Here is a 144,179-nt window from a genome sequence, read left to right on the forward strand (position 1 = left end):
CCTGTTGGAGACATCGTGGAAGATGCCACTCGGGACATGCAGCCCCAGGAAGGCCTGAGGGGAAGGAGTGAGAAGGGAAGAGCAGCAGAGAGCAGCCATCACACACCAACCACCACCTCCCCCTGGGATGACTGAGCATGACACACAGTGGAACAGGGGACTAGGAGGGCAGCAGGGCAGATGTTTGGACAAAGTAGAGCCTGGGGAAGGTAAGGTTCTTCTTAAAGTGTTTAATTATGTTCTCTTTTTTTTTTTTTTTCCCACCTAATACCTGGATCAGCGATCAGAAGTTAGTGCTAACTGGCTGTAAATTAAGTAAAAATCCCCCAAGTTGCAAGCGTTCTGCCTGTAACAGAACAAAAAGAAAACCCCCAAACCAGTCATCTCCCTTTGTTGCAATTCCTGGAAATTCAAAACTGCACACACACCCACAAACACCCCCACACACACACTCCACACCCCCCACCCCCCCACGCCCACATTATTTTTATTAATACAAGTAAATGAGCTGGTTTTGCTGAGACTCACAAGCCAGGTACCTACCTGCAACTATTCTCTCTCCCTTCAACTTGTGCAGCCATGCCCTTTCATTATCCCATTGTCATGCAGGCTCTCTCTTTTCTTCTCATTTGCTTTCAGATCTCACTTCAACATTTTTTCTCCTCTGGCTATTCATATGCATCCCTCTGCTGGTTTTGGTTGTGTTTTTTTTTAATTCCAGACTTCACAGCTGTATTATTTGTGTGAAATACTGCATCAACAGCAGGACAAAATACATTCCCCTAACAGGCAGTGCTTTTCCTAGGAGAAGAGGGAGTGCTGCGGAAAGGGTAGGCAGTTTTACTCCTACTCATAGTTATAATGCAATGATCACTCCACTGACTTAAAAGAATCCTATCCATGAAGGCAGGGTCATTTTCAGAATCACTAAGATTTATTAGAAGTAATCACCTACGTTCAGATTCAACCATTTCTAGCAATGAGCAGCATTATTTAAGGGAAGTATTTGTCAAGTTTAAACCCTCATGAAAAAATATCAGGCCCTGAAATTCTGGTTTTCGACTTTCTGGATGCAATAAGCTTCAATCTGCACCCACTCCCACTGGTGCAAATCAATTGGAAGCAGTAGGTTCATTTCTGTAGTACAGTAAGTATCACAGAGCAGAATCAAGTCAGAAGTACATACTGGAGAATAATGTAATAAAGCGTCCAACTGTGGTGGGGTTTTCAATCTTATGTTTTCATGGCTATTGAAGACAACAGAAACTGTGCAAATGCTTTCCTTTAGCAAATACACTGGGCACAGGCTGGACTTCATGAAGTTGCTTTTACACAAGCAAGAAATGATTAATGAATATTTTTTAACATTTCTATAGAATGTAGTCAAGTTTGTTCAAAATGAGAAACACTGTGCTGACTTTCTATGTGGGATTTTGTAGCTCCACCTGCCATGCAGATATTCCTGGTCCTCCTCTGTATCTTTCCCATTCCTCCCTCTTTTGGAAAAAAATTATTACTAGAAATTGTCTTCACTTATTGTGGGAAAATTACTTTGCGGGGGGATTAGAGAAAACTGGGGCCTAATAGAAGCATAGTATTATAGAAAGCTTTTTAGGGTAAAATACAGCTATCGCTTTCAGGACAGTTGGCATGCACAGAATCTGCTTTACCACAGCCCCCTAAGCAACACGTGCTGCTATCTCAGCACACACTGATAGGAGTAACGGAGGGTGGAGCCGAGTGGAGACCCCACAGCCAGACTCTTGTGCTCCCTGCGGGAATGAGAACTTGATGGTACCACACAGCTGATAAGATGTATAGCAGTTGTCAAATGACAAATACATGAGATGTCCATGGCTGAGCCAACCATTGTGGTGAAATTACTTTTCTCAGATGAAATAATCTCATTGTAATACTAACACACACCTCCATCCCAAAGTTACCTGCCTCCAAGGAACTACTACACCTCACTGAGCACATGATACCAGTTGGTAACAAAAATATGTGTGACAAGTCACTCAAGCTCCACCTAAATGTAAAGAAAATGGACTAGTCCTGGACTGGAATAATCCGAGGGGGGGAACTGTTGTCTAAAATCCCAAATTACCACACACTAATTCAGTGTTTCTCTAAAGTTCTTATGAATGAAGGGACTTCTAATCGAGGGTGTCAACCTGGGGAAGGGTGGGAAACAGAAGAATGGATGGTGAAAAGAACACTGTTATCTCTAAGTTGTGCAGAAAGAAGCCTCCAAGTGAGGAAATTCTGGCTGCAAGAGAAGGCAAGTTGATAAAGTGTTGCAATCCACAGAAACTTGGTTGATAGTACGACAAAGGCACTTGTGGCAGTGGGAGTTCGTGACCTCCAATTCAAATAGCCTCCACCAAAAGAGCACAAAACCCCACTTGGGGAACATGTGTAGTTAGTGATAAACTTCAGTAGCGCTATCTGAGGATGCATACTAATTTGCACTGGAGGCAAGAAACCTGTAACTAATCTTGTGTATGATAATGAATATGCCATGTACTATGAAGCATAAAAAGTGAACAAAGGAGGGGAGAAGTTAGGGAAGACTCCATCGTAACTTCTGGGATCAGTCAACGGGCTGAACTGTCCTCTCCCACATAGGAACGCCTACTGGGTAAGAACTTTGTTCTATGACTAACTCATGCTAGCTGTTACTTGATGTGTTGTTTTAAGCTTGTTTTGCAGATAGAGTATTATCACTGGCAATCCTCGAACCTGACTCTGTCACAAACTTGCGTTTTGTATAATAAAAATCTTCAGCTGAAGTTCATTCTGTGTAAGCCTCCGGAGGTTCGAGTAGTTGTTATAAGGGATTTGACTCAGTGACGCTGTCCGTGGGGGTCCCTGAACAGGTCAGTCAATCACCCTCCGATACAGTGGGCTGTCAAAGTGCAGGTAGCAGACAGGCTGGTTGGGCACAAGGGTCTCATCTTTCTTGGGAAACTGGCAAGCTGCTCAACATAAAGGGCTCAAGGAAACCCAATTTCTTAACATGACACTTATGTTAGCAAAAGACCTTAATACAACAAATATTTAAGCAGATTTTGGCCTTCTTCAATCTTAGCTACACAGGGCTAAATTAAGGTTCGTAGATTCCTATGTGTCTTTCTGTTTTCCATTGGACTTTGTTGTGGAGAAATTATTAAACACTGAACTGTTATAAAGACTTAATAATTTGCATCTATTTGCATCAGGGGCATGTAATTTTCTCTGCTTTTATATCAAGCATTTACTAGATCATTGCACCACATGACACAAAACTAACATGAGAAAAAAATTTAAAAAAATTATTTAATTCCAACCAGTGTAAAAACCTCCAGTGAACTATATAATTAACAACATTTTTAGTTCCCCTAAAATCTTAAGCCAGTCCTATCCATTGCCAAAGGATGCTTCACCTAAACACGACCAAAACATAACTGCTGTAAATGCCACTAGTGGCTAGAGAATATTATTATTCATAGAACCTGGAACGGCACACAACTATGCAATGATTTCTTCTTTAAATCATTTAAAGACATCTCCTAACCAATTGAAGATTGACTAGTCGTCACTTGAAAAGTAATTGCTGGACACAACTCTGAAAGCAATTGGTCTTATTAGTCACTGACAATCTCTCTTTGAGTAGAATAACACCTTTAATACCGAACACACTCAAAAGCAGTAGAAAAAAAAAAATTACTAGATTCTAGCTTTTCTGTTTTCTCGAAGAAAGATTACCCATATAGGCAAGCCAGTTACCAAATGATAGAGACTGATACTCCTGATTAACACAGTATAAATATTACCCATTAGACCTACTCCTCTAATTAGCAGTAATAACAATTCAGCTAAGAAAGGTCAGTTTGGAACTATGACTGAGGGATTAAATCACCTTCCTGAATGCCTGATTTCCAGGTATCACCTTGAGCCACATCAATACTGAAATAACATTCATAAAGTAGGAGTTCCTTTCAGGAGGGAGCAATGTTTTTGGTCCTGTCAATACATTTTATGTATTGACACCTTAATAGCAAGAACATTTACCAGCTTCACTAGATTTTTGTATACTGTTGGAAACTTTCAAGGTTTTTTGGTTTATTTTTCTAGTTAGATGATTTGACTATGGATCCCCCTGCATTACACTTTTTGGAAAGACTCTCTGCTCAAGCTAAACAACAATTTTAATTTATGGCCTACACTTGGACTTCTATTTGTTCAAAAGTCTGTTTTTTCACAGCACACCTGCCCAGTGTGCTGCTTGTACAAGACTAACTTCTTTTCAGTTTGGATTTCCGTACTTTAAATTTAACAATAGAGGAAAATTAAAGCCAGCATAACTACCACTACCAGAGAACCTTCATGTTCATTTCAATATAGAACATGGAATTAAGGATACTATCACGTTACCTTTAACCCTTTTCTAAAACCCACAGGAGCCACTGACAACTTTTCTGATTTTCCAACCAGAGTATTAAGGGTAGGCTATATCCTTACCTTACAGATGTTGTATTTAGACAGTATCTTCATATTTACTAAGGCATTACTAGATTTAAGATGTATCACACTGACCTCCTCCTATTCAGAAAGTTCCTCAGGTAGAAGAAATCAGGGTAAATTGACATGTTTTGTTCTGATTTATTGATGCCAGATGTTTCTCATTACCTTCTTATCTCCTAGTGCTTACACATAGATAATTTGTCTATTTCTAGGAAGGGAAAGTGGGCTAAATGTAATTCCTTTGGTTGTATTTGTCTTCCCTCCCATCCTTTCAAAGATGGACACCGTGATTTCCATTTTGCAGGACTCTAGAATTTCCCGCATCCTTGATGCTGTATATTCTCTTCTGCAAATAAATAAAGGGTTCAGGACTCCTGGGCTGTGGCTCACAGAGAAGTTCCATGACAACTGTACTTCCACAAATAAAACCTAAAAGGAAAAGACAGTTCAGATATTTCATGAGACAGAAATGCAGAGCTATCTGGGCAACCTCCAAACTAGATTTGCAGACAGCAAGGTTATAGCAGAGAGGAATGACAAGAAGTTTCCTGTAGCTGAGGCAATGGTGAGTATTCACGTCGTATTTCATTTGTGAAGTTTCTAGCTATTAAACATATGCCAAAACGAAGGGCATAGCTCTCAGCTTATCAAGACCAGCCTGTCGAGGTCCAGATGTGAGATACTGGCCTTTAACATATTAAGAGGGTAAAAAAAACATGGCAAAGAATGAAAAATAACATTGCATAACATGGAAAGGACTTAAAAACACATGGGTGAGTTGTTTTTACATAGTTTTCTATACATCAGGCTTTCTTATGACAGAAATAAAATGTCAGATACCACAGCAGCTGTGTGGTACAAGAGCTAAAATAGAGAAAATTGCCTGACTTGCCTTTCTCTGATTAGAAAAATTTTAATAAGCTTCTGACAGGCTGGAGAACACATAATCACAACACACATTTGCAGAGGTGGATGGAGTCTTGATTCAATTGCCCTACTGCTAAATAAAAAACTTAACAAGACTCTGAGAGATGCCTGTGCTTTGCACTGAATTAATGAGTGCTTGTCTGTGAGAGGAAAATGAAATGTGACAGTAAACTTTTTCTGACAAAATCCCCCAAGCATTGACTATATAACCACCTTGAACAGTGAATATGTAAGTTTTGTTTTCAGTAATTATGTGCTAGAGACCAAGCATTTACAAGCCAAGTGAACTTAGTTATTTACTGAGAAAATGAAGGAACTGAGACATGGTCAACCCTGCTTAAGGTTAAGATGAGGCCTGGAAATAGAATATGCTTTGAGGATTATGCACTAAGGACATACAACATAAAGATATAAAACCTACATACATTAAGGGTATGAATCAAGCTAACAATCAAGGGTCAGTCAGGAGGGAGGCTTACAGCCAGACATAGCCTTTAATTCACAATCTGCTAAGGATCAAATGCAGTTGCTCCTTCAACTAAAGCATTGATCTCAACAGCTAGTCACAAGGGGACCATATTCATAGCTGTCATGGTCTAGCTGAATGGGCTTGCTTAGCCAGCAATGGATAATAAGTCTGAGAAAAGGGAGGGCCTGGATACAATCTCAGTTAAAAGCACTTGATTTTGTCCAAGTTTGGGCCATAGAATGGTATTGCATCCAATATAGTAGATAGCTGTTGAAAAAATAAGGGGGAAAGAATCATTCCAGGGAATAAAAAGAACCACAAAAGGCATCTGAGGAGAGAGTCTTGATAAAAAGCCTATTATGGAGGGACCAGCAGACATTACCCACTGACTTGACAAGAGACCAGAAAGAAGCCTCACAGCTATAGAGGTCCCTTTGTCCCCCACAAGTAGGTTATCTCCTTTTGGAAGACAGGCTTATGACTTTGAGTATGTTTTCTTCCATTCTGTACAAGAGTCCACACTGAGGAGGAAAACACATGTTAGCAAAAAGCTCTGGAAAGGAAGGTTCAACCTGGACTCGGCATGTGGTGAAGGAATTGTGCCAATGGATTAGCCCCAGCCAGCATCTCAACCCCGTGCAGCTGTTCGCTCACTCCCCCGCAATGGCACGGGGAGAAAATCAGAAGGGTAAAAGTGGGAAAACTCATGGGTTGAGATAAAGACAGTTTAATATGGAAAACGAAAGCCACACATACACACAAAGCAAAATAAGGCATTGGCAGGCAAGTGTTCAGCCATCTCCAGGAAAGAGGGCTCCATCATGTGTAACAGTTACTTGGGAAGACACATTCCATAACTCTGAACATCCTCCCTTTCTCCTTCTTCCCTGAGCTTTTATTGCTGAGCATGGTGCCATATGGTGCGGGATATCCACACGCTCTCCCGGTCAAAATCAGTACACAATGGTACTCCAGTAGTCTCACAGATCTCTGTAAAAGCTGCTGCCTTACACTCTTGACAAACCATGCAAATATGGAGTAAATGCTAGAGCACTTACACTCCTTCCACTCTTACACCCCACCACTCAAAGTTAGGGTGTAGCAGGTAAGTGAGGGGCTTAATGGCAAGCTTTGAAAGAACAAATGTTGGGATCAGATGGGAGTCCCTGATTGCAGTATACATCTGAAAACAAAACACATGGATGGCAGCAGTTAGACAGGTGGGATAGCACGTGCAGAAGACTACCACCACATAGTCCCTCAGCTGTGATCCTGGCCATCAGCTTTGTAGCCATAGCTCATCATCTTTATGATGGAGTGGTGCTTCTGCAATAATGTTCTGTGAAGAAATCCAGTTGTGATGGCCCAGTCACTGTGATGTACCTCTAGGTCCTGGACAAGGAAAAGACTGGCATCACAAAGTCTTGATGTAAAAATACCCTTGGAAGTAGTGGAGATGACTTTGACCAAACACTCCACAGGCATATGCAGCACCTGAAAGAATCCCATCCTCTCAGCATCAGCTAACAAGCTGAGAAGAACATACTGGATTGATCTCAACCTTACAGTAGTCATGTTCAGCAACTCACTTTGGTTTTCTGTGATACCATTACAAGAACTAGAAGTTTCTCCCTCTGCAGTGAGTATGGTTTTACTTTTTTAGATGGGAGGTGTGTGTGATATTAATCATTTAACTATTTTTAGGCAGAGGAAGATTCATCTACATTTCCACCTAGGAAAAACTGCCAATGTGATGGTGCAGAACAAGCCCTATACTCTTCATCTGCAAAGTTCAGATCTAGATTCATTAACAACTGTGTACTCTTGGTCTGAACAGGTTTTGGTCAATATTGCTGTCAACCAGATATAACTGTATTCTAAGAAGTGTACTGGGGCCTTTCACCTTCTCCCCCTTCAAGACCCTGGACAGTCTGAACTTCCCAAAACAAAAATAAATGTTTCGCACCTAGGAAAGAGCTAGTCTGATGCTGCCACTTAAGCCTGATGCATCTGATATTGGTAGAGCGCCTTATAATGAAGAGGTATGAAGTTCATTATTGTCAAGGGTTATTTCAAACCCAGGAGAGAACTGACATTCTATGTAACCTGAATGTTTTACATCCTTTATGTACATTAACCCTTTAGTGCAAGAGTGGATACATTTTTGTTTTCTGTTACCTCACAATACCAAATACTAATACAAAGACTTCTGAGAAAGCTGACTGCAAAGGTATGCAAGCTAAGTGTCAGGTGCAACGGCTGCCTTAGGTCTCTCTGCTACCAAGGATTATTGGATTAAAATCCTACTGATACAGCTAATTAGAATCTTATCAAGCTTAGTTCACTGTACAAGAGAAATGTGAGGTTCTCTATGTGAAAGTTGGAGGCTAAAAAGAGACACACAGGGAGAAGGAGCTTTTCCAAGAGAGCAGAGGAGCTGATACAGCAGATATTTAAAGAGAACTTGTAAGACAAGAGCATACTGAAAACTGCAAAATTGACAAACCAGATCAGGGCTAAGAATACGTGAATACTGGGATCCAAAAGAATAACAATATGCTGGTACTTGAAAAATGCCTGAGTTGAATTAAAAATCCTGTAACATCATGGCCTAAATAACTAAATATAATGCAGAAGAGCAGGACTGACATATTGCATAGAGACAAGCTTGGATCTAAAGGCAGGAGAAACATATGTAATGGCACTCTGGAGTGCCAATGCCTCTGACAGAATGAGTAGTTCTAGCATCTTACAAAATAAGTGTCACCTAATGGTGGAAAAATAAGTTTGAAAATTTTTTTATGTTAGTCCCATGAATGACTGGAGTAAATTATGGATTACTGTGGACAAAAGTCATTTCATAAGGATAGCATTAGTAACATTAGTGAGCAAACTGAAGACAATGAGAATTACTGTAATGTAAATTAGAAATACTCCAGATACCTGCAACACAGCTTTTAGGACCAAAGTTGAAAATCAGAAGGTCAAACCATTATTATGGTTTTATTTCATATATTACATATATTTTACGTCAGTAGTTCTAAGCTTCAGAACATTTATTCTAAGATAGCCATGCATTATCAAACTCCGTGATAAAAAGGCTACTACTAAACAGTCTTTATCATGAACAATGTACTCACAACAAAATAATAATACATTTTAATTAGAATTTTAATTTTATTAACGTCACAATGCAGATAATTTCTCCAAAACAGAACAAAGCAACCGTGACAAGTGTTCAGTGGCTGCAGAGCTGCCTGCTCCATAAGCAGCAGAGGGCAACGGAGCACCTCTGAAACTGGTTTTCTTTCCATAAAAGAGGCTAAAACCATTTAAAATGCACATTCAGCTAAAAAGTCTTCTGCTGCTCTGCCCAAGCCCAGCTGATTTTAATTATAACCAAGCTTTGTTAATTATAACTAAACCCAGTTTTGACTTTTATTTTTAAAAACTTTTTCTTGAAGCTGAGAACAAAAGCCTCAGATCTCTTTGAGAGATGAGGGAAGCTGAAATTTCCAGGAAGAGCAAGGAAAGGTGAGCTTCCTGAAAACATAAAACTGCTGTATTTTTCATATTAACGTTCTTAACACAATATTTCTAGTTTATTTCTGGGTGTTGGTTGGGTTTTTTTTCTAGTTTTCAGAGCTGTTTGCACCTACAGATATAGCATGTAGTATGTGTTACCACTAGATAATAAGATAACACCTAGCAGAATTACAATGAATAATCCCCTAGTGACTGTGCAAGTATATTATCTGAGAATAATGCAGATTTTCTTATCTTCTTTTCTGAACAGAGCTTGCTTGTATTCCCATTGTATTCTACCAGCTCTAACCATAGCCCACAAAGATATGCTCAACCACAAACCAAAACATTCTGCCTATTTGTCATTCCCTTTCAGCTCTAAAGTACTTTATCCTGTTTTCTGAACAGGCAGTAGACAACACGTGGACTTGGGAAGGAACTGTGATAAGCTCCCACACCCCAGGTGGACATCATTCTTGCCTGTGGCTGAGCCTCACATCTAGCATGCAGCATATAGCTCTTCTGCTTACCATTTCACCCTTCCTTTAGCAAAAGCTGAGTCAGGAATGAGCAGCCATAGGTAACTGGGGTGAAAGACATTATTGCAAATTTTATCCTGTAAGGAATAAAGGGATTAGATGAACTCTTTGTGAGTCCTGAGTGCAGTAATAAGCCTTAATAGCTCTAAATAGCCCCACCTTCAGCTTCTACTCACACCCATGGGACCAGGAACTCTATTTAAGCTCAGCCCTGGGCCTTCAGTCCTTACTGGAGCTATGCAAGAAGAGTACTGCTTATCTAGTTCAGTTGTTATCACAGACAGGAACACAAAACCTGCACAAAACCAGGAAAGCACTCTTAGGAATGAGTAACAGGAGTTTACTGATGACCTCCAGGAGAAGCAAAAAGCACTGTATGGAGTCACCTGGCATACTCATGAAGTGAAGCAATTCCAAGCTGCGGCTGCCTGGTGTCGTATACTTTGTGCATCTGAAACTGCACCTCGTTCGTGGGTGTTTAGCATGATTTGAAGAACTCTGTGTTTTTTATGGAGCTCTCAAAGTGTGGAATATGGTGCCCTTAAAAACAGCTTTAAAAGAATTGCTCTGTCATGGGGCAAGACATGAATGAGTCATGAATTGCACATGTGAGCAGGACTGCTTCCCAAAGGTAGGCTCTGTCCCTTTGCTAGACCACGACCAGCTTTGTGAATTAAAGCTCTACAATAAGAAACTCCATGGGTGTAACTCTTGTCGGAGTAAATGGTCTCATTCCAGGGCCCTCCTTTGGGGAGAAGTATTGTTTAATTATAGAAAGCTTTGTACAAAGAAACTTAATCTTGAAGAGAATATCTCAAGTTGGAAGGGACTGATAAGGAACATGAAGTCCAATGATGAAAACAGTACCGTTCTCTGTATTGTACAACATTTTATACCTCATTGCTAAGAAGAAAAAGCAATCTTCTGCAGTCAGGAGTATATGCATATCTTTCTACAGAAGTATTAAAAAGAAAAAAGTACTGAGGAAAGAATACTCAGCCTTTCAATTAACTTAGATTTTCCAGGGAACAGAATGAAAAGAGAAAAGACTGTGAGTGGAACATTAGCCCAAGATAATGGACTGCAGGCGACACTGCTACATAATTGAGGTACAGCAGATAATTCTATGAAAAATAGATTGAGCTAGAAGGCTTATTTCTAGAGTTGGAAACATGAATCCTTTGATGTTTCTGCGTCATTATTCAGCAGGTTAGCGCTGAAGGCGCCAGACATTTTCTGACAGTAATTTCCCTTGAAATAACTGGAAAGAAGACGCTCAGTGTTTCACAAGTTATGTCAAAAGGCAGGTGATGAAAACCTGAGGTACGCATTGATTTTAAGTATGGCAACATGTGTGAGCTGCTCACGGTCGTTTCGTTTTACCAAGGCTATGTTTAGAACTGCTAGGAGAGGACACATTCAGAGATGGAAAAAAAATTAAAATCCAATCCTGTTAGTATGTTGATGGGCAACCGTGTGTCTTGCTGATTTATAGGTATTGTTCAGAGCCTATTTAATTTCCACTGTTACTACTTTTTGCCACAGTGCAAATGCTGCAGTGCTATTTATGGCTGTACTTTTCCTAGCGCCCTGCACAGCTCACGGCTGCTACTGGAAGGCACAGTGCCGTGCGGCATCGCACCGTGAGCTGCCGCAGCTCCCTCACAGCTAGGCCCCCCTCCCTCCGAGCGCCACCCAAAACGTTTTGGCTTTGCCCGTCACATTATATTGTCCCTCCCGTTCCCTGAGGAACGACCTCAGGGCCCTCGTTCCCCCTCAGCCGCTCACGGACCCAACCCAGAGCCGTGAGGCTTCCGGCCGCCTCCACCTTCCCCCGTTACCCCCCGTGAGCCCGGCACACGGCCCCGGGGACATCCCCCTCCCGCGGCCCCGGGCCCAGCTAACGGCCGCCCTCCGCGCGGGGCGCGCACGCGCTCGCGGCCGCCGCCTGGCGGGGCGGGGCGGGGCGGGGCGGATGAGCGGATCAAGCGGCGACCGGGCGCCGCGCGGGGAGATCGGGGTGCGCGCGCGCGCGAAGGAGCGGTCGGTGCCGCGCGCAGCAGGCGGAGCCCGCGGCGGGGAGGGGAGGGGAGGGGTCGCGGCCACCGCCCCCCCCCCGCCCGCCCCGGCCCCGTCCGTCCCGTCCCGCCCCGCCCCTCCGTGCCGCGCCTCCCGCCGGACCTGGCTACGGGGAGAGGTGAGAGCGCGGTGGGAGCTGCCCCCCTGCCGGTGGGGGGGCGGGGGTCCTCCGCCCCGTCGGGCCCTGAGCCGGCCCCTGCGCCCCAGCCGCAGCGGCGGGTCCGGGGCGCGGGGCAGCGCCGCAGCCGCCGCGGCTGGGGACGGGGAGGGGGGGGCGGTCGTGGTGCCACTCGAGTCCCCCGCCGTGGCAGGAGGAGGTGGCGTGGCGTCACGGAGCGTCGCCGTGTGCCGCCTCCCCGCGGGCAGCTGGGCGGGGGGAGCCTGGGAGCCCCGGGGTCCCCGCTACCGGCGTGGCCCTGAGCCCTGGCGGGGGGCGGTGGCTGCGGCACGCCGGGGCGGCTCCGCGCTGGCGCGCCCGGGGAGCTGCGGTGCCGCCCTGCGCGCCGGGGCCGGGGCGGTCGGGGTTTAGCGGTGCCGCGCAGCTGGGCTCGGTGTGAGAGCCTAAGGCGGCCCCGCGAAGCCGTGCCTCCCGGCGGAGGGCTTCCCAGTCCCCTCCTGGTCGACGTGCTTTGGTCGGTCGCCTGCCTTAAACCTTGGGCCCGCGACTTGAAAACCGTCGGGTTGAGTACCGAATGCGGCGACAATTTAGCTCCTTTGATTGCCGGTAACCTCCTTCCCCTCTCCGTGGGGAGGCATCTTCTGATTCAGCGATGCCCCGGGGGAGCGAATCCTAAATCCCTGTTATTGTCACTAGCCCCTTGTTGCTGCCAGCCGCTCCTCCGTGTCTTCATTAGCGGGCCTTATAAATGGCTCGCTTCCCAAAGAGCGCGTTCCCGTGTTGTCTGAAGGCGTTTGGCTTAGCCTACTCGGCGGCATTTCAGATGAGCTTCTTGAAATAATAGCCTTCCTAAGTTGTACGTTACAGAAATGCTGTGCAGAATGCCACTCCTGACAGGAGGAAGGCCATCGGTTCCTGCGTGCCACAAAGGCGTTTCTAACATGCGATATGGCTGGTTGCGATCTACTGTCCAAACAAAACAGAGTTCTTGGGACTGAGGATAGGAAACCTTTCAAAACTGCTCATTTTCAGCTGGAAGTTTTCTTAGCTGCAATCACTTCAACTAATCACAGGAAATACAGATCTACTTGATCCATTAAGTGGCAACACAGTTGAGGCCCTGCTGATGCTTGTTTAGTATCAACCTGACTGTTGAAGTTTTGAGAAGACAGCAGCTGATTCCGGGTTGTTAGTCCACAGCAGATGCCGTGGGCAGTAGAAATGTGTGTGGGGTGTTGCTTCCCGCTTGTCTTTGTCAGGTCTGTCGTCCAGCTACTGAGAGTTTAGAGTTGGTACCATCCTGGTCTTAAATTAAGAGGAGAAAAAGGAGAAGAATTTGATTTCACTTGCTGGCTATCAAGTAGCTGTGGAAGGGGCTGGTGGAATTCTCAGTGTGCTGTTTCATTCCAGAGTTCCCTGCAAGATTCTGAGGATGTTTGTTGTTTTAGACATGTACTAGTTTTTCATCAGAACTCCTCAGCTTTGAAGTTACTTGTTTTGCAAATAAATGACTTTCTACAACTCAGCTGTAGAACCTTCCTTTCTAGATGCTGATTTAATGCGGTCTGCTTCGAAATTGAAACTAGTTGAGATATGTGATTGTAGTTATTTGTGGGCTCTTCGGCTTCTTTTTTCTATTGTTGTGGAGTTCTGGAGGTGTAAGTAAACTGAATTTGTCAAGACTGATATAACTTAGACCAGGTGATGAATAGATCTTTTCCTACTTTAAGCATGGGTCAGGGAGAGAGCTCTTTTTAACCATGCTGCTCTGCCAAATTAGTTAAAACCTGACTTCTCAGTAAAGGGCTATCCAGCTCATATTCCTGCCAGAAGTGTGAATTTCTGGGGTGCTCCAAACTGTTTTATAAGTGCTTGTTAAAGTTTCTTAACTTTTACATCAGGAGGAATTTTCTGACAGGAGGAATCTGCAAGAAAAAACACGTTGGACTTGTACAAGTTTTACAGGGAACTGAGTTGGGACAAAGTCAGACTGATGTGCTCCCATTTTTTCATTAGTGCTTGCTGTATTATCTCAGTGTTTTACTCCAAAGGGAAAAAAAATGCTGAAATTAATAGAAAGCAATTTTTGGGGAAAAGAAGTTCATTGAAGATTGTTCTTTTTTTTTAGATTGCTTTTTTAAAATTCTGTTGAAGTGATCAAGAAGGGTCTCAGGTGATGCACTGCATCTTTTTTCGACTTTTTTTTTTTTGACTGCTCTTATGCTTTCAAAGAAATGTTTGTGCAAAGACCTAGTATAAGAAACTGTGCATGTGTTGTATTCTGTGAAGTTGTGTGCCAGCCCCCTCTCCATCCAATAAATCTTTGCATAGAGCACTCATCCAAGTTTTAATAAACTGTGTCAAGTCAGTTATTAGGCTTTTATCTCTTCACTGACTACTGTTTTACTACCTGTCCCCTTGCTGCATTTCCCACAACTTCTTTTCGTGAAGCATGCAGGGGAGTTTTCTAAGGGTTTTTTCTCCCATCTCCCTCCCCATGCTGTGCAAATTCTGTCACTTTAGGCTCTCTGTCAAACAATTTATCTGTTAGTCTCTTAGGCTTCTGTTTCAGAACAGGAAATTAAGTTTTTGCAGAAATTACATGGCATCATATAGTTAAAACTTCCCAATGGTGTACGCAGTGGGTTTTTGGTTGTTTCTTTCTTTCTTTTTAATAAACCTACATCAAGCTCTGAGCTACTCAAGAACAGAACTGGGTTGCAGAAGAACAACTTTTAGTGTTCAATGAACTAGAGAATTGTGAAGTAAGACAAGAAAGGCCTTCAGTGAAGAAATATTGACAGCTGTTTTCTGGGAAACAGGATAATCTTACTACCCTAAAAGTGTGGGGTTTTCTTCAGTGCATGTAATGTGATAGAAGCAGTACAAATTCACAAGTTGGTGATCCTATTCCCCAAACTGTAATGTGGAAATCTAGGTCAGGTGAATTGTGGTTCGTAGTACAGTATGCTGTTAATGAAGATCTTGCTTCTGTGGCAGATGTACTGTTGGGGAGGAGGGGAGCAGTAGCTGAAAGCTTTTTGTGGTGGGTGTAGAGTCCCTGTTTTTACAGGAAATGAAACAGCATAGTTCCTCACCTAGGCTGTGTCAATGCATTGGTGAGGAAGTAAAAAATACTGCTTCTAAATGTCAGACAATTCTTTACCAGTGACCTGTCTTTTTTTTTTTTTTTTTTTAAACCCCTCCCATTTTGATGGGGTCATCAAGATGTTGAATCAAGAAAGCTTTTCCTATTTTGTTAGCCTTTACAATTAACTTTTGTTATAAGGAGTAGCTGATGCTTCTGATACAGTTCAGAAATCCATCTCCTGAGATACAGGAGGCGATGGGCGCAGTCTTGGTGTTTTTGTTTCTTTGTTTTTTTGTTTTTTAGACGAAACAGAAACCCCTCTACAACAACAACAAAAATTTTTTTTCTCAAACACTGTGATTCATTTTAGAGGACTGTTTCTGCATTTTGCTTGAGTAATTTCTTTTGCTGTTGTCTTGTGTTCTGGGTAAAATTGATAACCTGTGTTTAATTTCAGCCTGTCAATAGTTTCCTTCCTTGGCTCTGCTGCCTACAGCTCTTCCACAGAGAGTTTACAGCTGGAGCGATGTAAAGGGCTTTGTAAGTCTCTGGCTTCTGTTGAAAACGTCTGAGCATATATTGAGATTAGTGTGACTTGCACAAGTTTTCTAGGTGTTGGAAGGTCTAATTGTAACCAGGAAGCAGGGGCCGGAAAAAGTCGCTTTGAAAAAATTAGCACTTATGATACTGGGAATTAGTAGAGAAGATATATTGTTGCTGCTTTGTGGACTTTGACCCTGGACTTGAAGACTCTGTGTGGCTTTGGGGATGTTTTTATCAATTAACTCCTGATCAAGGAAATGGTTTCTCTGCCTAAGAAACTCCCATCAGTTTAGACACAGTAGAAGCAGCTCTTGTGTAGCTTTGTCTCAAAGGCAGCACTTGGCCAGCTTGTGGGAACAGCAAGTAGCATGCTTTTCTGGTAATTTGTCTCAATTAATTATTTTTTGTGATTACATACCATGGTAGAGAGACTTGTAGGAACTTGATGTTTTGAGACTGACATTGACTTTTAAAAGGGAGGAGTTACATGAGTGTTGACTGAGCAAGTGATGTTTAGGAAACAGTGCTCATAATAGGGCACTGATTAGCAGCAGATAAGTTACTCAGAAGTGTGTTATTCAGAGTAACTGGTTTGGGATTGTACACAGTTGAAATCTGGTGCAGTATTTCACTATGTTTGTTATAAAACAATGTTTTATTCCATCTGTATTCTACAACAAGAAAATCTGTTGCAGATGTAACGTATATAGTAGCATAAGAAGCCTCTTGAGAGCAGCTAAAACTGTTTGACAGATGTTAAGAGGCATTTGGGAAGTGCGATTTTCATTTTGAGGAAGTAGCCTGGACTTCTTGCGTTAGGAGGGGAATAAATAAACCTAATTTTCTTCACACTCTTAATTATGGATGTGAGGTTTTATCTCAGCTTGTTCCCTCAGCACAGGATGCAGCACTGATCCTTTATCCACTAAAAATATTACATCTGTCTTTTTGGAAGTTCCTAAGGTTCTAGTGACTTTGACGCATTACAGGAGTGTGTTTATCTGATCTTTCTCTTTTTTTCATTCAACTGTTCATTCATTCATTTGAAAGTGTTCTCACTGCATCTAAGCTTGGGCTAGTTCGTACGCTATCTGTATGTTCATGTTTTCCAGTGCAATAATTCTGTTACTTTCTGTTTGTGTTGTAGTACTGCAGAAGCTGTTAATATGACTGTTCAACTGAGATAAGGCAAAACAGCTTGTTTCTTGCAGAATTATGTTTTGCTTGCCTGTAAACAGAAGCCACAGTATTCTAAACATTTATTTAAAAGACCAGCAGGTTGCTTTTTAAAAGGCTTGGATTTGGAAGTGCAGCTATATCATTTAAACATGTCAAAAATATTTTTATTGAATTTAGTGTTCTTGCACAACTTGGGGAGGCATGCATGTTGTAGGTGACTTTATTGATTGACAGTTTTAGCTATTTAAGAAATTACGCATCAGAAGAAAATAGGTTGGTTTTAATATTCTTGTGATTAAAGCTGATAGTAAGCAGATGGTGTATTAAACTGAGTTGGGTACTTGCCTGTGGCTTGGCTGTTACTTATCTAAGGAATGTTTTATTTATCTGAGGAATAGCTTTTAATAAATTGAAGGATACTTTTTACCTCTCCTTTCCCCTCCAAACTAGCGAATAACACCTGTAAATGATTTACTTGACTCTTCAAATAGCAGAAGCATCATTTCAAACCTGTCTTTGTCTCGTGTACAGTACAGAGGGCCTCACCTCAGTGGGTTGGCATGTTTTTCTTCAAAAGGCTGTTCTTCAGATGTTGTATCTCTTACAGATGATTTGGAGAGTTAAGGCAAACAGCTTATTACTTATAACCAGGTGATGCTATCTGGAGCGTTACATTGTTGATACGATATTTGTATGGCAAATTATAGGTTGAGTTGGTGTCTAGTTCATGAATTACAAAAAGATTCCTGGCTGTATTCTAAAGGAGAAATGTGACATTTTAAGATTCTTGGAACGCTTAACTGCCAGATACACAGCAAGTTCCTTTGCTTGAAATTTTATGGGGATTTTTTTTCCCTAATTACTGTTAAGACATGTAGTAAAAAGAATACTTTTACATTACAGAAGTGAGTACTATTTTTAGGTAATGCATGGGCAATGTTTGCTTAAATATTGCATTGAGTGATCTCATTTTTAGTTAATATATTCAGATTTTATAGTCTTGCAGTCTTAGCAAGTTTAGAAAAAGTACAATGCTGTAAATCTATGATTAGATACTCCTCAAGCAGCACTGAATTAAGAAACGTTTACTTGAAAGCTTAGCTTCCCTTGTCTAGTTGTAGCACGGTGAAAGAGATCACTTGATATAAGGATATGTGATGGTGGATATAAGTGCTTTTCAGTACTAAATAGCATATTTTTTTTCTTTATTCTTGCATGTTTAATTCTGATGTCAGTATTTGCTTAGGGGACACTGTTTTTTCTTTGAAGCAGGCCATAGCATGAGAGGCCCTCTGTGGTCTCTTTCTGCAGGTAACATGAATACATGGATGCCTGGAGTTAGGGAAAAATATTGCTTCTAGTCACACAAAGCTTTTGAAATAAATCCTGATGAGTTTGTCACGCCCTGCACAAGCTGTTCTTTCCAGACTGATCTCAGAGGTGGCAGCCTGAGAGATCTGCTGTGGTGTTCTCCTCGGTGTGCGGGGATGTGTGGTGGGAAGGAGGGAGGTAGGGGTCTTATTCCATGTGTGATAGGATGATGGTGCTGCCAAGAGAAGGAGGCAGTTTGTTTGCAGTGGAGGTTTTAGTGCAACTCATGAACCTTTATGCTGCATAAAGCAAATACTGTTCTTAAACACAGAAGGGATAGCTAGGATATTGTTAGGTATTAAATCAGTGAGTCTGCATAAACTGCAGTTCGTTGTTCTGCAACTGTGGGAGTCAAATCCTGCAGTGCCATACTGTACCAGGAGAGCGGGTTTACCATTGTTCGTTACTGGAGAATTGGTCTAAGAGAAGGACTACAGCCTGAAAACAAATATTTAACATCTAGAAGATCACTAGTCCCCTTCCTTTGTGTGTGACTTTACCTTTGTCTGATAAGAGCTCCATTGTAAGACTTTTGATGTAAGCAGTTTCTTGTGCATAACTGAGAGCTCTTTTGATATTTTAGTATTTTTTTCCAGTGGAAAACGATCACAAGAACAAGTTTTATTTGTGCCTCTGAACTGAAGTGAGCCAGTTTAGACATCCATTCAGAGTAGTGCCATCAACTGCATAATGCTTGGGAAATCATTGAATTGTTTAGGTTGGAAAAGACCTTTAAGATCATCAAGTCCAACCGTTAATGTAGCGTTGCCAAGTCCACCGCAAAGCCATGTCCTTAAGTGCCACATCTTTGAAATCCCTTCAGGGGTGGTTACTCGAGCACTTCCCTGGGCAGCCTGTTCAAGTGCTTTGCAATGAATGTATTGCAACTTAATGCATATAGTGCAGTCTGTGTGACTTGGGCCTGACCCCTGAGTGTGAACCATTTCACTCTTTCTTCTTCCTCATCCCCAACCTCATATGTGTAGCATGAAAATGAGACCACTTATTTGCTTGATGGATTAATTTATTTGTTCTTTCTTAAGCAGTTTACCATTGGTTCATCTCCCAACTTGTAGGCAGGCACAGATAATCTTTGTGCTCCTTGTACGGGAAGATGGCAGCAGTGCCAGCTCCTTGCCTGTACTGCCACCTGCTCCCTGGCTGCTGAACTTGGAGCTGCATTTGTCGGTGTGCTTGACCGAATGCTGGCTCCATGGCGTTACAACTGGGAGCTAAACTAAATGTCATTTCTAGGAGTGGTGCTGGGTGGAAGTGAGGTGGATGCCTGGGGAGGCTTTGTTTTAGCTTTTGGTCACTTCTAGGTGAAGAGAGGCTGTGAAGTCAACCAAGCACTTTAGAAAGTGGATCTCTTTTCACCCTGAGTAGGCGGATCTATAATTTCATTTTTTTGGAAGAAGTCACATGCGCTAGTATGACTAATGCCAGTGTTACCCTGTTTTTCCACAAGTCTTGGAAGCTGCTGCAGCGAGGGACTATCAGAAAGTCAAGATTACTGGCTGGTTTTTTTTAAGGTTTTTTTTTTTTCGAAGAAGACTCCGTAACCTTAAAAAAAGATATGTACTTGAAATACTTGAAACACACTGATTTTGTTAATGCATCGTCCATGTATAAATGTGGAATACAGTATCCAAAGACATCAAGTTGGTAACTAAGGGAAGAGTTAACTTTTTCTAACATACTAGTCCTAGGAATATAGAAGTGGTCCTGAGTTGAAATACTAACGTGATGAAAATGGCAAGAGTTGAGAAAAAGTGGCACAGCTATAGCTCCTTTTACAAAACAGTCTTTGAGTAATTACTAATATGTTTAATCCAAGTCTAGAGGAAACAAATTTGTGTAGAAGCTGAAGCCAAGTTGAAAGTAAAAGAAAGCTCAAAAATTATTTGTTGAAGACCTCAAATAATGGCTAGTGTGATTGGGAGGAAAACTGCAGAGGAGAAGTTGTTTGGGCTTGGGTCAGAAACAAGCATCAGCTTGGTTTGAATTTGAATAGCTTGGTCTCTTTCCAGCTGACATTGGCACATGGAGATACCGTGTACCAGCTAAAATTTGTTAACGGTCCTTACAGTGTAAAACTGAGGTAAATGCAGTGAAGATTTGGCTTTGGCTACTCTCTGTGCGTTTGTTACATGCACTATACAGCCAACACACATTTATTCTGAGCATAGTGTACTGGATTCTGTCTCATATTGGATAACATGTTAAATTTTGCTAGTACGAGCTGTACAGTTGAGTAACAGTTATGCTGCAACAGAAGTAAATGCAGAAATGCTCTCTTCCCTTAACGCTCATCCTTCTTAATGCTTTCTTCCCCCTTTGGGAGGGGAAGAGATAGGTCTCTGCATCAGAAGCTGTCATTTAGGTCTTGTATTGGGGAGCCAAGATCCAAGGTCTACAAGAAGAAATTTCAGGATCAATAATAGTATTTAGACTTGAATGATTTCCAACTCTCCAGACTCCTGACCATTACTAGTTCCCTAAATAAGATACATGCTCTTCTGCTATTTCCATTTCTTACGGGGAGAGCTTACAGTGCTCTCTGCTTTTTTGTGGTATTACACCCCCCCACCCCCTCACCGTACTCTTTTCAAGTTCAGGCGGTATCATGAAAGTGGTGGTGGTGTGGAGGAGGGGGCAGAAGGACGATTGAGAAAGGCTGTTGAATTCTTACCTGAAGCAGCAGCTAGGGTTAACTTAGTGTGACTGAACTTTGGCCATACTTGTAGCTGATGTCTAACATACTTCAGGTGGATGTAAGGTGCACATCACTAAGGGAGGAGTATCTTTTGTGAGTAAAGAAGACTTGCGTTGCTTTTCGAACCTAGTGGCATCTACCCTGCCAATGTTGAGGCAGCCTTTTTGCTTCTCCTCCATCCATTCTTCTGTGTAAGTAAGATGGTGAGAGCCTTCTATTTGTTAGCTTTACTGAGGAAAAGATATCTGGGATTACTATTTTTTTCTTGCGAGGTATGACCTATCTGCTTTCTACGGTAATTCCAGCTACACTACCTGTTCCAGTTTCCTTGATTACTGACCATCTTTCCCCTACCTTGGTCTCTTATGTAGATAGCAGTTAAATTGCTGCAGGGAATTTTCTGTCTCATTTCTTGTAACTCCATCTGACTAGTCATGGCTTTAGCTGTTTTTTCAGAAGATTGTAGTTTTAGAAGAGGACATGATCATAATATTGTATTTCTTCCAGATTGCTCAGACACTGTGGAGGACTACTAGCTGGGGGAGGGGACTGATTTTTTTTGTGTTTTTTTTTTTTTTTAAGCAATATGCTTGCCTGTGTTATATAGACAGTGGTATGTGCTGTTTGTATGTGATACAGACAGTACCTATGTAGTATCTGCTTTACTGCAAGGGCTTGCTTACTCTGTAGAACATAATTTGCATGTATGCATGTATACATTTGTGCATATAAAAGAAGTGTACTAGTCATACATTAGAAGCAGATAACCTCCTGTAAACTACTAACTAGCAAACCTCAGCACGGGGCTCTTGGCTAGGTCTGCAGGCTAACACAACTGTAGGGGGTAGTGGGATGTGAAGTCTTTCATATTGTTTACAGTCTCCTTGAGAAAAAGCAGCTTTTGTATGGATAAGCAAAACAACTTTGATTAATCTGTATGATGCAAGTTGTAGACTTTGAAGGTACCTCTGCTTTGATTACTGTCTTTAAAAAAATATATTTCTAAATTGACTCTGCACAATACATGAGAAGAAGTTGCAATTCTAAGCCAGTAATTATGATTCAAAATTTTTACTAAAGATTTTGCTAGGCTGTCCATTATGACCAGTTGGAGGCTGAAAGATTCATGTAACAGTACATATTTCCTGTACTGAAATTACAATTTTGTGAAGTTTCTTTTGTGATTAAATGAAAATCTCATCAGTAATTAAATTGTAATCTTTGTGATTGTAGAGAGAAGTCAATGAGCTAACATTTGAATCTTCTCTTGTATGCAGGATTAAGGACCCCACACTAACCTAACGGTGAAGATTTGCTGCTTGCTGTTTTTAAAAACAGTATTTTGATTCTAGCCTGCAAGTAGCAATGTAGTTAACTGTCACTAACCTGTGCTGCCTTGGAAAGGACTGGATAAACCTTAATGCAATACCTTAAAATACCAGTGAGAGAGAAAGCATGAGCTCAAGAATTGTGATATTTACAAGCAAAAAGAAACTTCTGTCCAAATGCCAATTCTGTCTATTTGAATAATGCACAAAATTACTGAATGTGAGAAGAGGTTTTAAGATGGGTTTTTGAAGTCATTAACAAGAATGAATGTTCTCCGTTGATGAAAAAAGTTCTTCTTTCATTAAAAAAGAAAGCCTGTTGAGGCAAAGAAGCACAGAGTAGAAAGCTCATACATGCTAATCAAGGTAGAAAGCAGAACGGAGAGCAACAAGCTGCCCTATAAAATGAGGGAAAAACTGGTGAAAAATAAACCTGAGTGTGTGTGTAGATGGCTTTGTACCATGTCAGCTACTTGAATTAAATATTAACTATACACAATTACTGTCAGTCTTTTAAAGAACACTGCTCAATACCCCTCTCTGTGTTAACAAGAATATTTTCTTTTAAGTTCAATAATCAGTGCCTTTCAGTGTCATCAGCTCTGGTTCTCAGCTTGGAACAGGAAAACATGCTTGCGTTTAATGTAAACTAAAAGAAGGGGTTTAAGGAAATGAGGCCTGTGGTGTAAGAGGGTTTGTTTTTTGGTGGTTTTGCTTTTTTTTGTTGTTTCAGTTTAAACAGACCTCTGTTCTGGTCTCTATCAGATCACAGGTTACAAATCGTGCTACTTTGGTTTTCAGAGGCGTGTCCTTGTTGAATTAAAACAAGCTTTAGTACTTTTCCCCTGGTTTTGGTATATAAACAATATTTGTCTTAAGTGAACTTTAAAAAGTTGTCCTTATATATCTTATTGTTGACTTCTAATTTCTTCCTAAACAGAGCTTGATTTATATCAAAAAAGATTAAAAATCTGGTAGGTGGTTGTTATTTCCAAGGATAATAAATCAATTAATGTACATTGTAGCATTTATTAAGTATAAATATTTTTTGTTAATAAAAAGTGACCAGAACAGAATTTTTATGCATAATTTTGGACTATGTGTTTTATTCATTATCGAATTTTAGATATTTGATCTCTTTATGAAATGAAGGAATCTGGTTGATTTTGCTTATCTTAAGCCACTGTCCTCTGTGACTGACATGTTTTTTGTAAATACAATCCACTTACGAACAGGACTTGTCTTATTTCAGTGTGTGTATATATATATATACATTACAAGATAACCTCCATTATATTGTCATTTAAGCAGCATAGACAGAATCAGGGCTTGAATAGAATAAGGTAAAAGTCAACACTGGACTATATTGTTTCAGTTGCTCTGTTCTGTGAATGGTTCAAAGTATCACCTGTAGTATTTCATTTGAAAAGAGAAGAAATTATTTATCTTTACAACCTATATAGATTAAATGTTTGCCAATAGGAAGCTGAGAAAAATAGTTTGCAGATGTTGTTCTCTTTACCTTCCTGCATTGTAGTTCTTTTTTGTTGCACTACTCTGTTCCTTAATTATTCTGTGTAATAAATTGTGGAGTCCTCCTTCTTATTACAGGTACAAGAGTTCATTATGCCTCTGAAATTGTTACCAGCATGAGAATTCTCATGCTGTGAACAGTTAAGAATCATATCTTTCTATAATAATTAGTTATTTTTCAGCAGAACTCACAACAACCTATGCATCAGGTTACTGAAGATCCAGCAGAAAAATTACACTACTGCATTAGTCTGCTTTTGGAAAAGAGGACCAGTAACTCTTCAGTGACACTGTGGTCAAGCAGTATTGCTGAGTAGCAACAGGAGGCTCAAGTCTCTCACATCTCTGGCTCTTTTTGGTTTTGTTTTTAATTTTAAACTTCAGGAGGCTAAGGCATGTTGCATTTTAAGTAATTAGTGCAAAGTTTGATTGAGTATTGTGTGTGAGAACTATAGACAATAAATTGTTATTTTTTAAAAAAGCGGAATACAGAATGTTGTCTGGCAGTTCACCTTTTGTGAATTTAGTATGTGCAAAGGCATTTGTGCTGGCGGACGTGGTAGAGGAAAGGGAAACCAGAGTGACAAGAGACCTGATGTTACTCTCACTGTATAGTGTCCAGAAGCAGTAGCTGAAACATGTCTGAGGTACTGCACATAAGTTTGAACTATTAGCCATTGTAGGCATTTTTGTAGACATTTTTGTGGGTTTAAAAAAATGTGTTTTCAGTGTTAACAATCAATTTCCTTCAATCACTTTGGTGGCTTTTTTTTTTTTTTTACTTAGTCTCTTGTAGATGATTAAATGTAAACTGCTTGCTGAGTGGATATTTCTTAAAAATGCAGACTTAAGAAGCTTGGGTTGTCTTTCTTGCAAGATAAGTAGCATCTGTAGTGATTCATACAGCTTTAAGGTGTTGGGGGAAGTAGAAGCAAGCTCTTGACTCGTGGAATGATTTTCCGAATATAGTTTAGTGCCTTGGTATTGAATTTGAGCCTCTGTGAATTCTTAGATGGAGGGAAGGAAGAGAGGTGTTAGGTTGGTTGGTTTTGGGTTTTGTTTTTTTTCCCCAGGATTTTTTTGTTTGTATGTTTTTGGTTGTTTTTCCTGCTGAGGGAGCAGCTGGTGTTTTCATGACTTGTAACTTGCTGCAGCAGATCTCCTGCAGCCTGCGCTGTGTGTTCTGCAGCAGGGCAGTCCAGACAGTGGCAGTTCTAGAGTAGCAAAAATTAATTGCTGAACAAGTTTCATGTTGGTAAAAACTTGGAAAAAGACCAGAGTGAAGGAAGGCATGTGTGTGTTATTGGGGTTTGACCTTGCAATCTGAAATTGCACTGAATCCTCACCTGCTTCTCCAGTGTCAAGGGTCCCAAGAGCTGTCTTGGAGGAGGAGAGAAGAGATGATGAGGCTTTTCTGCTACCAGTTATGGGTGTAGTAGATAGAGTTTCCCAGCTTCACTCAGTATCTGCTGTCTTCTTCTGACACAATATTGCTGTTGCCATCTATAGTGGGTAACAGCCTGCTTGAGCTCTGGTGGGCTTATTCTCTATCCTGTTACAGGATCATGTTTGCTTGAGATTTATTCTATGTATTAAAAAAAAAAAAGAACAGGTTTTTTTTTTTTAAATTTCCATGTTTGTCCTGTTGTAGCCATCTTTTAGACAGTTGCTCTGTGTCATTATCAGTTTTAGTTATAATTGACACTTTAAAAAGCCTTTTCTCCATCTCCATTATCAGGTTTCTGCTTGGTTAACCATGTTTAGCATCACACACAGCTACCTTGTTTTACCATCTTCTTCCACGTCCGTAATAGTTTTCTCTTTAACCCCATGCACACCTTTTTTTATTCTTAAGCATATAGTAGCATATTTGTTTTTCTTCTTGGCTGCTGTCCTAGCTGTCTTAGCAACTCAGAAACCTAGGTGCGTTCTTCTCTCGTTCTTCTAGTTTTCTTTACTTTGTCTGAAGAAAAATACAGATATTCACTGGTTTAAGCTTGTCAACATACATACATATTTGCTGTTGCGACATTTTAAATGTCTCTGCCTGAATCCTGTGCATGGCAATCTTTGCTGCTTAACTTGCAAAGATCGTGCTATTGTAACAGCGTGGGAGAAGAGAAGCTGCAGTGCAGGTGCTTTATGTCAGCGTCTCCTCCCTCCCCAGACAATTACAAGCATAAGCTGTACAAGCAAAAATAGTAACACTCCACTCCTCCCAGTACTGTGTCCAGGGAGGCTGTTCTCAGCATAAATTTGTTTACTAGGACCAGCCCTGGTAGGAGTCCTGCTGCTGATGCTCTGTTAGAATGCGGTGATATCAGTCTGCTCTCCATTGCAGCCTCGGACTTAGTGTTCTTAGACTGAATGGAGATGCTGTGTTACTGTGTCTTGGCTTCTGCTCTTCCTTCATCACCGTTTCTGATGTCTCATGCCTCTTGTATTTCCCAGCAAGCATTTTGTTGAGTAGCAAAGACAGTAATTTTGATCTTAAGAGAAGCAGGCTGTCCTTCCTCATAGGAAATGGAAATGCTAGTCTTTTATGAATTCTGATTTGTGAGCATTATGAAGAAAAGCTTGCATGCTCAGTGTCCTGGGAGAACCTGCTTGAGCTAGTGTTTATGTACTAGCTTGAGATGCATAGTGAAGCTGACAGCTAGGAGAAAGTCTTTAGCTGAGGGAGCATTGAAATTACTGTTGAGGTGGTTCCTAAAACTACTGACTTGCTAGTGATTGAGCTGCTTTTATACCCATTATGAAACAAACATGAACCCACCATGATGGCAGCATGGGTTTTTCATAGTTGTGCTCTTATTTTCAATCTGCTTCTGACATGTGTAGCAGAATCTATTAATAACAGAGTTGTAGCCATGGGATATAGCATGCTTGACTTTTCTCAAGGAATTCCAGGTAAAATTTTAGAAAGAAAGGGAGTTGGAAGTCAGGGCAGTATATACCTGAATGCATGTCACGTATGTGTTCCAGGAGTGAGCGTTGGTTCATTTTTGTGAAGCTCATGCCATGTGTGTCATGAAGTGGACAAAGTCACCTTTCAGGCAAAAGTAACTGTTTCTGGCAGGTTCCACATGGAAAGCATGTTGCTGACAGACTAGAACCACCTTAAAGGAGTTGGAGAGATTAGTGGGAAACTCGGATGTTTGCTGTGCTGGCCAGTATTTTCTGGGAAGTGTGCCCTGATTCCAGGTAAATTGGAAGCCCAGAGGATCCAGATGTACCCTCCTACATTAGAACAGCACTTTCTAGTCAGAAGTTGAGATTGTTACAGGAAAACATATTTTGATTTTGGTCATCTGAACTTAAAAGTCTGAGTGTGCTCAAATCCCACATGTAGGAACAGTTGATTGCGGGTCTCTATTTTAAGGATGTTATCACCTGCAGTATATTAAAATTTTTGTGTAATTGGCATTATGGTGCATGTCTTACAGTATATTCTAAACCTTACAGTATATTCTGTATGTTGCACTACTTAGCACCGGGTTGTGAGGTGAGTTGTGTAAAATAGTGCCATCTGCAGCACAACTATGAGCAATAGCTGTCAAGGGTAATGACACAATCAAGGTAACTTCTAGGAGTTAAAATGCTTGACACTATGTCTTAACTTGACATGAAGATGATTCTGACTTTTAGTCACCTCATAAAGGGGCCGTTTTCAAAACTGATAGCTAATTCAAGCTTGTCTAAATACCTGAACAGATGTGTATATTTGAAAAAGAATTTTAAAAATGCAGGGGAAAAAACCCCCTTGATGTCACTGTGAAGTCCAGTAGTGAATGAAGTTATACTAAGACATAACATGTAGCTCACTGGAAACAAAATTCTGGTGTTAAAACTGAGTAGTAGCTCTAAAATGGTGGTAATCAGCTTAGATTCACTGGAGAAACAGAAATCACTTCACCTGTTTCTCCTGTTGAAAAAGAAAATTTGTATTTCTACCTAGTGTTTTAACTGGAAAAAAACCCCATGAATTTGTATGCGCTGACACTTAAACACTAATAATGATGATTAACATGAAGGAATAGATGCAACAAGAAATCATAAAGAACCAGATTTTTCTTCCGTTGCCATGATGTGACAGCCTCCTATACAGAATTGCATGGAAAAATTGTAATGTTATTACAGGAGCAGAGTTTCATACTTTGCTTAAAATCTTTTAGTATAATGTGAATTTCAAGCTCAAACTGGAAAGTGTGGAAACCAAGAATTATAGTAATCTATTTTTAAGCAAACCTACAGAATGTTTTTGGTCTGCATCTGTGACGATTTTCATGCAAAATAGCTCTTGTTCAGAGTCTAGATACTCTGAAAGGCTCTAGGATTCCTATCAGTTGTTATAGGTAAGCATGAAAAGGCAAAATCTAACTTCATAGCCCACCTAGCTCACCTTCATCCTTGGTTTCTGTGCCTAAACCTTCAGTGTTGGTAGGATAAAAGACTTCCCTTCATCAACCTTAAATATTCCAAGGTCTTCATGGAGAATGGAAGAATTTTTCATTCTTGTTGAAGTGTGTTTTATTTATGAATTATGATTTTTTATTAAAACAACTAACAGATAATTGATAGTGTCTGAGACAACTGGGCTTTTTTTTTTTTTAATTGAATGCAGTATGCCATTCTCCAGTCCCAAAGTGGGTAGACTGCTTAGCATTTTAATTGGCTTTCAGGCTGAATTCAGCTTTAATGTTCAAGGCCAAAGAGAGGGTTAATGAAGGTTAATTATACTTATCAACACTTGGAGACAGTCGATTCTTATTGTATGTGAAGTGTTGGCACAGTGCTTTTCTCCTTGGGGGGAAATTGGCTTATTATTTCCTGATGTAACTGGAATACTTGTGTGCTTATCTTAGTTAGGTGGTTTTGATAGATAAGCTTCTCAGTTATTTTACAGTTTGGTGCTTTAAATGGCATTGAAATATCCAAGCGGCTATTACCTTAAAACCTGGATTTTATGAAGTTAATAGCATTTCTGGAGCCAGGTCTTAATTTCATATTCCATGTGTGTTAATGAATGTCACAGACTTGCTAAAAGCTATCATAGGAACGTAAAATGTGCCATTGCATTAGGAACTACCAGCTTACTGTATTTTTTTTCTCAAGTTGTGATCGTTAGGAGGAGAGGACAGATCATCCTGCTCTGAATTCTGTTGAGGGCTGCAAAACAAAGGAATGAAATCCTTTCTTATGAGAAAGATTATGCATGCATATGTGTTTTTGAGGTTAAGGGGCTTTGCACGCTTGTTTTCATTGAAATCAGTATTACATGTGCTTTTGCTTGACAATTTTGGAAAAAAAAACCCCAACCAACACAACAAACACAGCAAACCTTTATTCTTCTACACATTCATTATGAGACTTCTTGGAGAGATCAGCTTTTAAAAGTTAAAGCCCCTAGTTTTAAGTACAGTATATCTGTAGAAGTTCACTGGTTTGTATCTGTAACCACTAGTTTTGGATACTGTCCGGGTACTCGGTTAATGCATTAAAAATGCAGGATGTGAGATTTCTCCAGTCACCCCTTTTAGCATAGCACATAGTTGGAAACATGTAGTGCCAGTTATAGCACTCCTGCAGGAAATCTGAACAGGTACACTCAGTTTTCCTCCTGACGTCTCAGTGGAGTGTGTGAAAATGAGCATCAAAGATGGGATGTGCCCCAGGATGCAGACTCTTGGCTATGAGTAAGTTGGGACAGATGTTTCTGTTGAGTTACAGCTCTGAGACCCGTGCTGTTGCTGCCTAGGTTTATTTACGTCATAAAGCATGGAAATTAGTGTTTCATTCTTTCCCTAAAAGCTAGAAATGCATGCGTAAGCTGCCTTCAAGGGAATAAAATGTGTAATGTGATACTTTCAGGTGTAGTTAACTGCTGTGGCAGAGATACAGTGTATTGAATTGCTCTATGCTAGTATTATCTTGGTAGTTAAGCTCACGTTATCTTGGTATTGTGTTTGATTTTAAATATGAAAGTAAACTATAAAATGCTATTAAACTGATAACTCTTGTCAGTTTTGGTGACAATATTGGAATGAGATAATGCTGTGAATGGAAAGATATAGTTTTTCCTCTTTCAAAAAACTAAATACAATCTCTCTTGGAAGTATTCTTTCCATTAATTATGGTAAAACCACAAGCATTGCAACCTTCCTTCCAGATGTTTATGTCTGTCTTCTGTTTGTCAGTGAGCACCCAAACTGCACAACATCTCTTGCATCACACCAGTTCTGATTTCCTTTGAGTAGTCAGGGGATGGATGGAGGGTGGTAGGGAAGCAGACTTCAAAACTTAGTATCACACAGTCCTGCGGGATTAAGCAGCTAAGAAGATAGCATTCACCTTAAATCACATGCTCAAGCGATCTGATGGCCCTGTTAACCCATTCTAAGGGAAAGAGAATTCCCAGTACTTGGGAAAGGCAGGAGAAGGTGCCTTGTTCTTTCAGTATTTCTTTGGCCTCAAATGGAATAATTGTCTGTCCAGGATGCTAGGGGTTTTTTTTCTTCTCTGAAGCATTTCTAGGAACTTCCAAAGAAGTGTCAGGACTTTGTTTTCCTGGCTGTGCTGTATGAAGTGACCTTGCAACCACTCCCTGGTTGTCAAAAGAATAGAACCCTATTATCCCATGACACGTATACCATGACATGTACTTTCTGTTCTGCTTAATGAATTTAATATCTTCTATATTGATCCCCACAGTATTAAATGTACCCTGATAATATGTGGTTCTTGCTACAAAGAATATTGGTGTCTCTTTACAGTACCAGGAGCAAAAAGCATTCTGCTCTTCAGAAATGGGATGGCTTTGGGAACAAGTATGTTCAGCTCCTGTGCTTGAGGGCTGGCTTTGAGCTGTGAAAGGCTTGGCTTCTATTTTCAGCTCTTGCAAAATTTTTTTATATAAGTTGCCTGTTTATTGCTGCAAATAGTGTGAGCAGTTGCCTAACTTGGATTAGGCAGTGATCATGAGCTGATTTGAAGGCTGCAGACTGTAGGTAGGTTGTCAATTGATGATGTTTGTATCTCTTCCATAGCTGCTTGTTGTGGCAGGCCAGGTGCTTCTCACCATCCAAAGAAATGTTGTGAGGCAGGAATGTGTAACTTGTTGAATAGAAATGGGTAGGGAAACAAGAGGTCTAGTGCTAGGTCATCTGCCAAGTCTGTAATGTGACAGTATTTTACAGTTCATGTGGATCAGGTTATGTTATTTAAATGCTATTGGTTCATCCTGTTAAACTAAAAGCTATGTGAGACTCGTGCAGCAGTTCCAAATCAAAGTTAATCAGCAGTTACTCAGTAGCTTCAGAATATAAGCTTGGACGTTTGGTGCTAAAAGCACTGCTCCTTGTTAAGCCTGAGCAAAAGCTGTTTGAAATGGTTTGTGACTTAAAAAAAAACCCCACAAAACAAAGAAAAAAACAAAGAAAACTCCACTTCCCCCCCAAATACCACCCAAAAACTCTCAAACCAAAAAACATACACCCCCCCAAAACAAAACCAAAACCAAAAAAACCAACAATGAAATATCCTAATTGCAAACATGTAGAATAGCACTGACACCTAAAAAACCAGAAGTTAGGTTTATCAGCTCATTTTAATTAGGCAAGCAGTAAAGTGAAAAAACCCAAACACCTGAACTTGGCATAAACAATGGAAATCTGAATTAGAATTTCTAAATCTTTTTAATAAACCATGATGTGTAAGCCAGATACTATCGCTGCCTGTTTGAACCTGCTGCTACTTTAAGTTAGAATTTCTAGGGTTTTTCCTATTGCACTAGGCTTCTCTGACCTTTTGTTCTTAAATTCTCACACAGATATCCTGTATCATGAAATTGTGGCAACTACCTTATAGCACTAGCCAAAAGAAATCCAAATGAAGGCCATCTCTTGTGTCATCAACTCTATTTTAATATCAAGAAGAGACACTATTGCCAAGACAAGAAAACTAAATTGTACATGAGAATAAACATTAGGTTCCTGTTTGAAATATCCATGTTTAATCCTGCAGAAAGTCCATTTCATAAAAAACCTCTAAAACACAGTATACCTATACTGCAGCTAAGCACAGCTTGACTGAGACTTGTTTGTCAGGCTTAAGTCTTCTTTCATGCTTTTAATCCTAGAACTTGCATTGATTTTTCTATTTTATGTATCTCAGGTTAGAGCAGAAATTAGAACTGTAGTTACTCTCTTAGCTGAGCCCCTGTGAAGTGTGTTCATGGTTCTCGTTAGCAGGAACCAGAGAGGTTATCTCAGTTCTTACTTTGGTGAAACTAAGCCATCGTCATATAGAAAAGTGATTCTGTACTGGTAGATACAGGGGTGGGAGCTCTGGATGAGGAAAGGTGTTCTGGTTTATTCATTTCACATTAATACTATTCCTCAGCAATGCTCGCTAACAAAAAAACTATTGCCACTGTTATACCTGTGGGAAGCCTGTTATTTCTAAATGAGTGCAGTTAAATGGCATCACACTTGGAATTTGAATCATTGTGTTTTTCTTGGGTAGATCTTACTGAGTCACCTAAATGATATTTTGAGGTTGTGGTTTGTTGGGTTTTTGGTTTTTTTGTAGTGCATAGAACCAAGTGCCTCCCCCACCCTTATGAAACTTAGTGTCCTTTCAACAGGTATGAAAATTTATAAGAGCTCTTAAGGTGTATTTCACCTCTTTAAAATGAGTTAGCCATCCTTTTTAGTTCTGAGAAGCAGCAAAATGCACAGTGCAAAGGAAAGATTAAAAACCTAGTAGAACTGCCACTTGGAAAATGGGTCCTTTGCACTGACTCAGTTTTGGAGGTATATTATTCATTTTATGAATTTTGGGGTTTTTTTTGCTGTACACGTGCATTAAGATGATTCTCTTTCCCTTCAACTCTTTATTTAACAGTAACTGCTTACATTGCTTTGAATTTGAGAACCCTAGTCACATTTGGATCAAATTGAACTTGATAGCATACAAATACAGAACAAAAGGATAGCTTGTACTTCAGGGAGCTTACAGTCAAACACTGACAGTTACTGGTTGAGCTTTGAGATACACTAAGAAAAGTAAAGATTGGTATCTGCTTTGGTTAGTTATTGTAATTTCTGGGAAGGCTGTGGTGGAACCTCATGTGATACCAAAGATCTGATACTGTAGGTCACTTACAGTCACCTCCTTACACGTTTCTGATTTTTTGAAGGTGTATGGGTTTTGGTTTTTTTTTTTGGGGGTGGTGTTTTTTTCAGAGGGTACATATAGGCATGAATGTGGTTATTTGAATTTGCTTTAGTTGCTTTGGGTCTGTGTCTGTTGTCAAGGAACATACTGAGAAAGATTTGATCACTTTTGAGGACAGTCATCCTGTTTGTCCAGGTGTCTGTAACTCCTGCAAACATGAGGGAGAGACTGTAGGTGAGAAAAGTGAGTGGCTTTCCTCAAGCAGATGATTGTGTAGTCTTTTGGACACAGCCTTGGAAAAATGTTCTTGTCTATCCCCCAGCAACAGAGACTTTTAAAACATAAATGGTATTTTAACACAAGTAATACATGCTCTAATGCCCCAGATAGTTGCTTGGTGTTCATATTAAAACTGCAAATTGTTTGTAAACTCCTAGTAAGCAAAATGTTTTACAATGACTGTCTGACCAGGTACATACTCTGAAATTGTGACAAGCTGGAATCTTGCTTATTTTTGTTATTATTAAATTATTATTAAATATTTACTTAAGTCAGCTCAGAGAGAAGCGATGTAGAAAGTCAGGTGCAGTAGCTTTTGATGTGGCAATGAACTGCCTGTATGATGATGCGTATTTGTCCAAGCAAGATCACTGCAGATTCTGAGATGCAGAAACTTTACAGTAGTTTAAGCTAGCTTTTTACTTTATTTGCAATAGGTAAAGAGCACTCATCTAGTCACATGTCATTCATCTGGCAGTTAGTAATTCACTGATCTGCAATAGTATGATTACTTGCAATCACTTTATATATAATCTCAGAATAGCTCTGTGAAACTTTATTCCTTACAAAGTCAATTGTATTCTTGACCTGCACATGAGACTTAAAAACTTTTTGTATGATCACATTATAACCAAGATGTTTAGAGGGTTCCACCACTGAAGGTAGTATTCTGCATGATGTGTAGTATTAAAGTAGACCTTCAGCATCCCCTTATTGAGGCTTTTTCAGCACAATGAATGAGTTCTTATATGCTTAGTGTTCTTCATAGGCTTGAAATAGTAACTATCCTTTTTTTTTTTTTTCCTTCCTTTTTAATGCTTTGACTCTGTATTTAACAGTAATGTCTGTCAAGGGGAAAAGAGAGAAATGTTCCTTTTAGGAAACACAAAGTTAGATTTTGTTTTGGAAAGTTCCTTACAGAGGAAATCCAGATCTATCTTGTTCCTCAGGATGGCAACTGATTCCACTGCGGCATCAGAAATGGAAGGACTTGTTCTGCCACCTATCCATCTTGTGTGTGGAAACATCTGTGCTGACTTATCTTACTTTTTCATTTCAGAAAAACTTTTAACAAAAACATTGCTTTTCCTTTTGACTTGGCTTGACTCCCATCATTTCCTGCAGTAGTTTCCAGTCTGTGTTGGGTGAGTCAGTAGCTGTAGACATAGTCCATGCTTTACACAGGCTATTATGGTTGGAATGGGGGGTGGGTTAAGAGGGGGGCCCTCAGCTGTTTTTTACCACTGCCATGCCAGACCTGCAAGCAGAAAGGCAAGTTGCGAAGTCCCATGACCTAGCTCAGTTTAAATGATCTGTGTTTTGAGAGTGTCTGTTAAAAGAATTTGCAATAGTGGGGTTTCCTCTTGATGGAAGAGGGTTAGGGAGCATCTGCAGAGACAGGTCTGTGGGCAGGTCAGAAATGCAGCAGCTGCAGTACAGCAAGAGGTGGCAAGGACCAGGTGTGGAGGACTAGTGATCTCTTAACTCCCTTCAGCTGTGTCTAGAGCGTGTCACACTGCAACTTCATACAGCTGCCAAAATGAGAGATAAGAAACCACAGGGAGTACCAGCTAGTCTCTCATCACAGTGCAGAACAACTTTTTTTTTTACTCTGAGATATCAATAGGAGCATCTTTGCTTCTAATGCAAAACCTCTAGATGAACATGTGTTGACTAGATAAAAGAGGTGTGTGTGTGTGAGGCTATTAGTAGTACCTTTACAGCTGTGGAAGAAAATTTCTAATGCTGTTAGAAGAAAGGCAGGATCCCTTGACTTTAAATTATTAAATGGTCATGTTGCTTTCTTAAACCCTTTTTAGCTTGTCAGGAAAAACGCAAGGCCCAAATACTGAATGTACCTTTAAGTTGCACGGCAGAGTTGTGAAAGGAAAACAGTTTGCAATGCATCTAACCACTTACTCTGAGTGCATCTTTTTATTTCTTCAAAGGCATCATTGACCAGGTTAACCTTGTATAAGGTTCTGTAACATTTGTTTGGCGTCCACTTGGTAATTTTGCTGGTTGATATAACAGCATCTTGAAATGTAAAACTAAAATGCTAGATCTGGTGATGTAAGGTTTGATTAAATCTTTCCCTACTTTATCACAACAAAGAAAGAAAGTATCTTCTGAATATTTTGTGACGCTTCATAGGTTCTCTCTGGTTCAAGCTTAAATGCAAAAAAAAATAATAATGTTTTATTGCCTTTCTTGTGCTTATGCTCAAAAGCTAGATGGCCTGTGGAGGCCAAGTGGATAATGCTCCAGGTAGCTGGACACCTTTAGGTGAAGAAACAGGAATTTTTACCTTTAAGAGCAACAGCTGATTTGAATCGTGGGAACAGCCTTGCAAAATACACATTATGAAGACTGGGACATGTTGGGGAGCTTCGAAGCTCATTTCAGTGGCCAGAGGGCTCCAGAACACTTGGGACTCTAGGTTTTGTAGAGGATGTTGGGTTTTAGTACTTGGAGGTGACTCTTACCATCAGTTCTATATGCCTTCATTTTAATCAAGACAATTTTTTCTATGGGACACCTGTTTAAGGTAGTAATTATTAAAGTTGCAGTGGGTATTCAGAAGTTTGCTATATTCTTCTTGGCATTCATTGCCATCTATCACTCAAAAGATAGCTGAGGTTATTTAAGTTATGCTTCTAGTTTCCAAGTTTTTACTAGGTGAGAGATGTTTTCAAGTCTGTTCTTATGTGCTTCAACTTTCCTGGGGTTATTTTTTTGGTGGCTTGGTGTCCCCCCACGCCCTTCTGAAAACAGCAATACGAAAACAGAGGAAACAGCTTTCTTTGCACATGAACTGTTTAGTCAGGAAATGAGAAGGCAGGTGATGAAACTTAGGGTGGAAGGAAGTGTTTCATAAGGGTGGATTTAGTGGCTGGTAGCATCAAGAGATCACAGTATACTCAGGGGACATGTGTGAAGTCATTTTTGAATCTGGTGTGGTTATACTTGTAGCAGGCTTTTGAGCATTCAAACATTGCAATTCAGAGTTAACTTGACCGTACAGTTTGTGATCTGTGACCTCTTCTATATTACTACTGTTTTTGTGAAGCTCTCCTGTTTGGCCTGACTTTCACAGTAGAAGGAATTGAACCTAGAGATTTACTCAGCTCTCAAATTTCTCTTCTAGAATTGCAGAATAAAACCTCTTCCCAGTTTCTCCAAGTTCTTGTTAGTGTCTGTAAGATGCTTAGTTTGAGAGTTGAGGGAAACTTGTGATTTCTTTGTTTACCAGATCTTTTGCTGAATCGTTTGACCTTGTTGGCCCCACTCCATTTTTACCAGTAACTCAGCTTCAGTTTCTGCTTCTTGGAACTGGTCTCAACAAACACAGGGTCCTTGGCATGCAGTGACATTGTGTCATGTGCAAGAAGCTGGCCTGATCTGTAGCTTGTTGATGAAGTGTACTTGGTGCGTGTACTCATTAACTGAGAGGCACAATCTGTGGCCTTGCACTCCAGCCAGGGGACTGGCCTTCCTGTGCCGCGCTGGATTCAAAGAGCCTTGTAAGGAAAACATGTACCTTTATTACCTTCTGCGCTACTGCTGCTCCCCTGCAGCGAAGTGGAAGTGCTTGCACCCTACTATGGTTGCTGAGTGACACTTAGATTAGTTGAGAGTCTTGGTTTGATCACCTTAGTTACATTTAGAATGTAGATTTCTTTTAATCTCTTAAGACTAATCCTATTTCTATCAGCTCTTAATTTTTATGAAGCTTGTTGTTCCTTTTTTTTTTTTTTTTTTTTTTAGCACTTAGATACCTTTCTCAAGAGTATTACCTTAAACTTCCTTGTGGACTTGACTAAACTGAATGTACTGATAACCACACCTGAGTTCTGCTTACCTAGGTGTCACCTGGTGATCCTGATGGTTAGCAAGTTGGACAGGAAGCAGCAATGTGCCCCTGCCACAAAGATAATGAATGGTATCCTTGTATGCATTAGACAAAGCATTGGCAGCAGGTCAAGGGTAATGATCCTCCACCTCTACTCAGCACTGGTGAGGCCACACTTTGAGTTCTGGGTCCAGTTCTGGGCTCCCCAGTACAAGAGAGACATGGACATACCGGCAAGAGTCCGGTGAAGGGCTACAAAGATGATCAAGGGGCTGGGTCATCTCTGATATGAAGGAAGGCTGAGAGAGCTGGGACTGTTTAGCCAGGAGAAGAGAAGGCGTGGAGGGGGTCTCATCAGTGTGTGTACGTTGTACCTGAAGGGAAGGCTTAAAGTGACAGAGCCAGGCTCTTTCCAGTTGTGCCTAGCAGTAGGACAGGAGGCAATGGGCACAAACTGAAACACAGGAGGTTCCCTTTCAACATCAAGAAACACTTATTTACTGTGAGGGTGGCCGAACACGGGCATAGGTTGCCCAGGGAGGTTGTGGTGTCCTCATCCTTGAAGATCTTCAAAAGCCGCCTAGATGCCCTCCCACGAAAGGGGGTTTGGACGAGATGACCTCCAGAGGTCCCTTCATAACTCATGCATCCCATGATTCCCTGTGGAACAGCAGTTCTCTGGTACTGTTGTGACTCTGCTTTCCAGCAAGGACCTAGGTGAATTTTGACCCTTCTTGATGCCAACATAAACAACTAGGTTTCTCTTCTCCGAGTGTGCCTCACCCATGCTTGCTGCAGCATTGATGTTGGAAGTGAATGTATTATGCCTGTGTCATCTTAAAGAAATTTACAATATACTCTTATTTGATACCCAACTTGAGAAATTTAAGTGCGTTAACTTATTTTAGGCCTTAAGCAAAGAAAACGAGCATCCAGCAGAACTTAGCAGGTCAGTTGGGAGGTCAGAACCCTGCAGAACAGTTCTCCTTCGGAAAGGCTGGATCAGCATGCAGTGGCCATTTCACCGTGCACTTGACGCAGGTCACAGGTGAGGCTGTACCATGCCTATGAGGTATGACGCTGATGTGTAAGAGGGTACACTGATGCTGTAACAGATCACAAAACAGTATCACAGTGCGAATGCCTTATCTAAGGACTGTTGGTGATAGTACTTAGGGAGAAGGCTAAAATCTGCCTGTATAATACAGTATGCAGGTGTTCAAGTAATTTAGCCTTCTGATTAGACAGAAAATGTATTGATTCGGGGTCATCTCTACCACTTTCAGTTTGTGACTGCACCTTGGCTGAAATTTAGGAACTCATGGGGGGGTAGGGGGGGGCGGGGGGGTGGAGCAGTGAGGATAAAGGTGGTAGCATAGCAAGCATCTCAGCCATGAGATCAGGCAAATTCTCCAAATTTAGTGAAATGTTTGAACCAAAGCCGATCTTCTGTGGGCAAAGGGGAAGAAGAAAATATTTTTGTAAATTCATTTATGTTTTTAATGTCAGAAACGCACCTCTGGTAGGGTATTACTGCCATTGAGTCAGGTCTAAACTCTAATATGCCTGGAACAAGTTACATATTTGGTGAGGAGCTTTTGTTATGCTGAAGGAAAAAAAGGGCTTGTCTTTCCTAATAACCCCTTTATTCAGTTAAATGAACATATACCTGCAATAAAAACTCGTATAATCTGGTTAACATATGGAACAAGTCAATACAGAAAATTGCCATATCCACTTCACCGACCTGTGAAGCTGTGAACGAAGGCTTGTGCCGCAGACTTCTGACACAGCCAAGGCACCTGACTTGCGCTGCATTTGTTCTGTGACCTGTGTAACTATACTTAAGAGAATGTCATGTAACTTTCTAGTACTGAGGCATACTTTTATGGCTTTTGAGATATATTTTGTTGTAGTGGTTGGGAGTTGTGAAGAGGTAAGAACTCGCCTAAGATACTTGAGTGTGCATGTGCGTAGGGAGTTGGAAAAGATCCTGTTCATGCAAAGCAGTAGCTTTCATTGATACATGTTGTCCTTTGCTTCCATGGGAGACCCAAGCAGGGTTTTCTTATTCTCAAGGTGCAACTAACTGAAAATCAGATTGTTACAAAAACTATCAATGGCTGAAGCAATCTGTTAAAATAAATTAAGATGAAATACAAGTGTTAAGTGGGATGCATTTCCCTTCTGCTTTAAATATATGCTTCTGAGCTAATCACTGTAGATCTTCTTCACAGTTGGAGAGAAGGAGCTTATTTTGTGGCATGATTTGTTCAGTTGCTACAGCTGCTTTAAAATGAGCACCTAAGTGCCAGTTTGTATCTGTTGTCGATAAAAGAAACATAGGTGATTAGCTAGGATGCCATCATGTAATTCTTTTCAAATAATTTCAGTTTGTGTGTTCCCTTCTGAACATTTAAGCTCTTAAGGGTTGTGATTCTGAAGTAGGAACATCTGTTAATTAAAGCCTCAAACCAACCAAACTGGAAACACTTGTGAACATGGAAAGAGCAGTAGGGGCATGTCATAAATGTCCCCTAAAAGCTAAAAAGATGGAGATTTAAATTTGGAGTTGTGTCTTCAAATCTAATGGTTAGATTGGCTAAAGCATAATAGAGCTTGCTTGCTTGTTTGTGGAAACACACCTCATAATAACCTGGCTGCATTTACAAATAACTAAATTCTTTTTCCCTATATTGATAGGAAAGTTGTTTCAAAGCATTAGGGCTCAGATGATTGGAAGCATTCTGTAATTTGAAAATTACACAAGCAAATCTGTTCTCCAAGTTCATACTTATATGACTTTTTGGCAGTATCCTTTTGCTGAGAGATCCCTTTTCTTCCCTAGGTATTTATTTTGGCATATTGCAGAAACAATATTGTTCACTTTCAGCCTTCCTTTTGCCAAGAAAAATAAGCCAAGCTGGCTGTCTACTCATAATCTAAACAACATGGGGGAAGGTAGTTCTTAACCATTTCTGCACCTGCTCTACTCTGCATGTCTGTTCGAACGTGAGCAGGCAGAATTTTCTCCCTCCCTTTCCCAGATAACTTCTCTGCAGTTGTTGGGACCTGCCAGATGATGAGTTTCCTGGGGACCATGAGCAACCGTGATTGCTAAGAATTACAAATTAGGTTACCTGTCTGAAGATACTACTCTTGAGTCTGAGATAAGGAAGGCTGTAGTGGCTGTGGTCACATGAACAATTGGAGGAGGAGAGTACACGAGGAGTGTTGACAATAAAAATTAAGAGTTTAAAAATGTCTGTTAAAAATAGAGATGGGTTTAAAACACTTTTAGGGCGAACATTTCTACTGTCAGGAAAGACCTGTTTATTTTGATAACTTGAGTATGGTTACATTGTATAACTACAAAAGCTGGCTAACTGCTCTAAATATCAGTGTATAGTTGGCAATGCCACTGACTTTTTGTTCTGTTTGAGTTCAGTATTTCCGTAAATTGAATATGTATGCAGCCTGGTGTTGCTAAATTGCCTGCTAATCATAGAACCCAAAATGGGAGAAGGGGTGTGTGAGGAAGAGATGACAACGAGCAGCCTCCAGTACTTACTACTCAGCTGTGCATCTCTCTGCTGGTGTATGGAAGGTGTGTGTTGCAGTGCCTGCTGCCCTGGGAAACAGAGCTGCTGGGGTGAATTCTTCTTTCTGTGGTAATGCCATCTTTCATTTTATTAATGCAAATTAATCACTCGTAGTCATCTCCCTTTAGGTGTCTACTATTTCTAATTTACATGAAACATCTAGCCATATGCTTCCCAGTTACGTTCCACCTCTGTAATTACTCAAGTATTTGAGTAAAATCCTCGTCGGTTCTTTGACTGAGTCATAGGGAACTATAAACTTTGTAGTTTCTTTAGCACACAGTCTTTTTGTTAAACTTTCTATTAATGCTTCCTTTTGTGTTTCAGTGGTATATGTTATGGTAACTTGCTGTAGTGTGTTAATACCGTATGTTCTTCCTAAGGGATTTTTAATTCAAATGTGCTTTATATAATACAACCCCCCAAATTATGATAATAAAAAACATTGAAAGCAGTTGAACAAATGGTTGTTCTTTATAGTGAGATTTTTTTTTTTTATGAGTGTGTATTTCCTGAGGCAAGCTCTGAACCACAGGATTTTGTTGTGTGTTCACCTGGTCCTCTGCTTGCCCATCTCCTATCCTCCTGCACCCAGAGTGCTCCTCAGGCTCCCTGGAGCGGCTGTGATGCCTCCCCCCACCTCCACCTTCTTGCCCCTATGTCCTCAGTTAATGTTTCTACTAAAGCTTGAGCTGAAGCCATAGCTTGATGTATACCTTAACCACAATATGCTACCATTGTAGATTTAAAAAACAGTCACCATCACCATGCTACCGCTGCTCTTACTCAAGTGTTGGTTTAGCAATCGGGTTGGTAATTTAGCTGCTTCCTGCGCAGTCACTCCACCCGAGACAAAAAGAAAGAAAGAAAAAAAAAAAAAAAAGTCCTTGGGCTAATGTCTGACCAAGCACTTGCTCTGGCTGGAGGGAAGGGCAGTGTGAGTATGGCTCCGTGGAGGGTGGGACTGCAGGATTTTTTTCCCTGTGGGATAGTGGCTTTACTGTTTTGAACAGGTCAGCTTACAGCCTTCTCATCTTGCTCGTGTCCTTTGCTGATCAGGGCCTTGGGGAGAGAAGCAGAACAGTGGACTGGAGACAGACATCTCTGTGGGCATCCCATTCTGGTCTGTTCCCCTCCTGAAACCCACTCAATGTATGAATGATTAAGGGGTGTTTTTTCTGCTGAGTTTTGCTTGATTCCAGACCGTTCTCTTGACTCACCGGTGACTTCAAATATGGTGTGAAACTAAGGTTTATTGTCGCTTTCATTCTCTAGGAAAAAAAAAAAAAAGAAACGTCTAGAGAGCCAAGGCATTGCATTCTGGCCTTGTGGGGTGACCACCAGCTGAGTGCTCGCTCTGCCACAGAGTGCTGGCTTGCACAAATGATTTAATTTCAGTGTCTTGGTTCCACAAAGCAAAACATAGCTGTTTCTGGAGTTATGCTGGGAAACCCTAAACTCTGATTCCTCAAGAACAGCTTTTATGTACCCAAACAGCTTGTGTGCACGTGCCTGCGAGGTGAGAGAGGTGTGCTGCTGGGGACTCTGGAACAAGGGGAAACACAGGGCAAAAACTGTGGGGTTGGGGTTTTGTTCCCTGCTTGTGTTCTTCCAGCATAACTCTTCCTTATTTGTAAAATTAAAGTTACCTCTGTGAGTAGCTTTTGTTTTGACCATTTAATTTGAAACTATCCTGTCCATTCTTAAAAAGTTGATTTTCATGGGTAATGTGCATGCTTGCAAGGAACCGTAATGTGCAGTTTACACTAGGAGACTGTTTACTCTCTTAAAACACTGGGGAGAGAGAGTGTAGCTCTTTAGTGGATTTCAGCTATTGCAGTTGAATTACATTTTTCTTTCCTCCTCCAGGATCTCGAGTAGCAGGATGGAAGAAATCTAATTGACGGAGACAGACAACAGGCCCTTTCAGCATGGAGACCGTTCCAGTTGATGGGGAACTTGATAGAAATTCAGTGAGTAGCTCAAATGTGGCTTCATGTAATCATATGAACATGAAGATGCTTTTTCAGGGAGTGGGTTAAATGGCTTGAATCTGTTCTAGTTTGGTTTGAATCGATACTTTTCTGGTGAATGCATTTGGAATATCATGTATTATCACCCATAATTTACTAGACCCTTATGGCAAGAGGGCTGGATGTCAAGGAACATTTAGTTCTTCGATTTGATCCTTGGTGCTTATAAGAGTCCCAAAAGAAAAAGGTACTCCTCTCAGTCTTAATAATTGGCACTTTACTAGTTGGTGACTATGGACAAAAGAAAAAATAATGTATTTCTTGGTAGAATGAGGAGCAGAAAAGGTAGTAGTAGTGATAATATAGTCAGAGTTATTTCAGGTGTAAGAGTTGGTAATCTGCCAATTATAAAATTTCTGGGCTAGGTGAAAATACTAGTTCTTTCTTTCTAAGCACAATCTAAAACCAGGAAAGGCTAGTGGGAACTATGACAGTTAATTGACTATCATCATAATGTTGAAGTTATTTATGAATTTAATTCTTCCACAAGCTGTTATGTGGAAGCAGTCTGATAGCTGAAGCAGGAAATGTTTTTTTAGTTTCCAAAGCTGCTTTCTGCTACAAAGCACTGCCTCCCAAAGGCAAAAGAGGATGTTTTTTCCATAACTGAGGTGAAGCTGTAGTTTAACACCTCATTACTGACAAACTTTAGTTGTGATGGTTCAACTACTACATGGAGCTATTAATTTGATCAAGTGTTTTATTACTGTTTTTATCTTAAGTGATTAATTTGGAGGCAAGCTATTTTGCAGTGCATTAAGAAAATCCTTGGCTTTTTTTTCCTGTAATAAGCAAATCAATTGTTGCAGGACCAATGCATATATATCCCAGGTGCAACATACTATGAGTCATACTACCGTCACCTGTGCAGCAGGATATTTTGTCTTTTTTTTTAAATCCTGTCAATTCAGTTGCTGTGCTCCTTGTTTTTTTTTAAATAAACACATTATACCAGTTTACAAAAAACTTTAACTTGAAATAGTTTTCTTTTTGTCACATGCCTTCGCAATAGCATGATTTTAAGACAGTATCTTAAAACGAGGCTTTAGATGTTTTATGAACCCTTCTGTGCTTTTTGTATAAAGCACAGGAAGGAAACGGTAAGTGTAAGGATAGGTTTGCCTTTCATCCTGTGTGCTTAGGCACCTGAAGTGTTTTGTTTTGTTTTTTAACTGACGTTATACTATGATTTGCTACTCTAAGCATTTCTTATCAAAGTACCATCTAGTCAGGTAGTAGTAGTCCATCTTAATTGCCGTTACAATGTGAAGTTTTGTGTGTTGCACTACAGCTATTAAAAATATTTTTGAAAGCTTATCTGGGAGTCTAATATACTTGTTCTGGCGTATACCATAGTAAAAGATTGATAACGAAATATTAAAAATTAAAAGCATATATTTTAAGAGAAATTGTACTCAGTAATTTGTAAGACCTTGGGTATGTGCAAATCCTGACACACTAGAATTTTAAAATTTTTGAAGGGTTAAGTTTCAGATTTTTCTATATTCCAGACTTTTAGCTGCAACCTAATATTTTTTTTTCAGAGTTCCATTTGTCTAATTAAAACCTATGAAATACATGAGTTGTAAACATGCATGAAAAATACCGATCAACATCTTGCTACACGGTTTAAGTCCTTTGGGGAGTTTCTAGAAGGTACCTAAAAAAGCCCTATTTAGAGGTGTCAGCTTTCTAATGTATTTTTTGGCTTGTGTGCAGAAGAAAGAGGAGGAGATCACAGAACTTAATACTGCGGGCTTTTCTTTCCAGAATCAATCTAGGGAGAAAAGTATTACATGAATGTTTTTCCTGTCTAATAATTAGTTTGATATGTCCTTGAATCTGGACACAAATGTTATGACAGCTCAGCAAACTATCTGTAATCTGGCACCATTAAAGCAATGCAAAATACTAGATGCTTTGGTTTGAGTTCTTGTTTGAGAGCAGGTTTTGCCAATTTTTCTGTAAAATAGTCCTTTAATTTAAACAGACCTCACTGGCCCAGAATTTACACCAAACGTTCCCATGTAATATTCTAAACCATTTTTTTCTAAGTGATTTTTTTCTTTAGGAAGCTTTCTAGTCTGCTCTAATTTTTACCAAAACATAATATGCTGCCTTTGGTAAAACTTACATGGTCAGTCCTTCTATTTAAATACATCAGCAGCATAGAACAGAGATCCTTTTTACTTATCACCTCTGCAAGTTGGGTTAGTACTCCTGAATTTAATGTGATTATTATTAGTGGTTGACATATATTAGAGGCTGCCTTCAGGAAAAGTCTGTCTTCAGCAGAGTTAAAACTCTTAACTTGGCTTTAAAACGTGCATTTAAACTCTATTAAGAATTTAGCTGTAGATTTAGATTGTAGGTCTAGTAAGTATTTTTAAAAAAACTTATCTTTTTTGTAGTGTAAGATTAAGACATGCTAGCATTACATATGTTTTTGCTTTTACCCTAATCTTCAACAGGAAAAGGATTTTGTTTTGTAAGACAAGTTGAGAGAGATAATTTTAAGTGTAGCAGCAGTTGTTATAAGCTTATTTGAGAAATGAGTGTCTAAAAATAGCACTGTTCTGAAACACAGAGCTGCTTTTGTATGGAACCAGAGTTATGGCTGCTGTCTCATGTGATGGTTTATATTGCTGGCTTTATTCCTTAATCTTAATCTAAAACTTTATGGGGAGGAGAGCTACATTTCGTATGTTTTGGTAGCAGCATTTTTAAATGTGCCTGCGTGGAAGCTAAATCAATCTCATAGTGTTGAGAACCTCGCTTGTCAAAGGACTTGTTCGGTAGTATGTAGATGACTTAGATTCATCAATTAAATAAATGTGAAAATAAGGGTAGGCTATCTCTCTGGAAATAAGTGTACTTTTCTCTTAATTGTGTATATGTAGAATAAAAATTCTGGGAGGTGACAGAGAGGGCGTAAAACTGTCATGTTTTGTTCCCTTAGGGGTTTGACTCCCCAGTCATCAGTGCAGACGATAGAGGTACAGTAGGCTATTGGAAAATGAAGAGGTCTTTCTGGCCAAAATTTCAGTATCTTAACATCTTGCATGAATATTTAGGAATATGTATTCTGCAGGTTTTAGGTAAACACACAGGCCCATATAGCTCTAATGAAGAGAGGGGGTTGGCCAGCAACGGAGACAGTTTGATGTGTAAACAGAATGTCTGTTGGAGAAGATCAGGGACAGAGTTAGACAGGCTTGTGTTTCAGCCTCTGGCATAGGAGCTGTTTGTACCAGTTCATAGGATTAACCATGCAATGCTAAAATATTTACATAAAAAGCCCATGCATCGTCTCAGGTGACGGGTTGCCCTGCTCTGGTGTCATGCTGTATCTTGGTCAAGGCTGCTTGAGAGGCAGGCAGTGAGGCAGGACTTGCTGCCGTGCTTTTTCACACTGTTTCTTCAACATGTAAGTACGCACTGGGAGTGAACATGCTGTCTGAGTCGCAGAAACTTCTGATCCTTTATGTCTGGTAACAATTTATTTTCCAGTTCTCTTCTCTTGCTTTCCAACTCTTAGTGTAAAATAAAGCAGACTGGTGCTGATAGCGGCGTGCCCAGTCCTTCACTCGATCCCTGGATCTCTGTACAGTTACTGCAGACTTTTGTCTTGCTTTCTTGTCAGTTGCTGTTCTCTTGAATGTAAAACCACTGCGGGATAATAACAGCTTCAGTCCAAACACAGATTGTTTCCTAGGCTGTAGTGTGTTATCTGTACATTAAAAAGAAACACTTTGACTTGAAAACTGTTGAATTCTTGAATGCATTTCATGTACTGGTACCTAAACCTGTCTGGTAAATTCATGAGTTTCGCTTAGTAGTGTTTCACTCTTTGACCTAAACTTAGTCTCTGACAGGGATAGAAGGTTGTTTACCATGTGCACATACTATTAATTTCAGCTTCTCATTTGATCAAGTCCTTTTCCAGAAAGTGCAAATGTATGAAAGAACGGTTCCCTTGCCTTTCCAGTGATGTGTACTGCAGTTGCTGTATTCTCAGTGCTTTACATTTGCACGTTGCAGTGTCAATTTAACACCCCTAGGCAGCTGTGTGGGATAAAAAGCCATGTTTTGAGATCAGGAGTATAAGACAAGACTCCTGCTTGCTAAGATTTTTAGTTTTCTATTTTACATTTCTTACTGCTTGGTCCTGATAACAGAGAGGCAAGATTAGATCCTCTTCAAAGCAGAGCAAGGATTTCTCTCCTTTATGGAGCAGAATTTTGTTTGGGATGTAAAAGATAAAGCATGTTTGGATTTATTTTATTTTTAAGGAGGAAATGTTTGTGCTGATCTGTATGCTTGTTTTCTCCTCCTTTTCTGTTGTTCGTGGATTTCCAACACATTAAAACCTTTAAGACACAGATGGAACTTGCCTTACATCTGTACATAGCTAAGCACAGTGGGATCTTAGCCCCAGTGTGGCCTTGGGTAGCAATGATTTATAAAAGATTCCAGATCAAATGTCAAAAAGAGCACAGGCTATTACGGTGTAATTACTCTTCTGTAGTGCCTATGTTTGATGCATTCAGTGGGACAAATAATTTTTTTTATACAACTTGATTCTTTGGAAATACTTTAATATAAAATGCCCTCTTACATTTAAAACTGCACTGTTTATCTTGCATCCTAAGCAATTTAAAATGTTACCTCTGTTTGTAGATGAACTGAATCTGTCTTCTAAGTTCATGTTTATGTGCATAAAGCAATTAGGTTTGGATCTGGCATTAGTGGGTGCTTGCACATTACTGATGGCTTAGAAGTTTTTGCTTTCCAAAACACCTGTCTGAAAGTGGAGCAGTTTTGGGAAAAAAAATTGTGTTATTTCAGCTTTCTTCAGAGCTTTAGTCTTCTGAAAACATTCCAACTAAAAATTTCTTTAAATACAATGTGTATCTAGTCATGTGAGCACTAAATTGCTGATGGAGAGGTTCTACTCAGAATTACCAGTTGGGGCAGCTGCTGTTTACTAACCATATGTGATGATGGCTTCTAATAATGGCTTCTCTATAAGCAGATTTGTCAGGTTTTTTGCTTCAACTTTTCTGAATTGCTAAGTCTGTTGAAGTCTTACCTTTGGTATTGAGGTGCATGTTGTATTTTAGTTATGAACTAACACTGTTTTCATTGTCCTTCTTTCCCGCTGCTGCTGCTTTTGTGCACTTGCTTCTTCCTGGCCTGGATTTTTATGTTTGCTGTTCTTCATTCTTCAATTGTATGTGTACACAGCATCATGGTGATAACAGAGACTCTCATGGACCATCAAGTAAGTGACTCCCCTCTCCAACGGAATATTTTCACATATGTTCATAATAGTTAGCATGTATCTTTGCATATAGGCTGCTGGGCTAAATACTAGGTCTTTCTCTGCATTGTAATGGAGAAGCTGAATTACAATAAAAATTAACTGTTGGAAAAGTATTTTTACCTGGCATGTTACTTATCTAAATATTTCCCTACATTAACCTTTTTTTTTTTTTTAAAGTGGGAAAAGTTTATCCTTCACCTCTCCGAGTCATGGCTAGAAAAAAGTAAATCTCTGAAATTACTTATAAGGAAGAGAAAAAGATACATGTATCAGTTTGAAATGAAACTTGCCAATGTTACTGTAGTATAGATTAAAAAGACATGGAAATAACGGTTCAGAAACAGTTTTAGTTTTGAACTTGTCTGTTTACAGTGCTATATAGTTCACTTATTAAAATAACACCTTCAGAAATTATCAGGTGTATATACTGTAATACTTAAACAAGGATTGGATCTGGTGTGGTGATAGAGAAAACTTCAGTGTGTGTATATATGTGCATGCTTGCAGCTGGAGATTCATTAGCGGCATTGGTTCATGGGCATTAGTATGATTGTATGATTGGAGAATAATTTTGCATGGGATTAAAAGTTTACATATGTGGGGAAGGGAGAAGTACAGGCATGAATTCTTTCTTTTTGGTGAGAAATCCTTGCAGAAGTGTCGTGGTTTAACCCTGGCCGGCAACCAAGCCCCACGCAGCCGCTTGCTCACTCCCCCTCATCTAGAGGGATGGGGAGGAGGATCAGAAAGGAAGGTAAAACTCAAGGGTTTAGATAAGAACAATGTAATAGGTGAAGCAAAACAAGGAATTCACTCACCACTTCCCATGGGCAGGCAGGTGTGCAGCCATCCCCAGGAAAGCTGGGCTGCATCACACGTTAACGGTTACTCGGGAAGACAAACGCCATAATGTCAGCTGTGCCCCCCTTCTTCTTCCCCCAATTTTTATACTCAGCATGACACCATATGCTATGGAATACCTCTTTGGTCAGTTGGGGTCATCTGTCCTGGCTGTGCTCCCTTCCAATTTTCCATGCCCCACCAGCCCTCTCACTGGCAGGGCCCAAGGAACCAGAAAGTCCTTAGTTTAGTATAAACATCAACCAGCAACAACTAACAACATCAGTGCCCTGTCAACAGTGTTCTCACATCACAGCCAAAACACAGCACTGTACTAGCTACTAAGAAGAAAACTAACTCTATCCCAGCTGAAACCAGGACAAGAAGCCATGGTCTTAGCTGGTATCGCTTATTATAGACATGAAAAAATAATGTGGAACTGAATTATAATAAACCTTTTCCTATATCTGATGTCCTTGTGCTATTTTCAAGAGTGTAGGCACTTCCACATTCTCATTATAGAAACAGAAGAACTGGAAATCTGCCGCTTAAGATTATTATTTTTTTCCCCATAGCTTTATCTGATTAAATAAATTGGCTGCAAAGACCCCAATTTGTGTGTGTTCTGATGTATGAATCATACTGACAAACTACATTTTAGTAATTTCATGGCCAGTATGAGCAAATTGAACAAAGCATGTACTATCAACTCTAATAGCTCTGTTGGTATTGAAATGTGTCCTCCAAAGAGTCATGAGGAGGCTTTGATACTAACTGATGTTTCTTCTCTAAAACAACCCTCAGCTCATCTTCAAGGAGATACATGGTATGGGTTTAAACTCAATCAGGTGAGGGAAGGGATGGACAGAAGTCATCTTTCTCTTGGATGAGTGAAAGTCTAAAAGTAAATCACCCTTTGAGGCCTTTGAGTGGAAGGAATCATTGGCAATGCTATTTATGTTGTCAGGCATGTTGAGCATATGCCTGACAAATCCATCTTGCAAGTTGAAGACATGGCATGTGAAACCGAAGAAGTACTAGAATCATAGAATATTTTGGGTTGAAAAGGAACCTTAAAGATCCTCTAGTCAACTCCCCCTGCTGCAGGGAGGAACACCTTCCACTAGACTAGGTTGCTCAAAGCCCCATCCAGCCTGGCCTGGAACACCTCCAGGGATGGGGCATCCACAGCTGCTCTGTGCAACCTGTGCCAGTGCCTCACCACCCTCATGGTAAAAATTTCTTTCCTATGTCTAATCTCAGTCTGTCCTTTTCCAGTCTGAAACTATTGCCCATTGTCCGGTTGCTAGAGGCTCTGGTAAAAACCTTTTTCTTTCTTATAAGCCCTCATTGTGTAACTGAAAGACTGCAGTAAGGTCTCCTTGGAGCCTTCTCTTTTCTAGGCTGAACAGCCCCAGCTCTCTCACCCTTCTTCACAAGAGACATGTTCCAGCCCCCTGATCATTTCCTTAGGTGAGGAGTTGCTCAGGAACATCTAAAAAATAAAAGTAAAAATATAATCATGTTTTGGTTGTCCTCACCAAAACTCACTAAAAATTGTGAGCACTTTGAAGCTCAGTCAGAAACTGAGTGTGTTTTTTGAGACCTAGAGCTTTTGATTGGTTTGCCAAGATTTCACTGCAGGTACATGGGGACACATGAGTCCAAACCTGTAAGTTTTGTTTTGGTATTTTGGACAAATAAGAAAATATATTTAACTAGAAACATCATTTATTCATTCATGCTAACTTTCCTTTCACAAGTGAGCAAGGTCACTAGAGTAAATGACCCTCTTTCAATATCACCGTTGGTTTTATTCTGTGAATGTATTGAAATTCCAGGATAAAATCATTCTGTGCTTCAGATTACTTCAAAATTAACTATAGGACCATCAAACATTGTCAGTAACTGGATGACTTAAGTATGTACCAGGCATTTTTATAGCGTTTATATAATCAATCCATCAGAAGCTATAAACAGCAGCAAAGGAGCCTCTACAAATTGCTGAATTATCTATTAATATGTACTAATTAAATATACTCTCTTAAAAAAATCTGCTTTTGACTGGTAGGTGTTTGATTTAATGGCATTTTGAAAACTCAGGTTTGTTATTAGCATAACTTTTCCCTTTCCTCTCTCCTTTCCAAGTACTCCTTTCTTTCCCTTATAATTGCTTGCTTTGTTTCCATCTCTTGTCTTTCAAGGTTTTAGGTGCTTAAAGCATATCTTTACAGAGATCGCTAATTGCATGAAGTCATGCGGATTTTACAGTTATGATTAGACAGGCACCTATAAAAATCAGGTCACTAGCCTTTTATAGGAAAAAGATGAAAGCCTCTTAATCACTATACCCTGCTCAAAGCAGTGGGTATGTTCTAGCTTGCCTTGTCTTCCCTCTTACCCTAAAGTAAATGTCTGAGCATCAGGATGAGGCATTTTGGAAGGAGGGGGACATCTTGTTAGTGGCTGCTACAGTGTAGATAGACATTTGTGTTCTTAACCTTTATAATGCTTTATATCAAAAGGAGATTTTAAAACTCTCCTGCTAATTATCTTTCAGCTTTATAGATTGAATTTCTCAAAAGTCCACCCTGAATCCCCAGGGACACAAAGTGCTTACCAGAAGATATTCTATGTCAGGTGTTACATACTGTATTTTGCAGGAAGGGAGCCTTTCTGACAGTGCTGGCAGTCTTTGCAGGACCTAAATTGAGTTTGCAGACTAACAAAGGAGCATGAATTTAATAGTGACCTTGTAGCTTGTAACCCTGTGGGTATTACTGAGTTAACATCACTGAATTCGGTTCATGCTTTGGTAAAACTTGTATGCAGAGCTTGCTTACGCTCCAAATTACTGTTAGGTACTACATGAGAAATGATTGTGTCTTGACAGCTTGAAGAAACCTTTGGAATTCACAAAGCTTAAAGCTTTAAAAAAAGTTAGCAGTGCTGCTGCATGCTGCTGACTCAGAAACAAGCCTTCTGCACAAGTCACTTGAGAAAGGGTTGCTAGTGAAGCTCCTGCTGCAGAGCAGGTGCTCAACATAGCAGGCAAGGACCCCATGCAACGAGCTGGAGCACTGCCCGCTGCAGTGTCAGGGGACTGGCCAGGGGCACCCGCAGAACACGGCGGGCTGGGAGATCCTGTCCCCATGAAGCTAAGTGGCCAGTGGCTCTTTGAGAGCAGCTTTTGGCTAGTGATTGGAAGTTAGTGGTACCTCGGTGTACCTTAAACACTTTTAAGACAAGTACAGCTCACTGCCCTTGCAGAGACCTGTTTTGTGTGAACCTGTGAGGCAGCTCTCTTCTACTCCCTATTTTATTTTCCATCTCAGATACTGGACTTCTTGTGGTACGTTCCCTTTTCAAGAATTCAGCAACTGCCCTGCTCCCCCCTTTGCCTTTACTTGTAGCTGTAGGACAACAAAAAACTAGGTTTGTGGTACTACAAGAAGAAGGTCAGTCGCTACTTAGAAGTATTGACCTTCTGGCACTGACAGACTTGGACTCTGAACTGTTGAAATGAGCTTTTTACCTCCCTTGTCCATCTTCTCACATATTTTTCCTGAGCAGACATCTGTGTAGAGTATAGCTTGTCTGGAGCAGAACTTCAGATGGTTTGTCTGATGAGAATAATAGTACAGGTGGGTATCCTGGCATCCTTGCATTCCTTCGTTGGAAAACACCTGTAAGATCACAGAGTCCAACCATAAACCTATGCCAAGTCCACCACTAAACCATGCCCCCAAGTGCCACATCTAAATGTCTTTTAAATCCCTACAGGAATGGTGACTTGAGCACTTCCCTGGGTAGCCTGTTCCAGCGCTTGACAACCCTTTTGGTGAAGAAATTTTTTCCTAATATCCATTCTAAACCTCCTTTGGGGCAGCTTGAGGCTACTTTTTCTTGTCCTACCACTTGTTACTTGGGAAAAGAGACTGACCCCCACTTGGCTACAGCCTCCTGTCAGGCAGCTGTAGAGAGCGATAAGATCTCCCCTGAGCCGCCTTTTCTCCAGGCTAAACAACCCCAGCTCTCTGACCTGTGCCTTGTAGGACTTGCTCTATAGAGCCTTCACCAGCTCCATTGCCCTTCTCTGGACACACTTAAGCACCCTCCCCCCAACCCTGTAATGCCTTGTGTTCATTCTAGGCTTTGCTGAAAAAATGTTTCCACTAATGTAATAATAGTAGTGATAAAGCTAAGAAGATGGCCTCTCTACTTTGCAGAGTCCATCCAGAAAATGACACTTGTTTTTTGTCTAGACCTTCTGCTGAACCTTTAAAACTGTTTGGGGAAAGCTTGGGAACTCTTAAAGTGAGCAGCATTGTAAGTTCCAATCTTGTAAGCAGGATCTTCTTCAGTAAGCATCTATTGTTTCCCTCTGTGATCTCCTTTTGTCAGTGTATCTACTTCCACACAGTCAGCTGTTCTTCCACCATGGAAAAAAGGTACAGGTTTGTTTTGTACAGCTTACGGAAATGTACAGACTCCATAAATGGGTTGGCTGGCCAGGTGATCTTATAAATAGCTAGAAGATGTCATACAACTGATTCAGGCTGATACGGTTCAAGAAAAGTTAACTCTTCTGCTTTAAGCCTTTGCCTTGACAGAGCGTATATGCGATTTTTATTAATAAGACTTGTTTCTTGTGATGTACAACCATTCCAAAGATGAAGATCTTAGATTTCTGGGATGATGGCACAGCTTGATCTGGCAAGCCATTTCCTGGGTTGACTGTGTTGTGGCTAGTTAAACCAAGAACTATCACAAAAGTGGTGAAGAAAGCAGGATTTCAGAAGTTAAGTAACAGCTCAGTGTTGTATCTGTATTCAGCAGCAGCCTTTCCTAACTCCTAGTTTTTGTCTTCATTTTCTGCCTTATGTCTTAGACCAGTCTTGTTGACTTCTTTCTGCTATCCCGTCCAAAGCAAATCTCTGATTTGAAATCCTCTTTTTCAAGGATGAAAAATTTTGCAAGACAGCATTTGAATACCAGTTTCATAAATAGCAGTGAAATTGTTAATAGAAATCTGTGCACAAGCACGTAACATCATTGAATGAGCATCCATTTTGTATTTCAGCAGTGGTAACAAACAGTGATGAATCACAGCTTTTAACTCCAGGAAAAATGAGCCAGCACCAGGGGAAAGAAGCCTATTTTACTCCAACCAAAGAGTTACTCCAACCGTCTATCAGCCCAGGAGCTGCCCATAGCCATGGTAAGACAAAGCTATTTTTTACAGAACTTAAATTTATTTTTAAAGAACTTAAATGTTGACGTTAATTATCTGTTCCAAATGTTGGTTCAAAAACACGGCCTTTCACAATAAAGAGATAAGGAAGAAAGTGTATTGAAATATTATATGTAATTCTTTGTATCCTTATGCGTTAATCTGAAAGAGAAAAATGCATTTGGTGGTGCGCTAGTATATTAAAGCATGCTATGATTTGTGGGAGAACAGTCCATGTGATGGTAAATCATTATCTGTGCGTAATCCTGTAACCAATGAACACATTAATGTCACAGATACTTAAGTTGTGTCTTTCTGCAGAAGTGTTACGATACACCACCTAAGCCTGGAACCTTTGTGTAAAGATCTTTTAACAATTACTACTACTGAAGGATTTTTACCTTTAGGAAAAGTGGAAAAAAACATCTCAGCTCTACTTTCTGCTAGCTTTCAAACAGTCCCTTTGCTGTGCTGAACCTCTTGAAAAAAAAACTCTCAGTGGATCCATGTGAAATGATTGGATGCAAAGTAAATCTCATCAGTAGCTCTGATGTGTTGATAGCCTGTTCAAAAAAACAAAACCCAAGCAATAGTAGTTCTCCTTGTGCTTCTTTGCTTTTGAAACTGCTTGTGTTTTCTTATTGCCTAGGATATCATTAGACATGTTTGTTACGGTGTGTGGAGTCCTTAGTGAAAGCTTCAGACTTTTAAAATTAATATTCTCTCTCTCAGTTTTACTCACGGCAGCCATGCTAGTTATCTATGCTTCCTTTAGTTCTTGCCATGAGTAGTGTTCCTGAGATTTGATTTTTTTTTATATTTTTTTGGTGGTATGACCTTCCCTAACTCCCACAGCTTGATTTTTTCAGAGTAATGATGTTAGTCCATCAGAGTAATAAAGACAGTGTCTCAGGAATGTCCTGTTTTCAGGACTCAATGGAATCATTGTCCTGTTTTCCCTTCAGTACTGTTTAGATGAAAATAAAAAACTTGGAAACCAAAGATAGTTGTTACCATGTTGAACCTGGTAGTCTTTTAGTGTATTTTAAAAATTCTTAGGTAGAATTTTCAATGCTATGCACAGCTAGCTTGGGTATTTTCTAAAAGCTGCTGTTATCTCTCTGGAACAGCTTGATGTTCTCTGGGTTGCGTTGTGCTTAGTCTGCAAGTATGTTCTGTAGAAAGTACTTGTATAACTTGTTTTATTATATTTAAAGAAATTTTTGGTTATTCTCTCTATGTACTGTGTTGTATCACTTACTAGACAAATGTAGTAGTTACATAATTGTATTTGAATATTCTAGTAAATTCTTCCTTTTAGTGTTACTGTTCCCACTAATTTAGTCAGCCTGTTGTGCTTTTTTTAAGGGCTTTTCACTCATAGGAAAAATCATTAAAAGGGGCTTGAAAAGTACCAAGACTTGATCGTGCTACGTCAGACTCCTTGCAAATATTGTTCTACCTCCTGATCTTTTCCTCTGATTATTTTAGGGCTTATATAAGTGATTTTAAGCTGGTTAAATGTATCTGTGCCTTTTTTAGCATCAGTCATCACTGACTTAATCTTCCAGGAGTACTACTGGAAATGAGTCTGTAGTTTCATTAAACAAATGAAAAGTAGTGAAAAGGCATGGTATGGGGCTAGGCTTCATAAGCCTTTAATTACTACTAGCCTATATGCCATTTGGGAGATGTAGGTTTGATTTTTATGGAGGGAGCTGACCCACATTTAGAAGTTGGGTGATTATTCTGTCGTAGTTGTTCCTATGGGAAAATTACGGTGCAGATGAAAACGTGAGCTTATTACTTAGGGAAAAAGAGATGCCGTGCAAGCCTGAAAAATGTGAAGTAGAACAGTTTAAAGTGATGGAGTACTTGAAGCTGATTATTGTATCTGAAAAGACCTTTACAATATACCTGGGGTGTTGTAGGATGAGACTATGCAGAAATACAGGAAATGTTTACATACAGGATTTAAAAGCATGTACTATGTACTGAATGGGGATCCTAGTAGTCGCTGGCACCTGAGTGCATCCTTAGGAGATGGTAATGTAAACAAACAACTCAAAAGCATGCTAGGCACAGGATAAAAGAGAATTGAAACAGAAAAATGTATGATACAATCTACAAAGAACTGATTAAATATGTATAGAGAGGAGCTGTGACATGGGTGCTTAGCTTTTGTCACTGGACAGTTGGATGTTGTTCGGTGCTATTTGGCCACCATTACCTAAGTTAGGTTCCCTGCTGCCTGAATAAAAGAACCTGTGTGGCAAAGCCAGTTTTGAATAGAGCTTGTGGTTAAAAATAAATGAGTTGGAATGAAACAAAACCTGTGAAGGGGCAGTTTGCAGAGCAGCTAGTACTAACTTCATTGTTACTGGGGAAACACTACCACATGTGCCAGATTCTTTGGCTGGCCAGCAGCAGGCCAGGGAGAGGCATGCTCAGTGCCCATCACTTGGAAAATCTACTGGAATAACTTAATTTGGGGTTTTGTGGGTGTTTTAAGTAATATCCTAATGACAAGTATTAAAAATATGATTAAAAGTATGTGAGTCTTAATATGAGGGAGTGGAGGTCGACATTTAATGTTAGTTTGGGCCATTGGCTTCCTATTTGGGACAAAGGGAACCATGTAACGTGTCAATGTGAAGTTGTAAGCCGTATACATTTCATGATTTTAAGTGCCCCTGTGTATAAATACTGAGTTTTCATTTATGCAACTCTATCTCTGGATTTCAGAAAGCTTCTGGTTTCTTCGTTTGAGAGACATGACTCCCTCCTCCCTCATTCTCATCACTTTTGTGAGATGGAACTTGCTATGTCATTTGAGCCAGAGATTGGGGTCTCTTTTTCGGAGTCCAACGCTGATCTGTTACAAACAAAGAGTACAGTTTTATCTGGCAGCATTGCCTAGTGATCATTCCGCAAAACACTATTTACACTATCATTGTTCTGTATAATCTTTGCATGAAAAAATTGCAGCTTCTTAGTTGACGTAATATTTTCAAGATCCTTGAATATATGCTGTCCTTTGTTCTGAGGCTGAAGACTAGCTTACCTTTGAGGCTACAGACTGGCACTTACAGCTGTGGAGATCAGACTTGCTTCCATAGAAAGCTTCAGTGAAGTTGTTTGACAGAAATGTATTTTAAAAATTGATGGTGGGGATTATGCTTATGTCATGTCAACCAGTTTATGTAGAAAGTTCAGTTTTAGTGGTGAATGGCTGACTCAGTCATATATATAGCATTGGTCCTGAGATGGGTTTCTAATTTTAATTCGTGGGCAAGCAGAAATAAATTAAATCCACAAGTGGTTAACTAGAGTGTCAGAGTAAGATAGTCCTGATTATGCTGCAATTGCAATTTTTTCTATAAAACAAATTTATTGAGCCTGGAAACATCAGTGCCTTCAAGGTGGAGAATACCAAAATCCAACTTCTATCTAGCAAAAACTGACACACTCCGATATGTTGAGTTTTAAGAGACATCAAAACAAACCTTAGGAAACAGCTTTTTGCATTCACAGCATGCAAGGAAGGATTTAATAAAAGCACTAAGTTAGCTTAACTAGACAACTGTTTACATTCTGTGTGGTACCACCATTTGTAGAAAACCAGCAATACAGCTTGTCATAGGAGCTCCAAGCTCAACTACACAAAGGAAAGCTTTCCGATTATGGAGCTTCTCAGCGTCATAACTGAGAAACTGCTGGTGAAAGTGGCCTTGAGCAGCTCCACACTGGGTTGATCTTGAAAACTTTTACTGATTTCCCTCACTTTTCATTGTATATGTTTAAGAAAGCAGCTTCTAGACTGTTTCACTCAATGGCTCACTCACATGGATTACTTTGCTTCTCAAACCAAGGTGGGAAATGGTAAAACAGTAATAAAGATCTGGCAAGAATCTGCAAGATCAAACTTTCTGAAGTTTTTGTTTTCCCTCGCATAGTCTTCAATTATATACTTTTGAAGTCTTTGTTCTTAATTGTCCTTTCATAATACTTGCCAAGTTAGTCCTGTCTCTAACTTGTCAATGCCATATCTTATATGTGAATGTTGCCTTCCAATATGTTTTATGTTCAGATCATTGTTTTTCTTGAGTTATATGCTAGGTAGTGAAATCTTCCTAGTTCTCCATGCCTTGAACGTACTGAATGATCTTACTGTGGTTTTTTTGCTAAGTATTTTATTTAGAATTGTCAAAATTGGACCTAAATAATTAGTAGCCTTTTGATGGAAACTTTGATGGGTTTGGGGAGTTAGCTTTAGCTTTAAAGCTTTGTTTATGTTTGTGAAATGGTGTGGGTTTTAGGCTCTAGTGAGCTAGCATGGCCTTGCCAGCTCACCAAGGCCTCGTTTTTGTAAGTGTAGTGCATATAGATATTAGTACTGCTTAAACATCTTCCAGTTCTAGCAGCTGACACAATGTTAATTTAGCTCATTTTGTGCGTTTGCGTTTCTATGGTTGAAAATGTTATTAACATTTATAAATGTTTCCATTGTAAATGAGGAAAGCACTAAAATAGGTTAAAAAAAGTAAAAACCCCAAAATAAGCTTGATAAAAGTTTAAGTGTGACCAAAAGGAATCACTGACAAAACTAGTTTATTACAGTTAAAAAATGAACATGAAAAATACTGAATACAAGACTTTGTATTTTCAAAAGTGGTAAAGCTGTAAAGCAGAACTCTGCTTGCTGATGTAAGCTGTTTATGTTGTTATACAAATTATCCCTGGTAAATTGGATTCTTGTAAATCTTGTTAACTCAGACTTACATTGGGATACTGCTTTATTTGTTTGATAAAATAGATTAATATAGAAATAATGATCCCTTGAAACTTACAAAAAAATCTGAAGTCTCCTGAGAAAGTGCCTGATATGTTTTAACAGGCATTTGTAAGTTAAAAAATATTTCAAACTTTATGAAAACAGCATAGATGCTTGAATAATAATAAGCTGTACTTGCAGTAAAGATAGAAATCTAGTTAAGATAGTATTATTAAAAATTCTGTAATAGGATGTTTGAAAATGGCTGACTTGTCTGTATTTTTCCTGTCTTTATGCAAGGCATTGATGAGATGCATATGGGGTGAAAATGTGAGTAGTATCTGGGAAAAACATGTTAGCATGGTGAAGATTGAGGAGATATTTTACAATGATGTAAATCTTTGAGCTAAATTAACAGCTTCTTACTTTTTTCTTTTTAAGTCATATAAGGGTAAGCAGTGAAAGTGTGTGCCCAGAGGGTGTGTGAGCTAAGAAACTGGATCTGCCTCTCCTTGCCAGTAGAGGAGTAGTAGTTGTTAACTCAGTTTGCAATATGATGAACATGTGTTCTGTGTCACAGGACTGAGCAACAGAAGTGGCTTAGGTGGAGGGAGGTGGGTTGACAGTGGAAGCAGAATTATAGGTCTGATGATGATCACAATGAATAGAAAGGAGGAAGTGAACCTGATTTTGGGGGAGAGTAAAGGCATTTTTGGCTGTGCTGAGCTTGTACTGAAGTCTGTTTCAGAGTAAACATCTAAAGGACATGCTAGGATTTTAATCCATAGGACACTGCATTTGGGGAGAAAATAGCAAATTTATTTTTGCACGTGAGTGAAGGTGGAGTGAAAAATACATGCTTTCAAGCAGTAGGTCCTGGAGGACACTTATTACCCACTGAAGGGAGATGCCTTTGGAGCTGTAATGACCAATAATATACACGACTTGGACATTACTGTGTACCCGGGGCAGCTAACAAGTTCAAGGTGGTTTGTTGTACACTTGTAAAGCTTGCAGCTTTGAAAAAAATTTTGTTTCAGGTGTTTGGCTCAGTTGGCAGCAGCAGCGATGGCATGTTTTGTTTGACCAGACAGTAAGAAATGTCTGGAGCTCCTGACTCATCATCCCTGTTCTGGCTCGCTGGTGGTCAGTCAGCATGCAAGAAGCTCTGGAAATGTAGTACACACCTCCTTTTACCAGCTCTCAGGGCAAGACAGATTACTGAGTCCAGTGGAAGGAAAGATACATCCCTGTGTCAGTGAACTCAAAGCCTTTTCAAGGTATTAGCAGCTTTTCCTGAGATGGGCACTTGGATTCAGTGCTTTGGCCAGGTTTTTGCCAGGAGGTCATGAGAGCCGGCTCATACATGTGAATGCACAAGGCAGAAGCCACAGAAGAGAAGCACTGTGGTGGAGAGAGAGGGAGGGAAATCCTGCATGCTCTGGTTGTAGCAGATGCATGCATTGAGCACAGGGGAGGCTGTAACTCCATTGGTAGAATACTGATCACTGTTTAATTGCCACCTCCTGCTTTTCTTTCAACTAGCACTTTTCACTGTGTTAATGTTTCTTTTTGATAATGGTATTTGGCTTGCAGATGGTGATATCTTGCTGATCTGTTTGGTTCCAAATCAAGCTGTTTCCTGGGTACCTGGGATTATATATATCTTTGATAATGATTTCTGGGTTTCTTCTCATGTTTACTTTGATTTTGCTGTCTACGTCTAGACAGACTTAGTCATGGAAGTAACTTCATGCAGTCTCCTGTTCCCTTCCACTGTATCTGTCCTCTGACTAGAGGATCTGAAGAATGGGTAAATAATTTAACATCTTGACACAGTGACAGCAAATTATTATGAAGCATGTGATGCTTTTTTACCTCACTTCATCTTTCCTTAAGTCTGTCTTACTGTCTTAGCACTAGAGAAGAAACTGCTGGAGGGCTTGTTGAGGCTCGCAGACAAGTTTATTTTTTAATGCTTCCATATTAACAGCGAATGCTTCTATGTTAACAGTGGATATTACTTCTGAAGTCAGGCACGTTCTCTGCAGACTTAGAAAAATGTTTTGCTTTCTCCTGCTGTGTGGGAATTCTGTCTAAAACCTTGCAAGCCCTTGCACTTGGAGAGTCTTGGTCTCTCTTGTTGTGTTCTTGGGGGAGGTGTTTTAGTTTGTCTTACCTTGTCTTTTGATAGAGGCAGTATGTTGTAATCGGCAGTGTATAGGAGCTATGTGGACGGGTTGTTCTTTAGGTCATTCTGGATTAGTATCTGTTGTACTGCTGCAGGGACCTGACCCCAGTGACATAGGGTCACTTTTAAGTTCTGTGGTGGGATGTGTACCTCACAGGAGTGAAGCCCCAGTTCAGCAAAATTTGTGACTTACTCAGAATAGCTTTAGTGATGCTTGTCTTCAACGGGATGTGAGTGAAGTTTTTGTCACAGTAATCAAGGAAGCAATTTGACCCCTAAATATGCTGGGTTTAGTTTATGTTACCAGTCTGAATTTCTTGTGAAATGTTTTAAGTTCTGCTGTATGTGGTTAGTTTCCTGAATCTATTGTCTTGACCTCCTGCTTTCTTGCTGTAATGCATACTCTGCCACATTCCTCTCTGCAAGTCATTGTGTGTTTATTAGAACTTGCAATGTCTGAAATGCTGCTCCACCCAGTATTTGTGGATTGGGTAAATTGCATGTGCTCCTTTCTGTGTGGGTTATAGCCTTATGCAAGCATGGTGCTGGGTTTGACAGACACCGCAGGGCTCATTACTGTGAAACTTCTCGAGCAAGTTCTTTTTCTCCCTGACCATCTTTGCAGAGCTGGCCGACTTGAACCTGAACTGCGACAATTTCATAAGGGCTGAGGTGAAAACTGTTGAAACCTGAGCAGTGAGCAAGGCTGTTTGCTCTGGGTGGGAGGGGCTGAGCAGGAGTGTTGGCAAGCGAGGAGGTGCAGCAAAGTACAGTTGTCAACGGGGCGCTGAGCCTTGGTGCTCCTTCATAACCACGCTCAGGCGTGCCTCCGGAATTACTCCTCAGCTCAGCTGCCCTCGACTGGGGAACACCAGAGAACAGAAGATTATTTGGTGAAAGACACTTGCCACTGTAAACTACTGACACAACTGGTAGCCTCATGGTTCAGATGTCTTTTTTCTGAATTGAATATTGGTGTCTGAAGGCAAGTATATCTTTAAAAGCCTTTTTGTTAAATAGGAGAAAACCATTTCGACTTGAAGTCCATGTGCAAAAATCAGATGCTGGATAAAAGTAATTTATAGGTATGGTAGTCTGGTGTTTTCCTTTTTCTGTTTTCTGCGTGCTGCAAAGAGTTTGTTTGTACTGCATGTAGACAATTATTTGTGACCTTTTCTTTTGTTGGACTGGGGGTAGAATTCTAGTGGAGAACATAGCATTGTCGAGATGCCAGGGCAAATTATTGTTGGACTTGAAGGGCAAGTCTAAAAAGCTGCTGTCTTCTCTATGTTCTCCATTCTCCTTCCCCCTTCTTCTCCCTCTAGCTTTCACAGACTTTGGTTTTAAGAAGGCTTTGGGTTTTCCTTGTATACCTCTAAAGGGAAAGGATACCTTTTTTTTTTTTTTTTTTTTTACTTTGTCTCACTAGATATATTCCTAGTTGTATTATTGCATCAGTATCAGTTTGTGTGATGTGTTCATTATTTTAAACTTCTAAAATCTACATAAAAAAGGATTTTGATATTTAAAATTCCTGTTGGATAGTGCAGAATATGTTTGATTTGAGTTCAGTTTCCATGCTTGAAATTCATACCTGTACAATTCAGAGAGGTCTTTTTTGAAAAGCCTGGTTTTTTCAGCTGTAAATATTTTGAATTGGAGAAATGTCTTAAAAATGAAATCAGGCTTTGTTACAAGTGTTCATGTACTGTTGGGATTGCATGTATCTTCTGTTTGCCTTTGCTTTGTATACGGAGATTTGAGTTTTGTCCCATGCAGTATCCTGGAAAAATGTCTTAAGCACAGGATTATGATTTGTTTTTCAGCCAGCACTTACTACTGAAGAAGCTCTGATTGAGTAGCTGAAATGAGAAATGCATTCTTCCCTTCAGAAAAATACATAAAACAGTTAAGTTTTCCTCCTCTAAAGAGATGTTCAACAGTTTGACTGAGAATGAGTTCTCCCCCTGCACTGAGATAGATGGACTAAATATTTCAGTCTTTTTTTTTTTCTTTTCTTTTTTTCTTTTCTTCCTACTGATTTAGGTATTATATAAAACAGAGAAGCCAGGAGACTTTCTCTCACTTTGTGGCATATTTAGTCTAGTACCTGCTTTCATAAAGTACTTCTGTTCTGAGGAATCTTATTTTTTCATGTACAGGTACATGAGGTGTGTGCCACAGTGTATTTAGGCGAGAGTGCAGATACTTTACTGTTTATGTGGGCTTTTCAGCTTTGTCTGACTCTTGCAGTTGGACTTGGCTGTAGTTCTATTTGGGAATATTTTGAAACCATGTAAACTTGCAAGCTGTGTATGTTACTGCTTTTTCTAAGTCTATCAATTATTAAGGCACTGGGAACCGATATCAAAAGGATAGAAGCCTTCCTGGGACATTAGTGTAAGATCACATAATGGATGGTATTAATCCTAGTTTATGAGTAGATTGACCTATTCTGTCTGAATTGATTTTCAGGGAGGGGAGAAGAGGAAAAAGGATTATTATTTTTTTTGTGTGTGCATGGCTGATGTGGTAGCTAATAAAGTGCACTTTTCCATTTTCACGTACAGAACACGCAAATAAAAGCACTTCCAACTACTTAAAAGTTGTTGGGTTTTTTAAATTTTCTTTTTTAAAAATTTTTTTTTTTAAAAAAAGACACTTCCTCTGGGTCTTCAGGAATCAAATTTATTGTAAGGAATTGAAAGGGTTTCTAAGAGCTTTGGGCACTGAGTGTGCGGAGAGCAGAAACCCCTTTAATGTCGCAGGCAGACGCTCAAGAGTTACAATGAACTTCAGCTTAGGATCATGCCATGGAGAAGAATGCTCACTTTTATTAAATGTTACAGGTTCTTTTTGATCTAACAACCTTTTGGTTGCATGTCAGCTGTCTCTCCAACAACATATACTGCTTTGAAGTAGTTGAAACAATTGAGCATGTGTATACAAGTATTAGCAGGCATAATAAATCACAAGCTGTTGAAAAGTTGGAGAACTAGTGAATTTTTACAGCCAAACCATGTAATTAGCTGTTTTACCACTGTGGATTTAAGTAAAATATGAAGAGTTGTTGGGGGGAGGAAGATGAAGGAATCTTAGATTTTTTTTTATTTTTTTTTTTTCTTTTCCCTCTCCCTTGAGGTGGTAAGACAGAGTCATATTTTGGCACAAGGCACAGAGTCTGCCTCTCCTGTATTGCTGTTGAGTTAAAGCAGAAGATACTTAGTCAGAATGCCCAGGTATCGGTTTCCTTGTTTGGGAGATAGCTTCAGAGGGGGGAAACGTAACAGTATCCATATTGAAATTCTTAATTTTATCTACCCAAAGATTTCAGTTTCGCTTCTAAATAAAGAAAAGGGCATAGGAAGGACAAAGAAGTTTATAATTCATTCTCATTTACAGTTTAGCTATGTGGGTTCTGCGAGGGCGTGGAGAGAAATAGGGGGAAGGCCTTCAGGATTAAGTTGTTCCATCAAACCACTGGATGTCTAGCCACTTTTTAGTAACTTGAACATAATGTGGCAGGGAAGACTATGTTGTGGAAGAACCTGGTAGGCTGGCAGGCAGTGGTGCTCAGTAGTGGCTCTAGAATAGGCTGGCACAGCAGCTGGACCCAGATGCAGGCAAAGCAATGCAGGTGGCTGATGGTGGAGCCTCCTGTTAGTCTGTGTGACCCTGCTGTTCTGGTACAAGGCATGGAAACGTCCTGATACCAGTGTCATCAGCAATGTTCCTGGGTAGGGTCATAGCCCTGACTCTGAAAGATGAGATAACAGGCCCATTAACTGGGCAAGATAGGTCTGTAATGAGAGGATAAAGTTCCTTCTCTGTCTAAGGGGAGTTTTTCTGTTGCAGCTTTTTCTTGATTTTAATTAGAAAAAAGAAAATGCATATTCTGTAGAGACTTGAACCGAGGTAGCTGGTATTTTGTAGCTAAGAAGATAGATTTGGAGAAGTGATGTGGAGCTGTGTAGTGTTCTGTTGTTTTTTTAATTATTATTTTTTTAGAAGCGGTGTTCTCCCTCTTTGCATTTCCTCCTCATTGACCCACCATTCCACTCCTCAAGTTTTTCAGTTGCTCTTTCTGTTCCTTCTGGGAATCTGACAGAAGGACTGCTTCAGCTGAGAGAAATATGAGAGACAGTAATGGATAAATGGAGGCAGGCCTGAATACATGACATACTCATCCAGTTTCTCCCCCTCCCTGTGCTCAAGTGAATAGAGTTTTTCAGTTCTTGTACTAAAGAAGTGAAAGTTACGTATTGAATATAATGGTTTCTATTGATGATTCACACTTGGGTTATTTGCTTGCATCTTTTTTCCATGCTACATATTGGGACATCAGTCTGTTGAGAGGCATGAAGAAATTGTTGTGATTAATAGCATCCTGGAATTTACTATGTTTCATAATCATATGTGTCTTAGTGTATGTATTTATAGGTAATAATGCATGTACACTCTGCACACTTAAAACCTTTTATAGGTGTTATAAAATACTTCAGTCTGCTGTATTATTCTTGAGCCAATGTGAGCTGAAATTACTGAGCTGCAAATAGTGAGTATGCTTCTTTGCATAAGCAGCTGGAGTAAGCAATATTATTTGAGGATTAATGCAATTCACAATATCATTGATTTAATTTGTGGGTTGTGCTTCACTTTGTAAGAAGAGGGGACCTATAGTATGGAGTAAGGGAGAATACAAGTTCTTATTTTCAAGCCATTTCTTTAGTGCCTTATTTTTCTGCTTTCCAGCAAACAGAATAGGTTTCAAAATGTATTTTGTCAGAAATAAGGTGTGGTGCGGAACATGAGATCAGGAGAGAAGCATCAGATGGGAAGGAAGTCCCACAGATGGAAGAGGTTGGCCACGCAGGCTAGTCGGCAGGGCAAAGAAGCAGCCAGTCCAATGAGCAGTGGATGAAGGAGGTTAGGGAGAGCTTATTTGACTTTATTCTGGTAGCTATCAGCAAGAACAGTTTGGATCAGCTGATTTCTAGTCTTGAAGCGCAGTTTACTGGGATTTTTTTGTGTTTAAAATTTTAGTTGGTTCCTTTAAGTGTTTTATTCATTGCATAAAGTATTTGGGACATTAATAATAAAAAACCCTTTTTGTGGAGCTTATTTGTTGCAATTCTTCCAGGAGGCAGGCTCATTTGTGTATATAAATATGGCACAATCTTAGAGGAGAAAAAGCTATCACCTCACCGTTTAAATAAAAGTAAGAAATGAAGATGCAGAACCCACCAATCAGTTGATGAAAACTAGCTAGGTAAGTGCCTAACCAGGAAAGTTCAACATGGCTGTGTAATGCAAAACATTGGCTCCCTTTTCAGATTCTTGCAGCATACCACAGTATCAAATAGGGAAGCCTCATAGCTCACGAGTTGTGCTTTGTGCAATGTAAATTTGGGACTTGGAAGACTAACAGGAAAAAGAACTGATTTAAGGAATCCTTAAAACCTACATAATCGCCATTTTTGTGTGCTTAGAAAGTACAGATGAGTAGGACCACAAATGAGATTTGAAAAATGAGATGTGAAAAATGAGATGTGGTATTTGTTGTAAAGAGGAGCTGAAGCAAAGCCATTCTGCTTTAAGAGTCCTAATGGGTTTGACAAGAGGAGTATAGTATTGCTTGGCTTGCTGCTGCCTTGGCAGCCTCCTTCTCTTCACCGCATTTTTCATGTGTGCCCTTGGTTTGTTTCTTTTTTTTTTTCTCCTTTTGTATCTTACTCATCAGAATGTGAGGTAAAAGGCTGTTACTGCAACACCCTTGTTCCAAGCAGCTAATGCTAACCAGCTTTCACAGAGAACATAATCCTTACACAAACAGCTTAACTCATGAATGAAGAGGGTCCAGTGCGACGTAGGTTTTCTTCATGTGCTGGGATTTCATCTGTCTTTTCTCCAAGAGCTGATGGCCGAAAGCTCATCCGGAATGCTTCATTTGGAGGATATAATGAACTCTCTCCTGCTTTACCAGGTTTGTTTTGGTCTCGCGTTTCTTAAAATATACGGAAGAGAATATAATTTCTGTCTCAATTTTTTCAGCTTGAGTGAAAGTAACGTACTGAGATCTTGGTAGAAATCAGAAAGAACATTGATTGTATGTGTTTAGATAACAGCTCTTAGTAGTGGCAAGATGTGCAGATAGGCAAGCTGAGTAAGTTAGCTTACACCACAGCAAATCTCTCTTCAAAAGGCATTTGTGTATTTGGTACTGACTGCAATATTTATTTTGGTTGTTTGGGCTTTTATGACTGAAATTCTGTGATGTGGTTTCTAAATATGCCTTCCTCCCTTGTACTTTCCACTGCCTCCACACACAGTGGACTTGCTTTAAAATAGTAAGTGCAGCAGAAGGTTTTAATTTAGCTGTAACTACTGAAGAATCTACATACTTGTCATCGGTGGTTTGGCATAAAATGACAGGATAGAATGAGCTAGGGCTAAAAGCATAGCCTTGCTAAATTTTGGAGTGTAAGATTTTTAAGACATTTAACACCAGAAAGGGCTTGAATCTCCTTTTACTCAGTTTTGTTGTTTCCTGAAAATCAGTACTGGAATATTGAAATTAATTTCTAGAGTTTCATTGTCCATAATGTGCTCTTCTGATATAGGTACCTGAATTTCAGCCGTTTACTTCAGGAAACTTGGATGCTTGAAAATGTGTTACAAGGTCACCCCTTCCTGAAAGGGAACATTGTAGAAATTGTACATTCTTACCAGAATTACTCTGAATGTGTGATTTGTCTTTTCGTGTGCGCACATACACACTTTGTTGCATAGTCCCATGGGGCCGCAGTGCTGGGGGCAGGGCAATAAAATATTTTTCACTTTTTATTGTATGCCTTCTGCAGAATAGCTCACTGAATTTGTAAACCCTGGCTCTGAAGCCTTGGAGAAGGTTTGGGGTGCATGGGGAGGGTTGCGGGCTGGCAGTTAGGGAATGCTCTGCATCACTGAGTGGTGCTAGCCGGCAGAATCACTGGAGCAGCATATTCAGGCTCAGATGGGTGGGGGCAGTTGCTTGGGACGCCATGTTCTATTAAACTTCGTGGTTTAACCTATAACACCTCCTTATACTCTACTTCATGAAATGGTTAGTCTTTACCAAAAATCTAACACTGAGTTTTATTCAAACTGCTCAGGAAATAAAGATCTCAAAGCTTGAAAGCGTGGAGTTGGCAACGGGGCATATCCTTCCTACCTTTAAAATAATAGTGTGTAGTCTGATAATTACTGAAACAAAAAGTGATTCATTTTCTGTTTGCTTCCTTCCCATATACAATTCTACATTAAAGCTGTTTGCTGTTTTTAAGTGGGCAATGAGTGACTTCTTAAAATGCAGAACAGATGGAAAACAGTTTTCACTTAAAAAAAAAAAAAAATCAAGTGGCAACATATAACTAAAAAATGTTTTATCTTTTGGAATCTTCCATATGTCTGAAGAGTTTAAACAATCTTAATATGTTGGAAGGTATACTTTTTCATTTTGGTTTAAGCAAGGAGTAGTTATTGCCTGTCTAAGAGATACTCAAGTATACAGTTACATGTTACAGTGAGGACAAGCTTTGGTTATTGCTTATTATTTTGTATGGTGGTTGCAAAAGCAAACATGACTGTGAGAAAATACGTAGAAGAACTTTGCTTGCTTTTCTGATTACATCAGTTTCAAAATCCATGGAGGATCTGAATTAGTTAATATGGGATTGTCTTCTTAAAAACCGGTTGTCAGCAAGCTCTTGAAAATCAGTCAGTTAAAAAGACTATTGTTTCTTTTGAACTTGTTCGGTTCTTCAGAAAGAATTTTCCTTTTTCTTTTCTGTGTTTATTATATAACACCAGTATTGGTATCTCCTACTAAGTATAGCTCATAGTTCTTCTAGAAGCATTTAGTTTTTCAGCTCAATTATTCATTCTTCACAACTGCACATGCACGTCGCTAGTCAAATCAGGCTGTTCCTTGCTTTTCGTTTGAAAGTCAGTTATATTGTTGCTTGGCTTGCTGTTTCCGATCTTTTCATGCATTGTATTGCTTTTTTAACTGGTTCTTCTGTTTGTTGGAAAACAAGCCTCCAGTGGATAGTAATTCTTTTTGGATAAAATAGATCTGACATGAAAAAGTAATATGTTTTTTCTGATGCATTTTTCTCAGGTATCCTAACTGCAGATGGTATTTGTTGAGAGGTACAAAACCGGTATTTGAGATGTAGGAGATGTTACGTGTTTGATTTTGGGTTTTCCTCTTCCCTCAGTCTTGAGTAAAGGGACAGATTGCAGGTGCAACTTTAAAGAATGATACCTGTGTTATGCTTCAAAATTGAAATATCTTTATTAAAGAGTTTTGTTTTAAAATGCACCCTTACCACAGACTTTAAGCTAGAAATTCTTTAATGCTAATCTTTCAATATATTTACTCCTCATCTTTTGTTGAAGACAATGTTTTGGAGGATTTTTTTTTTTCCTTTTGGTATTGACTGCGTATTCCAGCTCAGCCTCTAAAGAAGCACTGTTCAGTTTTTTTCTTTGACATCTTGCATGTATAGAGTTCTGGTTGATCCACTTGCATGCAAGTTGTCAAGCTCTCACATCTGCCTGAAAGCTTATAAAGAGGTTTTATGTAGATTGCCACCTGCAAGTTCTGAAGTACTTGCCAAGTGCTCACTGTAGGAACATACTAATCGACAGTTTTGTTGGCTTCTAAGGTCATACCATGAACGGTGGCTGGCTGTACTGGAGTTGGGATCAGCTTTCAGAGCCTGTGGAGCCTCTGATGTTAAGACACGGAAAGTCACACTGGGAGAAAGTCTGTTAAGACATAGTGTTGCTCTGAACACAATCCCTGATGTCCAGAACTGCTTTAGAGGCTATGATAGTGGAGCTTGTGTTTAAAATAAAAATACTTTTAAAAATAAATAAATAAATCTGCAATTGCCTTAATACTGGGAGCTCAATCTGCAGCTCTGAAGGTTGATTCAAATGGCATTTCCTCGCTGTGTCCTTACTCTGAAGATTGCTTTCATGATTTTACGTAGAAAATGATAGACAAATTCAAGAGATTTAATAGAGAGGAAGTTACAGAAAGAGGCTGCATCTTCAACACCTGAAATTCTACATTGTGAAGTGTGAGCTCAGGTTATTTTGTTGAAGAGTTCCTGGTTGAATTACAGGATGGGAAACAGCAAGTTAGCTAAAATACTAAGCCAAAATCCACTGCTGATAAACACTGAAAAACTTGTAACACATGATTGTTATTAAATCCTACCTCTAGTCTTTCATACCCTGGCAGTCTGTGCTCCAGACACTGTCCGATGGCTTTTTGTGGTGCAATTGTCAGTACCTCTGGAGTGAACAAAACTACCAAAGAACCAGCAACAACAAAGCATCATTTAGGGGCACAGCTTTCTTGGCTTTGCTGTTGTCTTTGTTGGAAATCCACAGAGAAATTTGTTCTTCATAACTGGTAGCAGGAAGGGAGAAAACAATATTTCTTATTGTTGATTCTGTGAATATAGTTTTTCTGTTGTTGTTTTCCTGACCAAGTATTTCCAAGGCAAAATGGATATTGTCCTCAGCTTGGGCCCATATATAGCTTTTTGTGATGTTTCAGTACAAATTTCCCTGCAGGTTTTAGTATCATACTGTTTTTGTTAGAAGAAGTAAGACTGTTTTATGGTATTGAGATCTCTCCATCTTAACAGAGGCTCCTTGGAAAATGCGTCCTTACAGTGGGGGAGGCTGTGTCTGGATCGGCACCTGAATAATGATTTATTTTTTAACATACATTTCAGCACGTGGGGAGAAAAGCTTTCTGTGTGTATTCTGAGTGAGCATAGCCATTCTACAGAGAGGGAGGTTACAAGTGGGGTGGGGTGGGATGTGAAGCTAAGTGGCTGGGTTTCCTCACAGACCCAGATGGAGCAGTGCAGAGGCGTTCCAGGGTCTGCAGTACCCTGATTTGGGTCGGCCAGCAAACCCCTCAAACAGCCCTTTGCTCTGCATGTGGGTAAGGAAGGGAACAGTGAGTATGGTGGCATGTTTATTTAATCAGCATGCACACCTCTCAGGCTCCAGACGCAGGAAGCAAGGAGGTGGAAATCATGGAAACAGGACTGAACTTTGGTATTTGTGTCTGATTCTCTGGGTCAGAGTAGTTCTTTCAGTTCTCATTTCTGCTTGCTGATATTGATGAAAAGTTTGGTTATGAAAATAAAGACTTATGTTTGTTAGATATAGATATGTAAAGCCCTTAAAAATGTTGTGCTTTAGAAAGCAAGCTGTGAATTACAGCTTTCCCTTTTGTAACGGCAAGCCTGACTTAGTACTTCCTTGTTGATTCCCATCACTAAGTGTTCTGTATGTGCCTATAACTACATAAGTAAAAATGGGAAAGCCATTAGAAAATGCCTGCATTACTTTTTTGGTGGAACTGGGTTCCTAACATGGCATTTCTTTTGAGTATGAAGGTGAGGAGAAAACCTCATTACTGTGGTTCTGGTCTGTTTGACTGCCTGAGACTGGCATCAAATTTAGTAACTTTTTTGTTAACTGAGGCAGGTCTTGTCCTCTTAAGGCTTGAAGCAACCTTTGTTTTGTTTGAGCACCTGATGACTGGTACTGTAGAAAATGTACTATTGTATTTGATGTTATTTAGGAAATGTGGCTTCTGGCTTCTGGATCATGACATGCCTTTTGGATGTTTTTTTTTTCTGTATTCCCTAGTGCTACAGATCTTGTGCCTGTCTACCTACTTCTTCCCTCTGGTCAAATAGTCTTCTGCATTACAGGTTTTCATCAGCTGAACAAACCTATCACAGATGGGTTGGAAGAATTTCAAAAGGAAGGGTTTAATGAGCTATGCACATTAAGGCTTCTATAAAGACATATAAAAGTTTCTTTAAACACATTTAAGGTTTACATTCGGTAAACATGAACTTTAATTGTATTGCAATATATTTTTTTTTAAAATCTGGTCTGAAAAAAGGATCTCTGCAAAAGGTGATAAACATAAAAACCCAAAAGACTGATTACCCGATGAAAACTAAGAAGAATCTTGGATTTCTCATGTAACTGGAAGACCAACCTAACTCAGTGAAACTTCCCAAGATCCATATTTCTAATAGATGAATCAGTTCTGTGTTAGAGTTTCTGGGTATTGTAAGAGTGGAAGGGTGAATATACTAATTAAAAAAAAAAATTAAAATCCTGCTCTGAACAAACTACTCAACACTGCTACAGAGTGCTAATAATTTTTTTGTTACAGTCATAGTTTCCCCACATATACACACACTCCCCGAAAGAATGTGAAATCAAACTGTTTCTCTGATAAATCTTCTTATTTTAGAGATCTGAGTACCATTTTCTGTTTCAAAGCATTCTGAATGCATGCAAAGGGAAGCTCAGAAGAGCTGTTGGTGTCCATTTATGCAATTTATCTGCTGATGTAGTGCCCTCTCATGGGCTAAAGCTCTAGGGTGCCGCTGTCAGAGACATGCAAGGCTTTTCAGCTGTGTGTATTATTACTGAAATTCATGTATGACTCGTATTTGTCTGCCTTCTACCTGGAGGGCACGCAAATGATGGCTTTTTTACTTACTCAGATAAATGCATTGCAGAATTTGTTTTACTTCTGTTTATGAAAGCTTTATGCTACCACCAGCTTCTTTAAAGAAAATGGATCACTGAGATGTTCTGTCTTGCAGCCAGAGTTGAGTATTTTTCCTTGAGAGGATGCTAGGTTCTCAGTATATGTTCAGTGGCACATAGCAGCTGCACAGCAGCACTAATGCCAGTTGTGACTCCCTTTTCCATTGGCACACTTATACTGGCTACAGCCATTGTCTCGCTTTGCTTTTTGGATACTGGGCAAGTGTGGCGTTTGTACTGTGAGTCATTCACAGAAGATAGATGTGGAATTTTGACGACTGTCTTAATATAAAGCCTTGTAGTTCTGCTTATGCAGTGTCAAGTTGAAAGTAAAAATTCAAGCTTAACATAAGTAACTTTTTTCATTCTCTTGCAAAAAATTGACTGGTGATCTTAATCAGTGTTTTAGATTGGTTTTCATGTAGGTGGTATTTAACAATTATTTCTAGCTACAGAAATGAACAAACCAAAAAAGGTTTGTTTTATTTAGTATTCTTCTCTGTGCATGCATGTATGCAGATAGTGAAGCATGAGAAGATCAAAGGACAAAAGTTTGCACGCCAGATTTACAGTTTGTTAGGCTATTGGATTGGGTGCAGCACCATCCAAATACAGGGGACTGTTCTTGCCTCTTAGTGGCTATTAAATTAGTTTATATTGTAGTTAGCTGGTATGTGTATGTTGTTTGATAATCTGATTTGCTTGCACTTCATGCTAAACAAAATTTGCAAATTTATTGCAAAGGCCATCTCATAAAATGTTAATGTCTTCAAATCATTTGCAACTATGTTGTGTTTTCTTTTAGGTTTTGACAAAGGGAAAGATGATGTGTCACAAAGTAAGGAGGATACAGCACATACTATGTCAAAAAGTAAGGTAAGGAAAGCAACCTTCTAATCTGGCTGGAAAATATCAGTGTGTAAAGGAGTTCTGCATTTTTTTTCTTAAATGCAAATGCATGTAACTTGTATTCTTCAGATTCAGTAAGAGATAAAGATTACATGAAAATCTGCAGTTCAAAATACTGAAAATGTAATGTGGAGTCTTCTCACTGTCATCTTGGGGTGGGAGGTTGCCTTGCCAAATGTAATGATGGGTGAAGGCCAACTCTTGCTACAGAACAGAATTTAAAATCCTTTTAAGCTGTCGGTGAAGAGGCTGTTCACTGAGCTGTAGTAAATCTGCTTATAAGAATGTTAAGGAAACTGTAATTGGAAAAGGTTCAGTTTATTGGCTTAAATTGCCAGAGTAAAACATAGCTAAGTGTACTGTTACCCTGTCTGTACCTCAGAATTCAAGTATAAGGGCCCATTTTGTTGAGGCAATGAGAGTGCAAAGGAAAGCATGCTTAGTAGAATATTAAACTAAGTGTAATTGCTATGCATGTTTATGCTTTGTGGTAGTCTTGATAATAGAAATGGAAAAGGCAGGAGCCAGGGAAATCCATAATCATCATTGTGTAGTCCCAAGAAGGAAAGAACTCACTGAGATGCAGTGAAAACTGAGAACGTCCAAAGTGGACTTGGGAGATGGACACTGCAGCCACCAAAACTGTATCACCTTGTGGTGGCTAAACTTTAAAAAGATAGAAAACATGAACTACCTGGGCAACCAAGAAGGCTCTTTTTATGTAGCAATCCCAGGTCTTTTTTCTCCAGAGCTGTGTTTTGTTCTGATCACAATTATTTACACAAGTAGTTTGCACTAGCGCTCTGACTGAGAATAAAATGTTCTTTTCTGATCGTGTTGAAATAGTAGGTGTGGGATCAGAATTTGTGTAAAAAAGTTATTGTAGTAGCATAGAGAAAAATCTACCATAGCTATCTTTTTCCTTTCCCAAATCCTTTGAAATTTGTAGGTTACAGTTGTAGAACCTGTCAGTTTTAGGACATTGTATAGGCCACTCTGATGCAACCTTCTTTATTTGTTAGCCTATTGTAACTCTTTAAAGTGCTTGAACGTTTTGGTCAGCAGAAGTGCCTGGCATGTCAATGTACTGCATTTTTATCTGGCAATATTTATGTATTTAGAATGTGGAATTCCAGAAAAAAAGATTTTTTTCAATTAAGTGTTGTCATAAAACAGCTGTCTCTTTCTTTTTAACACATTAAAAATTAAAGAGAAGAGGGAAAGGCTGCATTTTGCAGAGGGCGGATGTTGTATATCATTTGATCGCTGAATGGAGTACCTAAGTTTACTGGTTTTATTTAGACATTGCAAAAGGGTAGAGTTGAAAGGCTTTAAATTACCCATCTGTGTGTTTCTTCTGTTTCCTGCTAGGATGTCTGCTGGTTTTTTTAGAGGCAAATATGGTAACAGGCACTTAAACAGATTGTCAGGGTGCAGCAGGCGTGAGCTCTCTACAGGAGGAGGCGAGGACCAGAGCTGAACACAGCTGACTGGCGAGGGGAATGGGGGAGAAGCCTGCTTCTTACCACTCTCGTGCACAGCTCTTGCAATAGCTCTGCTGCAAGGCTGGCACTGCTGTCTGTCAGAGCTGGCCTGGTGCAGGCAGCTGCACCCCTAGGAGACAGAGGGATTGCACTTGAAGTCTTGTCAAAATTTTTTCTGTGATGTTTCATGTGTCAGAGCCTTAGAGAAAAACATTAAAGAGATATTGAAGTTACTGAAAGTGACTTACAAGATTATAGCAACGTTTCCCTGTTTAAATGGTGTCATCAGAATTGCACTGGAGTGAGCAGATTAGTTTCTGCAGCTGATGCTGCAGTTTTGTGGTGTGTAGCTAAGCATTTCAAGCTCTTGGTGTCTTACATCTGACTTGGAATCAAAAAATTTTGAATCTTCCAGCTTTACTGCATCCTAGAGCCTCACTTCTCAGGGAGATCAAGGAAACTTTCTTTACCGTCCAGCTTGCTTCTGATAGAAATATTTATGTTGGCCCAGAAACCTCTAAATCCTTTTTTACTTGGAAATCAAGTTAATACTCTCTCTTTTAACTTGGATTTATTTCAGACTGTATTAATCATTTATCTTTGACTATCCCTTTTTTTTTTTTTTTTCTTTTCCTTATATGTAATTTTCTTGGTTCTTGCCTTTCCAGGATCATAAGTTTTTCTGTGCTTTGCTGTTGCTTTTCTGTCTTTCTACTGTGAAAGATGAGGCCAATATTCCTGCTTCTCCTAATACATATTTTTCTTCATCTGTATTTTTGCAAATACCACATGTGGGGCTTAATAAGACTAGTGGTTCCTTTATAACCCACAAATAAACTTCAGGCTAATAGGAGGTGGTAACTGTCTGTCACAGCTAGTGGGGATGAAGTAGCAGCCCTTCTTTCTGTCTGGATGGAAAAAGCAGTGATGTGACTTGCCCCGGACATGGTACTGAATGTACCGCACTGGGAGTTGCAGTAGGTTCTCTTAAAATGTTGTCATCTTTCAAATTTTGATCCCATCCACTTCGTGTGGATGTAACACTGAGAAAGTTACTAGCTTAAACACGTACAAATCACTCATCTGTCTCACAGTCTGCTGGACAGGTAAATGTGGACCTTGACTCAGTGTTAGGTTAGTGAGCTTTAAATCTGAGATACTGGGAAAATGAGGTTTTGTAACCTGCGATAGAGGTTTGGGCTTTTATATGCATGACCTCTACTTTGCATTAGCTTTCTGTGAGTGAGCAACTAGAATATTCATGAACGTTTTGCTTAAGTTGCTCCATTATAGCTTGCATAACGAGTTCATTACCTCTTCTTATGTGACAGTGATAAGCATTTTTTCCTCTTCTGTTATTACATTTGAAGTACTGTATTGCCTTCAACTTCTAGACAGAGGAATTAAATTTCAGGCTTTACATTTATCTTAAAGCTAAATTTTGAGTGTTAAGAATGTATCTTTAACACAAAATGAAGAGGTTTCCTTCATTTTTTCGAGATGTATATGGAAGGTAGAGAATATTTGCTTATCGTTGAAACGATTTTGAGATAAAATTACTTTTTGCCAGTTATTGCACACATCTTTGGCACTACCTAAGTAAACTCCTGTAAAGTCTTAGTTCTGAACTAAAAGCATCAAAGTAGGATCAAAGTTAAATTGCTTTGTTCTTCTTGTAAATGTTTAATTTTTGTTTCTTTGACTTGAGCAACTTGTGTGTTAAGAGTGCTCAAGTGCACTGTTTTTATTACTGCAAGTAAATTTTCTCAAAAATTGCATATTTTTTACGGGCATTTTATAGTATTCCAAAATAAAAAAATTGGTGAAAGTCTATTGCATTGTGGTCTGAGATTTGAAATGACTGGTCACAAATGTTGAACAGCTAGAGAAGCAGTTTTCATAAACTGTCCTTGAATTTACACAGTTTAGAAGGTTGTATTGATTTTTTTTCTCTTTTTTTTGACTAGGCAGGAACTTTGAGTCTATCAGGCTTATGTTTCAGTGCACAAAGAAATGCAACTCTGTAATTTATCTGAAGCTTGTATATAGTGGATACCTACTCAGTGTTGTCTTGCAGTAGGAATGACATAACTCTGTGATACTTTTTTTTTTTTTTTTTTTAAACCTCTGTATCCCAAGGTGAATATTTGGTGGCTTTAGTTCCCTTTCAACTAGTAGGCAACAGATGCCAAGTAATAAACTTTGAACCTTACAAGATGTGGGGAGAGGTAGGAGGGAGAAATCATGTGGTGCTGAGGCAGCATATTGTCCTGCCATGAGCAAGGACTTGGGTTTCATGAACAAAACTGAGTCTCATTACCCTGTCTGTCGCCACTGTGAGCTTCCCGAAGATGACTTGCGAAGTAATCAGAGTGTGGGATTAGGGAGGAAGGAGCAGAATGAGTGCCATCAGTGGTCGGTTGTACTCTGATGATTTATAGAGCACTGAATGCTAGATTGAAGAGGCTGTATTTTCCTTCATGGGCCACGGGGTAAGTGCCTCTGTAGCAATCCATTCAAAGAAGCTCCATGAAAACTCCATAAATAGGTGGTCAACAGCTCGTGTTACCACTTGTGGTTTGTTTTTTGTGGGGCATGGTGGTGGTGATTTTTATTAAGTGGAGAAACAATAGAGAAGTGAGTGGGAATGGGAACCTTACAAACATAACTGTGTGCTTCAAACACTTTCTAAAGTGCCTGCAATAGTAACATATCCTTGCATCTGTCACTGTCATTTATTTATTATGTGTTTTGTGAATTTCAGTCTGAATCCAAGCTTTTCAATGGCTCTGAGAAGGACATCTCTTTATCTTCAAACAAACTTACGAAAAAAGAATCTCTCAAGGTGAATTAATTTCCATGTAACTTCTCATAGACTATAAATGCAGTCACATAGTTTTTTAACATATTCTCTAACAAGAAGACAAAAATGCCAACTAGTGATAAGACCTAAGTATTGTGAGAAGTTGTGGTGTTCATTCTTTTCAAATCTTATTGTGCTGTTTACTTGAGTATGGGCTTCTATAATGTGATCTTTAAGATGGCACAAGATTATAGGATAATTCAGGTTGGCAGTGTCCTCAGGACACCTACAGGCAATGAAATGACCAACTGAATGATCAGTTACAATTTGCAATCAGTACCTGTGGTTTTTCTACTGCCTTCTTTCCCCTGTGTTGTGACAAAATAACACTGCTGCAAATTTGTACTGTGGATGGAAAAGTATTGGTGGGTAAAGACTACTGATCAGATAATGTACCTATAAATCTTAATCTAGCCCACATACAGTTTTGTACTTTACACCACAAAAGGAAGCGGGGGAGAGGGTTTGGTTGATTTTTTCCGCCTGTGATTCTAACAGGATTTTAAAGTCCTCAGTAGCAAATTGCAGAAGAATTTGAAATCAGTTATGTCATAGCTGCTCTTGAAATAGACCATGAAAGAGTTCACACCTTGAAGTCAAATACTGTGTTTTAAAGCTGCTACTTTGTATCTGTATTGGAAATTGAATTTAGTAGGTTTTTCCTCAGGTTGTATTGATCAGTATCTTTTTGTGCTCTGATTGCTGGCTTATGGCTGTGGCATTGTAAATATTTTTATTATTATTTACAGGTTCAAAAGAAAAATTACAGAGAAGAAAAGAAGAGAGCTACAAAAGAGTTACTTAGCACTATCACAGACCCATCAGTTATTGTTATGGCTGACTGGTTGAAGGTCAGAATCCAAGTGTGAAACCCGAGTTGAAGGTGTAGCAGTTGCTTGCTGCTTTCTGACCAGAATAGAAAAGGCTCTGTCTTTTGCTTGCTGTTAATGTTTTTCTATAAGCACAGCAGCCATTAATTGCATCCCAGGGTCTCTGTGCTCAAATCCTAGGGGAATAAGAGAGGAACCGAACTCACACTTACTGCAGTCACCGTAGTCATATGCATCTTGTGTGTATAGCCATTAACTGCAGACGACTTGGCTTTATGGTTCTTTTGCCCTTTTTATTTTACACTTTGAATTGAAGCTCTGTTACATCCATAACAATAGTGAAAATGGTTCAGTCATATTAGGTAATCAAATACAGATTTCTTTCTGTATTTCTGGTAATTTTCCTTTCCTCTCTTAAGAACTAACTGCCCTCTAATAATGGTACAAAAGGTGAGGAATTGATTTCTCAAAGACAGCAGTCCATGTCATCAGCTTTAGTGTAGTTTATATATTTGTATATAATACCTTAAATTTGTAAGTATATTCCTTGGAAATTGTACAAGAAAAAAAGATCTGTTACCCATTTTTATAATTAGCTTCAAACAGTAGTTTGTCTGGAAAAAGTTTCTCCAGTTCTTGCAAAAATCAATGTAAATGGGCTAAAACATAGCTCAGAGGTCAAGTTGGCATTCAGTTCTATAGACACAGAAGTAATTAAAATATCCAGAGTTGACAGAATTGATGCAAGCCGTCTAATCAAATTTGCAAATCCAGGGACTTCAAAAGATCTTGTATTTCACATATGGGTGGAAGCTAACAGCTGTTATAAGAGATTTTGTCTAAGAAGTTCACATATATCTGAGTTATTTTGTGAATATCCAGTTTTTCTTATCAGATGTCCTGTTTTCAGAGGAGCTCTCTTTCCAAAGATTATCCTATTGTCATGCTAGTGATAAAATATATTTCAGATAGGAAAATTCATGAAGGTTTCAGATGAATTCTTATACTTCCCATGTCTGGATGTGTGTATACCCATTTTTAGAGTAAGTATTCTTCAAGAAAGAAAAAAAGGTTGAGCACTGAAATTGTACCTTAGGATTGTCTTTGATAAACCTGGATAAACTTTTGATAGACCTAATAAACTTTGCTTGAAATAAAGCCTTATAAATAATTTTAATTTTAATTTTCATTTTGTTAAGGAAGATGGTTTTGGTATTGGCTTTGCTGAGATACGACTGTAACTATTTATCTTCTAGATTCGTGGTACCTTGAAAAGCTGGACCAAGCTGTGGTGTGTACTGAAGCCAGGAGTGTTGCTTGTTTACAAAACCCCCAAAAATGGCCAGTGGGTAGGAACAGTGCTCCTGAATGCTTGTGAACTCATTGAGAGGCCTTCTAAAAAAGATGGCTTTTGCTTCAAACTTTTTCATCCTTTGGAGCAGTCCATATGGGCTATAAAGGTTAGTGGTAGCATATATGGTTCTTAATGGATGACTAGTGTTAGCCAACTATGAGTAAAGGCAACCTAAAACAGATGAACTGCATTTTCTGTTGTAACTTTAATGGTTTGTTTATTCTGAATATAAGCCTTTAACATCTAGTAGTCTTCATCACAAAAAGTATTCGATTTGTGCTGCTCTTTATACTTAAATAGCTTCAGAAGCGTGGTGTGCAGAGGGATGCCATTAAAGAGGTTAATGCCATCACTAGCAGTCATGTAAGCAGAAGGAATGAGTGTATAATGTTCTATTTTACATCAGTCAAATCTGGGAATTTAGGAGGGAAGTGATTTTCCAAAGTGAAAGAGTTGAGATGTGTTATAAACATTTATTGGCTTCCAACCCTATATTCATGTAATAAAATGTCAGCGTAACTCAATTTGCTTGTAAGAGTAGAAATCTGAATGACTTGCTTGTGCAGTAATAGCTTATATTGTAACTTGTTAGCCAATTGTGTTCCTTTTCAGCTACAGTTTTAGGAAGATAAATGTTTTCCTTCAATTCTGATGTCTGTTTGCTTTGTCATACGTGGCATAAGATTGTGAGTAGCTCTTATCTGCAAGTGTTGAAAAGCACAGTGTGTTCTGCACAGAAAAGGTTTATTTGTTTCTTTTAAGAATCTCTAATGTTTGCTCATTGTTTATAATCCAGTAAACAAACTATTGTAGTCCTTGTTTTGTGTTTGCATATGGAGAAGGGGGTGTGGAAGCACAGCACAAGTGAATGTAATTACCTCCTGAAATGACATCTTCCTTTAGATGAAATTACTGTACATTATTAGGACCCTTATCATAATAAATTAATTATACCCTCTGCAACATACATCTTAAGATAGCTACTAATTGTGAGATTGTATCTTCTGAATCTTAAATTGATATAGAGGTACTGTCACATGTATAGAAAATGCTGCATTGATTTTTGTCTTATCTCAGACTGGGAAGTCAGTCAGCTAGTATAATTCCTGATGTTTGTTTGTGGTCTTTCTGAGTTATCATCATTATTAATGTTACCTACATTTATCAAACTTGGATCAAATCTATTGTAGTTGCTTTGGAATGATTTAATATTGCTTAGGAGAACTTTTCACTAATTAGCGGTAATCACACATTTGCAGAACACAAACTTCATATCCTTTTTCAAAGCTCTACAGGGTTTGGTGTTAATGTGCTATAATTATGTATGATCATGTATACATAGATTGCAGAGTGGTGGCCTGTCTGCAGAAGATGACAAATCAGTCTTATATTTCTTTATTGCTTGGCAATGAGAAATGGATTTGTTTGTTTTTTTAACTAGATATTTAGAATTTAGAGGACATGCCCCACCAGATTTTTACTTTTTTAAGGTAGGTCAAATTTTGAACCTGAACAAGTTGATATTGTCCATTCTAAATGTGCTGAGAGCTGGAGTGGCGTTTGTTCATTTTGGTATGGCTATTTGCAGTTGAGAATTACTGAACTTATTTAGATGAAAGGCCTTGAAGTTTGAAACCTTTTTCTGCCTTTTTTTACCTAGTCAATTATAAAGTTTTAATTACAGATTTATTATCATGAGACAAACTTTCGTAAGTGTAATCGCAATTGACTGATTGACAGAGTAGATTTACCAGAACCAGCCAGGAGCCTAAGGCAAAATGAGCCTTGTTTGCAGTCAGTGCAGGAAGATGACATTGCAAGAAATGCTTACACGGGTATAAGTACTGCAGGAGATTTTCTCACTTGAGCATACTTCCCATAGTGTGCCCTTCTTACAGACTGCAAATTCCCTTCTGCAGTAGTTTGTGGCCAGTCACTTCACATGCTCCCTTAAGCCTGTTGCTGTGGTCTTTGATATTCCTCCTGCACTCTGAGGTAGCTGATGCACTGTACCCTGTTCTGTCCTCTTCATGTGCCTGGTCCTGATGCCATTTCAGTCTTCTGAAATCAATAGCTAAAAAAGTTACTGCAAATAATTTTTCATGAGTAAATTTAGTCAAGTGTGACTGCTTATCAGTCATTTATTGCTTTCTTTGAATGTTCATGGCATTTGAGTTTTATTGGCATGAATATTCTGCAGGAAGTGAACTTCAAAGGTTTTTTTAATCTAGTGGAATTTTTAACTTGCCCATTACCTTGTATTGGAGTAGCTGTACCATCATTCTGCAGGAACAGAGACAATTCAAATAAAGTCACCTAACAAATGGAAACTTGTGTCTCATGTACAGAACACTAAAATCTTGGGAATTGATTTTGAAACCACAATGGGTGATACCAAAGAAAAAACATTCAGTGCTTTTGGAACAGTAATCAATTAGAGGAAATGAAGATCTATGAGCTTGTTATAAGTTATTCCAAAACAAGTCAGCCTTCTTAAATATTAGCTGCAAATTATTCATTGTCTCAATCAATGTATTGTCAAAGCACCTACAGAAGTATAGCTTGCTTGCATTAAAAATAAAAAATAAAAATAAAAATCCCAAACACCAAAACTACACTTCATCTCTACTTTGTACCGAACAAGTATAATGTAGTGTGCCCTGTGTGCCCACAGTATAACCCTAAAGGGCAGATCTCCCGGGCAGAGGCCTGCCCTTAGTCTGTGTCCTGTGACCTGAGAGTTTCGAGGATTTGTGATGGCTGAGGCCTCTGCACTGCGCCGGTGCACCCATGGTGCCACAGTCCCCTCTGTGCCATGTCCCAGCACCTCTCCCACCCCTGCCTGGCGTGGCACTGTGCTGTGGTGCTCTCCCCTTCTCAGGGACCTGGTGAGATTGGAACCTTTTCCCTGCCTGCCCACCCTCAGGGCCAGGAGTGCATGGGGTTATCCCTCCTGGTCCTTGTTACCCGCTAACTCCTCATCCCCCATGACACTGCTTCACCAAAGACTTTTCGTAGGCACACCTTTCTGTCTCCGAGGGGGACTGAGGTTTGGAACCTTGTTTCTAACACCCAAGTTGCTGTTAGTCCATGCTGACTATTGAGGAGTTTCTAAACATCATTTACACTAGCACTAGCTTGCCTGTATTGCTATTTAAGTGCCACCAAGACTCCTTGTTACCTGCCTCTTGCCCTCAGAAACGTTCTGGCTGTTTCATTGCTTGCTTCTAAAATATCTGCCTTTATCTGCTTTTGCTCAAAACTTCTGCTGGCTTTCCAGTTCCCTCTTCTAAGCCTTGTATTGGCTTTTCATTAGGCTGCTCTGGGGGAAATTGGTCAAGACCAAAATGTGTTAACTCATCAGTTAGGCAGGCTTAACTCAGCTTTCAACAATAGCTTCGAGTATGTTTAATACAGCCCTCTTTGCCTCTCAGTTGTCTTAAAGTTACCATAGGTAAACTTTTTTTGAAGGGGCTTTAAAATGGTTGTTTAGCATTTTATTCCAAAATGAAGCTTGACAGAAGTGGAAAGGTCTTTTGGATTTATTATTTTTTTTTTTATTTGGAATGTGAAGAACTTCATAGTGAAAATTAAACGTTGGCATTTCACATACTCTGTGTGTCTTTTGGCCATATGTCATGGTGTTCTGCTGATACCCTTTATAGAGAGACTTAAGCATCTAAATGTCTTTTATGGACACGAGCATCATCTTGGGTTTTTTCTTATTTAAATGCCAAGCCTACAGTTAGGCACCTAAATATTTTTGTGGAATTTACTGTATCAGTGGAGAGGCTGAAGGGAAGAAGGAAGGGAGCAAAGGATGAGTGGTTTCTATAGCAATACATAGTGTTTGGGTGGGAGGAGTTATTTCTGTTTTATTTAAGTGTTGATGGACTCATCTGTCTTCTGAGGACAGGCAAAAATGGCAATTCTGGAGCATGGGATGCTGCTGAGACACCAAAGATTGTCACATAAAATAAGCGTGAAATGGATTGCTGACAAACGCCTCTCATTCCCTGCAAGGATTTGGCTTGCCCTTGTGTCTCTGTGCTATGAACTGTGGCTGGAATTGTAGGAATTGATAGGAACCTTTGCTCTCGTCGAGAACGAATGGGTCTGGAGGGGGAAGAGCAAGTTGCTGTGCAAAAATGAGGTCTTCCACGAGGCAGCATTTGTTGTAAATCAAGTCTCTCAAAGCACCCCACAGACGTCTTTCCTTTTGCTTGCTTTCAGCTGAAATACTTAGCTGAAGAGGAAAAGCTTGTCCCTTGTGATCTCTCTACACCCATCTGCAGGAATCACTGGACAGTGAGGGTGACTCCCCCATGACATTCCTCTTGATGCTTTTGTTTTCTTGCTATAAGTAGCATCAGCAGAACATTTCCAAGTTATTATGTCAAGTATTATTTACAAGAAAAAAAAAAAAAACAAACACAAAAATTATTTTAATCCCAAAGACCATTCTTTTTAAAGTGGGGTTGAATTGGGAGCTATACTTAGAATGAAGTCTTTGAAGAAGAAATCCAGTAAAAGAGGGCTGTCCACCTTCCCATTCATGTCTTCATTAGATGTTGCTGAGTGACAGTAAATAGCCCGGCAGTGTGTCAGCTTGTTATTATGTTGAATGATAAACTGTAAAAGTGAATAAAATATCTGATGCTTTTGCTTGTTTTGTGTATTTAAAGGGTCCCAAAGGTGAAGCAGTTGGTTCTATAACTCAGCCATTGCCCAGCAGTTATTTGATCATTCGAGCCGCTTCAGAATCAGATGGTAAATAGATATTTGTGCTTTTCTGCAGTGACAGCAGTTAGTTATTAGAAAGAGATGGTTTCAGTTGTCTTACCACATCTGTTGCAGCACTGTGATTGCAGTTTAATCATTGTTAAGGTTCTCCCTTAACTTAGTGCATTAAGCTATGTTGGTACTAGTAGTTTCTCATGGTTATTAAAGGAAAACTTTGACCTGCAGAAACTGTCTTTGAATTCCTTGCAGTTGTCTTGCACTGGCTGGGTAGAGAAGGGGGAAGGGGTTAGTTCAGATTTAACTATATTAATGTATGTCTAAATACTCAGACTAGTCCCTTTCTAAAGTGCTAATGTGGACATTCTTTCTAATGGAAGCACTTGTGTATTATAAAGTACAGCAGCTGCATACAGTTCCAGTAGTAAAAATTCCCTTAAAATATAGTTTTGTAACTCTCTTAATCACTGGGAAGGTGTGGTCACTATCAGTGCAACCATCTTCAAAGGTTACAACTGGAAACAAAATTTAAGACTGTAACATTTCTAGCAGCTGCTTTCGTTCTACTGGTTAATTAAGCATACTCCTGCCGTCTTTAAAAATAGGACTATAAAAAATTGCTTTCTGTATTGAAAAATGGATTAGATAAATGGAAAGGAAAAAATAAGGAATGGAAAGAACACATAAATTCATTTAGGTTTTGCAAAAAAAAAAAAAAAGAATATCTGCTATTTTATATTGAGATGGCATTTATATGCTATCATAGATTATTTTCCACATTGTAATTGTACTACATAAGTAAATTTTACCAACTGATGCAGTTACTTAGTCTTCAAAATGACAGAAGGGCTGCAGGCAGCTTTGGAGGAATTCAACAGTCAGGGCCTGGGCAGAACCATACTTGCATTCAGGAAGAAATGCTGGAATATGCTGTAACAGAATCATGACTTACCTTGCTTATCCTACCCTGAAGCATCCATTGTACCAGAGCTGGGTAGTTGTGAGTTGTTTCTGCCTCCGTCAGATTATAAAATCCAGTGCATGTAACATGGAACAACTCTGAAATGTGTTTTCAAAGGCAATGTAAGCAGACCCAGGATTGTGAAATTAGGAAATTGAAGTTGTGTAGTTCAGTTAATTCTTATGTTTTAGTCTAACAATATATTTATCTTTAGGCAGGTGTTGGATGGATGCTTTGGAGCTGGCACTGAAATGCTCAAGTTTGCTTAAACGTACAATGATTAGAGAAGGTAAAGAACATGATTTGAACTCTTCAGCAGACAGTACTCATGTGTCTCTCTATGGTCTGCTTCGCGCTAACAACTTGCACAGTGGAGAAAACTTACCGTAAGTGAATGAATTGCTAAACCTGATTGTCCTTTTGGCAGAACTTTGTAGTTGTAACTTCTACACAGGGAGAATCTCTTTCTAAGGTTGCAAGTTCTTCTTGCTCCTGAATTCTCTTTATATGTCTTATTTGCACTGTGGTTTATATTTTATGTGGATAAAACAAAAAACAACGCCTTTTTTCCAGCAAGGTGGATACAGAGGGAAGTTTGGCTCAAGGAACTCAAAGTTGAGTATCGTATCAGTAAGTTTAAGTACTCAGTTAAACTATTAAAGTTTTAATTCTTTGTATCTTGATCTCATATTAGCTTCACCTTAAAATAAGTAGTTTAGTACATGTGACAAAAGTCATTAGATGTGAACATAAGTTGCTATTCTTTGGTTAAAGAAATTAATAATCATATTTATTTAAATTGGTTTCAGCATGTCTCAGCTTTGAATCATCGGATGGTTGAATAATGATTCATTCACCCTACTATTATATAAAATGAAATGCACATAAGTTGAATTATCTGGTATCACTTGGTGTGTAATATCTGAGTGCCCTTGAGTAACTCAGTTTATTTCAATAAATACTTTCAGCCGGATTTTGGGGAGCTTAAGCTTTTGTAGAAATACATTATTAAACAAGCACGGTGAACAAATGGTGTTTCCAAACATTCCAATTGTGGTACCAAAGTGTATTAGAAAATAGAAAAGATTTAGTCCATTACTTGAAATAACTGGATCTGAAGCCTGCACAGTTTCTCTCAGTAATCTTCTACCAATTTGATGCACTTTCAGGTGGTTGTAAATTTATTTCAGGTAAATTCTCCTAGCGGAGAACATTTAGCTGCCCATCTGCTTTTTCTGTGTGGGCAGGAATTTTGTACTGCTGTACAGAGTATGCTCCTGTATTTGAGATAAAGACCCAGACTGGGAGAAATGCAATTCTCTCTGACATAGATCATCTGAGAAAAGCACAGCAAAGGCAAGTCACTGCCCCGGGCCCAGATTCAAGGCCCTATACAGGTGACCAAGCAGGCTCTGCTACAGCTTTGCTCCTTCTTTTACCTCATGGAAACAGTGAAGCTGCTGCGTACAGTTCAGCTGGAGACCTGTACTCATGAATAGTAGCTTAATATCAGCAGCTGGCCCAGATTATAATTACAGCAGTTAGCCGCAACTGTTAAATTTAATTAAGACTAATGGTTTAATTAAGTAGATCTTTGGTCGGTCATAGTGTATTCTGAGAGTATTCAGTATGCTTAACTATCTAAGCAACAAAACCTGCAGACCTGGTTTAATGGTGTTGGCAGGAGTGCGAGAAGAAAGGTGAAAGCAATTTTCGCTTCAGCGGAGAGGTAGCTCAGAAGGGCAGGGCCAAGGGGCATGTAGTGAATGGGGCTACAACTGGCTGGCGACCAGTTGCCCGTAGTGTTCCTCAGGGCCCACTCCCAGGGCCTGTTCCGTTCAGTATTTTTGTTAGCAAGTTTGATGATAGTACCGAACTGGGAGGTGCTGTTAACTCTCTGAGGGGACAGGAGGCCTTGCAGAGGGATCCAGATAAATTAGAGCATTGGGCAATCATCGATGGCATGAAATTTAACAAGGCCAAATGCCAGCTTCTGCAGCTGGGACAGAGTAAGACTGGACACAGGTGTAAATTGGGAGAGGAGTGGTTGGAGACCCCAGCACTGCGTGGCTCTGGGGTGCACTGAATACACCTTGAGTGTGCTGTGTGCAGTTCTGGGCTCCGTAATTGTAAAAAGGCTGTGAAGGTCCTCGAATCAGTCCAGAGGAGGGCAGCAAAGCTGGTAAAAAGGCTGGAAGAAATGTCCTGTGAGGAGTGGCTAAAGGACTTAGGGTTTGTCTAGCTTGGAGAAAGAGGAGGCTGAGGGGCAACCTCACTGTTCTCTCCAGCTTCCTGAGGAGGGGAAGTGGAGAGGGAGGTGCTTCTCCCTGGTATCCGTTCCCAGGACTCGTGGGAATGGCTCAAAGCTGCATCAGGGGGTGTTCAGAATTGACGTTAGGAAATGTTTCTTTACTGAGAGGGTTCCTAGAGAGGTGGTTGATGCCCCAAGGCTGTCAGTATTTGAGACAGTTAGACAATGCCCTTAATAACATGCTTTAATTGTTGGTCAGTCCTGAAGAGCTGAGGCAGTTGGACTAGAAGACCGTTACAGGTCCCTTCCAATGGAACTATTCTAAACTTGCTGTGTTTGACAGTTCAGTGAGAGGAGTACATTTTATATGTTTGCAGCAAAGTGAATTTGATGTTGCTGCCATATCAGGCTCTATACTGGCAATTTTAGTGTGTATTTTACTAAGATCCTGGTTTGGAAACACGAAATTGTGTGAAGCTGAAGATTCATTTAGCTTTCCTTTTTTTTTTTTTTTTTTTTTTTTGGTAGGTTAAATGACAGTGAAATTGAAAGGCATCACTTTAAAGATCAAGATATGTACTCTGACAAATCCGATAAGGAAAATGACCATGACCACGAGGAATCTGATAATGATGGATTGGGGAAAAGCGAAGAAAGTGATAGTGACACATCAGAGCGACAGGATGATTCTTACATTGATCCAGAACCAATTGATGTCAAGGAAACTACTTATTTAGAACAGAGTCATGAAGAACTTGGGGAGGTAAAAGTGCTGTTAATGCGGTGAACAAGCAGCTTCTTCAAATAGCAAGCTGATATTTTAGGGGTCAGACTATGCTTGAAAGCTGACTTGCAGGATTGTCTTTCACGTTTTCAGCAATAATGGGGGAGAAAGTTCTGTTTACCCATGTTACACTCTGCTTTTCCACCCTTGTGCTTGTGGTTTGTTTTTTTTTACATTTTTTTAGATTTTTACAAAGGTAATGAGACTGTCTGCAATAGCTCAGACAGAAGGTGCTCAGTTTGAAAGGGCCACCTGGAGCAGAAGTTGACCATGTCTACCTGTCTTTTTGTTTGGTTGATTGGTTTTTTTTTTCAATTGACTTACTCCTGTTCTTTTCTTCAAGTAAAAATCTTCAAGTTGAAGATTGTAATTCAAGCTGACATGTCTTTTTCTACTGCAAGAGAGGAGTTAAGCAGCCATGGGGTCTCCAGAATTCAGTGGAAGGCTTGCTCTGTTTCTGATGTCACCTTGCTTGCTAATATGATGCCCTAGAGCTCCCATTCCACTTCTGCAGGTTATCTTATGTATCTTCACAGGGATTTGCATGTTTTACTTGCTATAAAGATAATTTCTGTTACTAAAGTTTTGGTTAAGATACATAAATCTCCCCTTTCTACAAGTGCTAACTATGAGATTTTTTTTTTAAATTTTTTTTTGTCTTTTTTTTTATGTCTTTGGGGCATAAATACTTTGTGCTTTATTACTCTAGAAGAAACAGTAGTTTAGGGAAAGTTGAAGAGTTTAAGTTAACAATAAATTATTGAGTGTGTGTTAGAACTGTTCTGGAAAAAGGGATGGGTTTCCTACAATTTTTACTTTTGATTTCAGAAACTGTAAGGAAGAACATATCCCTTCTTGGACAGAAAGGAGCGTATTGGAGTGTGGCTGCTGGTTTTGCTCACTTACCCCTAAGTAGTGGTTTTCTTTATGGAAAACCACTCATACTGTTGACTGGTCATGGCAGTGAGAAGCATAAACATGGCAGCTTTCGTAGTGGGGAAAACGTGGTAGAATGAACAGCCCTTTGCTATATTAAATTCTGCACATGAGAACACAGGGTAACGTACTTGATGCCTAGGAAAGGACTAAGGGAGGATTTCTGAACAACATTCTACCTAAAATTTTTCTGGTTTATGGCCGATGAAAACAAATGTGTTTTTTAATGGTGAAGAGTGTATCTATCATACTTTGTTAAAGATGTAGCCTAATATTTAGATAAACTTGATTTTTCTCCCACAGTTGCTTCAGCTTCTCAGAGTCGTGCATTTTAAGTAGCTATTTTCTATTCTTGTTGCATCCTTAGAATATATTGACCTGTCTCCTGGAGGATATTGTTTTTTCCCTTTCTGTAATCAGTTTTTTGTTCATCCTAGGCAGGGGAGGCTGCTCAGACAGAAGTAGTGTCAGAAGAAAACAAAAGTCTGATCTGGACGCTACTGAAGCAAGTCCGGCCAGGAATGGACTTGTCCAAGGTTGTACTGCCTACATTTATCTTGGAACCTCGTTCTTTCCTGGACAAGCTGTCCGATTACTACTACCATGCCGACTTTCTGTCCGAGTGAGTCAATCCTATCTCTGGTTTTTCTTCTTTTCCTAGCTCAAATGGAGTCACAGTGTATACTAAAACATTTGATCCAGTCTACTTAAACAACATTGTAGACTGCTTAGAGTTTGAATGTTTGTCTGACAATTTATCAGTCATCAGATATCCTTGTTTTCTGAAAGCTAACTGCCAGAGAGCTTGAAGTCTGGCCACTCTTAGTACTTTAATAGCAATTGTCTTGCAGACATTTCTGCTTTAGCTTTTGGAGACTAGTTAGAAGACTTCTCCAAATTAGTTTATTTTTTTTTTTCTCTAGGAGGTGTTTCAATACAGTCTTAAGTTCTGTTCAGATTTATAGTTGCCTGCTCAAATATAGCTAATAAATTAAAGACTGTAAATTGGAATATTATTCAACTCCTGAGTTCATTATGTATGTAGGCCAGTTTTATAAAGTAGTATCTCATAAATGGAAGAACTTCAGTGGGGGTGGAACAGGATTTAATGTTACAAAGAACAAACTCAGTTATGAAAACACCATTTCTGATTTTTTTTTGTGTGTGATTTCCATTTTCAGACAACTGTTTGAAAACTTTGAATTTGATGCAGTCAGGCTGAAAGTTTTACAGTAAAGTCACAAAACTTTTGTTTTAGTTGGCTCCTAGATTGATGATATATCATAACGATTGATAGTGTGTTATAACTGAAACAATATTGATATTTGATCTGTGCATTCTGTTTGTTTCATAGAGCTGCTCTTGAAGAAAATGCTTACAACCGCATGAAAAAAGTAGTGAAGTGGTATTTGTCAGGATTCTACAAAAAGCCAAAGGTGTCCTCTCACATATTGTTTTGTCTTTACTTTAGTCGTGTCTAATTTGAGGGCTTAGGGATGTGCTGGAGTAAGTTTTTTTCTTTTTAAGTTACATTGTTACACATTTTTCAAAAGCAAAGTTAAGTTTTTGTTACTTGCACAAACGCATCAGGGACCTTTGTGGTCCCTAGCCATGCTTAAAATAGACTATGTATTGAATTGGGTTTTTTTCCCTTGGAGCAGAAGTTGAACTAAACATTTTGTTGAGCCAGTTCTGTGTGTACCATTCTCCAGTGATAACATGCTACCCTTGGAGGATTATTCTTTCCACTACTTCATTTAGCTTTACACTCTGTAATCTTTATAGTCATGTTGGTGGGAAACAGTTTTGAAAGAAGAGAACACTTATTGTCTAACTTCAGACAAAAGGTCTGTAATAATTCTCCTACCAAAAAAAATATCTTTTTTTTTTGTTTGTCCTTATTTGTATCCTGGAATAGGTCAGCAGATATACTAAATCTATGCCATTTTCCTTAGAATGAGGAATAGAGTAACTGAGCATAATATTCAAGTGATGAAATCAAGTACAATGTACTTTAGTATATACATTAAGACTATTTTTTGTGTGTGTGTCTTCAGTAGCAGCCTGATAAAGCATTTTGTGAGTTTCTGTACCTGCATTGTACAGCTACTGTCTGTTCTCTTTCTCTTTAGGGACTAAAAAAGCCATACAATCCTATACTTGGTGAGACTTTCCGCTGCATGTGGATTCATCCAAGGACAAATAGCAAGACTTTTTACATTGCTGAACAGGTAGCTGCAATAACCAGAACATATTTTTAAGAAAAATAAACTTGTTGCATTTTTGTGTTAGCCAAATGATGTAGTAGTTTCAGAAAAAGTATTAAAATGTTTGAACAGTAGCCTGAAAGCTCTCCAGGTGAGCATAGTCTTTTATAAGTGTCTCTTTTAAGTGTGTCTTCCTACTAGAGAGACAGAGGGAAAGGTGTTTTCAGCATTTCTGTTCCCTCTCCAGTTAAAAGTCAGGTGCTAATTTCTTAACTCTCGAAATTTGCTGTTTGCTTGATCTCTATCTCTAAAGATTAAGATTATATGTAATATAATTATATATTAAATGTATTCTATTATGTGCAGCTTGAATTTTGCATTCGGTCATTATTAGCTCAAGTTTTATACTATATTGCATGTTTTTGATTTGATGGTTGTTTTAGGGTTGTTTTTTTTCAAATATGTGGATTTTTTTCAACAGGTATCACATCATCCTCCAATATCTGCCTTCTATGTTAGCAACCGCAAGGATGGTTTTTGCCTTAGTGGTAGCATTCTGGCCAAATCAAAATTTTATGGTAAATAATATTTTCTTTGCTTGTACCTTTATTAAGGAGTATTAAATTGGTACAAATGAGCTGTGTTTTGTGGATGAAAGAAGGCTATAGAAGAATCAAAGTTTTGATCATTGTATTATCCTTTCCTTAGAAAGTTTTTCCTATTGGTCTTTGGAATTTATATTTCTATTTTTGGAGTACTTTAATTTTTAATTGGAGACACTGTATTATAGTAGCTTCACTAGACAGGATAGATTGCAATGCTGAATGTACTGATGTTCTTAATTTTATTGCTCAGTTATTAGGAAAAGTTAACTGTTGTCTTGCAGAGTGAGAGATGTGACTTTTTATCTTTGAATTTCAGGGAATTCATTATCTGCCATACTGGAGGGAGAAGGACGGCTAACATTCCTAAATAGGGGAGAAGACTATGTAATGACAATGCCATACGCTCATTGTAAAGGTAGTGAGGGTTTTTTCATTCTCTAAATGGCAAATTTATGAGAACAGAAGTTTATTATTTCTAAATAGTATACTGTGTTGGTTTAGAGTTTGTCATCTGAGAAAAGTGTTCTGAGCTTTTGTAGCATATTTTATCAGAAGAAATGCATCTGTTTAAGCGATGATCTATTTTTTGGCACAGAAAGATTATTTTTTTCATAAATAGCAAAAGCATATATATGGCTGTCATTACCTGGCAGTAATTTTCTGTTTGAGTTGCTTTTTTTAAAGAACAGTGTTGAGCTTTTCCAGTATTTTCCTCTTGTAAACATAAAAGGCAATGTAGTATCTACACCTCACTGTGTGATTTGACTGTAAATCATGACCATTTACCTTTAGTTTCATTACAGGAAACTACACAATAGTTTGTAAAATTTTCTGGAAGATCAGTAGTACAAAGGACATTGCAGAATTGCTGATTTTTAAGCTGTTACTTATTCAAGTTTATCTACTCTTGCCAGAATTCTTTTTCAGAAGCCTCATAGTCAGCAACTATAATATTTTCTTCATTTGAGATGTATGAAAATCAATTAGCAGTTAAAAAAAATTGGCATTAGTTTGGTAAGCTCCTCTTTTTACGTTTCATGGATATTTTTAATACTGGATTTTTTTTCATGGCTTTGGTGACAAAAATAATACTCAACAATTAAAAAGCACATAACATATGTACATACATTCAAGTCAAAAGAGTAGGAGAACTAGTGTGACTAATAAAGCTGATGGAGAGGGAGAAAGGTAGAAGAACATGAGGAGAAGGAGAGTGTGCGCGGTGAAAAAAACATACATGCACATGCATCCACTGTGTGTAAAATCTATCCAGTGTTTCAAATGCTGGATTGCAGGGGGAAAGATAGTAATCATGGGAAAGAAGGTGTAGTCAGCATTGTCAGCTTTGTACTTCCAAAAGTCTTTAGGGAGGTGATCAGAGTTGTCTTACATTGGTTGTGCATGATTGTCTTTACCTGTGGTCTGATTGTACATACTGCTTCTGTTCAAGTGAAGTTTTTGTTTGCTCTCTTTGTCATAGAGTTATTTTCCTGTCTTAACCTCAAAAGCTTCTCTCCTCCAATCATCTCCAATAAAACTAAATACAACCCTTGCTAAAGCCAGCAGCATACACTACCAAAGATATGTCTTAAACCATTTTTCCTGCTTATCTGTAATTCACTTAGATCTTTTTGTTTCTGTTTGGATTATCTTACTTGGCAGAAGGATCATGCTTATCGTTAGGAAAGGTCATCTGAAAAGGTGATTTTTCCTTTGGCACAGACGTGTTTACTGTAGGAATTGTGCCCAAAGAACTTAGGCTTTTTGTCTGCTCAATTATAAATATTAACTTTAGTTGGCTTTTTTTTTTCTCTTTGGCAGGAATTCTATATGGCACAATGACCTTAGAGCTTGGGGGAACAGTCAACATCACCTGTGAGAAAACTGGCTACAGTGCAACAATTGAATTCAAACTGAAGGTTAGTGTGGTGATTTGACCTTGGTTGAATGCCAGGTGCCCACCAAAGCTGCTCTATCACTTCCCTCCTCAACCAGACAGGGGGCAAGAAAATGTAATGAAAGTCTTGTGGGTAGAGATAAGGACAGAGAGATCACTCAGCAATTACCATCATGGGCAAAACATACTCGACTTGGGGAAATTAGTTTAATTTATTACCATCTAAATAAGAAAAAACACCTTCCCCCCACCCCTCCCTTCTTCCCGGCCTCAGTTTTACTCCCGATTTCCCTCCCCGCTCCCCGCAGCGGTGCAGAGGACGGGCAGTGGGGGCTGCGGTCGGTCCATCCCACGCTGTCTCTGCTGCTCCTTCCTCCGCAGGGGGAGGCTCCTCACACTCTGCCCCTGCCCCAGCCTGGGCTCCCTCCCACGGGGCGCAGCCCTTCAGGCACAGGCTGCTCCAGCCTGGGTCCCCCGCGGGGTCACCAGCCCGGCCAGCAAACCTGCCCCAGCCGGGGCTCCTCTGCCCACGGGGCCACAGGTCCTGCCAGGAGCCGGCTCCAGCCTGGGCTTCCCATGGGTTTAGTGGGGAAAAAGCAGCAGTCTGTCTTCTCTCAAACAGTGGCAAAAGTGTGTGTCTAGGAAAGTTAAGAACAGGGGAAGTGTTTAGTGTTATGATCAGTGGTTCAGGTATTTTGTGTGGTTGTTGTTACATACATTGTTGATTTTTAATTCTCTGAAAATGTTCGGGGTCTTTTTTAAACTCCTGGAAAGCCCTTGGAGGAGAGCTTAGCAGGTTCCCCTCTTCCATCCTAGGTAAATTTTAAATTGCTCGTGACACCTCGAGTAAAGATGATGCGTAAAGCTTTGGCTGACATTTATATCAGCCTAATGCCAGTGCTGTTTACATGGACTATTTTTAGCAGCTTGCATGCTGTAGGAGCACCTCCATTCTCACAAAAGCTAAACAAAGGTTTCTAAACTACTTATAGATGGCTTGCACTGCTCAAATAGGTTTGCCATCTTTAAGGCAGAAACTGATTTAAAGCTGAAAAAATAGTTAAGAAGTGTGCACGTGGAGAGGGAAACAGTATTCAGCTGAAATTATAGAAATTATAGGGGAAACATAAAAGTTAGGAGGCTGTGTTAGTTGGTATTTTGACTCATCCGCCCATAGGGTACATGTGCAGACTATCAAAAAGGCTGAAGAAAATTCTTGGCAATCATTTTTGTTCTGCCTTCTGAAAGAGTTAATCTCCAGTAACAAATGGTGCTTGGCAAAGTGATGAAATTAGTGTAGCAAATTATTGTGTCCTCCACTGTATCACTGTTTTCTGCAATATATTCAGTTTTCTTTCACACATTTCTTAGACAATGCTTTTGCTTAGCAAAACTTTTCAGAAAATACCATATTGGAGAACAACTTACGGTGGTATCAGACTTGTTTTGGGCATTAAATGACGTAAGTTATAATATTAAGAATCATCAAGGCTGTTTGCATCACATTTCATAAATACACTTTTCTCCTTAACACTGACATAAATGCAAAAATAATTTGCTATTAAAATAAACTTGAAAACATTTCTTTTTGTTTTGCAGCCTTTTTTGGGTAACAATGACAGCGTTAACCAAATATCAGGGAAAATTAAGCTTGGCAAAGAAGTTCTGGCTATTTTGGAGGGTCACTGGGTAAGTAGTGAGGGATGGTATTTTATAATTCTGGCTCATAGTTGAGACAGGTTAAAATAGCACTTAGTTACAAAAAGGACTCAAGTTTTTTTTAAAGGAAGTGTTAAGTACCACTTTTATAGAAAGTATCACTTCATAGTTAGACAGTTCTCAAGAAAGTATATAATCAACTTAGTCTTATTTGGAACTCCTAAAAGATAGAAAAGCTGTGTACGTTTGAGTAGTTCATGAAGAAGACGCATTTCAGTTTGCAAAATGTTTTTAGTGTATGTGTCAGTACTGTGAAGAACTGTTATGGCACCAGCATGAAATGTATAAACTTTTTCATTTCTGGTGAGTTGACACTGGCACTGCTGGGTTTTGAATGTGGTCATGGTTCCGCTGCACCTCTGTTCCAAGTTAGAACTAGCACAGCGTGCAGAAGTGGAATATGTAGCATATGTAATTATTCTTATCTACATACATCCAAAACAAAACAAAGTCTTGTTACAAAAAAAGAATTGCTTATTCCTCCCTAATGTGTTATTTTGGCACTCTCTGAGATTATTACAACTAAGGTAACTGAATTATGTATGTTACAGGACAGTGAAGTTACTATTAGTGACAAGAAGACAGATGTGTCGGAGACATTCTGGAATCCAACGTCTGATATCAAGCAGCGTAGATTACCTAGATACACAGTGAAGTTTGAGGAACAAGATGACTTTGAGTCAGAGAAGTAAGTTCACTTTAGAATCATGTATAATTACTTTGATAAAATAAAACTCATCTCCAAATTATGAACAAATTATCATTTCTTTCTTTTCCATGTGTGCTGATATTGACCTGTAAAACAAGAAAGTAGCACTGTTAAATACAATATAATTATTTACAAACCTCACAATCATGGGAGGTCTTGATGGAAATGTTGATAAAACATGTATTACAGCATAGTTATATTCTGTTTAAGGTTGGTCCATTTACTTAGCCTATAATTAAGGAAATGTTTGCAGTTATTTCTGTCAACGAGGTTGTAACTCTCTATACTGCTTGTTTGTCAGGCTTTGGCAGCAAGTGACAAAAGCAATAAATAATAAAGACCAAACAGAAGCTACTCAAGAGAAATACGTCCTGGAAGAAGCTCAGAGACGGAGTGCCAAAGAGAGGAAACTTAAGGGTGAAGAGTGGACGTGCAAGCTGTTTGATCAGGATTCAGTCACAGGAGAATGGCACTACAAATACGCTGAGTGAGTTCTGAAGTGCTTGTGACAAAAACTGCTTGTTAAGTGCTTGGTAGTGTTGCTGAGCCTCTTCCTGGTGTTTAAGAAGCAAAAGAACTTTGATATATAGCTGAGTTCAAACTCCTGAAATAAGCAATGCTACTTGATATTCTTGTTTATATATTTTAATTAAAACGCATAATTTTTTAGCTGAACTGAGTTGGCCCTTCTAGTGTTGAAAAGGCAGTGGTTGCTAATACAACAAACCATTTTTAATTTAACTATTGCAATGGAATTTTTCTTTTTTATCTTCATGGTTATGTGCCTCTACAAATCTGGCCTGTGTTCTAGTGTTTCTTGGGGATGGATTGTCCTTTCCCCACCTCCCCAGCCTGACCAGAGCAGCTACACAGATTTTTCCAGACTGGAAAATATGGTACATATGAGCATACCAACTGGAAATCAGAAAATCTAGTGTCTGGAAATGGGAAAAGCCTGTGCTTAGGTGAACTGAGCTATTTAATGGTTTATTACATGTTAGAATAACTCTGTGAATAACAGGTTTACAGCAGTGGTTAATGCTGGGACCATGTGGCTCTGCTCGGCTGTCAAATATGCCCTGCACACCTGAGTGTGAATCGTTTTTTGTGATGATCTGAATCGGAAGATGGTAGATGTGGCCATCTTTCTGACTGCTGGGATGCATTCAGTGTTCTCACCAGTGCTTGCAAAAGTCAGCTTGGAGCTGAGCCCTTTACTATTGATGGTTTTTCACAGGACATTCACATTCTGCCAATTCTTTTTCAATACCCAGCACACTTCTACATTGCAAGGATTGTAGAAGTAAAATATCCAAAGATGATACACTCGGAATTAAGCAACTTTGAAGCCTTGGATGCTGCAAGTATATTTCCATGGCTAAACCTGGGAACCCTTCACCTTTCTATACCAGAATAGCAATACTGGGGAAGTGACCTAAGCGTGTGTATAGCGAAGAGTACAAGAATCCAGAGTACTCTTCATATCCTCAGCAAATTTACAACTTGGAGGTTTCCTAGAACCAAGCGGGGATTCTGTGTATTTAGCAGCTCTCAACAGAATTATTTTCCATTAATTTCCTTGGTTTTCTTTTAAGTTTGCGCATACTTTCACCACCCAAAACATCCTGCAGCAGACAATTCCCCAACTAGACTAAATACTCTGTGAAACACCCTCTCTTGGTTTGAACCTTCTAGTGCTGTAGATGCCTGTTCCTTTGGGGAGAGTTGTGAGTAGTCCAGCTGAATTGACTGCCCATACTGGTGAACCCTGTGTTAAAACCATTCAGGGCAAGTACTGCACTTTAAATCTGTTGGGTTTTAAAGCTGCAAGGGGTAATCTGTCTTGTTAATATGCATTATTTCTTGTCTCCTTGAGGCCCTGTGGTTCAAGGATGTGCTGTGGAAATTTTACTATGTGCTAGAAAGCAGTCTGTGCTGTCAGCAGTCCCTGGAAGAAACTTCTGTCTCCTTCCGTATGATCCCTCATATGATGCTGGCTCACCACCCCGTCCATGTAGAGAGCAGCCTTTTACGCTTACTATGAAAGATGTGTTCAGTGAGCTGTGGCATTTGCTAACATATCTGGATTATGGATTTAGGCATCTGGATTACAAATACAGAAGACCTGGGAGAGCAATGCCTAGTTCTAAACCCGATTATCTTCAGTGACATTCAGTTCAAGTCAGGTTAAGCTAAAATGTAAATACAGGTCTATATTCTCTACATCTGAAATGGCTACAAACATGTTAAAAGGCATACAGGAGGAGGTGAAAGGAAATCCATGCTTAATCTGCTCTCGCTAGAGCTATGCATCAGGATGATCTTCATGCAGCTGACTTGCAGTTTCTATCTGAAAAAGCTGTAATTGGTGGGGATGTCAGTCTTTGCCTTTGGCTGCTTGTTGTTCTCCAGTGAGCTACGTGTCTTTTGGTTTGTTTTTTTTTTGTTGGTTTTTTTTTTTAATCTTAATTCTGTATCAACCTATACTTGGAAAAGCCTCTTAAAAAAATCAGAACAAGAAAACTGTGTGTAGCTCCTTAGTGCCTCTTGAAACCAGCCTTGATTACCATTAGCTACTTCGGGTTGAAAGCAGGTTTGAGGTACCTGATTGTTAAGCGGTTTCCTAGGCAACTTTTAAAAGAAAAAAAACCAACCAAAAAAGCAGTACAAAAATAATAGTAATTTTTAAAATCCCCTAATTTCCCTGTAGTTGTAAAATAGTAACTGTACGTTAAGCAGAAAACCTCTCCATGTTTGACAACTAAATATCACTAACCAGATAAATTCATAGTGATATTGTTAGTTAATACAACAGCTTGTACTCTTACCAGCTGGCTGAGGGTTTGAACTGGACGTAAAAGTTTATTTCTTTGGCTCTCTGGGCTCTTCAGGTTAGGACTGGGCTATAGCTGGAAGACAAGATCACTTATTCCATGTCTGACTTCTGCGTAGGAAGAGAGAGCTTTAACCTGTTCATGCTGAATAGCTTCTGAGCAGGAAAATATTTCTTTTTTAAATTGCTGTGGTATTAATCAATCATATTTACTTTGTCTAGTACCAGACCGTGGGACCCTTTGAATGATATGATCCAATTTGAAAAAGATGGCACCATCCAAACCAAAGTTCGACATCGGACACCAATGGTATGTTCCAGTTCTGTTAGCACATGCAGCAAGATCCAGGGACTGGTATATATGTTGTGTTGTGTGTGTAAAGGTCATCAAAGCATTGAGAGCAATGGGAAATGCTGCTGTTAGAAAAATGTAGTTTACTGAGTCCCGTAGTCTTTCACTTCTGTGTTGCATCCTATGTGGTAGAGATGACTTGGATAGAAATATAAAATATGCAAACTTGAACTCAACAGTTTAATGTGTATTTTCCCTTAAATGGGAAGATGCACAAACTTCAGATTGCTTATACGTCAAAAATTTCAACCTGGACTTGTATTAGATCTCATGCTTTTAACTATTTCTATTAGAACGTGCCACTTTGCTTCAGTCTGGTTATCTGGAAATAATTCCTAAGTTTGTCAATTGTAGGTTAGTGTTCCAAAAATGAAACGAAAGCCAGCCAGTCAGAAGAAAGGAGAGTGTGGTTTCTCATCCCCTGAGCCTGATAACCAGGATTCCTCTGGGAGTGAAGGTAGGAAAAGATGTATTTGGGTACAGAAATAATGAATTTATTTGACAGTGAAACAGAGTTCTGTAGTCACACATACTTTTCTTATATCGATGTATGTATTATGAAATAATGCATGCTTGACACCACAGTTCTATCCAATGTGAAGCACATTCTGGAAAAACAAAGGAGCAGAATGGGTCATGGTTTTAATTGCAAACTTTCCTGTCCCCTTAAACATCAGTATGTAGCATAGGTAGGCTTAAGTGCTGCACATATTTAGTTGGGGGGGGGGGGGGCGGGAAATGGTGTTTGTAAACTCTTTTCTTAAAACAACATAAATTATTTTAATTTGTAGATCAGTATGTTGCTAGAAGGCAGATTTTTGTTGTTGGTAATGCTTGCAGAAATTAAAGAATATAGTGACTGTTTTAAGACATTTCAAGCACTTGACTTGCTGTCCTGTGCTAGAGGTGACTCTGAAATAAAGCTTTAGTTTCCAGTAGAAGCTTAGTTAGCAAACTTTCTCCTCATTTTTGCAACTGGTTTAGTTTGTCATTAGTACTTTGTTCCTTTTTCGACTTAGCAGTCAATTCTGTGAATTACATCTGGCTTTTGTGTCTTCCTAGCACAACTTCTGAAGCATAATACAAGAATGAGGAAAAAAGGGGCAGACCTTGGTGAACTGCAGAGTGCCATTGAATCTATAAAGGAGACACAAGAAGACATTAAAAGGTAGCACTAAATAAAATGCTTTAAAATGGTTTAGGGAATACTAATCTTCTAGCTTTTTTTTCCCTCGGAGGCTGTTATGTATCTTTCTGTTTTAGAACCTTGATGTCTTTAAACTACCCTTCTTCCCAAATGTTGAGTGCTCATTGATGTTTCATAATTTCTCTCAAAAGCTGTCTTCTGTAGGGAGCCTGACCATGCTAGAAAATGCCAAATTGTCTAGGTTGTCACTTACAGGATATTATTTTCTATCTTACAGGGACATTATGGCTCTACGAAACAGAGTCACTTCTAATTCACCACCTGTGGACTACCACTTCTTGCAGTTTAAGCACTATGTCTTCATTTTACTCGTGGTTCTGCTACAGCTTGTCATTAATTTCTTGTTCAAATAGGAAGCATGAACAAGGGCCTTTCTGAACTGGAATGATCAGACTGTTACTGGGGACCATATTTTAAGTTGGACATTAAATGATGCAATATTATCTAAAAGAGCCCTGTAGCAACAACTTACAGAACTTTGCCTCAGCATTCATGGTTCAGAATCATACTCCCATCTACCCAGTTGAAGTAAGAATTATGTAAGTGCCAGTACACTCTTGCTTCTGGTGTGTGCCTCTCTCTCGCAGACATATGACATCAGCCTTGTGTTTTATATTACATCATATGCTCTGCTGATGAATCTCCACCTTGGAATAGGTGAAGTTAAAAATTCAGAGGTCAGACCTTGTAGGTAGGATGTGATTCCTGTTATGGTAGAATGAGAAATGAGCATACTTTGTTACATTTAAACTTACCATTTTTGTAACAAAGGAACTTTCGAAGTAGCCAACAGTTTTTGTAAATGGCATTGGGTGTTTGGAAGTAAACTTTTGTTTAAGGTCAAACAAATACATTATTATACAACAATCGCGAGTGTTAGGAACTGGCAAGTAAAAAGCTGAAGTCTTTGGGAATTCTGCAATGTAATGTCTTTGTTTTGGAAATATGAGTTTTTATCTTGAAATACTATAGTGGCTTGTAAGCCAGATGGTTTTATTTTTATAGTTTTAAAACTTCAGATTCTTCATAAAAACATTCCTGCATCTGTTGTACAGAGCACATTTTTAACAGTACAGCACCCAGGAAGGTACTGTCTTGGTCCAATCTCTCTCATGAATTGCAAATGTCAAGGATTTATGGTATGTTTGTAAGTCTTGATAGATCTACAGCTTTGAATTTGCATTTGTGTATGGCCATGTCACAGTAAGTGGACAGACTGCTGATGCCAGGACTTTTCTTATTTTTGAAACAAATTGTGTGCAGAGGTGTGCTTACTATGTAGCTTGAGTTGAACCTCCCAAAAGAGAGACGATGTAGAACAGAATTCAAGCACCATAGTGAGTTCACTTGTAAACACACATTTTCATTTGCAAGAGGAAGGTGTTCAGAAACTGTGGGATGGCTAACAGCACACACACCAAAACAAAAGGGAGTGAAACCCTAAGTCTTTGTTAAATTCCTCCTTACTGCGATATATACTACCTAACAGAACACACACATGCATGTATTCATTATGCTGTAGCCATGCAGTTTAATGTGAAGCTTAAGTTTCAATTTAAAACCAGGGTTTCTTATGTTTTTATTTGAAGAAATATATGCATGTATAGAACTTGTAAAATTCCAGCAAAAAAAAAAAGTAGTGCCAGTGTTTACCTGGTGAATTCTGTGTGCCAGTCAAGCATACTAAGTCAAAAAAGGGGCTGTAGTATGCAAAAGTACTCTTGGTAACGCAGGTGAGACAGCGGGAGGATGAGCAGCACAATGCAAAGGGCAGCCAAGTTTGTTTTCAGAGGATTCTCTCAGAAATGAAATCCATTCTGGGCAGTGGAACAGTTCCAGGCTCGCATTTGGGTTTTTGCCATGGCCCGGTATTCCCTCTGCCTTGGGCAGCCTCCCTGACTCTCCAGGTGATCTACCTTTCTGTTCTACATCAGTCTTGCCAGTATTTTGTGAAAATACTGTTTACTTGTTCATCAGTCTAGCTTGTATATTGCTGTGGCTGATGCCTTCAAACACCTCCCCTTCTCTTTTTACATTTCCCCTTCTTTGGGCTTCAGCTATGTAGAAGTTTATCGCTTAAGCAGTCAACTTCAGCTTATTTCTTACAGCTTTCCATTAGCATCGTTTGGTCTTGAATCATTTTCTGGAATGTGGTATCTTAACCAGAGTGATTTTTGTATACGTAGGCAAGACCAGACTTGATTGGACTTCTGTTATATCTACAGCTGATGAGGTAAAACTTGTGAATGTAGAAAGTCCCCCTATTAAAAAAAAGAAACCAAACCCCAAGTTAAGTCTCCAAACAGATGCTGAAGTTGTTAGCCATGTATAAAATGGCATAAAGCAAGCAGAATATAGTATTTATTTAATATTCTCAGCCTGGACTTTGGCCATTCCTTATTGCATTCAGATGTCAAAGCTTCACCTGTCTTAAAATCCATTACAAGCCTTTAAAGATACTTGGTACATGAGAGTAATACAAGAGGAAATGAGTGAGAACTTGGGCAATAACTTCAATCCCCTAAAATAATACTCTGCTAAATATGTGGTGCTGAAACTCTTGACTGATAGTTACAAGTTTTTATCTCCCTGGTAAAGAGAGATATCCTTCTGTCCTTTTGTGTTGGGGGTTTTGGTTGGGGTTTTTTTGGTTTTGGTTTTTTTTTGATCACTTCTATTCAAGATCAGTTAATAACACAGTCTGCATGTATTTTTACGTGGACTGCATGGTAGTAAGTGGATTTGACCCAGCCAGTTGGCTGGCAGTGCTGTGTTGGACAATGTCAGATTAAACATATACTCCATATCTGAAATTCATACTCAGCTCAAGATGAGTAAAAGGCTTGAACGGAGGCAAAAGGCCTGTGCTTATTTATTTCCCTTTTCAACTTATTTTTTTGAGTTTAATTCTGTTGTCAAAGAGGTTTTAGGGAAGGTAAAGGATATATGGTGAAACTTTAAAAAGTAAAATCACAGACTTCTGCTTGACTGTGTAATACCTTAAATTTTGAAAAGTACATTGAAAACCTTGTCATTTCTGTTTTGCCGGGTTTTTTATGATGATCCCTCATGTGAATAGAACAAATAAATTTCTTGCCTGATTTTTACAGTACAGCTGGTCACAGGCATGTGTGAAGCCTTTTCTTCAGCACAACACCATTGTCCTTTTGAGGCATGGTGTGTAGCTGATCTTGACTATTGCGTACGTAACACTGAGCTCTGCCTGCACATAGTCATAAAAATTAATTGTACAGTTTGCAGGTGTTTGAGAGCTGTGACCTCCTACTAGTTTTTAAAGTTCAAAACAGCACTTGTTTTCACAGCTGATTTACAAATCTTGTTTGTTTTGTTTTGTTTTTTTTTTCTTGTACAGGAAATATTTTCAGAATTTGTTGCCACGTGGTTTTGTCCTTTTGGTTTGGTCTTGTTTTTTTCAAATGCACTCTAAGCCTTTAATTTGTCATTTAGGTACAGGTTGCCTAGTTAGGTAAAGAGGACCTAAGCTAAGAAAAAGTAAATACGCCATGTGAAATGTATTAAGTATCAGTTTCAGCACTAGATGACGATTCTTGCATTTCACATCTTGATTCCTTTTAAATAGTTGACGTTACTTAATGAGGGTATAGCCTGGTTGTTCCCCTGCTCAATTAAACCTCATAATTTATTTGAAGGGTCCCATAAAATGTAATGAAGGTGGTTTCTTCCTTTTTTTGTTTGTTTTTTGCTGCCCTCCTGTGCCTTTGGCAATTTTCTTTTTTGCTAGACTGTTTATAAAAACAGACTTTGGATTCAATGTTTCACATAGTTTCTTAAAGGCTGTTGCTTCACCACTGTTGTGTAAATAACGTATAACAAGGATTCTGTACATCTGTAAGTTTTAATTATTGTTATTTCAAGGGTATCCTCAAATCACAGAAAATTTAGCAGATGTTCAAGTATTGTAAACAGTGCCTTCTTGATGGGTTTCTTGCTGTTCTGAGACATGTAAAGAGTTGTCAAAGTTTGTGCCATATGTAACATCTGACCTTTTGTGTGAGGGCTTTTGTGTGCGAAGACTGACTTTCCTGTCAGGCTCGGGGAGGGGGGCGGGAAATCACCTGCCGAAACACGCTGCATTTCTCCCTCTTCTGGCCGGTGAGCCAGGAGCGGGGCTGGTGTTTGCCACATGGAGCTGTACTACACGTCGGTTGTGGCATTACGGAAACGGCCGCAGCCCCGCGGGCCGAGCGCTTCGACTCGCTGCCCTTCGGGGCAGGGCCCGGCCCGGTGCGGGCAGCGGCTCTCGCTTGGCCGGGGGGGAAGTGCCTGCACCGCACGGGGCCGGCCGCGCCACGCGTTCCCGCTCGGCCGCCGCCCTTCCCGCGCTCTCGAGGGCTTTTGAACTGCTACGGGGCGGCGGAGGCGGGCCGGGGCCGGGAGCCGGGCCCGGCGGTGCCGCCGCACCCAATGAAGACGTGTCGTGCCCGCGCCGCTGGGCTCTGTGCGCCGGTCGCTCGGGCCGGCTGCCGCAGCCCGCACCCGCTCCCGGGGTCTCTCCCTCACGGCGCGGCGGCGTGGGGCGGTGCGCCCGTGCGCGCGCCGGGCGGAAGGGGCGGGGCGGCGGTCGCCATGGCGGCGCGGCCGGAGCTGGGGCGGCTGGCGCAGGAGGCGGCGGCGCTGGCGGGCGCGGTGCGCGGCGCCCTGGGGCCGCGGGGCGGGCGGGCGCTGCTGGTGCGGCCCGGCGGGGAGGCGCTGCTCACGCGGGACGGGCGGCGCCTGCTGGAGGCGCTCAGCCTGGAGCCGCCGACGGCCAGGTACCGCGGCGGGGCGGGCGGGGGCGGGCCGGGGCGGGGGGCGCGGCGCCCTAACCGCCCGTGTGCCCGCAGGATGATGGCGGCCTGCGCCTGCAGCCACCGCGCCGCGACGGGGGACGGCGCCAAGACGTTCGTGGTGCTGCTGGCCGGCGTGCTGGGCGGCCTGCGGGCGGCGGGCGGCGGCGGCCTGCGGCGGGCGCTGCGGGCCTTCGAGGCGCAGGTGCTGGAGCGGGCCGTGGCGCGGGGCCTGCGGCGGCACCTGCGGGCCCTGGGCGGGCGGCAGGCGGAGTGGGGCGCGCTGGAGGCGCTGCTGGAGGCCTACCTGGGCGGCCGGCTGGGGCCGGGCGAGCGGCGGCCGTTGGCGCGGCTCTGCAGCGAGTACTGCCGCCGCTGCGCCCCGGCCGCCGGCCCCCGCCCGCAGGTGCTGCGCCTCCTGGGCCGCCGCTTCGCGGAGCTGCACGCCGCCGTGGCCGGCCTCCCCGTGGCGAGCTCCAGGATCCTGCCCGGGCTCGTCCTCTGCAGGGACTTCGCGGCCTACTGCCCGGCGGGGGGGGAGCTGCGGGCCGTGCTGGTCACCGAGGCCCTCCGGCCCACCCTCTCGGCCCCCGGCACCGAGTTCGTCGTCGACTCCGAGGGCCAGTACCAGGCTTCCCTGTGCTGGATCACGCAGAGGACGGAAGCCTTAATGAAACGCTTGCAGCGCAATAGCATTAAGCTGTTACTGTCGAGCGTGAAGCAAGAGGAGGTCATTATCCACTATGCAAAATTATACGGTGTCTCAGTGGTAGAGTGCTTATCGTTGGAAGAAGTGGCCCTTATCTGTGAAATTACAGGAGTGTCGCCTTATATGCCTTTCAGTGATAACACAGATGGAGAAATCACTGAAACCGCAGTGGCAACGTTTTGCCAGCCCTTGCTGCTCGGATCAAAAAGGTGTGTTCACATTGGCTTCACCAGCGTGTGCGCCTTTCAGCCCCATTGCCTTATTCTTTGTGGGCCCGTTGAGGGTGTTAATGAGCAGCATGCTGCTGCTTTACAAGGGGCATTTACAATGTTGCAGCAGCTATTTAAAACAGTTGATCGGAGGGAGGAACACCAAGGAGAAGGTGAAAGCCAGATTGAAGCCTTAGATGTTTGCAGTTGGCATTCTTCAGCTATTCAGAAGCAACTCGTAATAGAAAATATTTCTTGTAACAGTAATCAGGTTTCTGAACACCAACTGAAAGCATATAGGGATGAAACGGAGACACAAATTGTCAACCCTGATTTGCAGGGAAGTGAATACCCAGCATGGGTGCAGACAGACTTGCAAATACCCTCAAATCTTATCTTGCACATCAAAGAATTCGATGTTGCCAGTCAAGGAGATGGCTCTTCAAGAAATGTACAGAAACAGCATGCAAAATGCGAACATAGGAGCAACATGCACGAGGACCATAGAAGTGATTCACCTGTAGTCGGTCAAAGGAACTGCAGCACGGCTGTATCGGCAACGCATAATGTTAATACAGTCACTGTGTGTGAACGCCTAGGTGTTGGCAAAGACCTAGAGAAAACAAGTTGCAATATAGTTCCATCTAAACATGAAAAGAGTTGTGTAAGTATTACACAGAATTATTCAGATGCCCTCATAGAAGCAGGATCAGTTTTGCCAGTCGGAGGTTACTTCGAAATTCTGTTACATTATTATATTCAGTACTATGCACAACAGGTTGAGCAGTCAGAGGTGGCAGTCATATCTAATGTAGTTGCCGATGCTTTGCTAAGTATTCCCAAGTCTTTGTACAAGACAACAGAACAAAACAGCTTTACCAAATTCTATCTCACAGCCATACATTCGCTCAGAAAAAATCAGCCACTGCCTGTGAATGAGAAAGGCTTAGAACTGGTGTATTGCAAATACCAGTTAGTCATTTCAGTTCTTCATTGTGTTACAGAGCTCCTCTCCATAGATTTAATAATTGGTATTAAGCGGCCGCTGCAAAAAATTGAGGATTATGACTCAGAAGATGACTTCTGAAATCATTAATAAAGAATGTTTAATTACGTATTTTCCTGTGTCGTCTTGTCAAATGGACATGTGTCAAAATTCATTGCTAGAGACTAAAAGGTACCTTTTTAGGCCCAAAGACCTGACATGTTTCTTTCCTCTTAGAAGAAAAGGAAGAAAAAGGCTAACCAGCTGAGGTTTGTGGAAAACTGGGTTGTGAACACCACAGACTTAAGTTTCAAACATGAGAAATGTAGCTGATTTCCACAGCAGATGATGTGCAATGCCATCTCCATCCACGTGCAGAGGATCCTCTGTACATTCTAGCCAGGGGTGAATTTTGCTTGGTTTTGGTGGTTTGAGTATTTATGCAAGCTAGATGTCGTTAGCTTTCCTGGCATTTTAAAAGTTGCCCGTGTGACATGAGCCGCTGAACTTGCAAGTTACAAGCAAGAGGTTTTTCTAGCCTTTATAGTAGGCTGGATTGAATGTTATTTTAAATAAAAATACTTTTGCATATGTTGTGGTTTCTTTCCCGGAAAGGGAAGATCATTTGCTCCAGGATTTTCACTCTGATATTTACTTTAAGTTCAGTATCACCTGGATGTCAACATACTCCCCTTTTTGCTGTGTCTTAAAAGCTACAGGTCTGGTGGGGGAGGTTTTTGAGTAACTGAACAGCTGCAGCTGATAATGATACCACATTGGTTCTCTGTGTGCCATTGCCAGTATTGCGTAATACTTGGAATAACTGGATTTTTTTAAAAATATGCCATTAAATAAAATTTAGTGAGGATATTTAAAATCATAGGCATAAAACATATTTATCTGCTATACCTGAGATGATGACAACTGGAAATCAGAACTGGTTCCTTCCCCCCCCCAATTAACTTATGCTGTTTCTTTCCCTTTTTCAGTTTCTTCAGGAGAGTCTATCTACCAAAGTTCTTTTAGCCATTTTGGCAGCAATGCTTTGTTTGACTATAACTTTCTGGTGAAAGTTTATGTATGTTCTTGGTAATGTAAAATATTGTAATCAATTTTTTTCTTGGCCAGTTTACAGACACCTGCATGTGAAAAACAGTGAAACTCAGTGTTCACTAGAGCGATTGCTTTAATGAAGGACTAGGGCCAGTAGCTCTCTTTTTTAGAATCATTTTTGCTGGGTGCAGAGGTGGGAGAGAATTAAGTATGGAGGAGAGAAAGGAAAATCACATTCTTGCCATTACCACATGCTCTCAGTAGCTGCTTAGTGAAAGGTCCAGTATGAACGAAGATGAATCTCTGTTGTGGACAAGCTGATGCTTTGGAGCCGGTGCCCTGCTTGCCCAGCCAGCCTCAGGGCCGCTCGGGAGCTTCCACCAGCCCTGGTGCTTCAGCAGGCACTTGGGTTCTGTAGTTCAACGTTGTAATGAGCTGCCAAGACAGTTTTGGTCTTGAACAAGTTTCTGCATACTGTCTTCCAACTGCTGACCAACTTGCTGGCCAAAAAATGAATGATTTGTTTCGTGGTAGTCTTAACAACTGCAGCTCAGGGCACCTGAAGCCTGGCAGCAGTGGGGGTTGTCTGCAGAAGCTGCTTTTGTATTCTGAAGCAAGGTGCTTGCTAAACACTGGTAAAATAAAGAGAATGCTGTATCACTTCACAGAATTGTATACCATGTGCATATCTGCACACTTTCAGATTTACTACAGTTTCTTGAAAAAAAGGTTAAACCAAAAATATTTTGTTATGTGAATGGCCTTCTGGCTGTTTGATGTAAATTGCATCATTCTTATTGAGAAGAAGAAAGTCCAAAAAATGTATCGTATACAAAACTTATTTTTGTATGCCAGAGATACGAGGGAGAATTTTGAAATGACGGTTGCATAAAACTTCCTTTTCTGACCTGCTTCTGGTGAAACCTCTCGAGTCTGAAGGTTCACTGAGTCAGAGACTGTATTTTTTTTATTCCCTGTCCTTTCAGATTTTGTGAATGATATGTTTTCCCTTTCAAACTACTAATTCCCTCCCTGTTTTGTGTAGAGAAGAGAACTTGGCACACCTTTTTCTTGGAGAAGGAGGTCCCTCCTTTGTCCTGGACTGCTGGGGTGGATGCTTGCTCAGGACATGGCTGTTCAGTTTCCAGTCCTGAAGTCTAAGCGCGTTAGGAGATGTGCACCAGCTCAAGATAAAAAAAGGCATTAACTTAGTCTTTAGGGAGAAGAGCAGATTTACTTCTGGATTCAGCTCTTTCTTTAAGAGTCTTCTCCAGTAATTAGCCTGGAAGTGTAATCATGACCTAATCTTAGAAAATATTTTGGGTTCACTGCTGTCCCATCAACCCTTTAAGAGAAAGGCTGTTTGTAGCCCTGGGAAGAGGTACAGTCTGCGTTCTGGGCCACAGCTCAGGTGCTGTTGGTGCCATTTCTCCTCTGCTGACATTTCTGACCCACTTCAGCAGCTGCCCCCAACCACAGAGGCTGTGGTTAGCCAGTCACCCTCCTCACACTCTTACTGCTCGTTGGTGCCTAAGCCTTAGGTAGGCAATTATTCATGACATCTTGTGGCTATCCCACATTTTAAAACTATAAATGTAGCTTGCCCTTTGATAGGTCACATGGGGATGACTCTAAGAGTGATCTTTTGACATAGTGAAAGGGACAAAGCAGTTACCTGGGGCAGCTCGGGAGAATGTTTTCTCAGTCAAGTCACAGGGAGCAGTATGTTTGGGCATGCACTAAGGCTGTACAAGCCTACAGGTTTTTCTTTTTTCTTCTTGCATTGTTTCCCAGAGTTAATTTCTGTTTTGTGCTATTATTCTATTATTTTTTCATTTCTGAGTATGGATTGGCCTCTACACAAAGTGAAAATCTGGTACCTGTGGACATGGGTGTGCGCTCAGGTCCAAACTGGAAATATGACGTAAAGTACAGGGTGTTAATAGCCTAAAATTAGAGGAATGGTTTTAAAAAAACCTAGATGTTTAACTGTCCTTTCCGCAGCCCTTAGCAAACCAATATTCTACCCCACATGAAATTCATCAGACTATTTTGAAAGTGCTCGCCTCTGCCACAGGGAGTGTAGATGTATTTTAAGCAAGGTAACCCCATTTGTCAGGTGGAAAATTCGCATCTACGGCGGGCAGGTAGTCTCCCCCCCCCACCCCCCCAAATTTAAACAAACCCAGGTCTTAAGATGCACGTGTAGTAATGTACGGTGAGACTAGATTGAAACTGCATCCTGCACACGGCTCCTGAGAATGGGAATAATCTCTTTACGTGACAAGAACACTGCAGTTTAATTTGTTGATTTGGGTGGGGGCTGAGTCTCAACAGGCTTTTGCAGGCGCTGGGACTGCAGCGAGACAGCCTCTGTTCCCCACTGCCTGACCCAGCAGCGTGCTGCTCAGCACCTTCCCGGGCCCTTCTCGTTGATCTCTGACAACACCAGCTCTCTGTTTGCCAAACAAGTACTGCTTAATTCCTTTAGTGGAAGTTATGCAACCTAAATATGGCCTTATATTTTCATCCATGCTTAGTTGATTACTGACCTTTAGCCTTTTTGGCACCTATATAGAGGGTACAGCTAATAGGAACCAGTCGCAACAAAGAATATTGTTGTGTCACAAATCCCACACTACTGAGTCACATTTGCAAGAGGGAGTAGGGGAATGCAATGTATTGTTCATGAGCATAACTGTATAGTGGCATAACTGGTAATTTTGTGTTATTTCTGTTATTATCTTTATAACGGTCACCTTCCGGAGTCCACAGGTGGGTGATTAATCATACCATGTGAGAAGATTAAGGAAGATTAAATTCTTCACTTGCATATATCTCCTGGACCTCACTAGAATTGCATTTATCTGAGCCTGTACTTAATTTGGTTTTTGTTATGCAACAAATCTGCTATTAGCAGTAAAGACTTCAATTTTTTTTATTACTAAATTTATTTTTATGCTTGTTTAGGTTAATCTGTTCCCTTGTGTATTTTTTGGCAAGGTTATTTTAAATCTCAAGAGAGAAACTATTTCAGTGTTTAGTTTCAAAAATCTCTTTGGTTTATCTTGAAAATTAAGCAACTTCTTTTTTTGTCACCAGCAAACCCAAAGATTAAATACCTGTTTTATTTACTATACTATTTATCACATGATAACTGTTAAGACTGAACACATGAAGAGAATAATGACTGAATTTATAAACAGTAGTTTTGGGAATACACTGGCTGTAATTAAATGATTGTAATTCTGCAGTAGCAATTTGTGTAAGGCATCATTTTAGACTAGAAATAGGTGTTTGGATCTGGAATTATACAAATTACTCCCCTCTGCAAATATGAAGCTAATATTTATTTCCAGGAATAAGAATTATAATTTTAGCATTCCAAAACTAAAAATAATGATAGCAAAAATGTAATAGATTCAATACATAGTAACTCCTTCTTAATTATGTGATTCAATATAAGATTAGACTTCAGAAGCGATGCTTATTCCTGTGATAGATAGAGCAGTGCACTCTTTTTAAAGAGTTCTGACAAAAAGAATACAAAGTAGTTTTCTCTAGGAAAACCATTCCTGCTGGTTCAGCAGACAGTTTATTTCTCATTAAATCAACAGCAGATAAAATAACTGTTACACTGAGGCTTTGGTTCAGTGCGGGATTAAGGGCACATTGGTAATATTGCTTCCTGTGTGTCTGTGTCCTAAGCCACCTACAGCAGAACTGACTATAAAAGATAATATTTCCGTTTAAGGTATTTTTACAAAGGTGGTGTTTTACCAAACAATCTCTAACCTGTTCTTAATTTGAGATTCCCAGTAAAACAATCCAGCATGGTGATTGTTCTTTCGGTAATAATCATGACCTACTTTCAGTGGGTGTCTTAGTTTTCCAGGCTAAGCATCTGATTAAATATTACCATAAAATGTGAATGCAGAGTGAACACATGGCAGGGATTTCTCTGTGTATGTGGGGAAAAGGCAGCTCCAGATGAGAGTTACGTCCATTGAGATTTTGACGTGAGACTTGATACGTGTCTGGTATCATGTATGAGGATTACATTTAGGCTTTTGCAGCAATGAAAGTCATTGTAGAGACTGCTGGATTATATTCATAGGGCAAATAAACTGCATGGGTTCTGTTTCCTAAAACCAGAAATGCTCCAAGGCTCTTGATTACCGATACAGTACTGAAAAAAGAGAACATAATAATTACATTGTGCTGAAAAAAAAAAATAATCTGTTATCTGTGTTGACTCTATTGGAGATGTTTATTGGCATGAGGTGTATTTAATGTACTGCTCTTAGAAGCACAATCCTTGAGGATTAGTGCCCCACCGCAGGGCTCCTTCTGCCATGCTGGTGGTACTGGGGGTAGTTCTGCCCTTGCACTCCAGCAGTCATCTGTTGGCTCACTGTTAAGATTTTCTAGTACATGCAGCTTCAAGAAAGCTGTTGTTTCAGTGTGACTAGTGGATTTTTAATTCCTAGAACAAAGTAAAGGGCAGCTTATTTAATTTTGTGAGTGATGACTTTGTGCATGTGGAACCTTTCTTCATAACTTACATATCTAAAACGTTTAGAACTGCAGTGCTGAAAGACACTTTTTAGCAAGAAGTACCCAGCACTTCCCATTGTGAAAGTCAGGTTTTAGCATTCATAATTCAGCCTGAATGCTCTCACTCTACAAGGAGCTACTGCTTCCTGCTGATTTACATGGAAAATGTTCGCAAAGCAGTAAAATTGTTTCCAGAAATCGAATTAGAAAAGATACCTTGCTTTACCTTAGTTTTGCATGATTAATCTTTTATCTAAGATTCTTTGCAATCCCCTTGCTTCACTGCTGGAAGCACAGTTCTCTGCTTCTCTGCTAAGAGAGCTGGAAGGAGATATGAACCAGGGAGCAAAAAAAATCTGTACCTGTCCTGGATCTCCCAAATAACATGCTGCTGGGCTGCCTCCTTACCAGCTTTACTCTGGTGACACGTGCTGGAAAAAACGAAAACTGCCCAGTCACATATGGGAGGGGTTCCTACTATGCCAAGCGTAGATGCGATACAGTTCAGCTTACTGTAATGTTTATGGATGAATTTTGGCAGCTCAGTAAACCTTGCAAGCTGTGATGTAGGTAAATGGAGGGGGTCTGTGGCATTGCCAAACAACCAGTGCTTATAATACAGCAAGTATTGGAAATTACGTGCCCTGTAATCTAAGACGTTTTTATCATCGTAGAGAATTTTTCAGTGGGACACTTTTTAAGCCTTGGTGGTTAATAGCAAGTATTATCAGCACCATTTCATTCTAGGAATCCTTTCTACTTCAAAAGTTTGCCACCTTGGCCATAATCAGTAAGTGTTGCAGAAGATACATGGCTTGGATCTATGACGAGGAACCAATCTGTAATCAAGCAGAAAGGAAGCTTGCTTCTGTTTCGTTGCTTCTGCTCTCTGCCTGACTGTAGGGCTCCTGAGAAAGTGTGATACAGTAATAACTCTGTGGTGTGGGGGTGGAGAGAAGGAGGGACAAGAATAAGAGAAGACAGGAGATAAGAAAGCCTAGTTCCAAAGGAAGAGAGGGGCAAAGATGAGGGTTGAATGATGAATAGACCCTAGAAAAAGGCTGTTGTGTAGAAGGAAGAATATGGAGTCTCAGGTACATGAATGGGAAGAAGCGGCCCCAGCTTCCACACGTCCCTCCCTGGAGATGCAGTAGCAAAGAGAGTATGTTAAGTTCTGCTCTGCCCTCAGAAGAGTGGCAAAAGACAGTTGACAAATGGGGAAAAAAAAATCCATGAAACTGATTTTTCTCCTGTGCTGGTGTGGGAGAGTAGCTACCTCGGAAAGCATTAGGAGCCATGGAGACAGCCTGTGTGCGGATCCCAAGGCAGTGTGGGCTGTAAACTTGCAACAGCCTGAGACAACGATTCGCATTTCTGTTCCTGAAGCTCAAAGAGTCTAGGGGTGGCAGCCGAAATTACTGCGTGTGGATTACATTTATTTAGATAGCACATCTTGCCCTGACTGGCTTGAGCCTCTGGAATGTGCTTTGATCCTTAGGTACTTCCAAGATACAGGCTGGAGTCATCAGTAACACTGTGTTTGGTTCCCCAGCCTCAGCGGCGAGGGGTTCTGGGCTTGAGCTTGTGTGGTTACTTGTGCCTGGGGAATACTGCCCACATTCATGTTACAGGTCATGCAGTGAATAGTGCGGGATTGCAATGGGAAGCTGCTGGGTTTACTGCTTTGAAAACAATTGTGCAGACTCTTATTGAAGTCATAAATCATTATCTTTATATATATTTATATAAATTTGCCATCTGCTAGGCCTTAGATAATTAATCTAAATTTACTTACATTAAATCAAAGAAAGCCTGTCTAGGACCTCTAATATTTCATATTGAAATATAACAGGAGTTCAGTGCTTTTAGCCTCCTTATTGAATTGTAGGAAAAATTAATTTTCTTGATAGTTCTGACTTCTCATAAGACTGAAAAGTTTCAAGAGAAACAATTATTCTAAAAATCTTAGATTTGCAACATCTCAAATACCAATCTCTTATTGACAGTGTCGTCTTTGTTTAATACCCAGTGCTCATGGGCGTAGAAGAGGTCTGTCCTCACTGAAAACAGCAGGTTACTACTTCTGCATATTCAGACCTCAAACTTCTAATTCAAATTTATTCAAGTGATCATAAACAGAAGATACCAAATTTGCAGAGTACTAAATCAGTAAAATTAATTACCTAGTACTTGGAGCAGAAGGTGATAATTCCAGGTTTTTTCTAATTAATAATTCTTATTGGTTTTCCCTCCGAAAAAAATATGATTGAAATAAATGTACGAACGAGATCATAGATTGTTCTCTTGCTATTGTATTTAACATATTTGAGTTTCAACCATTCATTCTGTGGTGTCTGGGGGGGTTTGTAAATATGATTAACACCTGATTTTAAGAACTTTTTATTGATTCAGTAACTGCCTGACTTTGGCTGTTAACATTTTAACTACAAAGATCAAATTATAAGAAAACTGTGGCAGACATCTCTGAATATCTTGGAAATCTATTGCAGTGAACCATTAGTTCACTGCAATTAGAAAAAACAGTGAATTTTGCTTTCCGGAGTTTTATACCAATGTATGCCTGGGGTTAGGACTCGGTCCTGAACCAACAGCATCTGCAAACTGTGTTTAGCATCTCGTAAATTGTATAGCTTTTTAACAGTTTTACCTTTACATTTTGGGATCACCCAGGTTTATAACAGTCTGAATCTATATGAAACTGCAGAGAAATAAATTTCTCATCATTATTCCCTCTGGATTCCTGTTGTGAGAATGAGTGGGTGTTCATGTCAGAAAGTAGAATAAATGTTACTGCCTTGAAATGCTGCCTCTGCAGCTCCTAATGTTTTTGCACTTGTCATTGTGAGCTTTCTAAATGCTCCAGTTTCAAACTTGGAATAAATTTGTTCCACTCGTAAAAACACCCACATCTGTAGGAAGAAATGTGTGTGTGTACCTTTCTTTAGTTTCCATAATGTGGCATGTTTTTCCCCTTGCTCATTTTCCCTTCTTGTACTGTTTTGGTGTGGCGTGTGACACTGGACATAATTTATGCATTTTTTTTCCTTCAGGATTGGAGTTGTCATATTAAAATCTCAGATGACAGAATTTCTCTTGACTTATTACTTATCTGATCGCATATATTGTAATCACCCTGTTCAAAAATTATTTTAATATAAGTCATCGAGTAATTCAATGGAGAATAGAAAATATGAATATTACATTTAAAGAAGGCAAATGCTGAGGACTTTTCAAAATTTTCACAGTAATGAACAGCACAGGATTAATATCTTAGAGTTGATGATAACTGGATTCTCCTAAAATGGTTTTTGTTTAACAGAAATTTCCAGGATGGCTTTATAGTTGGACAGCATCACCATATAATTAGTTTGCTGCTGTTGGTGTAATTAGTCAGTGCAACAGTGATACAGCAATCTACATTTATTGTAGATTATGTGTATTAAAAAAAGTATTTAAAAATACTATATGTATAAAAAATATGTAGATTTATGTATAAAAAAACCAACTAACCAACAATTGGTCTTCTGCAGTAATAGCTCTTAAGTATCATGGGGCAAAGATGTCAGCTGGAGGACGCGGCAGAGGTTAAGACCGCAGCGTTTTATCGTCACTGGCACTGATTTACTGCAAAACCTGGAGTAAGTCACTTAATGCCCATGTGATTAATTTTTCATCATGGGATAGTAGTGGGTTTCATATTCATAAAGGTTTCAGGCCGTGCTTTTAGTCTCTGGGAATCTGAAGATGGATGCAGATGCAATCATTGCATGTTAAAAAAAAAAATGCAATGTATTGGACATCTTCTCAGTCTCTTAATTATCTTTGTATAAAGTGTTGAAAACTGTTTCTACCAAGGCTGCAGCTACTGTGTCTTTCATTGTATTACCCATGACTGCTGTAGGAAAACTGAGAAGTTAATGAGAAAGCAGGCACCATTTCCTGTGTTCCTTTCCCTTCAAAAACAAGAAAAATATCACATATTGGGGATTTCCACATGCAGTAAGGTGAAATGTTTAAAATGCAATGGTTTTAACAAGCCCGTCCCTTTCCCTTGATGCAGTCCCATATTTGTTCCTGTGTTTTCCTGGGGCATTGCCCACGATTTGAACTCGAGGCAGCTTGGAACAAGTGGTAACCAGGATATCTGGCATAGCCCAACCAGGACAGGTGGCGGGGACTTCCAAAAGGTGCGAAGAGAAGCCCCAGGTCCTCCAGCTGAGCCAGCCTTCAAGGGCCTCGCCTCCAGAGCTGGCTGGAGGAGGGAGATGCTTCATCTTTCTCCGTATGTGTGCTGTAGACACCCGCCCCTGTGATTATTGATGTACTCCAAGCACTGGGGTACAAGAAATTCCTCAGGCTTCTGAAAAGAAATACAGGCAGAACATATTACCTATCTATGGAATTTTGCTTCTGCCTGCTTAGGTACTGGAGATCACATTTTTTAAATGACTAGAAACTTTGTGTTTACACAAATAACAGGTCCAACCCAAACCTCTAGGTCAAAGTAAGATACTTACCTGGGATTGTGATCCACAGTTTATCAATTTCAATGCATCAGCCCTAATATACCCAGGAGAAAGAAGCAATTCTGCTCAGATTTTGTCCCACTGGACCAAAAGCAACCTTATTCTTTTGGGTATGAGAGATGATTTGGGTTGCTTGGGAGACAGCTGTATAACACCTAATTCACAGGATGCTATTTCTATAGCAATTCTTGTACTCTGAATGCATAGAATATTAGACGTTTTCACAGACCTGGGTATATTAGTTGCAGTGAGGTTGTTACGATGCTCCGACTTTGAACTTCGATTTCCACAGGTACCTTGATAGAGCATCCTAGCAGCAAGGAAAAGGACGGAGAGGTATGACTGTATTAAAAAGCTGACTAATCCTGAAGGTTATATTGGAAAGTAAGAGAGAACTGAATCATGTGCCATTAGCAATTGAACCCCCAATTTTCTGTTAAAAAAAAAAAGGGTTGATGCATATTGTTGCTCATAAAATAAGCAAAAAATTTTGGTTAAAATCTGACTGCTGCTGCAACGGAGATTGACTGGAGAACCACAACAAAATCAGTGTGCGGGTGATATTAAATGTCAGAGCACTGATGGAACTGGGAAGGAGGGGAAGATATTTTTTTTGGCTTTTCCATGCCCAGGAGGGACAGATTGGTCTCATACCCTGGGTTGTGCATAGCTGGAAAGCTGCCTTGACTACTGCCTCACAGTGATTTGTCCCAATACATAAAAATCAAATTCCAGAGTACAAATGGAAAAGATACAGAGCGTACAGTCCTGGAGCTTGAAATCCCTTGCACATTTGGTAAAATGGAGGCCTTTTAGGTTTTAAGTTTTATTAACTTATTTCCTAAATTCAAGGTACTCCACAAAAATTCAAGGTTCCCACAGGATGGGAGTTCAAAGGGTTCAGGTTTATGAGGCAAGGAATAGCTGGGAAGGGTGGATCCTGAGCTCAGCAGAGCTGATGAAATACTTGCATTGACTCCACAAATTTGAATTCAGACTGCAAGTGATGCAAAATGGCAATAGAGTCGGGGATTGGACTGGGGGGGCTTATTTGCATTTATCTCCGGTTTCATTGAGAGCACCGTGCCTATTTAACAAGCCAAGGATATCTGCTGTCTGCAAGGCAATGACTCCCAGTTCCCGCTGAGCTGCCAGAGCTGCAGGAGCCAGAACTGGCTGTCTTCCAGAGGCAAGATACCAATGCTCCCCATGATGTGGCAGCCTCCCGTGCTGAGGTTGGCAGGCTCTCTCTGGCTGCTGTGCACAGCTTGGAAAACCTTCCAAAGAAGAGAATTTTAAAAAAGAAACAATGTATTAGCAACAAGAACAGATGTTGACCTCAGATGCCTCCATCTGCTTCAGGTGTCCTGGATGCTCTTCGATGCCTTATGCAAAAGTAGTTTAGGCACATTTATACCAGAGGAACCTAGCTCCCCTCTGCCTCTCTGCTACCCCAAATGAAGGGAAGCCTTTCTTTTCTCTTTCCCTGGAGGCCCTTTTTCCTATCCCAGACACTGCATCGCAACGTGTGAGACTAGGTAAACGTGCGTGCTTCCCATGTTGGTCTGCTTGAAATGTGACCACATGATGATGGAGGAACCAGGAGTCCCGAGAGGCTTTGCAGGCATTTATCTGGGAGGGATCAACCAACAGGGCAAGGGCTGGAGAGCCCCTTGGGCTGAGATAGTAGTGCTGCTGTTATCTTTTGGTGCCCTTCTTCCTGTCCTCTTCCTTCTTTATTGTTAATACACTTTTGTAAACTGTTCACCAGCAGCTCTCACTGAAAGCATCTGGTCTCCTCCAGGCTGCTTCTTGCTCCTAGTTCCTTCAGTTCTTTGAGACCGAGAGGAAAACCAGCTCCAAAGAGTGGAATAACATGGCATTTTTGGTGACGGACAGTTTGGATTTTCAGGTTTTTTAATCCCTGCTTGTCTCCAGATTTTAGATGGGAGGGTATGTGCCCCCTGGGTTTGTCTTCGGCCAGCTGGGTCAGAAGGAGCCATGAACTCTCCCTATTGCTCATTACTGTTGTGCACTAATCTACATTTTGGATGTAAGAGAGTGTCAGGCTGCAGGGCTCAGTGTTTCATAGCTGTCTAGGCAGGCTGCCTTTCAGTTCACATTAGCTCCCTGCAAGATGGACTGGCACAGCTCTGTTTACAGCTAATATCACTGATGGGATGGGGTGGGAGGGAGAAAAGCATGTCACACAGTCAGAAATCTGCCTAACACTCCCTAGATACAAGCCAAGAAAGGCTCGTCTTCCTGATGATCGCATAGCAGGCAATCGCACATAAATGCACACTGTTGAAATTCATATCTGTGTATAATAAGTTGTGTCCCCCACTGACTTTGTCCGCTTTTCTACTTAGTCCCTGTACAGCATCTGTTTAGTGTTTTTTACTAAATGGTGGCCTCAGTGCAGTTGGCAGTCACAAGAAACAGCAGAGGAGAAAGTTCCTTCCATAGGAAAGCCACGGATTAAAAATAATGACTCTCCTGGAAGAGGCAGTAGTTGGCACTGAAACGTTCCAACTCTCGTCATTGGCTAATGTTGTAAAAGTTGGCAGCTCTTTAAATTGGTGATGGCCCTCCAAATTCATCAAGGTTTTTTGTGTTTTTTTTGGTTTTTTTTTTTTGTTTTTTTTTTTTAAATAAGTAATCCATCAGAACAACAAAGTACCTTTGGAAAGAAGAGCATTGTGATTTTAAGTTTATGTAGAATTTACAAAGAAAAACACAAGCCTATCTGTTAATTGTTTTACTTCAATGCCTTTTGCTGGTATTGAGAGCTTAGAGGAGTTCAACAGTGATTTCAATTACTTGGGTATAAATCCAGAAAATGACAGTGGAGCTGGTCCAGATTTACATAAGTATAAATGAGATTTTAAGAAATGTCTGTGTAGTTTCCTTTCAGGCTTTAGATCTAATTATCTTAATTAGCCTTTCAATTCAAGGGTCTAATTTCCACCATGGTTAATGAATTGCACTTATACTTGGTGACTGAATTATCTTGCTTTTTTTTTAAGGGAATATTCTGAAGACTCCTAATGAGAAAAATAGCCTCAAAGTTCTCCAGCTTTGTTTTTTCAAGTATAAAGACTAAATATAGTATGTGTTCTCCAGAAAATGTGAGTGACAGGGATTAGTAATTAATGAACAACGTGGCCCATTTACAGTCCTACCGGCACGGAATTCACTGTGGCATGGAGAACATCAAACAACTTGGTTGACTTTCATGCATTTAAAACAATGAGGAATAAAGGCTTAATCCTGAGTAAAACTGCAAATGCTCCCTAGGTTTGGTTAACACTGATGAAAATATTGAATAATAGCTAAGAAGTAAGCTGAAAACTGAATTTTAAAAGGCTGAAAAATGATAAATAAAAGCCCCAGAGTATTAAAAGTTGTAGCTGAAAATGAGATTGTGCTCTGAGAAGGCTGTCATTTGCTCAAACAAGTCTTTTAGAAAGTCCTCCCGAAACCCATGGCTTTTATTTGTCAGTGTTTTAAATTGCTGCCAGCCCGTTTTGAGAGGCAGTACGCTGTCGCCATGAGCAGCCCTTCGAGCCTACGGTATGTATTAGCCGTTGGTGATCATTTTCACATGGTGTCCTTTTAAACAGATCTCGGTGCTGGGCTGCAAGGTCCCCAGTTCCTCAAGTCTCGTTTAGGAAGGGATGCCTTTGCCTTTTAAGCTTGATGCCCTGGGTGGGGCTGAAAGGAGAGCAGCGTGATACTCCTAAGCAAGGTGACCGTATCCCGTGTGTTATCGGTGGAAGGAGGTGGGCTGGTGCAGCAGCTGCCAGAGGGGCTCTAGGCTGTCGAGGTGATGGCAGTGGTTCTGAGCAAGGATGGCAGAGCATGCTCCAACCCCCCGTGCAGGGACGTGAGGAGTAGGCAAATGCTACCATGTCATGCAGCACTCAAGTGCTGCGACTGCCTTCACCTTGCTGTCTGTGTAGCGCTCCTGCAGTGCCAGCAAAGGAGCAGCAAGCTTCCAATGTCCTGAAATTATCAGATGAACTGCTGGATTGAATAACCTTTACATGATTGGCATATCTCCAGTTCTTGAGATGCATGCTACATGCCTGTTTTTTTGCTGCGTTGTCATAAAGTAACACGGTAGCTTGAGCAGGAATTACTGTCCTTCCCAGCAGAGGTAATGTGAATTATCCAACAAAAGCACTCCTACTCACCATCTTGAAATACTGCATATTGTATCCTCAGAACTGGCCCTTTCCCTAATTACCGCCTCGTTTTGTTCTCCCCAACCTGTTTCTTAGAGCACAACCTGCTATTTAAGCCTGCCTGGGTGCATGAATTCAACCCCATCTTTTTCTAATATCATGCTTCCGCAAAAGGTGGCCCAGCTGCACCCCCAGTAGCTGTGAATGGGAGAAGGTTATTTGTTTGGTGGTTTCTATTCCCTTATAGAAATAATCCAAGTCATTCTTGGAGCAGATTTGCAACAGTGCTTTTGAGTTCCATTGTGTACTTCTGCTTTGCTCCGGGTATAAATCAGCCACAGCAGGCATTTGCTGCCTGCTATACTACAAAACATCAGATACTATCTGTAAGCGCTGCACACAATTTTGCCGCAGTTCAGTAAACAGCGTATATGGCTGCTGTGCTGCGAGTGAGTCAGAGTCCTAGAAATGAGCTGTTACTAAATGGCAGGGTACAAACTAGGCCTTTTTTTTACTCAGCCAAAGCTTATAAAGCAACCTATTGCTGGAAATATTTCTCTCGCTGACCTTTTCTTCACTGAAAAAAGAAGTACGTTCCTAACAGCTGTTTGAGATCCAAACTGCAAATGTATTAAAATACATTTGCCTTTGTTGTAGCATCTTAATCCGCTAGCTCCTGTGATGCTAATACAAGTGAAAAAGGCACCTTTCCCATACACGGTTTTGTTCTAGATGTATCCAGTGGTGCAGCTTTATCTTTGGAAAACTCCAAAGCCATTTTTTTGCATTTTTTTTTAATTTATTAGGAAAAAAAATCTTCATGTCTCTTGTGCTAGAATCTGCTAATAATCCTCTTGTCTGTATGCCCCGCTGTAGAAAGTGGCATAAGATGGAAACCTTGCCTGGACTTGGCTGCCTTCAGGATCAGGGCCTGGAGGAGGAATTAGGCTGGCAACCTGGCCACCAGTCCCCACTGGCACAGCTGGCTCCAGCCAGGGGCTGACCCTGGCTCCCCCTCTGTGGGCTGATGAGAAAGCAGCTGGCATGAAGGGTGCTGGATTTGTTGCTGTGCTGCAGTAACCCTTGGCACCAGAGAAGCACGAGGATAGGTTTGCTGCTGAAATCTCCAGTCTTTCCTCTGGTTTAATCTTGGATTAAGCAGTAGAAGCCTCCTCCGGTATGTGTGAATGGTGTAATCAATGGAAAGTGGATTCCAACTGCATTTTTGATGGCTGACAGCAGAAGCCTCACTGTGCCTCACCTTCCCACCTGGTCGTCTCTCCTGACATTTCTGTCTCCCCTGCCCAGCACACCGCTGGATTACCCCCCACCACCACCACCTTGCCCCCACAGCCCACCACTCGAGCCCTCCCAGCCTCCTTTCAGAGCCCCTGAAGGAGAACATCACTGGTCCTACATGTTCTTGTCACTACTCAAAGCTTTGAAATCAGGAGGTCGGCTTCCCCCACACCACAAAAACAATATTCTTCCAGACTTTAGCCCCACCTGCCATTTGCCTCCTGTTTTCCTTTGGAGATTGAAGGGCTACAGTAACGGCAAGAAGACGGCTTCTAGTCGTTGTCCTTAATGTAGCTCTGTCTCTTGTGTCCCACCTCAGTCTGGGGAGGCACAGACAAGCTGGGCAGTCCTGGCAGCCCCAGCCGCTACCAGCCCATGCCCTGCAGTACACCTGCAGACAGAGGGGAGGCTGCCTGTGCAGCCCGTTCTTTTTGCTGGAAAATGAGAAACAAAACTAAATCCTCAAGGGAGGGAGCCAGGGAGGGCAGAAGGGGAAACCTGAGATCGCTCACCCGTGTGAGACTCCCCTAAGAGCTGGTTAGCCACAGACGAGCCCGCAGTGCCGGCCGGCGTGGCTCTTGTGTGCTGCTCTGCCTTGTCACCTGCTGATGCACTGATCCTGCTGGGATGCTGGGCACTCCGATAATTGGGGAGTTGCCGGGGAGGTTTCACATCAGGGGATGTAGCCTAGGGAGGGGTAGGTCCAGGGAGGCTGCTGATGAAAAAGCTGCAGAAACACTGAGTTGTTTGTATGCTTGCTCATATTGAAGCCTCAGAACTTCCTGAGTTGAGGATCAATGGCCCTTGTCATTCCCTTCTTCTGCTGGAGACCCTGTTCATCCTGGACGTCAGTGTCTTCTGTGTCTCTCTGGTACCTCTCCCTAACCCAGCATGCAGCAGCTGGATTTTTTGGTAATAATCACACTTTTTAAAAAATTACAATTACTTATTTTTTTCCAGGCTTTTTGTCTGTTCCTCCTAACTGTCATGAACAGGAATTTGCAGGCACTTGTTCTCCTCTCCACCATCTAATGAAAGACATCTGTAGGGCCACTTTCTCACCATGGCTAAGAAGGGTTTTTCCTTTTTGCATTATTTTTAATTGCTACCACTGCCTTACCCCAGGTGAACCTGTCTACTTGAGTTTTGAACCAAGATCAAACCCCTTGGGTTTTGCCCTCTAAGGCAACATGTTTATAGTGCAGTGATGGGCTGAGTGAGGACCCACCTCCTCTGTTTTACATTAACCCAAGTAGCAGGTCACTTTCTGTGTATCCCTTCTAGGGGCAATAGGGATTTCATAGACCTCATACCCCTTGCTCTCCTTCCTTTCTCATTTCTAAGACCCTAGTCTTTGTTATACAAAGCCTTTCTACGTCTCTACGTTCATCCCCCTCACCTTTTTCTTTATATTTTCTATTCCTTCTATATAGGTACATATATGCATGTAAAAGAACGGATCGGAAGTGTATGATACCTAAGGCATGCGTGTGCCCAGGCTTGTTACAGCCACAGAATGGTATTTCCTCTCCTCTTTGCCCCTAACACTGCTTCCCTTGTGACCCTCCCTTACCTCGGAGCTGGCATTTGGTGATTCCCAGTGCCTTTGAGGTGTCAGTCCTGAGTGCCCACAGCTGGCCCGGTGCCAGCGCTGTGGATGGGGAGCTGTGCCCACACGCGGCCGGTGGTGGGGCCGGCACTGTGCATGCACTGCTGAACTTGAGCTCTGCCTCGCTACCCAGCCTGACGCCACGGGGCTATGATCTGCAGCTCTTCCCGGGCAGCAGCATCAGACTGGTCCTTGCTGTGCCCGAGCAAGCCCCTTGTCAGGACCTACTCTGTGTTGTGCCCTCGAAGGCTGGGCATCAGCTGCCAAGGGCAGATGCCAGTGAGTGGCTGGAGAATTCAGAGAAGATGACAGCTGCTATTATCCAGCTGCGCTGGCAGGCAGTCCTGGCGTTTGGATGTTTTATCACCTTCCAGAGAGGAAGGAACAAAAATGTCACACATGGTCCCTCACCCTTGTGCTGTCTGGGAGGAGCACAGGCCAGAAGAGCTTGTGACATGGCAGTGAAGCCCCTATGGTCCATATGGGAAATGGAGATGTGTGATCTGGGCAGGAGCCAACTAGTGCTGCTGGTCCCAGCTCTTTGATCACATCTTGGAATGATTACAATGCTGAGGGAAAACTGATAGCTGCCGACAAGTGGTGCATAATTACGCAGCCCGGCTTGGCCTGGTGGGCTGTGCAGGTGGGAACAACTGCTCCTCCAAACCCCGAGCGGCAGGCGCTGCCCATGTGCCTGAGGAGCATCGCATCTGTGCTCACAGGCTGGCTTCTTCCCACCTAATCCATGAAGTCGATACAGTAAACACACCCCAGCTAACAGGACAAACCAAGACCAGCTCAGTGACAAGAATTTGTCATTGCTGTAGTACCAAGCTAGCAGCCAAACTGTTGCAGTGCAATTTGTTTTGCAGGAACAGCCAGCGTGTGCTTGTGGAGCTAGTAAGGTGAGAGCTGAGCCAACGTGGTGCCTGTCCTCCGAGCCTCTGCGCCTCCAGACTTCTGGGTTTACGGTGGTAATTACAACTTGTACAAATCTCTTAGTTAAAGGGACTGTATTTTCCCCAGTCCACCCCTTCAACCAAGCCCTCTCTGAGCGTCTTTGGGACACCTTGACTCCTACTAAATGCTGCCACTTCACGTGTTTCAAGAAGGCTCTGCCATGAAGGTCTGGGTTGCCCTTGGCTCCTCCAACCACCCCTGGGGTGAGAGAGACACCTCTGAAGGGTGGCTCTGTCCCCCGGAGCTGAATTATTCCTTGAGGTATCTCGCTCTTTCCCCCACCCAGGGAGGTTCTGAAATCCTCCCTGCTGCGTGTCTGATGCCTGGTAGTAGGTGGGATGAATTCGGGCTCTTTCCGAGTGCCAGAGAGAGAAGTGTCCCAAGCCTTTTGGCGCAAGGCCAAGCACTGGATTCTTCCAGAGGAAAATAAATCTTCAGGGCCAATTAATAGCTCCCTTACACCAGCACAGATCTGCCAGAGTCATTAGAACAAAGTAGCAAATTGAAAGGACAGTCGCTCATCTTATTCTGAGGGAGGAGAAAGTCTCCGGAGAATATTTTTTTCTTAATTTTGATTCTTTCCCTTTTGGTCTTAATTTAATCCTTTTCTCAATAAATAAATGAAGGCTTCCAAATAAAATTTGTTGTGCATGAATGAATCAGTCATGCTTTTTCTCCCTTGCCTTTAAGAAACGTTATAGGATGAACAAAGTTGCCTGTGTCGAATAAATAGAAAATAATGAAGAGAACAAAGTGAAGGAAGCAAATCTCGCTACCATTTTCAGTTGAGATGACTGTAAGGCAGAGGTGGAGTCATGAGCTATCAGCTGTGTGTGGTCTGCAACCAAAAGTCTTACCGAAAAGCAGGAGCAAGCTTCACACGCTTCACCTGTGAGCAGGCAGCAGACATACCAGACACAAAGCCTGAGGATTTATAAGATGTTAAATCAGACAAGAGGAGAAAATGGAGATTCATTTTCCTTGCCATGGAGGTAGCTGCTGGCATGGCTGCTGCAGGGGCATCATGCAAAGCTGAGCAGTAAGGAAAACTCCAGGAAAACTCTGAGCTTATCACTTAGCTAACTCCCACATGAGCAACTGGCATCAGACTGGCAAGATGTCAGCTGTGAGAGAGGAATGGCAGATTGACTGGCTTAATTCTGGGGGGTTTGTTTGGGGTTTTTTGTGGGGTTTTTTTGGTTTTTGTTTTCATCTCAGCTGCTCACGCTTTTTTTCCTCTTTTCCCTTTTGTCTGCCCTGTGTGCCTACAGCTCTTTTCCTCTCTCCTCCTTTCCTTACCTCACCTGTCCCTGTGACTGCAAGCAGATGTTGTGCTCTTGACAGCTCATCTGCTGCACCATTTTTTTCATCCCATGAAATTGAGCCCAGAATAAAGCTTTGGGAGAGCTGACCTCAGAGGAGTGGATCCACAGAGTCCACGCAGGGATGGTGTCTGGAGGAAAGCAGCTTCAGCAGGACCTAACTCCCTTCGAATCCTCTCCTGAATCACCTCTGCCTCTACCTCCTAGCGCTCAGGTGGGGTTAGACCGTTCAGTCACAGCCTGCCTGCCAGCACGTTTGGGCTGCAATAAACCCACGGCAATTGTGCGTTAGGCAGGCAGCACTCGCCTTCGCCTTCGCAAGGGGCCGTTGTGCCCATAATGGAGAGGATGGGGCCACCAGCCCAGCTGTCAGACCAGGCTGCCTGCTCACTTGTTTCCCCTCCTGAGGTGTCTCCACACTCTGTGTGCCCCAAAGCGACAGCGTTGGTCTCAAAGGTCAGGGTGCAGACCCCCGGCGGTGGCCTCCTCCAGCCTGCCGGCACCTCTCACACCAGGTCTCCCGAGAAGGGCTGCTGCAGCCACTGGGAAACCTGCTCTAGCTGGATTCAAATAAACATTGTCCTTCGCACATGGGAAGGGCAACTGCAAAGGACATCTCGCATTGCAGTTTCTTGCAGCAAACCCCTTCATCTCCCTTTTTTCTTTCTGCATGGCTGCAGATCAATCCTACCCTGTGTTTGCATCAGTTTTTACATCTGTACCCACCCGCACATAATAAAAGCATCCATTCCCCAAGACAACTTCTGAAGGTCATGTATGAATTCATTGAAATGTAGATGTGGGGTTTGCTTCAATGTACTATGCAGATTTACTTTCCTGTTTGCTAACTAGGGCCACAGTGATGACACAAACATCAGTCCTCAGACAGAAATCGCTTCACAGCTCATAGGTGCTTGATCCATACATGCTCCTGGCTTGTTTGCCTCCCCTAGCACGGACCTGATGGTCGGTGTGCTTCAGGCAAGCTCTAGCGGACCTCTGCCCACCAGTCCTGCCTGCATGGTCCCTGCAGCAGGGCTCTGGGGTGTCCGGTCACACAGCTGAACATCCAGCTTGGTGCTTTCTTCGGCTTATGTTTGCCTTCCAGGAGGGATGCCCCATCCCTGGAAGTGTTCCAGGCCAGGCTGGATGGGGCTTTGAGCAGCCTGGTCTAGCGGAAGGTGTCCCTGCCCACGGCAGGGGGGTTGGAATGGGATGATCTTTAAGGTCCTTTCTGACCCCAACCATTCCGTGATTCTATAATTCTGTGAGCGAAAGCTGCTTTCTGCTGTGTCACCTCAGCGCTGGCTGCCGGCGCAGGCCTGGCAGCGAGGCAGGACACGCTGCGCTCCGGCAGGCAGCCAGCTGCCACCAGCTGCCAGCTCGGGCTCACTCGTGGGCAGCGCGGTCATCCTGGGACACCGCAGCAGGTCCAAGGCAGCTCGGGTGGGCTGTGCCGTCACGGTCGGACCGGGCGCTGCTGAAGGACTCCATGCTTTGACTCCCGGGCACAACAGGCACGTCACCTGCTGTCCCCAGGGATGTGGCACCGGGACTTGGACCTGTTCACCCAGAGCAAGGAGAGGGGCCTTGTGGGGGTGTGGGCTCGTTCGCCGGCAGCTGCCCACTGGGGCCCTGCCTGCTGTTTCCACGCTGGGCGCTGCACCGGGAGCAGCTGCCACGCGGCTCTGTGCCACAGCTCTCCCACCTCTGTGCTGCTGCTGGCAGGAGGGAGGCTCAGCACCCGTCCGGGTCTGACGGCACCGGTGCCAGCGGCGTGTGTGCATAAAGCCACCTGCCTCTGGGCACGAGCTTCTCTGCTAGCTGTGGGCTCCATGCGGGAAGAGTGTGTGTGTGTACCTGTATATATGTCTGTATACATGCGCATGTATGTATGTATATCTATAGATATGTGTAATAGCAGTCCAAACTGGCTGTGTAGCTCATTCTCGAACAACTGCCCCTTCTGCACAGGGTCAGGGCTTGGGAGAAGACTGGTACCTGGTCGAAGACGTGGGGATGCAGAGGTGGAAGGTCACCATAGGAGGGCATTCGGCACGGGCCGCGCAGGCGTTACGGAGACCTGTGCTAGGCTAATGACCCGTTTGGGACAGAAAGCAAACACCAGGAATGCCAGGGTATTGAAGGAGAGCTGCACGGCCATTTCAATATCGTTAATCTCTCATTTCCCGTTACCAGTCAGCTGGGGGCTAGAAACTAGCGGTGGGAAAGTGATTTGGGAGGTAAGGTCTGCTGTGTGGGGAATGTCCATCTTGCATCTTCTTTAGATGAGGGCACATAGGTGATCAAAGGAGATTTGACTCACACAGGCTCCTTTAATTCCCTTTTTGCTGTGTTAGCAAGGGATATCACTGCACCCTGGTAGTTGTGAAGCCCCAGAAAGACCCAGCATTGCTGACTCCAGTTAGGGAAGCTTTGACTAACAGCAGCTTTGACTAACCAAGAGAGTGTCCAGCTGGCCCTCGAGGAACTGCCCAAGGGATATGGATTGAATGTCCAAGTGGAGGCACTTGGCAGTTCATCACTTGCCTGGGAGGCTGGTCCAGGAGAAATAACACCAAACCTCTGGCTGCCTCTCGTGCTGTGACAGTGTGCCTGTGCTGGCCTGAGAGCAGTCACTCAGCCTTCTCCAAACCTTTTGCCTCTAGCCTCTGTTTCCTACACCTGGTTCATACTGAGAGCTGGGCTTGTGGACCTTGACAGCTGAGACCAGCAGCCTAGGCTGGCATCAGAGACTGCATAAACCAAAAAAGTCACAGCTTAGCAAAAGAAGCAGCTGCCCCATCTGTCCTGAGACCCAGATGACTTTTGCTTTGCTTTGTCCAGATGTTCTACCAATGGTGTTTGCCATTGCTCATATTTCTTTGCCTCTTTCTCTTCCTTATCTCTAAAGAATTACTCTTGTGCCATTGCTGTTGGCCAACTGCTTTGTAGTCACCTTGAGGACCTCATTATTACCTTGTAAAGAAGACCCCAAAGGACTTCAGTTTCCTTTCAGCCCCAACCATGCCAGCTGGAAGCAGCTGCCCAGGCTGCTGGTGCTTTGCAAGGGCTCAGCTGTCCAGATGTGTGTTTCCTCCAGAGTCTGAAAAAGGGGAATGTCACACTGGGCTTGCTATGTCTTTCGGGCTTTCGGGAGGAATATGGATCTTCTGCATCAGCTGGCTTATTTTTTGACCTCACAGCCTCGTGCTCTGATGGTTTTGATGCAGCATCAGATCCCAAAGGGCTGTCTGCCCTGATGCTGGGTGTGTAGCCCCAAGCCTCAGCTCTGCTGCTGCTCCCCATGCACGTGCCCTCAACCGGTCTGAGTCCTCTCCATCAGGGCAAGCGACCACCTCCTCCAGCACGCAGCCTCCTCTCCCAGCGCAGTGGCTCCAGGGGCTTGCAGTGGTGTGGCTGGCATGGCTTGCAGCCATCTGCCCAGGGCTAGAGGTCCACCCTGAGCACTGCATAGCACCACCCACGGCAAGGGGCAGTGGCCACAGGTGCAGAAATGGCCTGTCATGCTCTCGGAGAGGGTGAGTCACTCACAGTCATTCTCATTTTACCCCTCTGAAGATCAATCCAGACTGTGGCTCCTAAAAATAAGTGTATCTGGAGGGCAGGCTCCTGGGGGACATCTGGCTGGGATCGGAGGTTACTGAGGCAGCTGCATCTCCTGACTGACTGCCTGAGTGCTGATGATTTTAGTGCTGCTCTCAGGACCTCTGGAGCAGAGTCATGCTGCAGTATAGATTACCTGGCACACACCAGCCCCGCAGATATGGCCTTCGTTAAGCAGAGACACTGTTTATCCAGGGAGAGGAAAGCCGGCTGAGCCATGTCTACCGGCACATGGTGATCCCTGCCAGACCCTCTGCTTCCAGAAAGATGAGCTGCTGGTATCGATCCAGTGCGAGACAAGCAAAAGCCAACCAAACAAGCTCACACACCAAGATGCTAATCCACCTCCAAAAATATCCCCCGGCTATGAGAGGACAGACTCAGGGGTTTGTTGGCTGCCTGCTTAGCTTTAGCCTGGGAAAAGGAAAAAGCATAAACCTCGCGGAGGTGAGGCTGGTTGTATGTGGGGGGCTTCTGGGCTCCCCCTGGGGCAAGGTGTGATGGTGAGCAGTCCTGAGATGAAAGCAGAGCTGTGTCCCAGCACTTGGGTTTCACTGCAGGGTGGTTTGCCAAGGCCACCCTCTGTCCTTGCCAGTGCTTGTCCTTGTCCTTGGTGCATGTCTCCTCCCAGATTGCTTATGCTGGCTTTTCCCTCTCAGGCTGAAAAAAAAGAAAAAGATAAATCCATTTCTTTCTGTCTAGCAGTCCTCTGCAGTTTCCTTATCTTTATTGAGATTTGGGGCTGAGGCAGATGTCATGTATTAACAGAAACAGCCAAATGGGTTTCCAGAATTCAGACTACTCGGGGTGGGGGGTGGGGGTGCATTTGCATAATTTTGATGAAATACTGAGTCAGAGCCCCAAGACTGCACAACACCACAGGTGACCACAGGTGAAAGGAAATGCTCACACGTGGGTGTGAAAATTGAATGCACAAAAGAAGCTGCCTTGTCACCTGTGTCCCCTGCTGCCTGGCCAGGGACCCAGATGGCTGCATTCGAGGGAAGGGAGCTTGCAGGGGAGTGGCTGGTACAGCCACTGCCTCCAAAGAGCAATGTGAGTACAAGAGCAAGCAAACTCTTTCCCTGTTTTTACCCTCTTTTGATACTTCTGCAAAACAGAAATCAGTCAGAAATTGCAGCAGGCTTATTCTGGTGAGCTATTTAATTCTGGCTCAGGGAAACCCGCATTTTCAGCAGTGGCTGCCCCACAGTGTGTCAGCACTTGCTGCTCTCTCCTGCTGAGCTGTGATCATTTACCTTTGGGGCAGAAGGAGAAATTACTCTTGTCTTAGTGCTCACGCACCAGCCGCAGCGCCCAGGCTCCCAGGGACCTGGAAAGCATGAGGCGGGATACTGTCCCATCCCTTGCGTCCCCTGCACCCAGCTGCTCCTGGCTGGCAGCCCCTCTCCCCGAGGCAGTGAGCAGCCTCGTGCCTCCCCGGGGGGCTCCGGCTTCACAGAGCCCCTCGCTGCCCGAGGGGGCACCCAGCCAAGGGACCCCCTGCCCGTGCTCAGCAGGGCCGGCTTGGCCTGCACAGCCCAAAGCGAGAGAGCTCCCGGGCAGAAAAACCTCAGCACCCTGCAGAGCCTGCCCCCTGCGCTTAAGCCAGCCATGTACGGAGCACTTTTCCAGCCCAGCGGCGCAAGTGTGATGCCTGGGACCTGCCCGTCCTTGCTCCCTGAGCTGGTGTGGCTGGCTGGTGGGGATGAAGGCTGGGGGTGTGTTTCCCACAGCACGTCACTAAATCATACGGTGCTTCCCTGCTCTGGAAGGCATTTGGAGACATTTAGCCGACCGGGTGGCTCAGTGCACCCCAATAACGCATCTGGCCGCACAAAGGGCTGCTTTGCACAGCAGGGAGGCCTCCTCAGCTTGGGGGCTCTGGGTGTGCGCCCACCAAAGCATGTGGGAAGGCTCCCACAGGGTTGCTGAACACAGGGGCAAAGCACCCCGTGGTCTCTACACTTGCCAAAAAGGTTAGGGCAAAGAGAGCATCCCTTGGCATCAGGAGACAGGCTCTGTCAGGACTGCTCGTAGCTTTTATTAGACCATCAGACACAGGCGGGAGAGAAAAGCCAGCAAGTTTTGGGGCACATAGGTGTTCCTGTTTTTTCCAAGCGTACCATTACTTCTAATAAAAAACATGATCCCTCCCTGCAAATCTTGCCTCTCCTCTGACTTTAGACCATGGCGGTGGCAGTAGCCTACGTCGTATCGTGTGGTTCTTCACAGAAATGTAGCAGTAAACATGAAAATGGTGGGCAAACACACCCACCGAGTACCCCAGAGAGGGCAAGACAAGGTGGAGAGGAAACACCGTTGCAAGTAATTAAAAATGAATAAAATCCCACTTGTCTGTGTCTTCCCCACCGCTTCTCAGGGGCGAGGCAGCAGAGGAGAAAGGCACTGGCTGTGCTCTGAGCCTGCTTCTGAAGGCTCACAAGAACAACTGGCGTTTATTTTTGTCCGTAATAACAATTCTGGTCCTGCTCTGAACTAAGCAGTGTTAAGCCCAAACAACTGGGATGTCCTCGCTCAAGACTGTGGCATTTTGTTCTCATTGACTCATATCACTGTTAAGCAGCTATTGTTGTTCAAAGACATGTAGGTAATGTTTGCTAGCTACTGTTAGGCACCGAGATGTATTTTTAAGTCGGCAACCTCTATAAACAGAATTATTGAGCTGGTGGTGGGACACACCGAATGCTGCTGGCAGCGTTTTCACTTCACCTTATTCTTTGCACACACAGACCATGGGCTGCAACCTGTCCCCTTGCGCTGGGCACAGGTGGTCCCTCCCCAGCCACAGAAACTGGTGTGCACTGTTTCCATCTCTCCTCTTCCATCCCCGCTGAAACTCTGAGGGGCCGTTTCCTTTTCTCGCACAGCTTCTCAGGCTCTCCGCCTGTGGTTGGGCAGTGCTGGGAAGTGGAGCCTGAGCTGAGGCAGAGTGAGCCACTGGGATTTAAGGTCAGTGTTTAAGGGGCTGGGTTTCTCAATGCAATTGAGAAATTCCTCAATGCAATTCCTCAATGAGGAATTGCATGGGAAAGGATCCACTTTAAAAACACAGCATCTATTTAATCAGGATGGGGAAAACCAGCCTGACCTCCTTCCTGCTGTGACAGGCGGGTGGGTATGGAAGGGGTGAGCGGGGCTGGGGAGTGGTGGGGGCCACCTCCCCCCTTTTTTTAGGCTACCATCAGCCCTGGGGGTGATGGTGGCTTGCAGCAGGGTGGCATTGCTTGAGTAGCTTCTGCAATTCAAAGCGTTTTGCGGTGATTGTCGCCTCCCTCTCCTTAGGGCCGATGCTTTTGTGGTGTGTGAGCTACAACCCCCACAGCAGCCCAGGCACCCGGCTGCCAAGGTGAGCGGGCACAACCTGCGGCTGCTGGCCCAGCCCCACCTTGCATGTCCCTGGGGTCTGCTGCCGTCCTACCCAACTCCTCCTGCAGCCTAGCCCCGGCTAATGGTTTACACAGGTATCCATAGGTTACGTATACCTGAGGGAACACATTAGCACATGCACATCGTTGTACACACCACCTGAGTATCTGCTTTGATCTACAGCAAGCAAAACCCCATGCAAATAGCCGGTTAAAATGGTCAGACTCTGGGTTTGACCCTGTGCTCCCCCTACTATGTAAGTGGTGCTCTCAGAAATTTCTCCAAGCGTGTTTTCCTGATCATTGCCACAGAAAACAGGATGAACATGCCCACATTGTAGCTTGTGAGGAGCCTCTGCATGGTGGCTTGGCTTCACAAGCATCTAGTATGGAAGGCCCTTTGGGCTGGACACATCATACCTTCGTCAACAAACTTGGCTGGAGAAATCAGTTCAGATGATTAAGATTTCCAGTTAGCTAAGCATTTGTCAGAGGAATTAATACTTCACTTGAGTGAACAGAGGTTTTCCCCCCTTCAGTGAGATAGCTTTGGATCGGGACCATATTTACTAGCGACTAATTTTCCAGTACCCATTGAAACTGAAGTGCAGTTAAATGTTGCCTTATAAAAGAAATGCATTTGTCACTTGAATGTATTTTCAATGCACGATGTTAATCTTTCTCATTGTTCACATGGCAACTCTTAAGTAAATTACTGCTAATTAAAATAATTTTCTAGACAAAGAAGTTTGTTACACTTCCCTTGCTCAGGTGAGGCTCAGAAATGACACAGCATATAACCTGAAGCACAGAAGGAAGGAGAACAGCCTGTTGGGAGAGGCATCCGGGGGGAGACAGTGATGAGCAGAGGCTGAACCAACAAACCCCTCAACTGACACACAAAGAGAGGCTTTACAGTGTCCCTACAGAGCTCCAGGGGCAAAATCTCACTCGCCTTTGGCTGAAATTTTCCCCCACGTCACCACAAACCCACAGCCCACGGAGATGTCGCACATGGTGCCCCTGCCCTTTTCCCCCCTGAATTCATGGGTTTCCCAGGAGGAAGACTGGGGAAAGCATCCAGACTTTGTTTCTGCTTTTTTGACTGGCTACTCTGTTTTTTGGAAGATTGAAAAATATATTTATTTAGCGTGGGTTTTGCACCAGGGAATGTTTTCCCATTTGCTAGCTGGCCACAGCCCTTCTGGAGCTCGCTAGTGTCTCTGAGCACATCTGGAACTGATATCTGATGAAGAGTGTTATGCAAATATTAAAATAAAAATAGAGGCTTTTGCTGCACTCCTGTGTGTTTGCTGGAAAGCTCTCAGACAAAGCAGGTTGAATACTGGAAATTTTCCAGCAGCGATTTCAGCACTTTCTTGACATGAAAGTGATGCGAAACAAAGTATTTTCAAGGACACTTGAGCTAAGTGCATCAGTCTGTGTCATCTTTCCAGTTGAAAGTCCCCAAATGGAATAATTTAAGGCTTTTTCACACAGCTTGATGACTGCCAGAAGTCTCTGTACATCAGCTTTGCAGAAAGTTATGGATATTCTCTCAAAATATGTATATAAAATGGGTCAGACCATGTTCAGTTCACGCTAACCTCTAGAAGAATAAATGCCTGTTTTGCAGAGTGTTTTGCCACAAAATAACAAGCAAGCACTAGTATGTAATACAGAGGATCAGCAACCTGACAAAAAAGCAGGAAACATCACTAATGTGACATTCAGAAAATATGTTCTGGCTAAAGACTACAGAACAGCTGCTGCAGCACCTGCATTTGCATACCACAAATTAAAATAATAATAAAAAAACCCAACCAAAACCCAAACCCTGAGCTATCATCTGCTCTCAGTAACAGAGCACGGCCTTGCCGTTTCCTCTGTGCTTGAGGTAGGCTGCCACGATTGTGTGACACGGCTTTTGACAGGCGGAAAAAGTTTTAGCTGGCACAAGCCACCCTGACCTCCTCCACCATCAGGCACTGCTAGTGAGTTGCTGGGTGGGCACAAGCTGCAAATGCCCCCGGACAATGCTTTTGAACAGCAGCAGTGGGCAGAAACACGGATCTAAGGAGGTGTTATTCCCAACAGGATCTTTCTGTCTAGGACCAGCATCAATCAATTTTTCCTCCAGCTACACAAAAGCACAGTTTTATTAGTAATATACTAGTTGGCTTATCTGTTTTGCTGTTACCTGCTTGCCTGCAGTGCCTGACCACTGTGCCCTGTTTGGCACAAGGGCTGATGCATCCTGAGCCCTGCAAAGGCTTTTTGGGCAGCCTCTCGCCTTACTGAAGCCCAGACGGAGTAAGCAATTTATTCATTGATTTGTCATACATGGAGAGCTTGTTCTGTGGAACAAGCAAGATCTCAGCCAAATTCAGGGCCAGATGTACAAACACCTCTTTGGAAGCAGCTCATGGCCCAAAGGGGCTAGTGGAAGCAAACCAGCCAGACAAAGCGTAGGGACAGTGACATTTTTGGAGGGTTCATCTCCCTTTTGCAACTAAAGAGTTTATATAACTCCCTGCAGGGAGCACAGGAAACATTTGGCAAGGCTGGGCTTTGAATTTATTTTGCTTGAACCTTGCTCTAACTTCATCACAAAGGCCCCCTACAAATCTGAAGTGATAATGAGCACAGGGATAAAACCAGCTTGTTTGTTGCCCAGTGCTGTTGCACGCCACGGCACACCTCCGGGCACCAGCATCAGGTGCTGGGTCGCACTGCAGCAGGAAAGCGAGCGCTCGGCCACTTGTACAGCACCGGCAATGGCGAAGCAATAAATCTCTCAAGACATAAATTGCCATTCACGGTCATAAAATGAGAAGAGTCGGCCATAAAATAAAGAGCCCTTATTTATGATGGATGTGACTCAAGCAGAGCTTCCTGCTGCTTGCAAATCAGAGCGTTTGGATACTTTAAAAGAAAAACCCCAGCTGGGTATGGAAGGGTCCCATTTAGGGTAACTATAGGGCTCTGTTGCTAGAGAAGAATTGCCTAGCATGTGATTTGGCCCTGTTGCTCACCAGGCATGGGGCAAAAGCTACCTGGTCACCCATATTGGTGACACCAACCACTGCTTTGTCAAAGTCACCTCTGCTGTGGAAGATCCATGTCACACAGGACAGCTCACGAAGGCTGGTCCCAGCCTAGCTTTGACATGTCACCAGTGCATGTGCTGAAGCAACCCCTGGCCATCCAGCTGGGGTGTCCCCAGCATTCAGATCTGGGGCCTGAGGACCCCATACCTCTGAGCGTCTCAGCCTTTGTGTCACGGTCCTGGAGGCACCAGCCTGACAGGGACATTTGTTCTGGTCCTCCTCTGTGGCACTGAGATGCTCAGCTGCACTGTCAACACAGCCAGCAACAGAGCCCGGCGTGGCTTTACTCATCTTGCTCCTACATGCAGAACAGTAGCCCTCCATACATCAAAGTTCTGCAGCTACTTCTCCAACGTTTCCAGCGTTGGCCATGCACAGCTGTTTGTATCAGGCTTCTGCAGGATGAGGGCTCTCCGAGGGACGTTTGCAGTCACCAAGGGACTTTGCTTTGCTGGACTTGGGGGCTACAGCCTTGGCAATGGCCTTTCCTGCATGCCGGGCTGTAAACAGGCTCTTTGTATTAGGATGGGATTTTACTTCAGGCTGGTGCTAACTGTTGCTATAAGCAAAATTATTGGAACGTCTATGTTGGATGATTTTTCTGTCCAGATTTAATAAGAATATACAGTTACGAGGCTTAAGCAACACCTTTCAGTGTGTGTCTTGAAAGCAAGTCACTCACACAGTTTGCACAGCATCCAGTACAAGTGTGTTGCTAGCCCAGCCTCCAGCTGAGCAAGGTCTCTCTCCCACTGCAGTTTTGGTTTGGCATCTGAGGGGGAATGGTTTTGTGAACCAGGTTTCAAGCCTGGTTGGACTTAATGTGTTGTTTTTTCCTCTTTCTCTGTCAGATGCTGAAATCCATGGAGGACTCCAGCCTGGGTTTTTGCAGAGTGCCAATTTCACCCTTGTGATCCCACCCTCATCTTTTTTCCTCCTTCTCACTGATAGAGGTTGCAAAGGTACTGGGTTTGTCCTTCCTCGCTCCTTCCCAACCAGAGAAGTCCAGCAATGACTTCAAGGAAAATCAGAAAGGCCCCAGGCAGCTTTTCTTCATTAGTTCTGGCTCCAACTGTGGCAAACTGGGCACAGAGCCGAGTTGCCATCTGGAGCTCCTACTGCCCGACCAGGAGCTGCCTCCCCCGGGCTCCGTCTGCAGGGCATGCAGCACTGATGCTATGGCTGCAGCAGCGAGGTTGGGATGGGGCTGGACCAGATTTGCCTCTTTATTGATGTGATAGCATGATTAGCCAAAACAAGGTCCTGCTGGCAGCTGTGGGGGACGCCTGGGCTTACACCCCTTGTTTCTTCTTCCTTGCAGCAAGGGCAAGGTCTGCTGCTGCCTGGATTGAGGGCTGGGCTGAGCACAGCACTGGGCTGCATGAGTGAAGCACACTGAGGCTGAGCGTAAGTTCTCTCTTTGCAGGGCACCAGGGCTTTAAAAATTCATCTGTTTCATTGCGTGTTCAGGACCTCTATATGCAATAGCTGCATTCAGTGCAGCCTAAAATGTCTCTTTAAAAGGTGTGGGATCTGTCAGTTTAATCTAGTTCAAAATAAAAGGACTAAAAGGGGAATTTTTGAAGCAGCTGCAGCAGAATGTAAAACATATCACCAATTTTGCACCAGCGCTGCCTGTGCTAGTACCGTTCTTTCCTCGGTAGCAACTCCATCCAGCGAGCAGCATGCCCATGTTGACTGTGAGCTAGCTCTCTAGTTCTTACAGGCAATGGATCATCAATGGCATGGGAGACTTTTCTAAAATTGGTTCAGACTATTAAAGGAAGGGCAGAGGCAGAGAGAGAAATGAAAAAGTGACAAGCTGGTGACACGTTCATTCAGCCCCTTTTTCTCTACAAATGAACATGTGTGTAAATGAACTTGAAAGGGACTATTAAAAAAAGGCATGTGGAGACTGTTAATAATGAATTACCCAAGGAGATAAGAATCCAGCTACAAACTTTTCAGAGAATGAATATCTCCAGTCCCAACCATACCGAGGCTCTGCCCCAGCGATGATCCCCACCCCAAGGAGTTTTGCATTTGAGGTAGGAAAATCAGATGAGGAGTGGGGAGACGTCCACATTGCCTTTTCCTTGCTCTGCTGGTGCACCGACCCTGATGTTGGCAGGCTGCTTTGCTCCACAAAGCGAGCAGAGCCCCTGCACCCAGCGCTGCGCGGGGGCTCACCAGGCAGCTGTCCCGGCACGGCTACGGTGCCATTGCAGTGCTGCACTGCCTGCAAAAAGGGTGCCAGCATCCCTGGAGAAGCTGACCCACAATGTCGGATTCCCGTTGACTTTGGCTCAGTGTGTGCAGGAGATGGCTGCTCCCTGGGGAGCCAGGCGCTTGGGAGGTACAGAAGAGACATTTTGTTCCTGCCCAGCAACTTGCAAACGCCCGAGCTCTCTCTGTCCAGCCACAAATGCCACTTGTGCTGCAAAGAAACAAAACATTACAGGCAGCATTTTGCAAAAATTGTGGGTTTTCATGTTAAATTAAAACCGCTGCTGTCTCCTGGCCTGTTGCTCGCCTCTGATGTGCAGCACATACTGCTTGAGCTGCTTGGGGTTTGGACTTAGGAGCTCCTGCCACAAGCCCCGTCTGCCCCTTCCCTCCCGACGGCCTCTTGCTTGCCCTCCCCAAGCCCTCCTGCCTGCTGCCTCCTTCTTGGCAGTTATTTATCAAACTGCAAACTGAGTTGCCAAATGAGAATTAATAAATGTTAACACTAGAATATTTTCTAGCCCTTAAGGCTCTGATCTGCCGTTTTCATTGACATGAAGGCAGTGGGAGCACTCGTGTTTGGGATCGGTGGGAGGGGGCCAGTGAGTGCTGTGCCCCCCTTTCGTTGCTGTGCAGAGGCACAAAAAGGCACATAGCAATCGTCTGGCCGCGGAGCATTATCGCTCAGCCCTGCAAAGAAAGTCTGTAAAGGGATTATTTTAATGGTGGGTCAGGCTGTGCAGTGTGTTTTGGCCAGGCACTAGGAACGTGGAAGTGACAACTGAGAGGATCAGAAAACTAGACTATAGGGTATATTAAAGTATAGAGTACATATTGATATGATTATAAAATCAAAAGGGTAAAGAGATTGTGAGGAGGTGGCAGAGAAGAGCTCTGCCCCTGCGTGTGAGGTGGGGGAAGAGCCTGAGTACTCGCTCTTGTTCCTTTTTGTCACATCATTTATTCATCATAAAGTGCTCTTCAGTGTCTGTCTCTTTGGTTTGGGGGAATTACTTTACGGCATCTTCAAACCATTTAAGTAATGCTCATTTCCAGATGAAAGACGGCAAGGAACTGGAGGTGGATGCAACGCCGCACAGCATGTGCAGTGACCTGCTAGGGAGGACACTCGTGGGGAAAAGACCTTATTCACACTTTGCCCTTATGTCTCCCTGTGCTGACCTTCACAGCACTATCTCCACCTGTGTCCCAAAGGCACATCCCCCACTGACCCCTGCCAGCACCACTGCACCTGCAAAAAGGCCTGCTGCCCACGTGGCTGGGACTGCAGGCTGGCTTGGGCAAACAGGCTCTGCAGGTGGGGCATGCTCTAGCACTGTACACACGGGTTTGCAGCTCCACATCTCTGCCCTGGGATGGTGACCCTGCGCAGAGGACATCCAGCATAGCTGGCAGAGCCTCTGTGGCATCCTGTCATCCCAGTTATCATTCCTCCCTTTGCACAAACTCACACGTGCTGGGGCATTGCAAGCAATGCATCCCCTTGCCTGGGGTCTGATTTATTAATTCATAACTCCAATGAGAAGGTGCTCCTTGTGCCTTCCCTGGCTCGGTCCCCTCTGCCACAGGGTGCTGGTCTTTGCAGCACTACGTGCCCTCTCCTTCTCACTGTCTTCACAGGCTCCAAGAAGACACCCACCTTCTCACCCCCCCCCGGGAAAGCCCTGGCCTTACTGACATACAAGGGCCAACAGCTCGTGTATGAATGTCTCCCTTCGCTTTCTCTGTTTCTGAGGTGGCGTTGTACTTCTTCACCATCAGTTAAATCCTGCAGCAGTGCTGGCTTCCCTTTTGCAGTGATCCCAAGGAGTAGCCTCGTGGCACAAAGGTATCCCTGCAAAAACTTCCAGTGTATTATCCTAATCCTCAGCAAAATATACCAGATTTGGGAATATGGACCAAGATGTCACTGACCCAGAGGCCAGGATAGAATCACAGAATAGTTTGGGTTAGAAGGGACCTTTAAATGTCATCTGGTCCAACGCCTCCCTGCAATGAGGATGACCCCAGGCACCAGATCATACAGGAGTGCATAAACTGTAGCACCAGAATTTGCCAAATGTCTTCAGCAGTGAACTATTTCTAAAGCCACAGAAGACAAAAAAGGAAACAACCCCCATACTGTAATGTACTCGAGATAGTGGTACATATCTATATGGCATCAGGATGCACTTCTTCCTGATCCCAGCTGGCAATTACATTACGGAGATAAAAACACATTGGGCTTTTATGATTATAACACTATGACGGAACTTGGGAAAATATAGCAGATACTTTTACAGACTTGGAAAATTCATTCCTTGGTTGAAATGCTCATTATAAAACTTATGGATTGAAGTGCAGTTCTCCTGCTCCAAAATGAAAAAAACAAAGGCATTAAATGCACTGCAAAATTTTGCAAGATAGCTGTCATAGAATGAACTCCACCAGAGAAGAGCTTCCAGCTTAGTAAGGTTTCACAAGCTAATGGAGTTGTATGGACCCAAAATGTGGTCAAAAGCCATCAATTCAGTGAGGTATTTCATGCCCCCCTGGACTGAGAAAGGCTTTACATTCAATCTCAAGTCCCGTCATACACTTGCACACAGGTCCTCTCCCGGCACGTGTGTTGACCCCTGAAATGTGAAATGGGGTGGAGCTGACGGGAGTGGATGAATCCCTGTCCCTCTCCTGCCAGTCCCCACTTTCCCCAGAGAGGCTGGCTGTGGGACAGGGGCTCCCGACATCCTCTGCCAGCCAGCCTCATCACCTCGCCATCCCGGAGGCTAGCCGTCAGCGGGGCCCGCGCTCTGAGATCACACCTGCCAAGGCTGCTCCCAGAGCCAGGAGAGAAACTGGAAATGCAGCCACAGCAAATAACTTCTGCAAACTACAGAGTTGGCAGATATGTCAAAAACATTTTGGTATTGAACTCTCACTTGAAATCAATGATCCAAATGGGACTCAACTTGTTCCTTATTAAGGGCTAAGGGCAAACCTAGTATTTCGGTATTCATTCACACGAGTTGGATGGACGTTATGAGTAATTGCTGTGTGCAGCACTTTTCTGAATCATGCATTATTAAAATCCCACAACCAGAGGAACAAAAGTGGATTGGGCTTGCTTACCCATTCTCATCCAGCACCACAGCAGGAGGGCTGACCTCCGTATCTCCACGCCTTTGTCCCACACTAAGCACCTGCTCCCCTGCCCTGGACTCTCCTGGGTGAAATCCCAGAGTCTGTCCCCTTATTCTTTTGTGCTTTATTGATGACATGAAAGAAGAGAGCCCAGTTTTCACTCCTGGAGAGAGTCTGAGGGAAGGTTAGGAGGAAGCCAGGAGCACCCAAGTCACAGGTGGTGTTTTTCCTGCCACCTGCTTTGAAGAAAGTCCTTCAAAACCAAAGATAACTGTGTGGACCCGCCTGTCGAAAGGGGAGCTTGCCAGAAGGCATTTCTCCTTCTGGATGCTGCTCATTCCAAGGGTGAACCAGCAAGAGCAGACCTGGCTCCTGCTTTTCCTGCCGCTTGCACGGGAGACCACTGTGTCATTGCCCTGCAAAGAGGTAGTGAGGCATACAGGCTTCACCTACAGGTTTTGCCTGTGCAGTCAGCAAGGTGCCAGGGCTAGAAAATCAGCCTTGGGAGCTGTGTGTTTCATGTAATTGAGCTGCTATATTACAGCCCAGCAAGGCTACACTGCTGCCCCTGCCTGCTGGGTAGGTCGTTGGCAGGGGACCACGCACAGTGTATGAAACGTCTTGGAAGTCCTTTAGAGAAGGCTGTGGCAGTGTCACTTCTGGCACTGCAGACCCCAGGTCGGTACAAAGACTAGTCTGGGAAACCGGGAAAAGCCTTGGGATTTAAAAGCACCACGCACACCGAGCAGGGTATAAAATGAATGTGACCCCAAGAGCGGCCTGTTGGTCAAAATTAATGATCTGCATTGAACAACAACAGCAACACTGCAGGAATAAGTGCTGCTCCACTTCACTAAGCTACAAGGGTCCTTTGCTCTTCTGGAGTGGGTGGGTGCAGCTCCACAGAAAACTCAGC

General features: G+C 41.6%; 2 protein-coding genes across 8 annotated transcripts; both read left to right on the plus strand.

Annotated features, from left to right (window-relative positions):
• Window positions 1-12,081: 12,081 nt before the first annotated feature.
• Window positions 12,082-105,546, plus strand: OSBPL8 (oxysterol binding protein like 8). 7 transcript variants are annotated; one of them, XM_037390102.1, is made up of 24 exons: window positions 12,082-12,163; window positions 42,705-42,808; window positions 48,116-48,152; window positions 54,118-54,255; window positions 73,687-73,757; window positions 78,039-78,119; window positions 78,887-78,988; window positions 80,224-80,427; window positions 85,007-85,091; window positions 86,237-86,408; window positions 88,802-89,036; window positions 90,431-90,615; window positions 91,348-91,429; window positions 92,126-92,224; window positions 92,682-92,778; window positions 93,122-93,220; window positions 94,627-94,724; window positions 96,302-96,391; window positions 96,973-97,109; window positions 97,432-97,617; window positions 100,186-100,273; window positions 100,670-100,772; window positions 101,378-101,483; window positions 101,740-105,546. In XM_037390102.1, the coding sequence occupies exons 2-24, from the start codon at window positions 42,767-42,769 to the stop codon at window positions 101,873-101,875; spliced, it is 2,673 nt and encodes an 890-aa protein (XP_037245999.1). In that variant the 5' UTR covers window positions 12,082-12,163; window positions 42,705-42,766; the 3' UTR covers window positions 101,876-105,546. The 7 variants fall into 7 exon arrangements, with proteins under 7 accessions (XP_037245999.1, XP_037246000.1, XP_037246004.1 ...); XM_037390103.1 differs by having other exon boundaries at window positions 54,121-54,255; XM_037390104.1 differs by lacking the exons at window positions 12,082-12,163; window positions 42,705-42,808; window positions 48,116-48,152; window positions 54,118-54,255 and adding exons at window positions 61,977-62,164; window positions 62,253-62,317; window positions 66,373-66,501; window positions 66,973-67,215.
• Window positions 105,547-106,115: 569 nt separating this feature from the next.
• On the plus strand, window positions 106,116-108,820 carry BBS10 (Bardet-Biedl syndrome 10). Its single transcript, XM_037390110.1, has 2 exons — window positions 106,116-106,315; window positions 106,388-108,820. Exons 1-2 carry the CDS (start codon window positions 106,131-106,133, stop codon window positions 108,333-108,335), a joined length of 2,133 nt encoding a protein of 710 aa, XP_037246007.1. The 5' UTR covers window positions 106,116-106,130; the 3' UTR covers window positions 108,336-108,820.
• Window positions 108,821-144,179: the final 35,359 nt, after the last annotated feature.

The sequence above is a fragment of the Falco rusticolus genome, chromosome 5, assembly GCF_015220075.1.
Source record: "Falco rusticolus isolate bFalRus1 chromosome 5, bFalRus1.pri, whole genome shotgun sequence".
NCBI classification, from domain to species: domain Eukaryota; kingdom Metazoa; phylum Chordata; class Aves; order Falconiformes; family Falconidae; genus Falco; species Falco rusticolus.

Excerpts from the sequence above, each read along its gene's own strand:
- OSBPL8 (XM_037390102.1), top strand. The coding sequence starts at position 42,767 with ATGGAGACCGTTCCAGTTGATGGGGAACTTGATAGAAATTCA. Across the intron at positions 85,092-86,236 it reads AGCCGCTTCAGAATCAGATG|GCAGGTGTTGGATGGATGCT; the intron begins GTAAATAGATAT and ends ATTTATCTTTAG. Across the intron at positions 101,484-101,739 it reads ACACAAGAAGACATTAAAAG|GGACATTATGGCTCTACGAA; the intron begins GTAGCACTAAAT and ends TCTATCTTACAG.
- BBS10 (XM_037390110.1), top strand. The coding sequence starts at position 106,131 with ATGGCGGCGCGGCCGGAGCTGGGGCGGCTGGCGCAGGAGGCGGCGGCG. Across the intron at positions 106,316-106,387 it reads CTGGAGCCGCCGACGGCCAG|GATGATGGCGGCCTGCGCCT; the intron begins GTACCGCGGCGG and ends GTGTGCCCGCAG.